The 144,179-nt window shown below is 44.3% G+C and overlaps 4 protein-coding genes and 1 non-coding gene across 6 annotated transcripts; 3 read left to right on the forward strand and 2 right to left on the reverse strand.

Annotated features, from left to right (window-relative positions):
- Positions 1-531: 531 nt before the first annotated feature.
- Positions 532-18,774, forward strand: Rbck1 (RANBP2-type and C3HC4-type zinc finger containing 1). 2 transcript variants are annotated; one of them, XM_047538076.1, is made up of 13 exons: positions 532-583; positions 1,184-1,273; positions 2,309-2,453; positions 5,880-5,973; positions 6,069-6,267; positions 7,428-7,546; positions 7,617-7,790; positions 8,647-8,807; positions 10,248-10,359; positions 12,476-12,655; positions 13,553-13,651; positions 13,879-14,022; positions 15,587-18,774. In XM_047538076.1, the coding sequence occupies exons 2-13, from the start codon at positions 1,252-1,254 to the stop codon at positions 15,665-15,667; spliced, it is 1,530 nt and encodes a 509-aa protein (XP_047394032.1). In that variant the 5' UTR covers positions 532-583; positions 1,184-1,251; the 3' UTR covers positions 15,668-18,774. The 2 variants fall into 2 exon arrangements, with proteins under 2 accessions (XP_047394032.1, XP_047394029.1); XM_047538073.1 differs by lacking the exon at positions 532-583 and adding an exon at positions 596-848.
- On the reverse strand, positions 18,758-38,800 carry Tbc1d20 (TBC1 domain family member 20). Its single transcript, XM_047538082.1, has 8 exons — positions 38,601-38,800; positions 29,949-30,134; positions 28,495-28,575; positions 23,003-23,189; positions 22,649-22,750; positions 21,689-21,830; positions 20,467-20,651; positions 18,758-20,232 (listed from the first exon to the last, which is right to left on the reverse strand). The coding sequence occupies exons 1-8, from the start codon at positions 38,668-38,670 to the stop codon at positions 19,977-19,979; spliced, it is 1,209 nt and encodes a 402-aa protein (XP_047394038.1). The 5' UTR covers positions 38,671-38,800; the 3' UTR covers positions 18,758-19,976.
- A 13,253-nt stretch (positions 38,801-52,053) lies between these two features.
- Csnk2a1 (casein kinase 2 alpha 1) lies at positions 52,054-106,388 on the reverse strand. Its single transcript, XM_047538852.1, is given in 14 exon segments — positions 52,054-53,361; positions 53,363-53,433; positions 54,470-54,556; positions 55,348-55,496; positions 56,282-56,382; positions 57,553-57,654; positions 58,310-58,420; positions 62,453-62,536; positions 64,510-64,569; positions 65,946-65,996; positions 66,506-66,607; positions 70,841-70,952; positions 73,313-73,520; positions 106,259-106,388. Coding segments are annotated over 13 exon segments (1,233 nt in total). The 5' UTR covers positions 73,414-73,520; positions 106,259-106,388; the 3' UTR covers positions 52,054-53,259.
- Positions 78,103-78,976, forward strand: LOC124976115 (high mobility group protein B1-like). The gene has a single exon (XM_047538853.1). It carries the CDS (start codon positions 78,122-78,124, stop codon positions 78,734-78,736), a length of 615 nt encoding a protein of 204 aa, XP_047394809.1. The 5' UTR covers positions 78,103-78,121; the 3' UTR covers positions 78,737-78,976.
- On the forward strand, positions 84,739-84,812 carry Trnav-uac (transfer RNA valine (anticodon UAC)). Its single transcript has one exon. It is a non-coding gene; the product is annotated as a tRNA-Val (tRNA).
- Positions 106,389-144,179: the final 37,791 nt, after the last annotated feature.

Consider the following 144,179-nt stretch of genomic DNA (forward strand, 5'->3'; position numbering starts at 1 on the left):
GGCAGGGGAGGGGCTGGCAGAAAGAAACAAGAGGCCAGTGAGGACCCTAATCCGACCAGACAGGCACCACGGGATGGGGCATGGAGGAGGCGAGGGGTGAGTTTCTGTATCTACTCTGCAGATGAAGCTCATAGGATCTGCTGATCTGTGGAATGAAAAGTGGGAGAAATATTAAAGGAAACAGGAGCCTGGAGGACGTAGAGCTTCCATATTTTGTTCCTACGGCGAAAGCAAACTTGATCAGTCAATGCAAAAGTAGAGCGTGAAAACCTAGAGGCAGCCTCCGGCCTGGTTAAGGGTGAGTTCCCGAACCTGCCAGGTTTAGACTGAAATTCCGCTCTGACCTTGGCAAGGTCATAAACAATCTGGAGCGCGCAGAGAGTGCTCTACAGCTGTCAGCCGTGATGGCAAACGACCGGGTCTCTGATAGCCCTGCCTGTCTGGCGCAGGCCCCGCCCCCGCGCCTCCAGGTCCCGGCCCCGCCCTCCAGACCGCCGCGGCCCGGATCAGACCCCCGCCCTTCGGGCCAGGCCCCGCCCCAGGTCCTCCAGGCCCCGCCCCCCGCGGTGGCCCGGTGCTGCGGGTGAGCCGGGGTCGGGGGTTCTGTGGTCTGCCCGGGGGACGGCCCGGGACCGGGGCTGGGCGCTGGCGACTGCGGGCCCCGCGGCAGCGCGGGGGCGCGGGGACAGCCCGGCGCCTCCTGGCGCTGGGCGGCGGGGCTGGGGGTCCCGGATGGGAAGACAATTTTCCGGCCCCCCCGCCCCACTTCCGGGGCCGCCACTTTCACTTTCTCTTCCGCCGAAGGTGCTCCCCCCTGCCGAGTGACAGGCGCCTCCGGGAGCGCTGGGGTAGGGCCGAAGTCCCAGACTGCCGGGGCTCCCAGGGGAAGTGGGGGCGCTCCTCCGGGACTTGGCGCGCCCCCGCCGCGCGCCCGGCCGTCCTCTCCCTCCTTTCCCACCCCGGCCCGGGTTCCTCTTTCACTTACTGGCCGGGCGCCCTCCGCGCTTCCACCGTCCCATGCGGGGTCCTGGCCGGTTCCCTGTGCCAGGCCCCAGTCGCGGGCCCCGGTTGGAATGATGCTACCCGGCCGCCGCCCGGGTCACCAAAGCACAGAGGAGGCTCGGGCCGCGCCGGAGGCCACCGGCCGAGGCTGAGTCGCTCCTGGTCGCCTGCTCTCTCCCAGGTGGCCTGGAGGTAGCACTTCCACGAAACCACAGACCCCCTCTGGGGGGATGGGCCCAAACAGGCCAGATGGACGAGAAGACCAAGAAAGGTGGGCACGGGGAGGGTGGGAGGGGTCAGCCTTGCTTGCCCTCTCTGCCTGCCCACCTCCCCTTCAGTTTTTGCCCTTGCATCTAGGACGGGCCCTGTACTGAGATAAGGGGTGGGGTGGGCACTACCAGAGGACACCAGGCACTGAGAACCCGGCTGGTGGGGAGACAGACCTCAGAGCTCCTTGCCTCTTCTCTTGCCCAGTCCCAAGATTGTAGAACAAGGGCGGTTTCACTGCCTTGCTGCAATGCCCCCCACCCCCGCCCCTTACGCCTGTGTTCTTAGAACCAAGCTCTGAGCCCTGGGTGGCCCACAAGGCTCCCACTGGCCTGTGTTCTTAGAACCAAGCTCTGAGCCCTGGGTGGCCCACAAGGCTCCCACTGGCCTGTGTTCTTAGAACCAAGCTCTGAGCCCTGGGTGACCCACAAGGCTCCCACTGGCCTGGGTGACCTTCCCCTCTCCCTGCACTCTCTCCCTGGCTGACTGTAGTGGAGCCCCAGTGGCTTCTGTTCCGATCCAAATGCTCCCTCCCTTTCTTCTCTCCATGTGAACACTGTCCCCCATGGATCTTGGTGTGTCCTGCTGCTCCTCCTAAGGTCTCAGCGCAGTCCCTGATCTCCTTCATCTGTTTAGTTCTTGCCAACATGGACCACAATCTGATTTCTTGTTTTCTCTTGTTAAATTTATTAATTTCTCCTTCCCACCTGGACTGGCAGGTCTTTGGAGGGAGAGGCCCTGTTTATCTGTGTGTGAGTCACACGCAGTAGGAGCTCAGTACCTGCGTATCAGATAAATGAATGGAAGTATGGGGAACTCTTGAGTAGGAAAGAAAAATGGAACCAGATGAGCCTGAGGTGGACAGGAATGGAGAGTGTCAGAGCAGGGACTTTCTTGCAGAGCAAGGGACTTTAAAGCGGGTGGGGAAGGATAAGTAGGAGTTTACCAGGAAGATAGGACGCAGCTTGCGTGCATGCATCCCCTCACCCCCACCGGAAAGCAAACCCTGTGCTAACCTGCTTCTCTTTGCTGACAACAGCAGAGGAGATGGCCCTGAGCCTCGCCAGGGCAGTGGCTGGTGGAGATGAACAGGCGGCTAGGAAGTGTGCCATCTGGCTGGCAGAGCAACGGGTGCCCCTGAGAGTGCAGTTGAAGCCTGAGGTCCCCCCGACACAGGACATCAGGTGAGTTGTGCGTGGCTGGCCAGAGACTTGGGCTTCCTGAACCTTTATGGGCAAATGTTCTCTTCTTTCTTTCTTTTTTTTCCCGCACAGTCCTTTTGCACCAGGGATTGAATGCAGGGGCACTTAACCACTGAGCCACATCCCAGCCTTTTTTATTTTTTATTTTTGAGTCAGTTGCCGAGGCTGCTTTGAATTTGCAATCATACTGCTTCAGCCTGCGCAGCTGCTGGGACTGCGGGCGGGGCGGGCACCACCACACCCAGCCTGGCTGGTGGTGAATTTATGACTCTCTGCCTCAGCCTCCCCGGTCGCTGTAACTGCAGGCATGTGCCATCATGCCCCGCCCCTGGAATATTTGTTTGTTTGTTTGTTTTTTGGTACTGGGGGATGTTCTGCATTGAGCTACATCCCCAGCCCTTTTTGTGTTTTGTTTTGCCACAGGGTCTCACTAAGTTGCTGAGGCTGGCCTTTAACTTGCCTCAGCTTCTCAAGTCACCGGGATCACAGGCATGTGCCACTGTACCCTCAAGAATGGTTATTCTTGGCTCGGTTTGGTGGTGCACAACTAATCCCAGCGGCTCAGGAGGCTGAAAGCAGGAGGATCATGAGTTCAAAGCCAGCCTTAGCAACTTAGCGAGGCCCTGTCTCTAAATAAAACATAAAAAGGGCTGGGGATGTGGCTCAGTGGTTAAGCACCCTGGGTTCAATCCCTGGTACCAAAAAAAAAGGAAGAATGGTTCAGGTGTCAGGAGACTTGGCTTCAAACACCAGTTTGTCGCTAACCAGCTGTGAGATATAGGGAAGGTTATTTCACCTCTCAGAGTCTGTTTTCTCATTTTTTAAAATGAGACAGTAACTGTAGTTATAGGGTTGTGAGGGGATATGTTAGGATATCAGGCTTCATGTAACAGAAAAACATAACAGTTGCATAAACAAATCTGATGGAAGGCAGTTCAGATTTGGAGGTTCTGCTGCTCATCGTCCTCACAAGGACATCTTTCTTCTATCTCCTTATTCATGAAGTTCACCTCATGGTTCAGAACGACTGCTCCAGCTCCAGCCATCACATCGGGAGGAAGGGAAGACTTGTCTTAAAAACATAGATCACAAACATACGTCTGCTTCATTCCTAATCTCATAGCCACACTCAGTTTGCAGGGAGGCTGTGAAATACAGCCAGGCATCCCACTGGATTGCAGGGGTTCTCTTAGCAAGGGAAGCAAGGGAGATTGGAAGCTGTCAGTCTTTGCCCCAGGGTGTTAATCTCCATGCTGAAGCACCAAAGTGCGGGGCATGGGTAATCACTCAATAAATGTTGATACCTCTGATTCTTTTTTTACTGCTTTTTTTATTGCCACCTAGTAAGGTAATAGTTGTTTACAGTCTCTTTCTTTCAGTCCTTCTATTGGGCCCCATCTGATTTTTTTTTAAACAGTTTTATGGAGGTTAAATTCACATCTGTATAGTTCATCACTTAAAGTCTACAGTCCACTGGCTTTTGGTGTATCAGAGCTGTGCAGCCATCTCCACAGTTGATTTTAGAACATTTTATCCGCCCCATAAAGAAAGCCCATACTCAGCTGGGCGTGGTGGCGCATGCCTGTAATCCCAGTGACCCGGGAGGCTGCGCGGGAGGATCACAAGTTTGAGACTAACCCCCAGCAACTTAGTGAAGCCAAAAGCAACTTACCACTGTGGGTCCAATTCACCAGTACCGAAAAAAAAATTGAAAAAGAAAAAGAAAACCCATAGTCATCAGCAGTCCTTCCTCTCTTCTCCCCGGGGCTCTGTCTCTAGGGGTCTGTATCTTCTGGAATCTTCTGGAAACTATGTAAGTGGAATCAGACCGCAGGTGGTGTTTTGATCTGGCATCTTTCACTTAGCATCACGTTTTCTAGATTCATCTGTTTCCCATATATCAGAACTTTTTTCTTTTCATTCCCCTTGGGGCTCACCTTGGAGTGGAGTTGCTGGGAATAGGGTAACTCTGCATTAAACCGCAGGAGGAACCGCCAGACTCATTTTCCAAGTGGCTGCACCGTTTCACATTCCAGCCCGCAGCGCATGAGGGTAGCAGTTTCTGCACGTCCGCTCCAGCACTTGTCTTTCTGATTATAGCATCCTAGTGGGTCTGAAGTATAGCTCATTGTGATGATTTGCAGCGCCCTTATCATTTGCTTCCTAATGACGACGAGCATCTTTCCATGTGATTATTGGTCATTTGCCTCTTTTCTTTGGATAGCTGTATGGGTCTTTTGCCTGCTTTGTGTTTTGTTTTGGTACTGGGGATTGAACCCAGGGGTGCTTTTCTACCTAGTTACACCCCAATCCTTTTTATTTATTTATTTTTTCATTTTCTCGTTGGGTTGCTTAGGGTCTTGCTGCAGTGCCCAGGCTGGCCTCAAATTTTCCATCCTCCTGCCTCAGCCTCCTGAGTAGCTGGGGTTACAGGCATGTGCCACTGCACCCGGCTTCTGATAATTTCTTGCTATCCTTGCTTTGTGGATGTAATGTGTTCCCAAGTCTGAAAGTGCTCATTGGACTCTTCTGCACCCTAAATTACCTCTGTTACCTTTGGGGTCAGTTCTGGTTTTTCCTTTTGGTCCTTTCTTTTCATGTTTTTAGTCTTCCAAAAGAATTTGAGGATCCTTGAGAAAGTTGGCTATTTATAACATCAGGCTGAGGGTGACTCAGTAAAGAGCGCTTGCCTAATGAGTGTGAGGCCCTGGGTTCTAGCCCAGCACTGTAGACAACAAAAACTGCTGGAGCCGGGCGTGGGGGCGCACACCTGGAATCCTAGCGGCTCGGGAGGCTGAGGCAGGAGGATCATGAGTTCAAAGCCAGCTTCAGCAATGGCGAGGTGCTAAGCAACTCAGTGAGACCCTGTTTCTAAATAAAATACAAAATAGGGCTGGGGATGTAGCTCAGTGGTCGAGTGCCCCTGAGTTCAATCCCTGGTACCAAAAAATTAAAAAAAAAAACCCACTGGAATAATGGTGTTTGGACTTAAATCCTGCCTCTGACAGTTACTAGTTATACTTTGGCAAAGTTACTGTAACCATGTTTATCTGTGGAAAAGAGACACAGTGGTCCCCGCCTTTGGAGCTCCTTGAGAGGATTACTGAGTCAGTGCATGCTGAGTGCACTGAGGCTTTGACATGGTGAATGACAGCTGGGTGGTTGGCTAAAAGGCCCAGACAGAAGATGGAAGAGGCCAGGGGCGGGGGCAGGCCTGTGCGCTGCACTGTGTGGCTTATGCTGAGAGCCGCGTGGAGCAGTGGCCCTAATGGAGGAGGAAGCAGAGGGACATGGGAATCCTGGGGACTCTCCCCCAGGACTGGAGTCTTGTGTGTGGACATGAGAGCAAATACATTCGTGTCCTTAGCTGGTGGCCAGACTGGACCTGTGGCCCTCTCTTCCCTCCAGGCTGTGCGTGAGCGTGGAGGACGCCCAGATGCACACCGTTACCATCTGGCTCACCGTGCGCCCCGACATGACCGTGGCCTCCCTCAAGGACATGGTGAGTGAGGGGCTGACAGGAGCCTGGGGGCCCGTTTGGCATGTGCCTCCTCTCACCTCCACCCTCCTTCCTCCCTCTCCTCTTGGCCCTGCCAGGTATTCCTGGACTATGGCTTCCCACCGATATTGCAGCAGTGGGTAATTGGGCAGCGATTGGCACGAGACCAGGAGACCCTCCACTCCCATGGCGTGCGGCGGAATGGGGACAGTGCCTATCTCTACCTGCTGTCAGCCTGCAACACCTCACTTAACCCTCGGGAGCTGCAGCGTGAGCGGCAGCTGCGGATGCTGGAAGGTGAGGCCCTGGCCCAGGAAGGTAGCATGCAGAGGGCCAGCCGCACCTGAGGCCGCACTGAGCAGGGCAGTGCCTGGACCCTGAACTTTGGGACTCACAGGAGGGCTCCGCCCTCATTGCAGAAGGGAGGACGGAGACATGAGCAGGGAGTGTTACAGAGAACCCTCTTCTGATGTGGAGAGAGGGATGGCGTTCAGCCTTGGCTCTGGCATTTACCCGCTCTATGACCTTGAGCCAGTTTATTCCTGTCTCTGCACCTCCAGTCTCTAAAATCTGTAAATTGGATGTGATGATAATTATAACTAGTATTATATGAGTTCCCAAGTACTTTTTTTTTTTGGTACCAGGGATTGAACCAGGGGTGCTTTACCACTGAGCCACATCCCCAGCCCTTTTTATTTTGAGACAGAGTCTTGCTAAGTTGCTGAGGCTGGCCTTGAACTTGAGATCCTCCTGCCTCAGCCTCCCGGGTTGCTGGGATTACAGGTGTGCACCACCGCACTTGGCTTTCTCATGAACTTTTAGTGTGCATTCCCTAAATATTAACATTTTACCATATCTGCTTTGCTTTATCTTATCTTCTATATATAAAATGGTTTTAATTTCTGAACCGTTTGAGAAGGGACAGACATGACGTCCCCTTCCCCAAATACTTCAGTGTCATTTCTGTAAATAAAAAGGTCATTTTCTTGTGTTACCACATACAGCTCTCCAATTCAGAAACTGACATCAATGCAGTACAATCAGCCCTACGCAGGCTTCACCAGTAGTCCCACTAGTGTCCTTCATGGCAAAGGAAGCAGTCACATCTCAACCCCTCCTACCTGGGGTAGTCTCTTTGGGCTGCTGGACTCCCTTGACCTGACTGGAAAAGCCTGGCCCTGTTCGTCTTTGGTTGTTTCTTCACAAATGGATCCAGTCAGTGTTTTGGCAGGCTCAGAGGGGACCCAGTGGCCCTTTGGGTGCATCAGGAGACCCAGGTCTGCAGCGTCATGGGTCGGGTAGGGACCTGATCCCTGGGGGAGTCAGGATGCCCACCTGGCGGGACAAGGCTGGAGACAGGTCCAGGAAAGAGAGAGGCGGGAAGGTGGGGTTGCCTAGTTGGCTCAGGGTGTGGACATTTGGGTAGAATGGATCCACCTGGCTTTCATCCTCACCAGATCTGGGCTTCAAGGATCTCACCCTGCAGCCAAGGGGCCCCCTGGAGCCAGACCCTCCCAAAACCGGGGCCCCCCAGGAGCCTGACCAGCAGCCAGATGCAGTGCCCGAGCCCCCACCGGTAAGCGCCTTCCTGTGCCTCCTGCCCGCCTGCCCAGCCTGCAGCTCAACTCACGGCCTTCTGCTCCCAGGTGGGCTGGCAGTGCCCTGGCTGCACCTTCATCAACAAGCCCACGCGGCCTGGCTGTGAGATGTGCTGCCAGGCGCGGCCGGAGAACTACCAGGTGCCCACCTCTTACCAGCCGGACGAGGAGGAGCGAGCGCGCCTGGCCGGCGAGGAGGAGGCGCTGCGCCAGTACCAGCAGGTGGGCGCGCCAGTCCCGGGACCGCCTCCTGCGGCCTGGACGCGGGAGGCCTAGGCCACCGAGGGACCCCCGCCGCTCCTCCCTCCTTACTGCCCCGCCCTCCTGACCACGCCGCTCGCTGTGACCCTACACTTGACTGTGAGCTGCCTCTCTCTGAGGTCACCCTGTGGCTGAGACTCCGCTTCCTGCTGTGGGGCACATCCAGTTTCTTCATGTGCTCTGTCCCCTTTGGGCTGTGTCTCCGTCTTCACTTTGACACTTCCCCCCATGTACACAAGCGTCCGGGCTATAACCTCAACATCTTTGCTGTGACCGTGAGGACGCCTGAGCTGGGACCTCGCCCCTATCCACCTGTGCTCTCACTCCTCCCAACCCTGTCCTCACCCTGGACCCTACTAATCCTCCCCTCCCGCTCGGGAACTGCCCACCTTCCCACGACCTGGCCCCTCCCTCTCCCTCGGATAACCGCTGCCCTTGCTCTGCCCTCCGTAGCCCCCGGTGGTGACAGGGCTCCGCTTACGCGATGCCTGCCCGAGAGCTCCCCTCTCCCACACATGCTCTGGCCCCACCCTCACGCCCCTTGGACCCAGTGCAGCCCTGCCCGACCCTGGCCGTAACCCCCTTCCTGGCCCCATCTGCAGCCTGCTTGGCTCCCGGCTTGGCCCCGCCCCAACCCTAGCTTTGTCCTGCCGCCTCCGCGCTGGTCGCTGCTTGGCAGGGAGGTGAGCCCTCTGACGTCTTCACCTGCCGCAGCCCCGCTTCCCAGCCCGCCCCTCGCTCCCTCACCCCTGCCCCGCCCCTGGTCCCACCGCCCCTGAGACCCTGACCCGCCCGGTGGCCCCGCCCGTGTGCCCAGCGGAAGCAGCAGCAGCAGGAAGGGAACTACCTGCAGCACGTGCAGCTGGAGCAGCGGAGCCTGGTGCTGAACGCCGAGCCCGCTGAGTGCCCCGTGTGCTACTCGGTGCTGGCGCCCGGCGAGGCGGTGGTGCTGCGCGAGTGCCTGCACACCTTCTGCAGGTGCGTCCGCGTCCGCGGCGGGGCTGGCGGTGGGTGGGCCTGGGCTCTTCCATCTCAGGGACGTCCGCAGTACCCTCCGAGGTAGGCTCTCTCTCCACGGGCGGATGAGCAGTGGAAGGTACAGAGAGGCCAAGTGACCGACCCAGGGTCACACAGCTCGTGTCAGAAGTCCCGACATGAACCCAGGCATTCTGACTGCAGTTTCTGCCCTGATTTCAACCTCAACTGAATGGGCCCCTTCTCCTGGCAGCTTGTACCCACCCTGGCCTCTGCCCGTAGGTACTACCCCCTACCCCGACCCTCAGTCTTGGCCCTTCCACCCCTGGGCTGGGAGATGTGTCCGTTGGCCACGGTGGTCACTGATGAGGCTGCACTGAGTGCCAGGCCCCCCTACCTTCTGGAGGTGATGTTCGGGTGGGGAGACCCATGTTAATGGGTAGTTCTTGGCCCCCATTGTCAACCTAATCACTGTGTGGCAGGGGGTCCTGAGCCCTGTTTTGGGAAGGGCAGGATGCCCCTAAGGAGGGCCCACTGGAGCAGAAGCCCAGACGATTGGGCCCAGGCATGCACCCAGCCTGCCAACACAGAAAGACTGGGCAGGGCAAACCTCACGAATCATCTCAGCTGCTTATTCAGGAACAGTTCCATCTAGGAACAGGGGATGCAGGGATGAAATCGCATTGGTGGACCCACTTTCCTGGTGGAAAATGAGCCACTGAACAAAGAAAGGGCCTGGGTTCATACAGGTTATTTTGAGGGGTGCTTGAGTGAACACATCAGTTTTCTTGGGCACTCAGGAACTTGAGCTTTTTGGGTCGGGGTCTGCGGGCAGTGTCTGGAGAGGATTTACTCTGAAGGAGATGAACCCTCCTGGAGAAGGTCACTTTGGGGGTGGTAAGATGCCTCCCCTGCGGCGCCTGGAAGACCTTTGTCCTGGGCGACGAAGGCGGTCATTGTGTGGGCGCCTTTTCACTCCCTTTTCCCAGGTCACATTATCTTGGGGATTTTTTATTCTCCACACCTATTAGTCCCTGTCTCAGGAGACCAAGGAGACCCCTGTAGAGAGTAGAGGGATGCGGGAGTCGTGGGAGAGGACAGAGGTGTTGGGAGGCGTCCCAAGGCTCTCGTGAGCTCAGTGAGGGGTTCGTGTGTACTGGGATGGGAAGCCCCTGGGCACTGACCGGCCGCAGTGCTGAGAGTGGACTCTAGTGACCAGTGGAGGCAAGGAACCCAGTGAGGAGGCTACTCTACCCTAGTCACCAGGGGAGGGAGCATCAGGGTGGCTGGATGGAAGTGGAGACTTGGTGATGGGTGGGGGGGGAGGGAAGGAGGCCGGTATTGAGGAGAAGCCACCTGGGGCCCTGGGGTCAGGCTGTGCTGTGCGGGGTGGAGTCCCTGGTGGGTGGTTGCTCAGACCCTAACCCTGTCCTCCCTCCCCAGGGAGTGCCTGCAGGGCACCATCCGCAACAGCCAGGAGGCGGAGGTCTCCTGCCCCTTCATTGACAGCACCTACTCGTGCCCGGGCAAGCTGCTGGAGAGGGAGATCCGGGCGGTAAGGCTGGGGGCGGGGCGGGCCCAGAGTCTTGGAGCTGGCCTGAGCTGGCAGGTGGCCACTGGCCCAGGAGTGCAGGTCCCCAGAGACATTTTTCAAGAGTCTCCTCCATGCTGGGTGCTGGGGCCCAGCCGGGACAGTAGCTGGAACTTACTGAAAGTTTTAACTTTTCCTTCAGAAAAATAAATACTGTTAGAGCGGTTTCCATAGCAGAGCTGGTCGACTGGGGGAGCCGGCCAGATGGCCTGGGCGTGCGGCCTCGGTCACTCAGCTTCCATCTGCTACCTCCATCAGGGCCAGAGCTACAGTTTCTTTCAAGAATTGTGAAGATGATGGTAGAGTGTGAGGAATTTAGAGTAGGACTCGACACGATGGGCCCTTGTATCAACTGGCCTTTGCTGTCTACCCAGCACCCCAGACTTAATGCTTTCCAACAGTCTAACTGATACATTGCAAGTGCGCGATTCCAGTCAGGCTGAGCAGGGTGGGACTTCCCGTCTGCACTGAGCCAGGCTGCTCTGTCCTGGGCTTGGCAGGCGGGTCACTCTGGTGGGCTGGCTGTTTCCCCTCTCCTCCTGCAGGCTGACCAGGGCTAACTTGGTGGGGGTTCCAGGGTTCCTGGGACAGCTGTAGGGGACCTGGGTGCAGGATTTCAGGTCTCTGCTCTCTTCTGCCTGCTGTCCCTGTGGGAGGGGACGTGGGTGACAGCCTAGCACGGTGCTGCGGAGTCTGCCTGTGTGTGCCGCTCCTGTGCTTCAGGCTACTGAGTGGTCATTTCCCTCCCTGGCTGCTGGAGACTTGAGCAGATCCTTCCCTTCCCTGGCCTCCATTTCCCCTCTATAGTGTGAACAGTTGGGCTTCATTCATGGACTTCGAATAGCAGGAAAATGGCCTTCCCGGAATCCAGCATCTGGGCTTCCCAGGCCAGAACACGGAGGCAGGGCCAGAGGTGCCAAGGGCCCGACAGGAGGTGCCTCCCCGACGTGCACATAAGAGCCCCGCTTCTTTGCACCCCAGGACAGCCTCCCATTGCATTTTGTCCATTTCCTCCAATATTTCTGGGCAGAGGTGAATTTTTTAAAAATCAACTCTACTAAAGTATACTTTGTACACAGAAGTACCCGTTGCAACTGTGCAGTTGGAGGAGTTGGTTTTCTATTTTTTTTTTCTTTTTTCAGTGCTGGTTGTTAAACCCAGGGCCCTTCCCAAGCTAAGCAAGCTCTGGACCCTAACCCAGTGCCCTAACCACCACCCAGGCAAGATTCAGAACATGATTTGGGGGTGTGCGTACTGGAGATTAAATTTAGGTCCTCACACATACAAAGCGAATACTCTGCTACTAAGCTACATACACCCCCAACGCAAATTGATTTTTTATTTTTTATTTTTATTTTTTGGTACCAGGAATTGAACCCAGGGAGCTTAACCACTGAGCACATCCCCAACCCCCAGGCCTTTTTATTTTTTATTTTGTTACAGGGTTTTACCAAGTTGTGTAGGGCCTCACTAAATTGCTGAGACTGACCTCAAACTTGTGATCCTCCTGCTTTGGCCTCCCAAGTTGCTGGGATTACAGGTGTGCACCACCATGCTCGGCCTGAATTGATTGTTTGAATACGATGTACCAGGACACTAATTTAACTACATTGTCCTTATCATTGCCTTTTTTTTGTGGTACTGGGTACTGAGCCCAGGGCTTCCTGCATGCTAGACATGTACTCTACTATCTAATTACTTATTACATCCCCATTTTTAATTTGTATATTTTGTTTATTTTTTGGTACTGGAGATCGAACCCAGGGGTGCGGCACACAGCCCTTATTTTTTGATTGGGGTATCGTTTTTACTTTTTTGAGACAGGGTCTTGCTGAGTTGCTGAGGCTGGCCTCAGACTTGCTGTCCTGTGTCAGCTTCTGAGTGGCTGAGGTTACAGGCCTGCACGGCGGCGCCCGGCTGCATGGAGGTTTTGAACAGGAGAAGGGCCATGTGGAGAAAGTTCCTGGGCTGGGTTGGGATGTAGGGGCGGGGCATACATTCAGGATATTTGCTGGCACAGAAGGCCATCTGCCGGGTGTTCTGAACCCGAGCAACAAGGACATGGTTGGTGTGTTGGCAGCTCCTGAGCCCGGAGGATTACCAGCGGTTTCTGGACCTGAGCGTCTCCATCGCCGAGAACCGCAGCGCCTTCAGCTACCACTGCAAGACGCCTGACTGCAAGGGCTGGTGCTTCTTTGAGGATGACGTAAACGAGTTCACCTGCCCTGTGTGTTTCCACGTCAACTGCCTGCTCTGCAAGGTGGGCAGGCTCCCACGCTGCCCCTCGCCCTCGTCCTGTGGAGGCCCACTGCCTTCAGCGCTTGTTCCCATGGGAAGGGAGTCCTGATGAGGAGCTGTGTGTCAGTGCCCTGACCCCTGAGCCAATCCCAGCCCTGACCCCAGCCTGGCCTGGTACTGAGCTCTGACCCCAGCCCCAAACTGAGCCCTGATCCTGGACCACGTCCTGGTCCTGGGCTGAGCTCAAGTCTGGCCCCAGCTACAGATTGAACCAGGTCCCACACTGAGCCCTGACCCTGCAAGTCCCAAACCTGGCTCCAGACCAAGCTCAGGCTCGGCACTGCCCACTTGACTGGTCCCGTGCTAAGCCCAGTAATGAGACCACCCAGTCCTGGGCTGAGCCTCTGTCTTGAACCAAGCTCTGCCCCACACCCGACTGAGCCCTGCCTGATCCTCCCAGGCACATCCGTACCCCATGCCTTCAAAAGTTGCCCATTCAAGTAGGAGCAGTAGCAGGCCTAAAGCCCAAGCTTGGTCTCCAAGGAGTGGGCCTCTTGGGATGGAGCCAGGTGGAGACACAGGGCCTACCTGGAGAGGTATCTTGTGCACTTCTGTGCCCATCCGGATTTCAGATAGGTATTTAGTATTATGATCCCGTTGACGGCCTGGCTTCCAGGTCTTCTGTAAACGGGCATATGGTTTGTTTAATTGATTTATTTATTGTGGTACTGAAGGCTGAAGCAGGGTCTCGTGCATGCCAGGTGAGCGCTCTGTCCCTGAGAGCCAGGGTGTCTGGTTTATAAGGCAAGGCCCTGTCGCTGCGTGGGAGACACTGAGTATGGTCAAGGCCTACTCTGCTCCCAGCCCTCCCAGTTCTTAGCCTGGGGCTCCCTCCCACCTGGACCCCTCACCCCTGCAGGCCATCCACGAGCACATGAACTGCAGGGAGTACCAGGACGACCTGGCCCTGCGGGCTCAGAATGACGTGGCAGCCCGGCAGACAACGGAGATGCTGCGGGTGAGCGGGTCGGGGAGGGCCTGCGGATTTCAGTTCTGGGGGCTTCTCAGAAGCTGAGCTCACACATCCCTGGAGACTCCCAACCGGGTGGACCGTAGGCCAGGGGTCAGGTGTTGAGCAGCAGGAACAGGGTCTGAGTGGAGGCCGGAAGCCACAGTGACAAAGGAGGCAGACTTCCAGGAGGCCCTGGAAGCGCCCCCGGGGTGGCTCAGTCCGCTCTGCTCCAGGTGCTGCTGCAGCAGGGCGAGGCCATGCACTGCCCGCAGTGCCAGATTGTGGTGCAGAAGAAGGATGGCTGCGACTGGATCCGCTGCACCGTCTGCCACACTGAGATCTGCTGGGTCACCAAGGGCCCGCGGTGGGGCCCTGGGGTGAGTTGTCCAGGGAGCAGAAGGCTTGGGGTTGGTGTGGGGAGAGTGCCTTGTTGGGCCTGCCTGGGACAGGAGCTTGGGAAACGGTAGCCTGTGGGCCGCTCCCTGTATCTTGCGTGGGGAGAGGGTTTTGTTCCACCTTTTTTTAACTGAACACAGGTGTGCTCTACCACTGGGCTGCACACCCCCAGCACCCCACCTTGAATTTTTGTTGTTTTTTTGGTGCTGGGGATTGAACCCAGGGGCACTGCACCACTGAGCTACATCCCCAGCCCTTTTTACTTGTTAGACAGGTCTCACTAAGTTGCTGAGGCTGACCTCAAACTTCTGATCCTCTTGTCTCAGCCTCCGAGTTGCTGGGATTACAGGCATGTGCTACTGCACCTGGCTTTTTGCATCTTTATTTTTATTTATTTATTTATTTATTTTATTGGTATTGGGGATTAAACCCAGGGATGCTTATCCACTGTGCTACATCTTCAGCCCTTTTTATTCTGTTTTTTTTAAATTAATTAATTAATTTATTTTTTGGCGGTGCTGGGGATTTGAACCCAGGGCCTTGGGCTTGTGAGGCAAGCACTCTACCAACTGAGCTATATCCCCAGCCCCCTTTTTATTTTTTATTGTGAGATTGGGTCTCACTAAGTTGCTTAGGGCCTTGCTAAGTTGCTGAGTTCAACTTGGGATCCTCCTGCCTCAGCCTCCTGAGTCACTAGAGTTATAGGCGTGCACCATTGTGCCCAGCTACAACTATAAATTGTAAAAAGTATTAAATGGTGTAAAAAGTATCAAAAGAGCATAATATTTCATGACATGTGGAAAAGACATGAAATCTGGACTGTGGATGTAGCTCAGTGGGAGTGCTTGCCTTCAGTTCAGCCCTGAGCACCTTCCAAAAGCAGAAAATAATGCAAAATCCAACTCAGCATCCACAAGTACAGTTCTGTGGGAAGTCAGCCGCGACTGTGCACTTCCGTCCTGTCTCCGGCTGCTTTGGTGTTGTGGCGGCTGACTCTGTGACTGCCCGTCCCAAACACTAGACCTTTGCAGGAATGCTGTCTACCCTGTTGGGAAAGTGCAGTCAGGAGTCAGAGGCAGGTCAGTGGGACTCAGGCTTGTTAGAATCAAATGAAAAAGGCAAGAGAAGTGCTCAGCAGAGCGTCCATGGCGAGCTCTCTGCAGACACCAGCCGACCTCACCGGGGATATGTGCCTGGACTGGGGCTCGTGTTGCATATGGGTGACTTCAAGACGATGAAGCAGAGGGATTGGCTCTCTCACCACCAGTGCTGCCCACCCAGGATGTGCCAAGAGCTGTCGGAACCTTCCCTGCTCTGGGTCTGGGGCAGGCAGGTGGAGCCTTTGTAATGGGGTTGCTGCAGGAGCCCAGAAAAGGCCTCCATGACGGCCTCCATCAGGTGGCTGAGGCTGGGAAGGCAGTTCTTGGCGGGAGCACCTGCAGGGGCAAGGGCCCCAGTGGCAGGTGTGCTCAGCAGTGGGTTTGAGGGAGCTGCACAGGCGCAGGCTGTCCTCACTGCCTTCATGGTCTCTTCCTCTGTCCTTAGGGCCCAGGAGACACCAGTGGGGGCTGCCGCTGCCGGGTGAACGGGCTTCCTTGCCACCCAAGCTGTCAGAACTGCCACTGAACCGAAGATGTCGGGTCCCCATGCTGACCCAGCCCCACATCTGCAGGCAGATTCAGGCAGGGCTGGGCCTGGCAATTTGGCTCTGATTTCTGTCCTGAGGGTCTTGTGCTTTTGGCCCAGGCAAAGGCCTTGTAGAGGTGGCCTGTTTGCGACAGGTGGTGCAGAGGCCCCACCTGGGCCAGCTGTTCGGTCACCTCTGCCCTGTGCCTTTATCCTTCTTCCTGTGGGCTTGTGCAGGACCTCTCACCTCTTCTCTGCAGTCCTCCTCTGTCTAATGCCAACTTAAACACAGCCACCGGCCCGAGGCCTTGCTGGAAGGCGCTCTGTGAGCCTCCGTGGGACCCCACACTCCTTTTCCTGCCCTTACCTGCAGGACACCAGCTAGTCACAGTTCGCCCCTCTGTGCTGGCTTTCTGGGGTGAATTTGCTCTCTTTGCTGTCAGAGGCTTGGAGCCTCTTAGAGCTGCTGTGAATATGTTTGGAGCAGGCGGGAGACAGGCAGGTGACACGGGTCTGACCGTGGATCTCCCTTGTTGCCTGTGTAAGCAAATTAAAATGGTTTTCCAGGAAGGGATGCGTGTGAGGTCTTTGAAAGGGAGTGTTATGGGCCAGGACTCTACACAGGCAGGATCGCTGAGACCTCTGGGAATGGCATCAAGAAGGTAATCTGTCAGCCCTTTTCAGTGGTAAGATGAGGCTGTGACTTAGCTCTGGGACCCCTGTACCGGACTTGGCTTCCCTGTGCCCAAGGACACAATGGGCCAGTGTTAGCTCAGATGGGTGGAGTCTGCAGTGTGCTGAGTCTGCAGAGAAGGGCTTAGGGGAGCCTGAGGCTGTGCTGTAGGCCTGGTTGGGAAGTCTTGCTGTTTACCTTAACCTCTCAGTGGGTGTACAGCGGTGGGGAGTAGAGGTATTTAGGGAACAGATAAAGTTGTGATTGAGGGGTAAGGTTGTCTATTCTAATTTTATTTTTTGGTACTGAGGATTTTAGTCCAGGGGCACTTTGCCACTGAACCTCATCCCCAGTTGCTGAGGTTGACCTCAAACTTGGTATCCTCCTGCTTCAGCCTCCTGAGTGGCTGGGCTGATAGGCATGTGCCACTGTGCCCAGTTGTCTATCCTAATTTTAACATCTCAGGCAAGATGGCTAAGTACTGATGCAGCAGTATTCATTAGTGTCCCTCTGCTGGCCAGGTTAAGGAAGCAGGGTCTGGGAGTGTCCATTCTGTGCATTGCTCCTCAATCTGTGTCCCATGCCCTATTGAGATCTGGTAGTTGATACCCAAAGCAGAGACTGTACCACAAATGTGACCATGAGGGCAGGCTGGGGTGCCTCTGCTGCTCAAGCTCAACTCCAGACTTCAGATGCTGGGGCGTGTGGATGTCCCTGAAAAGGCACTGCCACCCTGTCTGGATGCCCAGACCAAAAAGTTGACCCCTGGCCCAATGAACAGACAATAGAGAATGTGGTGGGTCAAAGGCCCTGGGCTTGCTGTGTGGGTGCAGGGCACTGGGTGTGGCTGATGGCGGGCAGTGGGTAGCCTCCCCAGTCCTGGGGCAGGACCAGGCAGAGCTGGCTCTAGCCCAGCCTGCAGGTGCCCTTTCAGGCTGCTGTGACACCTCTCCATAGCCCCACAGCCCCTGCCTCTTGGCCAGCTGTTGTCCTGCCCTGCCTGCTCCCGGGGCCTTGCACATGGTGTGGGGTTTCCGTCTGGAGTTAGCATCCGGCCCCGCAGTTAAAGGGCTCAGTCCAGAGGCTGCCTGCACTTCAGATGCCGGCAGACGGGGTGTCTGATGCCCACACTTCTGCCTGGCCAGGTGCAAACTTGGGGATTCCATGACTTCACTCCCTTGGGCTTTATAACGTCACGGGGCAGCACTGGACTTAAGTTTACCAAAGTACCTGCAGGATCAGCTAGTGAGGAGGTGACCAGGACGAGGTGCACCATGAGCCCCGCACAGCCCCGCACTCACCAGCCTGGCCGCTCACAGCTCATTTGGTTTTTCGTAGAACTCTCCCCACCCCTAGGTCAATCTACTTGGTGTTTCTGGTGACCAGCCCTATCCTGAGACTATTTAAGGGTCTCACTTTAAGTCACCTGGTTAGCATAATTAAGGTGACATCATTAAAAATGACCAAGGACATTCCTAGCTCTTGGAATATAAGAAGGTACTCTTGTATTGTCCACTCCTTGGCAAGTCCAAGGGTCGCAGGAACCCTGGGTCAGGAACCTGGGACAAAGACCAAGTAACTCTTCTGACACCACACATGCCCTTCCTTCAACTCTCCAGTTATCGAAATTCTACTGAGTCAGGCATGGAGGCTGAGGCAGGAGGATTGTAGTTTGAGGTCCTGTCCCCAAAAGTAAGACGAGCTGGGGGTGTAGCTCAAAGGCAGTCTGGGAGGGCATGGATGAAGGACAGACGTAATTAGTAACCACATATGGTTGTTTATTTCATACAGGGCTCTCTGTACAAAATATTTACATATATTCTTTACAGAATAAATAAGTCACCTGAAGGTAAATAGATAATGCTTTCTCCTCAAGGGTAAGGGAGAATCCTGGTGTGAGCAGAGCTGTAGCACAAACTTCCTGAGGCCACAGTGCAGGCAAACATCACCTGCTTCCTGGGATCCGGAGTAGTGGCCTTGGGTGGTCCGCAGCTCCTCTACCTCTTGCCATCTTTGGATTTACAAGCAGGCTTGAGTGCTTGTGGTTAGAGGCACAGAGGCTGTTGCCATTTGCAAAGATGACAAGAGGACAAACTTGGCACGGGAGAGGATGGAGTATTTGCCATCTTGTCGCCTCTGGATCCTGGAAGAATTTTTGTTTGTCCTAATGAACCCACCACTCTCCAGATTAATCCCCATGTGGCTCCTGCCGTGAGTGACCCCCATACTTTGAGACATTTTGGGTTTAAAGTGCTCAGCATCACTCAGAACCCTCTCCAGCATGCTGACCGCCCCCACTGCATGCAGTGGGCGTGTAGGGAGGGTGGAGTGCTTCTGGCATGTTCGCTAACGAAATCACCAGCCAAGAGAGACCAGGAAAATAAAAGTACACAGCTGCTTCACACAACATACTCCAATTTTTAAAGCAGCAAAAGGCACTTTTTTTTTTTTTTTCAAGCTCGAGTTAAAGTACAAACCTGGCTTCACTCACAGGAAAGCTGCCCAGGACTCAGTGATCCCCTTCTTCCCAAGGCCTGGGGGGCCCTCTAAGAAGCCGGGGTGGGACTGGCTGCTCCGCATCCTGCTGAGCTCTTCAAGCTAAGATTTGTCCTTTTCTGGGTACCAGCAAGTTTCCAATGACATTTCCCACTAGGCAGAGACCAGGAGTTCTGATGTACCATGCCCAAAGACAACGCCAAGGCAGTGGGTGGGCACCTAGCTGGGAGTGGAAGGCTGATCGTGAGAGTAGGAAGGAAGCAGAGTGGGTCAGGGGGCACTTGGAAGTGGGGGTGTTCACAAATGGCAGCTCTGGCTGAAGTGAAATGTCACGCAGTTGAGTAGAAAGTAAACTTCAGGGTTGTACAAGCTCATCGTTCTGATGAGAACAGTTTTTTCCATGAAGGAACATTTCTTTTTAAAGTGAAAGTACTTTACATGTTAGGAGTATATAATTCTAAAAATAGTAATAAAAGTGTCTTTTATAAGTAATGTCATGTGGCTTGTAGAAGAGAACAAGGAAGAAATAAAAAGGCAGGCAAAACCAGTCTAGGTAATTAATATTCCCTCCTGCTGGACTGGAAATACCCACGTGATTTCTAGGCTGAAAATAGAGGACTTAACTAGTAACCTAGTTCGTGTCTGTCTGATTTCACCAGCTAATGGAGCTGCTTTCTTGAAAAGGGCTCCCGGCTAGAGTCCTCTGCCTCGCTTCATCCCAAGACCTGGCTTCTTCAGCAGCAGCCCTCCTTCCTTGTCCACTTGAAGTGGACAGAACCACCAGGAGCCGCACGAGGGCATTCTGGGGTCCAGCTTACTTGCTACTGGGTAACTGGGAGGTCCTCCACTAGCCAGGGAAGCCCAGCCCCTGAGGTTCTCAGGATGGCCAGGAACAAAAGAACCCACTTCCTCCAACATGAGGGGAGGTGGCAGAGACACTCTCAGGTCCATGGAAGAAACTGCAGGTCAGGCTGGCTCTGCAACTGGCCTCCAAAGCCACGGCAAACGTGGACAGGCAGGCGAGGGTGGCAGGAACAGAACACCCTCGACAGAAACCCTTTTAATCAAGGAAACTCCACCGTCCCAGTCCTTCTGGGAAAGGGAGAGACTGGGTGCACTGTGAGAGGAAGTGGTTGGGCTTCAGGGGAACAGCTGCAGCTGAAACTTCGGGGCCCACTCCAGGGCACTTTTTACCACCGCTAGCGCAGCTGCTCCCAGGGCCACTGTCAGCCCCATCACTGCCAGTTTCACAAAGCGGTTGGTCCTTGGTTTGGTCAGAACATCCTTTGTTCGAGTCTCAGGTCGCAGAAGTCCCCGAAACCGCTGCCGCAGCACCATGTCTGGCCTCTGTTGGGCTGACGCCAGCTCAAAGTCTTTGAAGGTGGAGGCCGCTGTTCTGCAGAGGAAGGAGGCAGAAACGAGGAGTGGCATGAAGGGACAGGAGCAGCGGCAGCTCCACTGGCAGGTGGGGGCAGAGCCAGAAAGTTCTTTTGGATACAGACCCGGGAAGTCTAGGGGTTCTGCTGGCACGGGAACAGCTCTGGCCGCTGCCCTGCCCTACCAGACAGTCGCCCCTCGCCACTGCCTGTTTACAAGCACCCCAGCCCCACCAGCGCCTCGTTCCACTTACCTCTCTGCTTGCTGCTGGGCAGCCTCCCGTGCGAGTTCAGAAGGGGGAAACTGAACGAAGAGGTCCCCTGCTCTACTGATCAGCGTCTCATAGGGCAGGTCCTGAGGGATCTGGGACAACAGATGGTGGACCGAGGCCATATCACAGTCACAGTCCAGAACTTCCTGCTCACGATACAACACGATCTGTGGGAAGTAAGACTTTGCGTCACAGACCCAACACACAGGCCTGGGCCAGCTGCCCTTCATTCTCTACGGAGATGTGTGTAAATGGGAGACAGAGCTCAGCCCAAATGCTCGGCAAGCTCCTGTATCTGTCTAGGAAGGAACAAGGCTTTCGGTGCTGTTCAACTGGCCTGGGCCTGCCTGCCAGAAGCACATGACTGAAAGACTGACTAGTTAGAGGAAGTCCTTCTGGGCACATCTGTCTGCTCAAGTGTCCCTCAAGAGTCTTGAAAAAATGAAGGAAATTCTTTTAAGAAGAAAAGGAGAGGGATTACTAGGAGATTCTTGGAGCTCCAGCAAAGAAATGGTTCAAAACCTTAGAAGGAATGGTCTTGCTCACTTTAAACATCTTCCTTCTGACTGCTGTTGAAGGGACCTATGAAGAACTTCCTGGGTCCCCACCTCTACACACCACTCAGGCCCATGTCCCTTGCCACTCCCCAACACTGGGGATTAAACAGGGGTGCTCTATCAGTGAGATGCATCCCTATCCCATTTTTAAAAAAAAATTAACTTTGACACGGGGCCTTGCTAAGTTGTCCACTGGCCTCATACTGGTGATCCTGCTGCCTTGGCCTCCTGCCTTCCTGGGGTTACAGGTGTGCACCACCCTCTAATAAGTGCAGCCCCCAAATACCACAGCCACCTCACTTCTGTGGCCTAGTGCCTTATCTCTCCTTGGGCAGCTGCAGTGCAGACTGCATCCCTGATGTTCGTCAGGTGAACATAGTTCCAGGATGTGTCAGCAGAGCAATGACAATTCACAAGGCACACTTGCACTTCAAAGGTTCCGCAAAGTCTTACAGTATGGAAATTTGTGTGATTAGCATTTTCTGTTTTCACCACACATTTATACTATGCAGAACAGCGTGAGGGACACATGCCTGGGAAGTGCCATCTCCGGCATGTTTTCATGGTCACCGGACCCCCTGCAGGGAAGCTGGTTAGGCTGGGGTGGGTGGCGGGGAACCTGGGGGCTGCTCACAGTGGGTACCTACCACAGCTGCAAAATAAATGGGCATCAGCGGATGGCAGGCCAGGAAGAAATCATATAACCGCACAACGTGCCTGAAGTCAGATAGGACGTGCCCAAACCAGGTGATGAGCCAGCTGAGGGCAAAGATGGTCCCCACCTCAGCACTAGGAGCAAAGGAAATCCAATGTTAGGTTCCTTGCTAGGTCACCCCTTCCCTCTCTCAGGACCTTCTTTGTCCTCAGTGCTGGTGAAAAAGAAGCATCTGGGAAATAGACTTTTTGGAAAATTCAGTCACCCAAGCACTTAGCGTTTTCTCCTCAAAAAAGTACAAAGTTTTTAAACTGCAGCATGATGCTACTACCAGAACAGCACACTGACCCTTCTCTCATCAATCGCTCTTCTAATGCTCAAGAGATGTCAACTAGAGGAATGAGGAGGTGTTTTCAGAGAACTATATTGTGATTTTCTTTCTGAGTGCACAGGCACATATTCTATGGCTTAAAAACAATTTGTCAGTTGAGTCGAATCCACTGAACGGTCTTAAAACATAGTCACTCTTTAAAGGGGCGGGGGGATCCTAACTACTGTGATATCTGCACAGAAAATTTTCTTCTCCTTGGTACTTGGGAAATAAAATCACACACAGATGACCTTGTCCTCTTATCTCAATCTCTTAGAACCTATACTTCTCTTAGAGCAAAAATCTTAGTCTGTGTTGGCAAACTAATGTTACCCCCAATCTGTACTAGATGTAGACTCCTCAAGCCATGGGTTGTCTCATCCTTGTATCCCCTAAAAAGCCCAGAACCCCCAAAAGGGCTCCAAGACTATGTAAAGAGCTGAATTATCCAGATTGCTGGTGACTAGAAGGAATAACCTAAGATGATGAGAAAACTGAACAAGATCACTGAGGAAGAAACAAGAGCCAGGAGCGAGGAAGGTCAGGTGTGAGTGGTATACACATGAAGGCCGCAGCACATACCTCTGCATGAAGTCATGGAGCTCTGGGTTCACCTGGTCTATGATGGGCATCAGGTAGTTTAAAATGTGCCTGGTATTGTCCATTGTGGGATCCATGAAATCCCTAGTGCAAGACAGTTCAATGAGCTTAGTCAGATCAAACATTTAGAGCATGGCTGGTGGGTGGTGACCACTGAAAACACTGAAAAGACAATGAACCAAGGGGGGCTGAGATGTGGCTCAGTGGGAAAGCACCCCGGGTTCAATCCCCAGGGCCCAAAGGGGAAAAAAAAAAAAAAAAAGGACCAAGGAATTATCCTGAGGGGGCTGGACTTAAGGAGTGACACCCTCCTCTTATGTCCCTCTGCACAGGTACCTGAGGTGGTGGGTAGACAATTTCTCTACCAAGGATGTTGCCAGCCTCTCGCCTACCACCAGCAGAAATGTGATCACGATGTCATGGTAGCCCTGGTAGTAGTGCAGCTGGGGATTGCGCTCCAAGATGAGGAGGATGATGTCAATGAGTTCTTCTTGGAGCCCCTCTCTCTGTTCATCTGGCATGCCTGTGGAGAGGAGGTGCATTTGAAAACAGCAAGCAGCCTGCTAACAAGGAGATCAGGAAGAAGGCCAGCAAAGGATTTTCAGAGAAAGTGTCCAATAAAAGAAAATGGAAAGATCTTCCATGTTCTTGGATAGGCAGAATTAATGTTGTCAAAATGGCCATACTACCAAAAGTGCTATACAGATTCAATGCAATTCCAATTAAAATCCCAATGACGTACCTTACAGAAATAGAGCAAGCAATCATGAAATTCATCTGGAAGAATAAGAAACCCAGAATTGCTAAAGCAATCCTTAGCAGGAAGAATGAAACAGGGGGTATCGCAATACCAGAACTTCAACTATACTACAAAGCAATAGTAACAGAAACAGCATGGTATTGGCACCAAAATAGACAGGTAGATCAATGGTACAGAATAGAGGACACAGACACAAACCCAAATAAATACAATTTTCTAATACTAGACAAAGGGGCCAAAAATATGCAATGGAGAAAAGATAGCCTCTTCAACAAATGGTGCTGGGAAAACTGGAAATCCATATGCAACAGAATGAAACTAAACCCGTATCTCTCACCCTGCACAAAACTCAACTCACAATGGATCAAGGACTTGAAATCAGACCAGAGACCCTGCATCTTATAGAAGAAAAAGTAGGTCCAAATCTTCACCTTGTTGGCTTAGGATCAGACTTCCTTAACAGGACTCGCATAGCACAAGAAATAAAAGCAAGAATCAGTAACTGGGATAGATTCAAACTAAATAGCTTTCTCTCAGCAAAGTAAACTATCAGCAATGCGAAGAGAGAGCCTACAGAGTGGGAGAATATCTTTGCCACTCATACTTCAGATAGAGCACTAATTTCCAGAATATATAAAGAACTCAAAAAACTCTACATGAAGAATACAAATAACCCAATCAACAAATGGGCTAAGGATATGAACAGACACTTCACAGAAGATCTACAAGCAATCAACAAACATATGAAAAACTGTTCACCATCTTTAGTAATAAGAGAAATGCAAATAAAAACTACACTAAGATTCCATCTCACCCCAATTAGAATGGCGATTATCAAGAATACAAGCAACAATAGGTGTTGGCGAGGATGTGGGGAAAAAGGTACACTCATACATTGCTGGTGGGGCTGCAAATTAGTGCAGTCATTCTGGAAAGCAGTGTGGAGATTCTTTAGAAAACTTGGAATGGACCTACCATTTGACCCAGCTATCCCACTCCTTAGCCTATACCCAAAGGACTTAAAATCAGCATACTACAGAGATACAGCCACATCAATGTTCATAGCTGCTCAATTCACAATAGGCAGACTATGGAACCAACCTAGATGCCCTTCAATTGATGAATGGATAAAGAAACTGTGGTATATATATATATATATATATATATACACAATGGAATATTACTCAGCTATAAAGAATAATAAAATTATGGCATTTGCAGGCAAATGGATGAAATTGGAGAATATCATGCTAAGTGAGATAAGCCAATCTCAAAAATCCAAAAGACGAATGATTTCACTGAAAAGCGGATGATGACACGTAATGGGGGGTGGGAGGGGGGCAAGCATGGAGGAAGGAGGGACTGTATAGAGTGAAAAGAGAGGTGGGAGGGGTGGGGGGGAAGAAAAAAATAACGGAATGAATCAAACATCATTACACTATGTAAATGTATGAATATGCAAATGGTATGCTGTTACTCCATGTACAAACAGAAACAACATGTATCCCATTTGTTTACAATAAAAATAAATTAAAAAAATAAATAAATAAAAAAAGAAAATGGATTTCAAACAAGTTGGTAACACCCATCAAGTTGACACCAGCTGGCACATGGAAAAGAGCCACACGTTCCACCTCACAGGGGGGAACCTGGAGACACCAACTTAACCAAATCAGTTACTCTCCTCCACAAGGGACGATGGGATGGCATGTGCCTCTTGGTATGATATACTGACAGGAGTTCTGTGGCACACAGGTGGGACTCCTATGAGGTGCATAAACCTGATCTCACAATGAGGAAACACCAGGCAAAGCCAAATTAAGGAAAACTGAACAGAATAACTAGGCTGTCATAAAATACAAAGGAACTGCTACAGATTAAAAGAGGCTGAAGAAGCTGGGCACAGTGGCACACACCTGCAATCCCAGTGGCTTGGGAGGCTGAGGCAGAAGGATCACAGGTTCAAAGAAGTTCAAAGCCAGCCTCAGTAACTTAGCAAGGCCTTAGCAATTTAATGAGACCCTGTCTATAAATAAAATACAAAAAAGGGCTGGGAATGTGGCTCAGTGGTAAAGTACCCCTGGGTTCAATCTCTGGTACCAAAAAAAAAAAAAAAAAGGAGTCTGAAGAGATAAGATGGCTGAGTGGGAAATGGATAAATTGTGTTTATTCTTCCTATAAAGGATAAATGGTGAAATGGTGAAATCTCATTAGACTGGATTAGATAACAGTATTTTTCACTGTTGTCACAAACTTTGGATGAACCTTAATTTTAGAACTACATCCTGAAATAGGTTGGGTAAAATAGGTTTGCAATGTTCTTTTTTTTTTAACATTAATTTTTAAAAGGATAACATGACAGTAGAGTGTATTTTGACATTATACATGGAGTATAACTTTTTCTAATTAGGATCCAAATGTATTCTTTAATGGTTTGGAGAAAAAAAATTGATTTCTGTGTATAAAGAAGGAAAGAACAGCAAACAGTTAATAAAGCAAATGTGGTAAAATGTTAACACACAAGGAAATCTGGGTGAAAGATATCTGGGGAATTTTTTGTCCTACTTTTGCAACTTTTTGGAATGAAATTATAAATTATAAATTGAAAAAGTTGCATGTTCCCCTCTCTAAACCAAACCAATATTCCAGGAAGGACTGATCTCCATCTGAAAATGCATTTAGAAATGGGGGCACGTGTCTCTGGAGCTCTCTCATAGGAGGAAGCCAGCACAGGCAGTGGTCAGTGAGCTCCTCACTCTCTGGTGGTTAGTGTTCAGGACGCTGCATTGCTCCTCCTAAGCCGGATTCATCAAGGAGAAGGCTGTGCTTAGTGGGAAGGCAAGACTAAAGCCCAAAGGTGAGAAGTCCGGCAAGTTTGAGTCCAGCATCTCTCAGGCATTTCAGGAGCAAGAGATGAACCTAGCTAGCCCTCAAAGCTCAGCTAAGGGTGCTGACCACCATCACAGCCCAAGAAACTGAAGTAGGTGGTAGTCAGAAAGCTATCATAATCTTTGATCTAGTTCTGCTGAAAACGTTCCAGAAAGTCTAACTCTGGCTAGTCTGTGAACTGAAGATAAAGCTCAGTGGGAAGCATGTGCTCTTTACTGATCAGAGGACAGCTGTACCTAAGCCAACCCCATAAAGCCGTATGAAAAACAAGCAAAAACGTGCTGAGAGTCGTATGCTGACAGCTCTGTACACTGTGACCCTGGACAAGGTCTTTCCAAGTGAAACTGTGGGTAAGAGACTCCATCTGAAACCGGACAGCAGCCTGCTGCTCACAGAGGTTCACCCTGACAAAGTGTGGCAGAACAATGGGGAACACAAGGGCAAAGTCAGGGGTAAGAAATTCACGGGCAAGGATGCTAATTTTGAATTCCCACGGTTTGAGTTATAAACAAAGCATCAACCATGGGGGGAAAAGAATGCCAAACCTTAGCCCTATGAACTGCTTTAGAAGAATGCACTAAGCACAGCTTTCCTACACTAGTAGCTTAACTTTCACTGTTAAAAACAGATACGAGAAAAAGCAGCTAATGCAAGGGTCAGATCCCACTGAACAAAGGGTGCAAGGTGACAGCAAAGCTCACCACATGCCTATTATTTACTCCACCCTTCTCAGAAAAAGGCAAATGACAGACAATATAAAATGAAACAAACCAAGAACTATGGATAGGTAAAATATGAAAGTAGTAAGAGTAAAAATTAGACCCTATTTGAATTTCCAGTGTGAAGAGTGTTCAGCCACGCCCAGCAGAACATGAATGGAAAAGAAAGAGAAGCCACAGCAGAAGTTCAGCCTGTAAGAGCCTCACAGACAAATGGGACACGAGTGGAAGAGGAGTAAAGTGCTCTGAGGGACAAAGTGCACTAGAGGAGGCAAGGGGAACCATCCATCTGTGAGGTCTCATTTAGACCAGAAGGACAAGAAAAAGGAACTGGATCATGGGCACAAGTCTTATCAAAACCAAATTAGAAGGCTGGGGCTTGGTCTCAGCAGTAGAGTGCTTGCCTAGCACATGTGAGGCACTAGGTTCGATCCTCAGCACCACATCAAAAAAAAGCATACTGTCAATCTGTAATTACAAAACCAAACCAAACCAAGTTAGAGCTGGGCACAGTGGAACATACCTGTAATCCCAACTACTTGAGAGCCTCAGGCAGGAGGATCACAAGTTTCAAGGTCAGCCTTGGCAACATGGCAAGAACCAGCTCAGTGGTAGAATGCCACGGGGTTCGATCCCCAGTACAGGAAAATGAAAACAACAACAACAACAACAACATCAACCACCCCCAAGTTGGAAGGCTACTGGCTACATGGGAGTCATAAGGACCTCTCTAGGGAGCACACGCAAGCAGGAAAGACGACCCGTAACAGACAAATCCAACCCAGAGCTTGGTTTCAGATGAGTGAAAAACAGGGTCAGAGGCTCCAGCTCCTTTCAGCAGCTCTCCTCTCCTCGGGGACTTCCAGTTGGAGTTATAGGAGGAAGAGAAATAGGTCATATATATAAGGTTCGCTGCCCAGTTTCCTTCCTTGTGAAATGGAAAGAATGAGGATTCCTCTCTTTCTTCTTGAGAAGCAGGAGGCAATTTTAAGATTAGATTCTATGAACATGCAGGGAATAACCTCCCCTCCAGTCCAAGGGACACAATATATGTATTTGTAAGATATCACTATTTAAAAATCTAATTAGATGATATAACAGTTCTTATAGCGCCCAATTTCAAGCAAACCAGACTGATGGCTCTAACAATCTCTATCAAGTCCTCTCTGTGGCATGAAGGAAAAACAAAGACCAAAAAAAGTTCTTCTTCTCTTATTACCACCTCCGCCAAGAGAAATTATGTCAGGTTCAGGCTTTCAAAGGAAGGCCTGATGGTGACCCAGTTCTCAAAAGAATGACTCAGCAGACTGGAAGCACCCAAATGCCTGAGGAGCAGGGTCCTGCATGTTAGGTCTTTGGGGGCTGGGACGGAAAGTCCTTGGGACTGGCAAGCACCAACACAAGAGGTAAATGCAACAGGGCAGAAAGTCTTCCACAGATGGCCAGAGAGAGCTTCTCACCAGGAGGGAACCGACGTAATGACCGCCTGACGTCCAGCAACACTTGTTGGTAGTCCTTGCTTATCTGCCGTAGGTCCTTCCCTATTGGAAGAAGAGGAACTTGTTATTGCAGGAATGTCTGGGAAGTCAGATAAGGAGCAAAACATTCTGGAATGCCATCAAAGCCCTGGAGAATACAATGCAGCTTTTTCCTGAAGAGGATACATCTGGAAGGGAATCTCTACTTCAGCTCCAAATGCATGCTGCAGCAGGTTTTTATTTTTTTTATTTTTATTTTTTAAGGTTATGGGAATTGGCCCAGGGGTGTTTCACCACTGAGCTACATTCCTAGCCATTTTTATTTTTTTATTTAGGGTTAGGGTCTCATTAAGTGGCTTAGGGTCTTGCTAAATTGCTGAGGCTGTCCTTGAACTCATGATCCTCCTGAGTTGCTGGGATTACAGGCATATGCCAGCATATCTGGCTAAACACACACTGTTTGATGCAAGTCATGAACACATAGTCCATAGCGGAGTGGAGAGAGCACCAGAAAAGTCAGTCAGGAGGCCTGGGCCTTTGCAGGCTGCCACTGAGCATCACCAGGGAACTGCCCATGTCTGTAAAATCATATTTCCTTCCACATGCACCTTTCAGGTTACCTTTAAAGGACTGAATAGAATTATGAATGTGGAAGTCATAGACCAATGAAAAAAAATTCCAACATCTATAAAATCATAGGCATCCTGAGCTGTTCAGAAAGGAGTAAACTCAGATAAAAGATGAACCTGATGCCTCTCAGCCCTGAAATTCTAAAACTAAGATACTGCAAACAAGAGACAGAATCTGTGGTCAGTTAGTTGGTAAGCCCAATATAGTTTGAGAGCAAAGCAGTAGTTTCTTGCTGTTATATACACAAAAGTACATTTCCCTTAACTCACAACCCATGCTATAAGCACAGATTTTCTTTGCAAACCAAATCAAAAGCTATGAGAGGACCCTATGTAATATTTCTACACAGATTCCATCTTATCAGGAGACATGGGAAATCTGGAATCTGATAGACTCTCATCCCAGAACTGAGAGTGTGAATATGGTAATACCGTTTTTTGTTGTTTTTTGGTCCTAGGGGTTCAACCTAAGGGTGCTTTACTACTGAGTTATATCCTAAGCCCTTTGTTTTGAGACTGCCTCGCCAACTTTCCCAGGTTGGCCTACAATTTGTGATCCTCCTGCCTCAGCCTCCCCAGTAGCTGGAATTATAGACGTGTGTGACCTTGACTGGCTTCATTTCAGTTTTGGGTAAGATTCTTCTTATCAGTCTGAACTTAATTTCAGAGTGGGCTCAGGGATTTCCTAAAATGCTTTTGATTTATTCAAAATGAGAAAAAAAAAAAAAAAAAAAAAAAAAAAAGGATCCCAGTATTATTTCCTCCCTGCCTCCTGGACAAGCTCCCTCCGGGGCCTCACACCATTACCTGATATAGGAGGTGGGTCATTCGTATTGACATTGAGGAGCTTGGGCCACACTTTTCGTCTGATCTCATCAGTCAGGAGACCTCCTTCACTGATAGCCATGCGTCTGAGGGCAGCCACGTCGGTGGGATCGCTGTTCAGAGCCTGATATATCTCTGCCACTTTCTTTTTCCTTTTGGCGTTAAAGTCTGAAATTAAAAAAAAAAAAGTGCACGTGGGGAGCGTGAGGCCTACATTCGGCACGTGTAGTTTTCTGCTTAGGGATCCATCTGCTTATTTGGTTTGAGGTAAGGCAGGTATCTCCTCTTAGCTACCTGGCATAAAGTCTCACAGAGGCACTAAAAAGTTCAGGCCAAGTGTTTTTAATCCTGTGGGAGGGGCACTCATTATAAAAGAATTTAAAATTGCTTATTTCTCTTTTAATATTGGGGATTGAACCCAGGGCTTCATGCATGCTAGGCAAGTACTCTCCACTGAGCTATATTCCCAGCCCTTTTTGGAGATAGGGTGTTGCTAAATTGCTAAGGTTGCCCCAAACTTGAAATCATCTTGCCTCAGCCTCCTCAGTAGCTGGGATTACAGGTGTGTAACACCATGAGTGGCAAACTGCCTACTTTTTAGAAGATGATTTATTCTATAGGTTGGAATCAATGACCAAAAAAAAAAAGTGTGTGTTAACATCAGACAGATCGTGGTTCACATCTGGCTCTGCCACTTTCCCCTTCAAATATCTTGTGCAGAATACTTCACCTCTCTGGTTCTCAGGGTTAACACCATTCTGTCATGGCAGTTGCAATGATCACAGGTGATATTTACTAAATATTAGTTACCCTCCTCATTCTAAAATGTCTATGGACATTTATTTAGCATATAATGTATAAGATACTACTGAATACACTACGTAAGTAACAAGCAAGGAATCAGAATTGTAATAAATGTTCAGTAAATTCAGGCTTATCTAACAGTTAGTGGCAGTGTTTTCCTATTCTTTCTCAATACCCAAACTTCACAGAATACACATATCACAATATAAGAAAACTCTCCTGTTGTTTATATAGGAAAAATGTAATTCAAAACCCAATCTTTGGGGCTGGAGTTGCAGCTCAGTAGTAGAGCACTTGCCTAGCACATGTGAGGCACTGGGTTCGATCCTCAGCACCACATTAAAAAAAATAAAGTCAAAAAAAACCCCAAAAACTCAATCCTAGCCCTCTGCTGACCACCATGTCCCAAGTTGTCTTCCTTCTCCAAAACCTTCCCATCATGATGTTCTGCCTCACCTCAGGCCCAGCAATGAAGCTAGCCATCTACAGATTCAGACATTCAAACTGTGAGCACCAAATAAACTTTTCCTCCTTTAAACAACAAACACTTGCCTTGCAAGCACAGGGCCCTGGGTTCAATTCCCAGCACCTCAAAAACAAACAAACAAACAAACAAACACCCTCTCAATACTAGGGCTGGGAACGTAGCTCAAGGTGTGGCCCGGGCCTAGTGCCTCAAAACATTTGTTTTGCTTTGTGGTCTTAAGGATTGAACCCAGGAGCATTCTACCACCACTGAGCCACATTCCCAGTCCTTCTATTTTTATTTTTGTACCAGGGATTGAAATCAGGGTTGCTCAAACCCTGAGCCACATCCCCAGTCCTTTTTTGTATTTTATTTAGAGACAGGGTCTCACTGAGTTGCTTAGTGCCTCGCTGTTGCTGAGGCTGGCTTTGAATTCAAGATCCTCCTGTCTCAGCCTCCTGAGCCACTGGGATTACAGGAGTGCATCAACAGTCCTTTTTATTTTTTGAGACAGGGTCTTGCTAAGGTACCAAGGCTGGCCTAAAACTTGCCATCCTTCTGCCTCAATCTCCCAAATCACTAGGATTACAGGCATGCTTTAATGTGCCAGGCTCAATACTACTTTTTTTTTTTTTTTTTTGGTGGTGGTGCTGGGGATTGAAACCAGGGCCTTGTGTATGCTAGGCAAGCACTCTACCAACTGAGCTATATCCCCAGCCCAATACTACATTTTTTAACAAAATCATATGGAAAAGTCTCCAGCTACATATATCAGTTTTTACATATACCAGTAAATGTAACTGGCGAAACATCAGAATCATATGAAAATTGTTTTAAAAGTAAGAGTTGTCAACGAGTACTAGGATTTCTTGTGTGGTTGGAGGTAGAGACTTGACATTGCATACAAAGCAATCATTTCTCAATTAAATTACTGGGGATCAGAAAGTAATGTTTAAGCACTTTACATTCTTATGTGATAGTCTCTTATTTACAAGCATTTTATTGTGTTTAAATTACATTTTAGGAAATAGGTTGGAAATTTATGGTTGATATCTGTCATTATTAGTCTTCTATTTAAAATAATGGGGTCACAGGCTCTCAGAGTTTTCAAGCAGATGACTTATTTTATCTATTTTATTTATTTTTTGGTACTGAAGATTTAATCCAAGAGTGCTTTACTACTGGGTTACATCCCAGCCCTTTTTTCTTTTCTTTCTTTTTTAATGTTTTTTAGTTGACAATGGATGTTTTTATTTTATTTATTTATATGTGGTGCTGAGGATCAAACCCAGGGCCTCGTGCATGCCAGGTAAGTGCTCTACCACTGAGCCACAACCCCAGCTATTTTTCATTTTGAGACAGGTACTAAGTTACTTAGCCTCTCGCTGGAACTCCCAATCCTCCTATCACAGCCTCCTGAGTTGCTGGGATTACAGGCCTGTGCAACTGTATCCAAAGGAATAGCTACTTTTAGAACAGCTAGCTGAAAGTTAAATGGATGATGGGTATATTTAAATTCTTTCTGGTTGCCTCCACCATTGAGAAAATGAAACAAAACACAAGAAAAGTGAGACAACATCAAATGTTACAAGGTGGTGCCCTAAATTACTCCCCTTCCAAAAAGGTGTGTGCAGACAGTGAAGGTCAAGAACTCAAAAGTAATTGTAACAAGTCAGGCCAACCTGAGAAGCAAACCTTAAAAAGATGATTTAGTAGGGTAGAGAATAGAAGGTTTGGATACATAGAGCCCTTTTTCTTGGATAGCAAATAAACTCATCAAAAAATATTATGGGATAAATTCTAGGTACAAGGTTGCAGAGTTAATATAAGATGGAAGGTAACACTGGAAGGTAGGTTAGACTTCAGAAAGGGCACTAAGCAGCTTTCCTCAGCAATGTTCTATTCTAAGACAAAAGTCTACAGACTATTTCTGTGAGAAAGGTGCACATTATTATCAAAAATGGGAGCTGGTACTAGGAGCCCTGTGCCCTACCTATGACAGTTGTGCCACATAAACCACACAGAGGACTGGAGTCACATGCCACTGGAGTTGCAGACAATAAAATAACACAAGTGACTTTTTGCCAGGTAACCTGTTATCCAGGCCAGACTATTGTTCTCCTTAGTGACCTAGGAGGGTGATCATTTGTCTGAGATCATACTGGTTTATACCTACAATCTTGCCATAACTGTTCACAGCAAACTCCTCTTGCAGCCTACAATAATGACTCAGTTTGGATGCTAAATTAAATGGCTGATTTACCCAGAAATCATGAAAAATCATGTCCCCAATTCCCTGTCAGTAAGTCAAATGTTTATGAGGTGTGTCAACTGTTGGCTCAGGTGTGTCTGTCCTTGTGTCCCTCCTTTCCTCCTTCCTTCTATCCATCGGTCCACCTGTACTAAAGCACTGTACTGAATAAATAGATGAGTATGACTCCCACCCAGCCCTTTAGAATGTCACTGTAGGGAGGAACACAAGTATCACATAGGATATTACAGCACCATGGATGTTTACTGAAACCCAGAAAGAATGACTACTTCTGAGACAATGAGGAAAGGCTGCACCAAGAATAGTCTGGTAGCTTTCTGAAAACTTGGTCACATAGAATAGTGTGTTGAAGGGAAAATGTTCCTGGCAGAGGAAAGAGTATGTGCAAAGACCTTGTCACATGAACTAAACACCAACAGCATGTCCAGGAAACACAGAGGAGTTCTGAGATGCAGCACTGCTGGGTACATGAAGAACGCAGACGCAGGGGCACTGCAAGAAGTGAGGCTGATCAAGGCCAGGCTGTACTCAGCCTGCAGGAAGTCTGGTCACCACCCTATAGGTACATCCTCCTTTGGAAGACCAGGCTGAATGTTTTCAGAGGGGTCACAGACATTCAGGAAATGGATGAATCTCCCATTCTTCCCATGGGACCCAGGGCTTCATGCATGCTAGGAAGCCCTCTACTACTGAGCTACACCCCAGCCCAAGAAGACATTTTAGAAACTCTTTTTATTTGGGGGCAGTACTGGGGATTGAACCCAAGGTCCTGAGCATGCTAGACAAGGGCTTTATCACTGAGTCACATCCCCAAGCACCAAGACAACTTTTTATATGACTACACAGCCTGAGGCAAAAATAAGTGCAGGAATTTAATTAATTTCCAATGAAGAAAAAAAAATTTTTTAAAACTTGTGTATTCTTACACTTTTCACACATCACAAGTTAAGAGCACTTACATGGTAATACTGAGTATAACTTGAGGGAGGCTGACATTTAGAAACTGCATTGCTCCATTTGTTAAGAGTAGGGAAAATTTCCTCAGTTTGTTTAGACATATTCCACCCCCACTCCTCTTTCCAAGTAGGCTATTCAGCAATCTAGGGGAAAGGAAAAGTGCTGCTTGTATCTCGGGGAGAAGAACACTCTCTGCAATCAGCTGGATTTCTGTGAGGTTCTGGCAAATAATCTGTCAGAATGTTAACTAATTCTGAACCAAAACTCCAGCTGAAATACTTATTTCTTACTTTTAACCCAGGGGTGCTTTGCCACTCAGCTGCATCTCCAGCCATTTTATTTATTTATTTTTAAATTTTGAGAGTCTTTCTAAGTTGCTCAGGCTGGTCTCAAATTTGGGATCCTCCTGCCTTAGTCTCTCAAGTTGCTGGCACAATAGATATGCACTGGCCTATAGAATTTGATACTTTTCCCATACTACTGTTACTGTGCTCACTGCAGAACTCTATATTGTAGACTCTGCACTGTGGTCTGTCTTTTTCTTTTCTTTTTTGTGGTACTGGGGATTAAACCCAGAGGTGCTTAACCACTGAGCCACATTCCCAGTCCTTACATTTCATTTAGAGACAGGGTCTCACTAAGTTGCTGAGGCTGGCTTTGAACTTGTGATCTCCTGCCTCAGACCTCCCAAGCCACTGGGATTACAGGTGTGTGCCACCACATCCAGCACTCTGGTCTGTTCCTAAAACTCCTGAGGTCCAGTGTGATGGTGCACACCTGCAATCTCAGTTACTGTAGAGGCTGAGACCAGAGGACTGCAAGTTCAAAGCCAGCCTCAGCAACTCTGTGAGGTCCTAAGTAACTTAGTGTGACCCTGTCTCAGAAAAAAAGGAAGGAAGGAGGTAGCGAGGGAGGAAAGAGGGTGAGGGAGGAAAGGAAGAAAGAGAGAGAGATAGAGAGAGAGAAAGGAAGACAGACTAACTGGGGATGTGGCTCAGTGGTTAAGCACCCCTGGATTCAATCCCTGGTACAAAATAATAATAATAATAATTTAAAAAAATAAAGCTCCTGGGATGCTTCTCAAATGTGGACTGTGGCTGCTGTTTGAGCCCCAAGACTGCCTTCCTTACCCCAACATTCCAGTGGTTAGATATTAGTGGCAAACAAGGAAGGCACTCCTACATGTGCCATACCCACAGATATTTTATTACACCAATATACTCTCTTCACTGTGATAAAGATAGAGAGAAAACAGAAAATTCGATGAGCTAGAGATGTGTAAACAGCAGGGCAAAAAGGTCAATTATTGCATTACATGAGGGAGAAAAAGCTAGCACAGGGTCGTCACTGAACAAATAATTTACACACATTGTTTTTATCTCAGAAAGCAAAAAAAATCACAGAGCTATTCTTGGATAGCCAAGAAAAGACTGAAATGAATGCCTACTATCTATTTTATGTTAAGGTAAGTTTTATGTATAGATTTTAGGGTAGGACACACATTTCTAGACTTGAGCATGCTGTATCTTGGCTTGATATCAAAGCCCACATTTCTTCTGAAGGTATCACTGATGTCATTCTAATCTCCCTGAATCCTCTGCTCTCCAATTTACTGCCTCACTTATAAGAAAGGCGTATTGTATATTCCAAAGCTGACATGTTTCAAATTCCTCTGTAGTAGAGGACTTGGCTATCATAACCATGATGGAACAAAACGACTGCCTACAGTTGGCTATAAAATATGAGACTGCTATAAATAAATTCCTGATGCCTGAAAAGCAATTCATTCAACAAAGGGAAAAAATGATACAGGCACTACTTTGGTCTGTTCTCTATTAAAATAAGGGCCACTGAAGTATCAGTTCCTAACAGTTCAGATAAAGATGGCTGAGCCCATTACTCTCTTAAGCATCTCCCAACACTAACTATAAAACTCAGATATAGATTTCTGCCTCCTCAGAGAAATGTATCTCCAAAAGCCCCCGACTTAAGGAATTTCATAGAGAGGGAAAGGGCCATGACTAATGATGACCACACTTATGGATCCTCTCAAGAGTTTTAATCATAGCCCTAAAATAATTAGTGACTTGGATTTGGTAAGTGATCTACATACATGCTTGTATAACAGAAGCTTATGCAAGAGTGCAAAATTCCATACTCATTATTTGGTATACGCCTCCATATCCACAAAACTTTAGTCTTTAAACAGAAACTAAACTCAAAAATGCTAGTTTCAGTCATAATGAAAGAGAAAAGGAGAGGGAGGGAGAGAGAGGGAGAGAGGAGATTCTTCTATACAGAGGCATCCGCATGCTAAATTAACTTGAAATTAGTATATTGACATGAGAAATTAACTTGAAAATTTATGCTAAGATTCATGTCTGTACCGGAGACAGACAATGGAAGTGGGAAATCTTATCTTATTCTGGGTGAAATTCCCATTAAAAACATAACATAGTAGCTTCTGTCTCTGGGGTCCCAATTAGTTTCTAAAAAACAGTAACCAAATTAGAAGAGATTCATTAACTACCTGAAATATAAAACAGGAATTAAGAAATGATGCTTGCTGGGCATTGGGGTCCATGCCTGTAATCCCAGGGACTTGGGGAACTCAGGTAGGAAGACCACAAGTTCAGAACCAGGCTCAGCAACTTAGCAAGACCCTGTCTCAAAATAATAAATAAATAAATAAATAAATAAATAAATAAAAAGGGCTGGGATGTGTAGCTCAGTGCTTGAGAGTACCGGGTTTGATTCCAGGTACTTAAAAAAAAAAAAAAAAAAAAAAAAAAAAAAAAAAAAAAAAAAGCTTTACCCCAATAAGGGAGAATGGTAATCTAGTAAACTAATCTAACCATCCTCTATAAAGGGAGGCTTCTAGCATTAGTAACTTTGCCAACAATTCTTCAATATAATTAAAAACAACCCCCCCCAAAAAAATGCCCCCTCCGCCCGCCAAAAAAAAAAAAAAAAAAAAACCTTATCTCTAAATTTCTCTTTTTCATCCAAAGAAGCAAAGTCAAGGGTACAGAAGGAGGTAAGTCTTTTATTCAGCTGCACTGCAACAGGTCACAAAACCCATGCTGCTTGGGACACTGACTATTACGCCATGGGGCTAGATGTCACACAAATGCCAGTAAAGTGTTGCAACGACAAAGACTCCAGAAAACTCCTAAGTGGAGTGATCTCCACTGCCAACCAGTACCAAAAGAAAAGGGGGATAACAGAAAATGGGCCCTAGAAACAAGATGTGGATTCAGGAGCTTCATCCAAATATACGCGTTGACTAATGGGACTGTTCTCTTACTGGCACCACTCAACACAAGAGGGGAAAGGAGGATAGCTACCTTAGTCTTCCCCAGAGGGAAAAAGGATCATTTCCCTTGATACAGGGCAAACACTCATAATTTTAACTATCACCTAATTATTGTATGGAAAGTGTACTGAAGAATAGGTGCAACGACACCCTGATGCCACAGAAAGTACTTTCTAGACTGAAACAGTATCAAAGAGTCGCTTTTCACACAATGAAATAACGTGAAAGGAGAACCAGGAGCGGAAAGCAGATGAGCGGTTGCCCGGAGTGTGTCGACCGGGGAATGGGAGCGGCTGCCACCGGACAAGGGTTTCCTTTGGAAGCACAAATGTTCTGGAATCGGGCAGTGGCGCCGCCCGCACAACTTTGCGAGGCACCAGGAACCTCTAACTCCACGCTTCCTCAGGGTCAAGCCCACGGAATTCAGACAGACGGGAGTTACGCCTCAGTCGGTCGGTCGGAGCGAAGTTTGGGAAACCTGCCCAACGACCAGGAAGGCGGCACCCGAGTCTGCGGACGTGGCCCGGCCGCCGCAGGCCGGGGGTGAGGCCAGGCCTCGGCCCTCGGAGTCCCCATTTTCCACTCCCGGCGTACGGAGGCCGCCGCGCACGGCCCCCGGACCTTCCTCGCCAGGGTTCTTCCTCCGTCGGCTCGCCTGGCCCCCCAACTCCAGGCCCTCTTCTCTGACGTGACCCGGGCCCTCCGCCCCTTTCCAGTCCCAGCGCCGCGACCCCGCCCTCAGCCCGCTCCTCCGAAGGGTCCCTGCCCCTCAGGCCGTCCTCGGAGGCCGCTCCCCCACGCCCCGGTCGGCTTCCGTACCTGCCTTCTCAGAGCCGCCGACCCAGCGGCTGGAGGTGGGGCCGTCGCCCTGCGCACGCCGGAGGGCCATGTCCCGGGGGCCCGGGCCCAGGCCCGAGCCCCGGCTGGTGGCGGAGCCGTAACGAGACGCGACTCTGGCCGAGGACGCGGCGCCCACTACGCGGTGCGGGCTTGGTTCCGTCAACCCGCGGCGCGCAGGCGCGCAGGCGGCCCCGCCCCACGCCGGCACGTGACCCACACCACGCAGGGGCGGGCGCGGGCCTCCAGGCACGCGCGCTTGCGCCCTGTGCGGCCGGTGCGGGCAGAGGGGACGGCGCAGGGAAGCAGCTAAGGAATTGTTGGCGTCCCAGCTGTGGTGCCTGGCGCTCTTGACCTAGTGTGTTCGGATTTTTGTCATTTCTTTTGCTTTTATTATCTCTAGAATGGTAGTGGTGATAATCAAAGATTATTGCGCTTGTGCTTGGACCAGTACCCACGTGATAAATACTGTACTCAACAACTATGAGCTATTTTGCTTACCAAGGACTTTATTTACCGCCAGTATCACTTTCCCTCGTGAACTCCATTTGTGTACTTCACGGTTTAGCAGGACCATTGCAGACGGCTCCGCAAGCCGCGCAACGCACAATGCCAGGGGTCGCCATGAATACAGTGACAGCATTATTGCCCCCCACCCCCTTGACACTGGCTTATGGAGTCTTTGATCTCCTATTCATCTCCAGTAGCACTCCTTTCTTTTCAGTCGTACACACTCATTCACTCAGTTACGCCTCTGATATTGTAGTGGCCAGAGACTACCCTACTTCCCAAATCCCAACGCAGCGTATGAAGTTCTCATGGTTAAAGTTGCTTGAAAACCCTCCTTGCCCAATCTCCACCATATTTTTTTTTTCCTGAGACCTGCTCATGGAACTTGTAACTACTGGTTCCTCCTCATTTCATGTTCATCCTGTCCTGTCCGGGTTAAGTCCTTTTTTAAAGGTCCTCTGGGTAATTTCATAAGTGGAAATGATTAAAGTTTACGTTGATTTTTAAAATTAATATGTATTAAAATTAGAATTCCCCAAATCTGATTTTTATTTTTGTCTTTTTATCTTATTTTTATTTTATTTATTTTTTAGACTGCATTTTGATTCATTGTACACAAATGGGGTACATCTTTTCGTTTCTGTGGTTGTGCAACATGTAGATTCACACCATTCGTGTAATCATACATGTATAGGGTAATGATGTCTGTCTCATTCCACCATTTTTCATACCACTCCTCCCTCTCATTTTCCTCTACATAATCTAAAGTTCCTCCATTCCTTTTTTTCTTTTTGGAACTGGGGAACTTTACTACTGAGCTGCATCCCAGTCGTTTTTTATTTTGAACCAGGGTCTTGCTATGTTGTGGAGGTTGGCTTGGAACTTGCTACCCTCCTGATTCAGCTTCCCCAAGTGGTTGAGATTACAAGTGTGGATCACCTGGCTAGGCTCTTACAATTTTTTTTCGCAGTGATGGTACAGAGGATTTAACACAGGAGTCCTTTACCACTGAGCTACATCTCCAGCCCTTTTTATTTTGAGATAGGAGCTTGCAAAGTAGCTTGGGCTGGACTGGAATTTGCAATCCTCCTGACTCAGCCTCCAGAGTTGCTGGGATTACAGGTGTTTGAAATGTGTCAATACAAACTTAAGATTTCAGTTTAAAATCACAAGTCTAAATCTATTATCTAAATACACATTTGTAAGAATTACCCCAAGAATATTAATTTTTTGAACTATCTTTAAGCATTGTAAGAATTCATCACTTTTTTCTCCTGAGTCAAACTCAGGCCTCATACATGCAAGGCCAGCACTCAACCAGTAGTCTACATCCCCAGGTACTGCTGTAAGGATTTAGTATCACATTTACAGATTGCTTAATGCAGAAATATCAATGCTGGAAGTTCAACATGTGTAATCTTTATTCCAAATCATTGTTGAGATTAAAAGGTTTTTATTGCTCCCTAAAGAAAGAACTAAGCCATCCCAATTTAGGAATAACCTGTTCAAGCAATTTGGGTTACAGTTTTATTCCCTTTCCAGTTTACTGAGTTAGTCATTGAGAGTGAGCCAGCTGGATTCTTACTAGTGACTGGACGGTGTCCCCTCTCTTCCTTACAATTTCAACTCTAGGGCTCACAGTTGTGTGGTCATTTTGAGGCTTGAGTCAGCCCTCGCCCTCTGTAATACAAGGAAGTGCTGGCTTTCAGGAAAAATGGGGAGACTATTAATCCTGTCAAGTGCTCCGCAAGGTGAAGAATGAGGGTATCTCATAGGTAATTCCTGTCTCAGGTTGGCACCCCACCTTCTGGGGAGCCCATTGCCTAACTGTACTTCATCAGAGCCCTGAATGTCATCATGACCAGGAATACTAGTTACTTTGCTCACTATTCCCACGCTGTCTCTTTTTGAAAGTAGAGTAGGTATCAGGCATGAATTTGTGGCCTGGGCTTGGAGGCTGCAGGTGAGCCAGTCTGTTAGTTTGGCCTGCCACAGGGCCCAGAACACGAACATCTTACAAGATCCTGAACAATAAACACAAGATTACTGAACCCAGTTGTTTGCTCAACAAATAATTACTCTCCTTACCCGAGACCAAGCCTATGCTGGGACTTAATGTTGAAATTTCATTGTGTTCTCCAGGACAGCCCTGGCTGCTAGGGGTGAAAGCTGACTTACAAGGGTGACAAATTCTGTGAAAGGGGGAAGATACCTAGAGAGTTGTAGAAGCCCAAAGAGGGGCAGGAAAGGGTGAAGAAGTTTTCTGGGGAGGTGGCATTTTATAAAGAGGGATGGGTATATTAAATCAATGTGGGTAATAACATTCTAGACTGAGAAAATAGCCCAGTATAGGATTACGAGAAAGCAAGTAAGAGTCTAGAAACCAGAGGTGTTTAATGGCCTGTGGCAGAGTGAAAGTGGACTCTGGTTGTAGGTTAGGGCAAGTAGGCATGCAGAGGGTGGTGAGGCAGGGCCTCTTAAACCACACTCGCGTTCAGGCTGGATGGAGCCAGCAGGACAGTAGAACTTCAGCACAGGATGAGGTATTTGAGGTAATCTAGATTAATCCTCACTTCCATGTAAGAATCACTTCCAGGCTGGGCTTCTAACTCAGTGGCAGAGCACTTGTCTCGTACTTGTGAAGCACTAGGTTGGATCCTCAGCACTACATAAAAATAAACAGAATAGAGGTGTTGTGTCCATCTACAACTAAAAAACTTAAAAAAAAAAAAAAAAAGATCATGGCTTTAAAAAAAATCACTTCCATTTATCCATACAATTGCTTATGGAAATATCAAATCTATGCCAGGCCGAGGTGGGACTTGGAGTGACAGATGTTAAATTGAATTGCTCTTTTTAATAGGAGACAAGTAACCAGGCAGCTGTAAAGCCAAGTGAAGAGATGTTAAGGAGGGGCAAACTGAAAGTCTGGAAGAACACGGAAAACCCCAGAAACCCAGATTCTTAAGTGCAGAGGGCTGGAGTATAGCTCAGTTGGTAGAGTCCCTGTTTAGCATGTGCAAGGTCCTGAGTTTGATTCCCAGCACTGCAAAAAAGATTAAATAAATAAAAGAGTAAGTGTAGGCTCAGGTAAAGCATACACTTAGTATGTGCAAGGCCCTAGGTTCTGTCTAAAACATCATATGGTAAAAAGGAAAAAAAAATTGAGTGTAGATCACAGGAAATGGTCAAGTCTCTGTGTTAAGTGGATTTCTAAGACTCCAAGATTCCCACTCAGTGTATACGGACTGCCTATACAGTGTAGGCAGTACTTGTGAGTGTATAAGATTTCACTCATGAGATCAAGCTGTATGGCCAAGATGAAGGGCTTTTGTAATATAACGAAGGTATGTAATCAAGTTGAGTCCTCTAGAAGGGGATCAAGGCCTTCAAGGAAAAAGTGAAAGCAGCACAGATGCCCTTTTGTGAGCTGAGAATGGCAGGCAGCTCCTAGGGGATTGGGGATTCAGCCCCCAACCAAAGGAATGGAATTCAGCCAACAGTGAATGACCTTGGAAGAGGGCCTCCAGCCTCAGCTGAGATCACAACCCTGGCTGACACCTTGACTTCATTCTAGTGAGACCTGGAGCAAAGGACCCAGCTAGTCTACCCCTGGACTCCTGTTCCATGGAAAGTAAATGATAAATGTGTAGCACTTGAAGATGCTAAATTTATACTTCATGCAGTGAGTGAATATTCCATCCAAAACAACCTTCCACAAAGAGAATTTATTTGCTCTTATAACTCACCCTCTCCATCTCTCAGCTTGCTAACTCTTCATGTGGATTACATTCTCCAACAGACCCTGGGATCACTGCATGGCCAGTAGCTCCAGGTGCCACACACTGCCTTCAGACATTACCTTGCTTCATGTGTGGCATAAAGACCTCACCACAGTAGATTCTCATCTCCTCCCCTGGTTCTTTATGTGATTGTCATAGATTTTACTTTAAAATCCTTTCCTCCTCTACCTTTCTCCCTCCAACCCCCGCAGACAACCACTAATCTGCATTGTCACTATAGATTGGTTTGCATTTTTTAGCATTTTAAACAGATGGAATCACACAGTATTTTTTTTTTTTTTGGTATAACTTCTTTCACTCAGCATCATTATTTCCAGAGCAACCTATATTGTTTCATGAATCAAATGTATTCCTCTTTATGGCTGAGTAGTATTTTATTATGTGAATATACTGCATTTCATGTATCAGTATTTAAAATCTTTACATATAAAACACACAGCTCATCTGAGCATGGTGATGTCCAGTTGTAGTCTCAGCTCCTTGGAAGGCTGAGGCAGGAGGATCAGCTGAGCCCAGGTGGAGACAGCATGGGTGACATAGTGAGACAGTCTCTAAAAAAAAGTTGGGGTAGGGGGCTAGGGATGTGATTCAGTAGTTTGACCTCTAACACTGCAAATGAAAAATCACACACACACACACAAATTCATTACTGATGTTTTAGCTTTAAACATCACCATGCCTGGATGAATTGTGTATCTTCTAAGTAAAGATTTTAAATACTGATAAATTGCAGTATGTTCACATATTAAAATACTACTCAGCATGCTTCTGAATCCCTCTGGGAGGAAAACGGTACAACTAGGTCATAAAAAGGTGTGGAAAAGGATACCTGACCCAACTGCATGCTGAAACCAGTCTACCTGATTTTGCATTGCTCATGAATTTAGACTTTTACATTAATTTGTAGGGGAGGAGTGCTGGGGGTTTAAACCAGGAGTGCTTTACCACGGAGCTTTTCCTCAGTCTTTTTAAATTTTTATTTTGAGACAGGGTCTTACTAAGTTGCTGAAGCTGGTCTCAAACTTAAGTACAGAGGATGCTAAGAATTACAGACTTGTCTATAATTCTGCCTGAACCTCTGGAGTTGCTTGAATTAAAGGCATGTGCCACTGTATCTGGCAGGCTTTTATATTTTTAAATGTCTGGGGGGAAAAAAATCAAAAGTAGAATACATTATGGTATACAAAATTATATGAAGTTCACCAGGCACATGCCTGTAATCCCAGCAACTTGGGAGGCTGAGGCAGGATTCCAAGTTTGAGGTCAGTCTCAGAAACTTAGTGAGGCCCTGTCTCAAAAAAAAAAAAAAAAAAAAAAAAAAAAATTTAGAAAGGGCTGGGGATGTGGCTCAGTGGTTAAGTGCCCCTGGGTTCAATCCCTGGTACTTAAAAAAAAAAAAAAGTCATGCTCATTCATTTACCTGTAGTCTATGGCTGCTTTTGTGCTGTAAACTGTAGGGGTAGAGGTCAGTGCTGGCCATAGAGATCAGATATCTACAAAACCTAAAGTATTTACTGCTTCTTCTTTTACAGAAATGTTTGCTAAAACCTATTAAGGACTCTGTTCTACTTTGGAGGTTGGGGGTGTATCTAAGTGGTGTAGTGTGTGCTTAGCAAGAGCAAGGTCCATGTTCAATCCCCAGAACCCAAATTAGGGGGAAAAAAAAATAGACTTCAGTAATTTTTAAAATAATTAAAAAATTTACTTTTATTTCATTTCCAGTGCTCTTTTGTTGTGCAGATCCAGATTTCTGTCTAGCATCAATATTCCTTGCACCTGAAGAACTTCCTTCAATATTTCTTATAGAATAGGTCTTTTGGTAATGAATTTCTTCAGGTTTTTTTTTGTGAGAAAAAAAAGCCCATGAATGTATAGTTTTATTAGAGGGAAAAAAAAAAAAAAAAAAAAATCACATGTAACCACCACCCCAGTAAGTAGAACACTATAGGCTCCCAGAAGATTCCTGTGTGCAGTGAGAATTTATGTTGTTTCTGTCCAAGAAAGTTTCAAAGCCTGATTTGATTTCTATTGCTTAAAAACAAGAATTCTTCCTGACACACACATATATAGCTGGTCCTATGTAACTGTGGGTTCTGCATCCATGAATGCAACCAACCCAGAATAAAAAATATTTGGGAAAGCTGGGCATGGTGATACTTGTAATCCCAGCAACTTGGGAGGCTGAGGCAGGAGGATTCCAAGTTCCAGGTCAGCTTTAGTGACAGCTTGTCTCAAAAGAAGGACCTGGGTTGTAGCTCAGTGGTAAAGTGCCCAGTCAAAATAAAACAAAAAATCCAGAAAAACAAAGTATGTCTGGACTCATGTATATCTTTTTGTCATTATTTCCATAGTATAACATTTATTTATATGTAACATTTACATTGTATTATTATAAATAATCTAGAGACAACTGAATGTATATTGGATATGAGTAGATTATGTACTATATGTCATTTTATATAAAGGACTTGATTATCTGTGAATTTTGGTGTAGGTGTGTACCTGTCCCAGAACTAATCCTCCATGGATACTAAGGGATGACTATATATGCAACTTATGTATAACCTACGTAATATGATTAAATAGAAGTTACCCACAATTCCTACTCCTCAATGGTAACCAGTTAGGAGCTGGTATAATCCTTTTCATGTATACTATATGTACAAATGTTATTTATGGCCAATTGCATTATGGTTTCAATTCTTCACTGCCTTATAACAACACTGTATGTGGCATATTGTTTTGTCATATAATTTCACCTAGTTCACCCAACATGGAATGTATATCTCCCTCCGTTACTCTTGTTGGGCTTGGCCATGTGACTTGCTTCGACAAGCAAAGGCTTGACCTGTGCCTATGTGATTTCCTTTGGCTTCTGTGCTTCAACAGGCTGTTCTGAAAAGAGCATGTCCTGGGCAGCTTCAGCTTCAGCATGGGACCCAGAGGAACCACATGGAGTAAATGTAAGTTCAATGCTCATGGAGCTGCCTAAGCCAAATAATCCTCAATTTGAAGCAGAGCTGCTTGGCTGGACCCAGTGTAGATCTGTTGAACTACTGACCTGGAGAGTTGTGTGAGGAAAAGACTAGAGGGTGAACAAAATCTAGAGAAAGAAATTGTTTCTCTTGAGAATGGTTAGAAAGCTGGACAAGGGTTCGATGTGATGGTACACACCTGAAATCTTAGTGGCTTGGGAGGCTGAGGCACGAGGATCACAAGTTTGAGGTCAGCCTCAGCAACTTAGTGAAACCCTGTCTCAAAATTAAAAAAATAAAAAGGGCTGAGGGATGTGGCTAAGTAGTTATGCACTCCTGGATTCAATTCCCAGTACCAAAAGTAAATAAAAAGAAAGGAAGAAAAGGAAGCAAGCCAGCTAGCTGTACAAGGACCCTGACAACACAGCTGGGCAACAACAGCACAGGAAACAGCAGAAATGAGCCAGGAGACTGAGTTTCAACCTCAGGTGTGGGCCCTGGTAGCCAGAGCTTCTTAAAGCTGGGCCATTGCCTAGCCAGCACAGGAAGTTCCTCCTGAAAATGCTTTCCTGACCTTTCTCCCTTCCCTAAGAGCCCAGGGCTCCTTCCTAGTGAGTTTTCCCTCGACATCAATCTTAACTTCATCTCCCAAAGGCAACTACAGTTAATACTTTGTTTTCTTCCAGTTTTGTTTCCCAGGAGACAGTCTTTTTAAGTATTAGGGAACTGTTTTAGTTTCTACCTTGAATGTCCTTGAGGCTGCCTCCCATCTCCTTGGGGGCATTTGAACCCTATAATGTGACCTCTGAGGCTCATCTGGTGTCTTGGAGGTCACTATAACACTTACCTTCAAAATTAATTCTCTCCCTCTTTGCCACCTAGGAATTTTGACTTCTTTCTTTAAAATGGACTATTTATTTGAAGTGTTTTATTTTGATTAGTACTGGCATGAGTTTGTGGTAAAAAGTGGGTACCTACACAAGTTCACTCAGTCTACCAGTGACTGGAAGTCTGCAATTGTCCTCAGGAATCTATTTACTTACTGATGTGGTGCTGGGGACTGGACAACCCAGGGCCTCGCCCATTAGCCACAGTGCTCTACCACTGAGCTACCTCAGGAGCCCTTCCTTAGGAATTGAACAAGTTGGACTGTCTCACATACACCTTTGTCTATCACTTTTCTATTTAAAACATAACATCTCCCATGGGCTTGTGCCTCATCTCTCACACCCCAGTATTTAGCACTGGGCCAAGCTCATGAATACCAACAAATGTTTGCTGAAGGGCATCTTACTCAGAAATGTACTCTGGAAAGACCAGTCAAGGTGGGTGGGTTAGGAGCCCTGAGGAACCCCCATAAGTGGTGAACAAAACAGGGTGTGAAGAAATGAAGGAATTTAGGTTTCTCTGCAAAAAGTTCACCCTGGAGTTCCCAACTGCTCAACACAGAAGCAAGGTGATCTTTTTGCAGGGCTGAATACAAATGCTAATCTATAGCTGGGGCTGACTCACAGGGCCGGATTGGGGCGCCACTTACCAGCTGCTGCTGTTTTCCTTTTTCTCATTAGAGGAGCCAAGACAACTCAGTCAAAGCAGGTGATGCAAGACTGTTGCTGACTCAGAAATATTCAAATCCCTTAGGAACTTCTCCAAGAAATGGATTGGCCATCTGGAGGTACCTGGGGAAGAGCTTCTTACATTGCAGTCAGTAAGAATCCCTGATGATTATGGCCACAGGGAGACAAATTGTTTGTAACTTGCTACGGTACAAAAATATTTGGCTTTCAGTAGAGAAATTTAAAATTCAAGAGAATCTCGATAGAATCTTGGGAATAGTGGCAAAGTGTGGGAATGGGACAACGCTGGCCTTCGTACAAATCAGAAACTCGACTTACATCTGTTCAAAACCTGTCATGTTTAATGCACGTACTTTTTTTTTTCTAGCAAATACTGCCATCTCCTGGAAAATAGTAAGAAAAATTCCAAATGCACAAATCTATGAGATCCCTACAAATACAAATCCTTTTTAACACTTACTGTACACCACTAGACAATTCAATGTAGAAAGCAAAATTTGGTCCAATTCTATAGTATGATTAACACTATACTGGGCACTTTCCATATATTTATCTAAATCTGAGCTACCAAAGTATAAAACAGTAATCTGTGCCCCAATTTTACTGGTGAAGAAAATATTAGGACCTCTGGGGCAAACAGGAGAAGAGGGTATGATCAGGGGAGGGAAAATGGGGGTCCCATCTGTACTGGTAATGAGGATTTAACTTGGGTGGCAGGTTTATGGCTGTGTTATAGCTTTCCTTAAAATTTGGTACGTCTAAAATGTTTTATAATAATAAATCACTTGTAGAAAGATTCAGAGAGGTTAAGTAACTGATCCAAAAATCACACAGTCAGAACTGATTAGAAGGAGGGCATTTATGGTTCCACAAAGTAGCTTCTCTGAAGTGGTTAAATTTACCACAGTCTTGCCTATGTAAAATGAATTCCAAGCTGGGTGCAGTGGCCCATGCTTATAATCCCAGCAACTAGGATGCTGAGGCAGTAGGATCACAAGTCTGAGGCTAGCCTCAGCAACTTAGCAAGACCCTGTCTCAAAATAAAGAGGACTGGGGCTATAGCTCAGTGATAAAGCACCCCTCTGGTTCAGTCCCCAGCACCAAAACAAAATAAGATGAACTCCAACTCAGAATATCATTTTTTTTTTTTTTTTTGCAGTGCTGGGAATTGAACCCAGGACCTTGTGCTTGGTGAGGCAAGCACTCTACCAACTGAGCTATCTCCCCAGCCCAGAACTACCTACCCATTTTTAAGAATCACACTCTTCTACCCAGTCTCTTAAATCTTAAGGAATAATGGGCCCACTTTAAAAAAAAAAAATGTATATATATTTTAATAAGGATGCACAGATAAGACATGCAAGGTGATGAACTTTATCTATATGTGGGAAGAAAATTATATCAACAAAATAATACAATTAAAAGTTTAGGTGTTATGAGGAAAAAAGACATGGGTAGAAATGGCAGTGGGAGAAGCAGGGAGAGAGTGCTCTAAAGGAGTTAGGATCAAAGTTTTCAGACATGTTCTCTGAGGCAGGAACTGAGACCACTTCAGAGTCTTTCAGTTAACTTCCCTTCACCAGGAAAAGGCCCTGACTAGCCTGGATTATCCAGGACCATATAGTCTCTAAAGCTGAAGCACCAGAGGCAAGGACTTGTGACTAATAGACAGCTCCTTACACCTGATTCTCATCTTCAGGAGAAGCTGCTGGTGGGAACCTGCGGTAGTGGGGACACAACTAGATTTTTCAGATGTGATCAAATGGTCAGTTCTCATTATAACCGCACTTAACAAGAGGGGAAGGAAAGATGAATTTTCAAGAGCAAGAGAAAATGAAAACTCCCAATCGTGTCCACCTCCAATATTCTGTTTTCTGACCACAGTAACTTAGCCCTATTTTGAAGAGCTATTGCATCATATATACTCTGTATCTGACAGTCACACTGTAACGCCCTGTCTCATGTAGAAAATAGGAATACCTTAAAAAAGCTGGATCCTGAGGGATAATTTCAAATACAAGGTATTACACAAGAGTTCCTCATATCTTTCTCAACTTCCAATAATCTCCACTTCAATATATTAGTGCCATAAAATAATAGTACACAGTGAATACTTAAGAGAAATAAGAAATTTGGGACACTAACATTTTTTCCAATTTCAATTTTTTAAACTGTTTAAATGAGAAATAAAAGCAATTCAAGTGTACTTTTGTGGGTTTTTACTAATTTGGTACTGATAAGCTAGTAATCTGTTTTGCCTCTTCTCCAGCCTTCTGATGGTTTATGTTCAAGTTGTCAAGTATGTTCCCACAAGTCCACCAACACACACTCAATCCAGGTCCCCAAGACTTCCCAAGTGGCCTCTAGGGCTGGACTATCTTCAAATACGACCCTTCATAGGACTTATGCCACTCACTGTAAACTGATCGTTTCTGCTAAAACCAGCAGTCTCCATAGATTGTCCTTTTTATTTAAGCACAGAACTTTCTAAAACCAGTGTCAGACCTGAAAAAGATCTCAGAAGACACCTCAGTCTCCCCTAACTTAAATCCACTTAGAGGTACTAAGGAAGGGCCTGTGCCAGAGATCATACCGGGAATTCCGGATCAGGTGAAGACCAAGGAATAATCCTCCATAGCAAAGGGCCAGAGGAATGAGGTTTACTAGGGCCTAGGGAGTGTCAGACACTTGACATATACTGTTACTAAATTCCAAGGAATCAGTGGCTCCATTTAATAGATGGAACTAACTCAGGAGTGAAGTGGTTTGCCCAGGAACCAAGTATGTGAGAAGGGAAGGCCTGAACAGTCTTGTTGGGCAACAACACCATGCTCCCTTCACTGTACCTTGAAGTCAAAAACTCCCCCAGACTGCTGAGCTTCTCAACCATCTCAATCCATCCCACTTGTCATCTCCATCACCCAGTACTAAATTCAAATCACGTGAAAACTATCTATCACACACGGTGTCGGTTGGAGAAGCATATTGCTCAGGCTGCAGGGACATTTCATTTATTTAAATGTTTTTATTAAAAAAAAAAATTAAAGACCTTCATGGCACAACTTCTTCCCAGCACAGTTTTGATTTAGTTATACCAATTACAATACAATTACAACCAATAAATCAAGGAGTGGGGAGACTTCTGACTTTTAAACTTAAAAAAAAAAGTTGGGGGTGAAGAGACCACTTCAAACAAGGTTAAAAAAATGTTAAAATCCTTTCAGAGTAACTGCCAACATAGCCATTTTATATTGGCATTCCGTTTCCGACCATCTAAGCAATGCAGACACAGGTAGTGCTGAGAAATAGTGTCCCAATACAAGGTATGCAGATGAGGTAATTTACAACAACACAGAAGTTGTTACTCTGTAAACCCTTGCCCCACCCACCCACCCAAATGGGTCTTAAAAAAACTCTCTCCATGCTTCTGCAATGACTCCTTAAGTAGCATTTTTAAAAACATCTATGAATTTTAAAAGGCTCTTGGTGGCACTTCAGAGTCCTCTGCATTCACCTTCAGTTCTTGCAAGGTCTGAGGGGTATAAGGAGGGGTCCACTGTCTGTAGCTCTCCACATCAATCTCAGCTACAACTAGATTTCTGAGCTACAAGACTGGGGTGTGAAGTCTTGATTAACAATCCTCCTCCCCACTTCAAAATAAAGAATTCATTAATCATAAGCGTCCTGTTCAATCACAATCCAGTGCAAACGTAATCACAAATTGCATCTCTGGCACATCTGGTGCTTTTTAGCTTCTGCACAATTCAACATGGTAACCCTCACAGCATTCTAGGGCATAAAAGGGTCAAGTACAATAAATAGTCACTGTAAGCGGCTACAAGGAAGAAAATCACCCTGTCACAGTCAGAATGTTTTCCCTTCAGCTCTCCCTACAGTTAAGCGTTATAAAAGGAGGCATCAGCTTCCTCTAGAGTTTACCATTATATTCCCCAAAGCCACCACCTTGATAAAGGTACTAAAACCAAGATGGGTTACAAAGTTAGGTAAGTTCATTAAAGTCAACTCCCCAAACAACTGCTTATGTATGATGCCCAGGTGAGAAAAGCTTGTGAATCTATAAGGAAGGAGAATGGGGAACTAAGATTTTAGGCCCTAAAATATGTTGGAAGAATTTTTTCCTAGTCCCCACAAGCAGCTACTGTAATGAAGTAACAGGAGAAAATACAGAGCTGATGGTTTTGCTATTGTGCTTAAAAAACTAGGCTTCCTCAGTGAAGCACCTGATAAACTTAGGTGGTTGGATTACAGTGGAAAGTCCACTTGATACACACACACGAACACACAAAAACTGGCGACTTTTCCCATCCCCAATCCCTGCACTGCTGACACAAAATGAGTTTTATGGCAAAGGATCCTTAATCCCCAGAGACGCTTTGGCTTGTGGTGCTTTTTTAAGGCCTCTCTGCCCTGCCCAGTACCATGGGTCAAACAAGGGGTGTATAAAAACCGGGGCCTTGGGAAGCTCCATGGCACAGGGCTGCAGGCCCCTCAGATGTGAATGTGAGACACCCACCCAGCGAGACCTTTACACAGGGAACTTAAATCTAACCTTGATAAATAAAACCAAACGTTTATTTACACCAAAGAATTCCAACACTGGATCTTTCACATATGAAGGACAAAGTATTATATATATACACACAGCAAGGGGTGGCAGGGCTGTAACAAGAGTTGATAGTTGCCCACAATTACAGGTCTACCATTTCTGTTTCACTGGAGACAGTGGCTCTGCTCCTGCTCTTAGATACATTTACAAGACCAAGGAACAGGTCTTCTCCTTGGATGGCATGTGAAGGAAGGGAAGGGTAGGAGGAAAAGAAGGTAGACAGCTTAAAATGAAACTCAGTGTGGCCTCACCTCCCGTCAGTTCTTAAGAGTTACTACCATGAAACCTATATAGAAAATGTTTCTTTCGAGAAAAGCAGTAAGTTATGTCCAATAACCAACTGACTTCAACATGGCCAAGTCAAAGAAAATGAAAAAGTTTTTGCCTTCTCCCTCCTACCAGCTATTGAGCACAGCATGTTGGGAGACGAAAGGGGGAAAGACCAAGGTAGAAGCCTGGGAGGGAAGGTATCACAATTTTAAACTAAACTAAAACTAAAATTATAAGTGAGCTGGATTTAGGGTTAGGTCAGTAAGACATGATTCATACTAAACAGAAGTTTTTAGGATCTGTCTGCACTTTGTGTAGATTTTCAACATCTCAACATAAGTAAGACACGCTTCCACTAGAGTCGCCAGGATAACCCCACTGAAGCACTTCTGGAGTAAAGTGATACAAGTGACCAGCAGTACACTGCTCTTAGATTGGGTCCGCCATGCCTCTCTTCCTTCCTGCCTCCTGAGAAGTTACGTTTTTGTAATCTCTGGAGAAGAGCGTGAGATACAACCCCCCCAAAGTGTAGAAGGTGGGGGAAGCAACGGTAGGAATGGGAAGAAATCTCCGCCCAAACGCAGCAGCTGGGATTGAGGCTGGTTTATCTTTGTTCTTTAGTAATGAGGAACTGAATTTGGAAGGGGAGAAAAAAATTTGTCCGTGAAATATTCCACCTGCAGGTAATTTTCAGGGAATCCCCTGAGTTATGAAAAGTTCGAGTTAAAAAAAAAAAAAAGAAAAAAGAAAAAAAAAAGAAAAAGAAAATCAGCCTATTATAATTTTTTTTTTATGACTGAACTACTATAAATCCACAAGCAACGGTTCAGACACGGTGCTTCTGAAGTATTCACCCCTCCCCGCCAGGCGCAAGCTGCATCAAGGAGAAGGTGGACTTCCCCACCTCTGCTCAGGCATCAGGAGACTGATGGGGCCGTTACTGCTGAGCACCAGCGGCAGCTGGAACAGGCATCCCAAGGGGGTTGGCAGCAGCAATCACTGGTGAGCCTGCCAGAGGTCCAAGGGGTGATGGGGTTGGCACTGAAGAAATCCCTGAAAGAAAAGAGCTGACAGTGAGTCAGAGATACTAACCATAGCAATAGCAGTCACAAGTTTTCCCTAGGACTCTTTTCTTTAATGAAGGGTCCCTCTGGGTCAATTTTTTACCCATTATCCTGGAATTAGATCTTTAACAGAACATGAAACATTTAATCATTCTTTTCTACAGTCATATCATATTCCACTGAAAAGATGCCCCATAAGTGATTTAACCAGTTCCCTACTGGTAACTGTTTCAATGTACTGCTATTACAAATAAGTAACCTTGGCTGTACATCATTTTGCACATAGGTTAGAAAAAAAAAAGAAAAAAGTGGGATGGCTGTGTGGCTGGGGGATGTAGCTCAGTGATACGATGCTTACCTCACATGTATGAGGTCCTAGGTATCATTGATCCCCAGTACAAAGAAGACAGCAATGATTTGAGGAATCTGAGTAAATGTCTTACAATCACAAGTGTACCCATTTGGATGTTACCTGAATGCATAATTTTCAGGGTATGGGCCTATGGATTCTTTTGAATAATTGTACACTTTATTAAAAATCATAAACCACAGTTTAACAATAATGAAAAACAATTTCATATGAATCATTATAATTTACTAGGTATACTGTATTGCTCTCGCAAAAGAACTGTGCATAGACACATACCCATGTATAATCCCCATCCTCTACCCCTCAATTAAAAAATTTTTTTCTGTAATTAACATCACTCTAAACTGAGATGAAACATCTCTTTTATTCTGTATAGTTTTTGGAACTCTAAGTCCCATTGTGAGACACTTTCAGTTAGGGATGCTGGCATTCTGACCTGGAAGAGACTGTTGATACTCCATGGTCAAGACAGTGTCACTAGAGTATACTAGGTATACAATGCACCTTGTGACCTGATGGGAAAAGCCACATGGGCCAGTATGTCATCAAGGACATCCCACGGAGAAGATACACAAGAAATTGGGCCACAAAGAGGGCATAAAACTAATAATAACTGACTTCCACATTTTAAATGGGAATATACCAATGAACTGACCTGACATCATATTGGCGCTGCTGACAGGTGTACTGCCCCCTGGCATGTTAGATGAACCCATTCGAGCCTGGTCCTTTACGACAGTGTCTGGAAAAGAGACAAAAAGGTTAGGCTCTGTTTTGGTTGAAGGCTTAAATTAATCAGTCTTGTGGGGGGTGGGGGGACGACTCATAGCAGCCACCTTCAATCTTTGCATTTTATCTGTACTCCGTATTATTCCTGAAACTTAAGGTAGCAACGGCCTTCACCATAAATTAGACAAGTAGTTTAAAACAGAAATACCTTTTCTGTCCAACGGTGATAAACTCTGAAACCAAATGGTAGGAAGATAAGGTAATTATCCGTAGTAGAACTAATTTAAGATGAAGTTGGTAGTGTTGGGGCTTAACTTGGTCAAGACAACACTCCCCAGGGAACAATCCAACACTGATGCATCACTGTAAGGCCAGGGTGGGTCTAAGTGGCATTCCATACAGGATGGCCCAATTAGCTATACTCATGAAACTAAACCAAAGTTTTCTTATAATATTACAAACCTTACTGGGTCTCTCCAACAAATGATTACCACAGAAGGGACAGACATAGTACTGTTCATTTCTAATTCAACTACTCCAGACCACTTTCTACACAGTAGGTTTATAGATATGAAAACTCCCCCAAAATTTGCACAATGATTGCCATCAATGGCCCATTTGAAGAAACTAAGGCTCAACATGGGCAAAGTAACCTTGCAGGGAGCTAACAGGAGCTGAACTGCAGCTCTATCCAATAGGACCCTGGGCCCAGAGTTTTTATCATGGCGTTTGTTCTGTCCCACTTCCCAGTCTGCTGGGCAGTGATGGCAGTGCCTGCCGAGGCTCTGTGCAGTTAAGACTCACAGAAATAGGGATGTTCCATGGCCTCTCTTGCAGTGAGCCGTGACTGGTGGTCATACCGCAGCAGCTTGTCCAAGAAATCCAAGGCCTCAGGGCTGACAAGGTGCTGGTTTTCACTGTGTACAAAGCGTTCCCATCGCTTACGAGAGTGTCTGCAAGGACAAAAGGGGGAATGAGAAATGGCTCGCTGGGGTAAAAAAGCCTGGTACTTCATTCCTACATCTTCCTTAGTGGCTAGGTGTTCAGACAACAGCAAAGAAGGGTAAATTTCAGGAGTGCAGTCTTGTACCACTCTGCCACAGTAGAAGTGGGATGGGGTGAGAAGATGACAAAGCTAATTGGAGGCTGAAAACAGTGGTGTTACAAAAAGAAATCCGAGTCCTCCCAATTTTAAGAACCATTAATTCAGATTATTTTATAGAATACTGTTCAGCAATAAGGGCAGGTAGCTAAGCTAACTAGGCATCTTTCCTGTCTCCACACACATCCCTAACATCTTTGCACTTAGCCAGCAGAAGCCCTTCCATGGTTCTTGTGTCAGCACTGTACCTAGTCACTCCCTTTGGAGTCAGCTATCTGCCTCTCAGTCTATTTCTTCCTGTGAAGAGGGGTCTGTCATTTAAAGAAGCAAGCTAAATCAAGAGAGATTTTAATTTCTGACAACTATAACCCTTACACTAAAACCTGTATTTCATTCATTTCATAGGAATCCTCTGATTACAATCCTCACAGTTAAGATTCCTCTAAGTGAATGTGAGAAATAGACATTCAACCCAATGCTTTACAGGCCTCCTCAGTGTGTCCTGCAGCATCTAGAACACGGGCATTCTAGCATTTTTGGCAAAAACAACAGGACTATTGTTGGATAGTCCTGGATCCAAAGTGCCAGCACATACCTAAGCGACTAAGTCAGAGATGCATAGACTTTATGACTTACCTGCCCAAGATATCGTTGAAACGTGGATCTAATTCAATGTTGTATTTGTCGATATAGTCATATAAATCTTCTGTCCCCAGAACTTTGGCTATCCTCACCAACTAGTATTAAAGAAAGACAAAAGCCCAAATCACAAGTATATCACATGATCAAATCCACAACCATGAACAAATTAACAGAAAGGCATCATTATGTCTATAGGTATGAATGTTACCTCCTAATAGTTTATGGTTCAAATTTTTGTGTAACAGGAATGAATTTCTACATAAAAATTCTCAAATCAACTCAATGTGAAAATTTTAGAAAAACTGCTTTATAACCTTCCTCTTGAAATGTTCCCATACTAGAACTGTACTCCCTACCCCACCAACCCAGTTGATACCTATCACTTCTTTTGGGAAGTTGCCTTTGCACATGCAGACTGCTCTCTACCACTGTCTTTGTATCTTGGTACTCTTGACAGTTATGACTCTAATTTATTTCCTTATTTGTTTAATTCTCTTACAGATACACTATGAACTACTTGAGAAGGACTGAGTCCGGCCTGGCATCTGACAGTTACTGACTTTGACAGGTTGTATTCTTTGATTCATTAAAAATGGCCACTGTGCTCAATGGGAACAAGGCAACAGTACCTTCCACAAGGGCCTACAATCATGCCAGGTTCTCTTGAATGAAACGGTCCCTTGATCTTCAAGGGGAAAGTGGAGTTAGTCTAAAAAATACTATCTCTATTTCTACTGATGATGTATCAACTCAATCCATATAAAAAAATGGATCACAGAAATATCACTTATAAACCAACATGTAGGAGAGAATATTTCCAATCCCAATTCTTTTTTTTTTTTTTAGTTTTTTTTTTTTCAGTTTTAGATGAACACAATACCTTTATTTTATTTTATTTATTTATATGTGGTGCTGAGGATCAAACCCAGTGCCTCACAGGTGCTAGGCAAGCTCTCTACCACTGAGCTACAACCCCAGCCCCTCCAATCCCAATTCTAATGAAAACTTACATTAGGAGATTCTATGGTAATGTTACACTTTTTAATCTGAATGACAGTTGTATGGTTGTTCAATATGAGGCTTTGAAATATACATGTGTTTAATATTGATATGTATATTTCACAATAAAACAAGTAATGCAAACTAAAAAGACTGAAGGGGAGGACTAGGCATTTGTATTTGAGAAAAGTTGACTAAGGTTTCCAATGAGGAGGCAGGTCTGGGCATCATTACGTAAGTTCCTTAATGGGAACAACATATATCACCTGATCATAATTGTCATGTCCATGGAAAAAGGGTTCCTTCCGGAAGATCATACTTGCCAGCATACAACCCAAGCTCCACATATCCAAACTATAATCATACATCTGCATTAAAATAAAGTCATTGTTATCATACATGAATGCTGAGACTTGTGACTTTAAAACAGAAAATTGCCTACTACTTAAAAAAAAAAAACACTGAGGAAAAAAATCAGTAACATATTCATATATCTTTTCTTCTATGCATTTATTTAATTTTACAACAATGTGTACTACTACTTTAAAACTGCCATTTAAAAAAACAAAACAAGACAAAACAACTTTCATAAGAAAATCCCCAGTTCATGAAATCCTCCACCCCGCTTTTAAACAGTACTGGGGATTGAACCCAGAACCCTGTGTCTGTAAGGTAAGTGCTCTACCACTTGGCTACATCCCCACTCCCAGAATTTGAAACTTTTTAAGGTATCTGATAATGTCCTGGGAAGAATGACCATGAAAAATTCCCCTAAGAATTGTCAGATTTTTAATATCTTGGGTATACTTTTTCTTAACTTAGGATCAAATACAGATCTACTCATATTCTACCAACATTATAACAACAGCAACACAAATTATGGGAAATAAAGTGATTTATGTTACATTTCACATAAAAGGGACTGCTGTGGGTGTACATAAATGGCTTATTCAAAAGCATGAAGTGACAGATTTTGCAAATTATGTCCTAGGACCAAAATTGTACTTGCCCTTCTCTTCTCACCTGATAGTCTACCAGTAGCTCAGGACCTTTGAAGTATCGGGAAGCAACTCTGACATTATATTCTTGTCCAGGATGGTAAAACTCAGCTAAACCCCAGTCTATTAGCCGTAGCTGAAAGGAAAGAAAGAGAGAATAAACCATGAGCAACTTTATCTTCTTCTAAGCTACCTCCATTTGGTCATTAGAGTACTCTATAAAAAAATACCACCCAAGCATGTCACTCTTTATTACAACTCCTGTACTAACTTTCATGATAATGATTTAAAACTTAGCTTAACATACAGTTTTTCCTATGATCTAGTTTCTAAAAACACTCTAATTATATGCCTTTCTGAATGTCTTTTTTTGTGGTCCTGGGTGGGGACTGAACTCAGGGCCTGATTCACGGTAAAGTGCTCTAACCCGAGCTGTATCCCAGTCCATCTCATCTGACTAAGTTATTGCTATCCAACTTATAGCCACTCCTATTGGTGAACATTTACTTATGTTTTGGGATATTTAAGTTAGTTCCTCAGTGAAGTTTTTTCTAATCAACCAAGCAGAAGAAATCACTGCTTTCAGTCCCCTGAACCTCAGATACATTTCTTTAAAACTCTTTACCTTTTTTTTTTTTTTTTTAACACCAGGAAGCAGAGCTTTATTCTGCAATGTCAGGGAAGCATATGCTTTGCCCACCTGCCCCAGACATAAATTGTTACGACTCAGGTACTGTTTGTTTTCCACCTTTCTTTTTAAATATGGACAGTAAACTCCTGGAGTTAGTTAAGGACTGTTTTAGTCAACTTTGTAGTTTTTAGAATTTTATACAATGTCTGGTACACAGGAGAAAAAAAAAAGTAAATAGTGAATGAAGTTATAGAAGTCATATTAATACAGTTTTTTCCAAAAAGTGACCTGAAAGTAGAAAAAGAACTAATAGGAACAAGAGGCAACCTTATTTGACCACAGTACAAAGCATGACTGTAATCTGAAGTGTGAGCAGCACATCTTGAAGAAGAATGCCTGATTGTCCTGGCACTAAGTAACTGTTTATATCTCAAAACGAAATCTTTGATTACTCCCTGCAAATAGACTCCACTCAGTTTCCCTCAGTTAGAGATGACCTCAAATAACCTGCCATTCAGGCCAGTTTTAAGATTCACCTTAGACTTTTGTTTCCCTCATACCTCACGTTTAACCTGTCAACAAGTCCTGCTGGGTGGCCATATTCTGACCATTACCATTATCTCCTCTATCTCAATCCATTCTACCCCCATCTTGTCTGATTTATTGCAATAGCTCCTTCTCCTGACATCCCTGCTTTTACTCTTGCCCTCTTTTATCTACACAGCAACCAGAACATTTCTCAAAAAGCTGTTTATTTTAAAACAATTAGAGGTTCACAGGAAGTTGCAAAATAAGTAGCATTATCAGTGTACCCTTCATTAGGTTTCTACCAATGGCAGCATCACATACAGCTGAAGTACAATATCAAAAGCAGGAAAGTGACCTTGAAACAATTCCTAAGTCTTAAATGAACTTATGAAGATGCATAAACGTACGCACGCGCGCACACACACACAGGTATGCAGTTCTGTATGATTTTACTCACATCACTTTCACTACAAGATACAGAAGTGTTCCATCACCACAGAGATGTTTCACATGCTGTGTCAATTCCTGGTAATCTGTGTTGTCAACCTTCTTGGTTTTGTCATTTTCGGAATGTCATATAAATGGGATCATTAGCGTATGAATTTTTGAGAATGTTTTTGTTCACTCAGTATAAAATCCATCCAAGTTACTGCATGTAATCAGAGTTCCTTCCTTTTATGGCTAATAGTACACCATAGTAGTATATGGTGGGGATATATAATACCAGTTTGTTTAACCATTCACTCACTGAAGCATATTTTCCCCCCTCAATTCTGAGCTATCACAAATAAAGCTACATTTATGTATACTGGTTTTTGTGTGGACCCAGGTTTTTATTTCTCAGAAATAAATTGACACAACTGGATTGTACGGTAGGCATATGTTTAGCTTAAGAAAGTGACAACCTACAAACTGGAAAACATCAGTTTGGTATTTTCCAAAATGCCAAATTTTATATTTCCTACACCAATGTATTAAGTTTCTTCACATCCTTCCCAGCCTTTGGTCCTGCCACTATTTTTTATTTTAGCTGTTCTAATACATGTACACTGAACATTAAAATTCAAGTGAGAACATGTCAACGTTAGGCTCAGACCTTGAAAAAGCTCTCCATCTTCAGGGACAGGACTTGACAATGACCTATAAGGATATTCATCTTTTTGACCTTGTTTCCTTCCTTCTTTTCTCCATTCTATCCCAGATCCATTCTTGCTGCTGTTCTAACACACCAGCTGTGACATTCTCTTTCTCTCTCACACACACACACACTCATTTTCATCCATAGTTCCTTGCTCATGATTTCCATAGCACCTATTCCTTAAATGACTAGAATGGTAAGTATCTCTTTTGTTAAAGTATTTGGCCTTCTGTCCTTGGTTCCTGAAGTAGCTTCAGAGCAAAACAGGTAGACTATTATTGCTATGGTACTTCAGGCCTCAGAAAGCAAAATTTCTTGCTACTTGCTTTTTGCCTACACCCTTTTCTCCCCAAGGTAAACCAGAGAAACTTAATATCTCTCTTACGGTGGATCACAGAACTGAAAGCCTGTTTGAGCTGGTCACACTGCAAAGAGCTCTGAGAAAGGGTTTGTGGGAACTCCAAGTTAAACACCAACACTGAACCTAACCCTAAGATCATCATTTCAGAAGAAGTTCTGTGCTGCATCTGGGAGGAGTACTGTACAGAGAGGCCAAGAAGAATCTAGACAGACAGGCCTTGATGGGTTTCTCTTCTCAGTCATTAACATCAGACCACACTTTTTTCTGTTCAATCACTTTGCTACACAGTTGTCTATGTTACAATCACACTTATGTAATAGAGTCTCCATGAAAACCAAAAAATCAGGGTTCAGAGAGCCTCCCAACCACTAGAGGGTGGTGTGCCTGGAGATGGCAAGGAAGCTGCACCCCTTCACACATGCCTTTCCCTGTACATCTATCTGTAATCTCTTTAACATGCTTTATAATAAAGCACTAAATGTGTTTCCCTGAGTTCTGAGAAAGGAATTGTGGGAAGTCCAAGTTAAAGCCAGTTGGTCAGAAGCAAAATGTTCAATGACCTGGGGCTTACGGAAAGTATCTAAATAAGGGAAGAGGACAATCTTGGAATCTAATGTCAACTTCAGGTCACAACTGAATCAAATCAGAGGACATGCAGATGGTGTCTGCAGCAGAATTAATTACTGGCTTACTGGTAGGGAGAAATCACCACACTTTCGGGGGTTATAGAAGTGATCTGTGTTGTGTAAGCACATAACACAGGGGAAACAGTTTGAGTTGGTTTTTCCTCTATAAGTTCAGACAAGCACATTCTTGTACTAGGGCTTTTGGGCTTGCTATTTCCTTTACCTGGAACATACTTTTTTCCTTACATGGCATGGCATGGCGAGGATTCTTCCAGTGTTTTCTAAGATGTCACCTTGCCAACAAAAGCTTCTCTTACCCGTTATTTAAAATAGCACCCATGGCCATTCTTTGTTCCTTGATTTATATCACCTACTTTTCCAAAGATCACAAAAGACAGTCATTATTGCCTGCAAGAGGTAGGTTTGGTCACCTTAAAAAACGTGGCTATTACAGTCCCCATGTAAAGCAATAGTAGAGGTGAGGCCTCAGATGCTTGTTAACCAAACTAGCGTTTTCTGAATATTTCAGTCACTTCACAATTGTGTACTTTTAATTTTCACGTTTAACTTAATGGCATGCAAGGGAATTATTACACTTATTGCACAGGTAAGAAAAAGAAGGCAAATGAGAAAAGGGTTTCTCAGGAAACAAATTTTTCTCTAAGACTAGCAAGGTTTCCTGTCCTAGACAAATGTTTTGTCCACTATACTCATCTGTTTCCTTGACTGTATTCCTAGGCATATAAATAATGGTTTAAAAATGTTGATTTAATTCAGTCAGCCACCAAATATCAAAAATACAGGAACTATGACAGAAACTAGAGATAAAGTGTTGAAAACTCCATCATGCTGATAAATAAAGCCTGTTAAGTTTATCTCTTTACCTTTCTGTGCTCATGATCAATCATGACATTATGGGGTTTCACATCTCTATGCATAATTCCCATGCTGTGACAGTAATCCAGGGCCTATGGGAGGAACAGATAAGAAAATCAGGCTTCCTAAGAATGATTTTGTTTTTACAATTCTTTAATATTTTTTCCAACTAAGTTTTCCTTCTAACCTCTTGAGACATCCCTAGGAATCAGGATTAGGACAATCACTCCTACAGCTATATTTCAGAGACTTTTTCCAGGATTTCACAGTCAAGCAAACTCAGGTCTCTGAACTTCCAAGTTCTGTTCTTTACAGAGTTGCTTCAACTACCTTTCTGTTCAAAAAGACCCCATAGTATATACCAACTGCTCCACTTCCAACTTTTACTTCTCATCCAAAATCTAGATTATTTCCACAAACACATGCCTCTCAAAAGAAAACCAGCCTATATATAAACCTCACACCTGAAGAACATTTGTTTAGCAGCTAAGAGTCTACAACAGAAATTGGTAAACTATGGCCTATGGGAAAAATTTGGACTGCTGCCCATTTTTGTGAATAGTATCTTATGGCACAAAGCCTCACCTATTTGTTTGCATGCCTGCTTTTGTCCTAAGAACAGAGCCAAATAGCGTGACAAAGACTCCTTTGGCTCACAAATTCTAAATATTTACCATTCAGCTTTTTAAGGAATTTTGTCAACCCATGATCTAGGTCATCCAATGCAATCTGAAAAGTTCCCTACCCCAAACTAAGGTGAATTGAGTGACATAATCTTTGGGATTTGTTAATTCTGGTCTTTTAGTCAATTGATATCATTACCCAAGTTCTTTTCTTTTCTTTTTTCTTTTTGGTTGGTACTAGGGATTAAACCCAGGGTTGCTTTACCTCTGAGTTATATACCCATCCCTTTTTATTTTGAGACAGAATCTCCTTGTTTAGGGCCTCGCTTAGTTGAGGCTGGCTTGGAACTTATGATCCTCATCCAAGTTCTTGTCCTAACTTAAGGGCAACTTGGAATCCCGTAGTTCTCAGGGCTAGGCAAGCATAGTCACAACTTTCTGAAGCCCTGCTTGTCACAGGACTCCATGAGCCAAGGGAAATATCAAATATCTCTACACGTTTGATGTTAACCCTTGTTTAATAAGAAACCTTAGCCAACTCTTAGCAACTTTCTTATCTATTTATTTATTGGGAGCTGAAACTATATTTTTATTTTAGGCACACGATACAATGACAAAGAAAAAGTCTTTTTTAAATTACTAAGGCATTTGAATTGTCCCTGAAATGAAATCATTTTCTTTCTTTTGGTGCTACATTTTCATGTTTTTAGTGAGGGGAGTAGACTCTGTAAATGTTGCACTAATTGAAAGATAACCAGGATGCTAAACCACTACTACCAAAAAGCAACTCTCTCCATTAGAAGTTGATCTTGTAACTACTGGGAGAAAGATATTTGATGATCCCACTTGAGAAATCAAAATCCACTCTTAATCACCAAATCCCAAGCAGAGATTTACACAATCTTTAGGACAATGACCCTCTGAGGCTCAGTTAACATTTGCTGAATCATAAGTGTTTTTAAAGGTTTTGACAATATAATTTTCACTCTCAGCCCTCTTACAAATACCTCTTTCAAAGTATTCTAAGTTATACTCCTATCAGACCCCACAATGCTCACAAAAGTCTCAATTTTAATACCATTAGCTACAAAACTTGAATGTGCTGGGTTTAGTGATACACACCTAGAATCGCAGTTTCTTAAGAGACTGAGCTAGGAAAGTAAAGTTCAAGGCCAGCCTGGGCAACCTGGTGAGGCCCTGTCTCAAAACAAAAATAAAAAGGGCTGGGGATGTAAGTCAGCAGTAGAGCATTTACAAGGCTCCAGATTTAAACCCCAGTACTGAAAAAAAAAAAAACAAAAAACAAATGAAGAAACCTACTCAATATGTATGTTTTCAACACACCTCACAAAGTTAATTCACTGGTTTTTCTGCCATCAGTTGGACTATTTTACAAAGGTAAGACCAATTTTAAGAGATATTTGGTATCCAAGGATCCTTACCTTCAGGATCTCATACATGTAAAATCGAATATCATAGTCTGTTAACGTCTGGTACAATTGCTGTTAAAGACAAATGCAACATTTGAGTTACAAGATAATACTAATAAGAAAGCAATTTCTCATTCTCACTCATAGTAATTCAAACTAAGACCTGGTTCCTTTGCCACTGTTCTTAGATCTGTCTGTTCATTGCTTTCTATATCTCCAACGTAATATTCACTTAAAGAGAGAGTTTGGGTCTTCATCTCTATATGTAAAAGCGAAGAATTTTAATTACTTAAACATACTGCTGAAGCTAAAATTCACTGTACTGTTACATGTTTACAATTTAATTTGTTTTTTGTTTACCTTCAGACCTTCTTGTAAAAGGCATTTGGCAAAGACACAACCTCTTCAGTAGGGAACTAACCCATCTTTCACTTACACAGTCAAAACTGCAGATCACCAGCGCGTATACAGAAGGCACAATGCCAAACCTGTAAAGCCAATTTAACAGAACTATTCCTATTCCAAGCTGAAAATGAATTCAAATATCTGTATGTAACCGTTCTAGTCTCCAAAAGGTTGTAGAATTTTTACATGTACGTCTTTAAATAGTTAGTGGTGTTCTCTGACAAAGTTTATACTGAAATTATTGTTGTGATTCTAAAATAGTCCCTTTTTTTCTCCTTCTCAATAAAAGAATGCACATATTTATTAATTACTAACATTCTTTATACTGACTGGTACAAACATGTAAAACACCCTTATAACTTGCATTGCAATAGAGTACCTACATTCTTCTGTTATATTGGAATTAAGAACTGTGAAATAAGTAAGCCACTGGATGGGTCAGAATTCAGACATGTTGTAGAGGCAGAATTTGACTATGCCCTTCTTTGTTCCTCACCTCTTAAGATTTATGGCCCAAGGGACTGGGGGTATAGATCAGTGACAAGGCACTTGTCTAGGGTATGTAAGGCTCTGGGCTTACTCGTCAGTACCACCCAGGGAAAGGAGATCCATACCCAGAGTTTCTGAGGAATTCTAAGGAATAAGCAGTCCCTACTATTATACACACAATATACTCTTTCGTGAAGACTCTTGTCCAAAAGTAAATTGCCTTAATGCCACATTTTGAGTGAATATGTACTGTTACCTTCATCGAATTGAATACCAGCAGAAACAGTTAAGTGAGTGGTAAAAGTGATGAGATCTAAACATAGGGGTCATTAAAAAGAGCACTAATCAAAAAAAAGGGCAAAACATGGGAAGTGGGTATTAATCGTATAAGGTTTTTTTTTTTTCTTCCTTATAACTTAACATTTAGCAATGCAAGGATGAAAAACACTTTAAAAACCAGTGAAAAGCAAGCTCTTTTAACCATCACCCCCCCAAAAGGTTTTCCATGTGGTCTAAAAAGCCAACAGCTTAAAATGGGTGGCTACATATTATACCTTGAAGTCTGTGTTGTTTACGTGTTCAAAAACCAAGGCAGGGGTTCGTGACTAGGGGAGAGAAAAAGAAAACACACATTAGTAATAGCCTTGGCAGCTTTAGTGGGCACAAAGTTTGTGGATGCAGTGTGGTGAATTTGGCAGTCCTTGCCTCAGAAGGAACCCTTTATTGCTACAAGCCCCCCCACTCTGATCGTCACCACACTTAGGTTATTTTTTGGGATGGATTTCAAACAGAAGACATGGAGCTGAAGTCTCACCAGGCTCTAGGCAGCCCGACATTGCGCCCATCGCCCATCGGCATCGGACCTGAGTTTGCAAAATGGATTAACACATTTCAGTTTCCAGTGCTATCAGTCTCTTAGCCTAGAAGAATAAGAAATAGTCTGTGGGTGGAGGTCTCTTTGAAAGAAAGACCTAAGCTAGTTAAATGGTATATCTGATTAAGCACTTATAATGCCAGACTGAATGGTGAAAGGGGGAATGGAAAGAGGCCAGTTGTGCTCCAGGTCCAAGACCACTCAGCCCTGGGGGGCCTTGCTAACACCTACTATACTCACCACAGGGTCTTTTACAATGTCTGCCAGTGTGATGATGTTGGGACCGCCTCTCAAATTCTCCAAAATCTTTATTTCACGCTTAATTTTCTTCTTTTTTACTGGCTGAAAGGGTAAACGTGTATCAGCAAAAAAAATTATTTCAGAGTATTTCAACAGATAGGATAATACATAAATGGCTTACTTATGAGCTCCTTGAAGAAAGGAAATGTGTCAGACTCGTCTCTGAATCCCCTTCTCCTACCACTGTGCCAGGCACTCTGCAGGTACTTACAAAAGCTGAATTAAAGGGGAAAAGGTTTCCACTCCAAAGGCCAGACTTCCACAGAATTAGCATTTAATTTCAATTGACAGTCTTAATATGTTGTTTCAAAACCTTATAGACTAGCAGTTTAAATGGTTGGTAATATTAAGGTATACTGTAAAAACACTTCTTGTCCACTAGGATTAAACACAGGTCCTCTTCATTCCTTCCTCTAAGTCTATGATCCCATGTGAAGGAAATGTGAGCAACAGCAAGGACAGTCAAATTTTCTGTGCAGCATAATCTGTGGGTCAAGTGTGGGCTTCATAGTCAGATTGCCATCAATGCCAATCGTACCTCCAACCTGCTGGCTGTGTGCCCTTGGGCAACTTAACTTCAAGACTTTCCTTACATCTAAATGGAGTAACCAGCATAATAAGAATCAAGTGAGGTATACTAAAAGACCTCAGAATATGGTTGGGCCTAACATGTAAAATATTGTCTCATCTTATCACAGAAACTCTTGGTAATGAATCCCTGAACTCCAAAATAGACTACATTGCAGAGTTCTGGGTTACATCTTCTAAATTCCTGTGTCCTCACCCATCCTTTCCGCATTTGTTTTTATGCAGAAATCCTTTTATTTTTCTGTACCTCCTTCAAAAAGCCTTCCTTCTGAATAGTCTAAAACAATGCTGACTCAAGAAAAATATGATGCAAGTCACACGTGTAATTTTAAAGGTTCTAATAGTTACATCAAGTAAGTGAAAACAGACACTACTTTTAATAGTATATTTTATTTAACTTATACTCAAAATCTTACTTCCTCTTGCTTTTTAAATTTTGAGACAGGGTCTAAGTTGCTTAGGGTGTCATTAAATTGCTGACACAGGCCCAGAACTGGTAATCCTCCTGTCTTAGTCTCCTAAAATTGCTGGGATGGCAGGCATACACCACCATACATGGCCTAAATCAGAATCTTGAGGATGAAACTGGAAATCTATTTTTGATGATCTAGGTCTAGGAACTATAGTACTATAAACTCTTTTAACCTTAAGTTCTAAGCACATGGGATAGCAGGAAGCAAGGAGGTTTTGGAAACAGTCTTTAAAGCCTGGCTTTGCAGCTAAGTTTTGGGAAAAACATTTAAATGTTTCTCAACTTTATTTTTATTACTGGTGGAAAAGGACTATATAGTTTCCTCAGAGGAGTTGTGATATATGTGTCCCAATGCAAAGAACACTTAATAAAGTTACTTTTACAGTCACTTCTACATAGTCCACATTCAATTCAACCCATAGCTTTACCTTACTCCTATTAGAACAGTACTGGCTGGCTGGGAAGCAAGGTGATCAGTTTTCTCATTTTCCTTCAACAGATCAGATCTTTTTGATCTGTTGGCCTATCTGGGAGATTTTCTCCCCTCCAGAGACCAACCCATCAACCTACCTCCTGTTTTCTACTACATTACTACTTCCTAATAGCTGATTTATGGCAAAAAATTATTGGTCTACAAAACTTTATTGCATAGAATTCTTCAAACCAATTCTAGTTGGTTTGAGATGGACCAGGAAGGTGACTTATGCCCCAATTTAATGTGATCCCTGTAACTTTTACTAGATAAAACAGGGATAGACTAAAATTTTTCTTTAAAAAAATATTTCTGAGATGTAGAGATCAAAATATGGTCTTATGCATGTTAGGCAAGCACTCTACCACTGAGCTATATCCCTAAAAATTTTAAATATATTTTGTGAAGGTCACTTACATTATCTATCTTTTAAGACTGAAAGGAAATTCAGAGATTATCTTTTCTAGGTAGGTGGGAGCCATTGGTGGTTATGAGTGAAGGGTAATTTAGAAATTTTTTTTTCAGCCTAGTTTTCCTAACTATATATACTTAGAGTATATTCTAACTACATATTATTTATTTTTGGTATGTGTGTGTGTGAAGTTTCATGTGGTTCTAAATATTGTCATCTCCTTAAAAGACACACATAGAATATTTCATCCAAAGATAGTGGAAAACATTTTTTCTCAGTGGTTCACGGAAGCTTCTCCAATATAGACCATATTTTAGGCCACGAAGCAACTCTTAGCAAAAAAAAGAAAAAAAAAAAAAAAAAAAGAGAGAGAGAGAGAGAGAGAGAGAAGAAAAAAATATAAAAAATACGAATATAAATAATGTCCTCTCATTCTATCATACAGTGTCCTGTATGAACATCATCCTACAATAACAGAATTTCAGGTTCCAAGTATGTGACCATACACAATTTCATACTGGATTCTTATAAAAAGTCTAAGAAAGGTAGGTAAAACAAAATTATCAGCCAGTGTGGTGGCGCACACCTGTAATCCCAGCAGTGGCTTGGGAGGCTGAGGCAGGAGGATCACAAGTTCAAAGCCAGCATCGGCAAAAAAGAGGCACTAAGCAACTCAGTGAGACCCTGTCTCTAAATAAAATACAAAATAGGGCTGGGGATGTGGCTCAGTGGTTGAGTGCCCCTGAGTTCAATCCAGGTACCCCCCAAAAAACACAAAAGACAAAAAGCAAAATTATCTCATTTCCATAGATGAATTACTATGGATTAAAACTCAAATGCTCTGATTTCCAGCCTAGTTTACATTCTTCATATGATAAAATAAGATATAAATATATTTAAACTCTGGTTCTTAAATGGTAATGAAGCACCTTAGCAAATTCTCAGGGGCAGTCATATACTTTAAATTTTTTGAAGGAAATTCATCAATCATACTTGGTATCAGTCAGATAGTAAGTATATCACCAGCCTGAGGTAGTTCATAGTTTCAATGTTAGTTTGTACTATGTTTTTTTGAGGACCTATTTTTATGAAGCTGGGTTTTTCAAAGTTGATGTAATAAAAATCAAGTACTGTGCAAACAATCCATGTGGGCCAGGAAATGAGCATGGTGGTACCACACAGATCCCAGTACTGAGAATCTATGCAGTGTCTAACAAGTGTACAACCTCAATAGCAATCAATTATGGTTACATAATTATTTTTTTCTTTAAATGAATGTGTATCAATCTCTTGATGGCCACTGAGTTGTTAAAATGTAACCACTTACTATCCTAATTAGAATAAAATATACTCCATGTTTGTATAAATATGTCAAAATAGACTACTGCCATGTATAACTAAAAATAATAATAAAAATTAAAGAAATACAATCATTTATGTATTTGGACAAAGTTTCTTTTAACATATAGAACAATAATATTAGGTATTTCTTTTGGCTCGGGAAGACCATAAAGAAAAAAAGGAAAAGGAAAAAAACGCTACTTAGACAATGTAAAAAGAAAGGGCTGTAAATTGAAAAAGTTTGGTTTTTTAATTGAAAAAGTTAAGTTACCTATGGTAAGAAACGAAGAAATAAATTCCCAAGATAATAGTGCACACTATAGTATAATTAAATTACAAGTTGCATATTAGTAGCTCATTGGCCAAACCTGGTCTCTGCAGGAATTTTTTTAAAAAAAATCCTGAGTCATTTAAATAACCAGGAAAATGCATATACTAATATCAGTTCCTCACTCTTTGTAAAACAGAAACTGAGCAACACTGGAATTGTAATGCAATAGGAAAATAGTTGGAGCTGAGAATTGGCTATCTCTTCTAAAGAGGAATGTGCTTCCTAATTTGCCTCAGTCCCTATCACTCAGATCATCTCAACACAGGAAATTACACAAGACTAGCTGCACTGATGCCACTGTTTGTTCCTTTAAGGTCTGCATTTGTGATTTCTCATTTTTTTAAAGTACAGGCAATGGTTTATTTAATGAAAACAAAATCATAGACAGTAATTAAAAATATAGGAAGTGAATATTAGGCAAAACCTGGAAGACAGAAGAGTATGTTTACTTTCATTCTCTGCCACAGCATAACTATATGACTTGAATCAAATCACTTCTTTGTTTCAGGTCCTGATCTGTCAAACAAATATTACCCGTTCTATCAACTTCAGAGGATATAATAAAATAAAGGGGCAAAATCACACCAAAAATTTTTCAAATTATTTTTTAAAACCTACATTCCAAATACCTCTAAAATTCTCTCTCTTCTTGTACTCACCTTGAGAATTTTAACAACAACTTTTTCATTATTTGTGATATTGATGGCTTCGAATACTTCACTGTATTTACCCCGGCCTAACTTTCGAACCAGCTGGTAGTCATCTTGATTTCTGAGGACAAAACAGTCAAAGTCACAATGGCTTAGAAAGTTCAAATTATCAAGCAGTCAACTTATAAAATTCTATTATAGTAGGAGTCATAAAAGCTTTTTCAAATGTTGCATGCATTTTGTTTTTGGTATTGATGACTGAACTCATGGGCAGTCTACCACTGAGCTCCATCCTCAGTGCTATTTATTTATTTAGGCTCTGGGGGATTGAACCCAGGGGCACTTAACCACTGAGCCACAACCCCAGCCCTTTTAAAATATTTTAATTAGAGACAAGATCTCACTAAGTTGATGAGTCTGGCTTTGAACTTGTGATCCTCCTGCCTCAACCTCCCAAGCCACTATGAATGCAGGCGTGTACTAGTGCACTTGGTTGCTTTTTATTTTTTATTTTGAGATAGAGTCTTGTTAAATTGCCTAAGCTGGTCTCAAACTTCTGGCCTTAGGCTCCCAGATTGCTGTGATCACAGTGGCATGCACCACCATAAAAAGCTCCACATATTTTTAATTGGCCCAATTTTTCAACAGTTTAACAGGCAGGTGCCAGAGCACATGCTTGTAATTCCAGTGCCTCAAGAGGCTGAGGAAGGATGATCACAAAGTCAAAGTAAGCCTTGGCAATTTAGTGAGAACCCCTGTCTCAAAAAAGGTTGGGAATATAGCTCAGTGGTAGAGAGCCCAGTACTGGGGGTCGGGGCACCAAATTCCAAACTGTTTATGACCCTACTGACACACCACAAGTGTTTAGTTTGTATTAGAATTTGTCATGCATGTTGTTTCCAACAAGTCTTTCTCTTAGAGATGGGCCTCTCTGTAGGTTAAGTGGCTTTCAAATACATAAGCTTGATTTCCCACTTTCCCTCCATGGCAAGTACTGAGAATAATTCATATTATAAAGTTCGCAAACTACACTGCAGTCCATAAACCAATTAGGGGTCTCACTCTCTACTTTGATCTGTATTCCATATTCCATCAGTAAGAAGCAACATCAGAGGTCACAAACAGAGGTAAAGAAGAAAAGGGAAATGTCACCGCTTATCTTGATCTTGCTTCCAACTATGCTATAAAGAATAACAAACATGGCTTCGCTAACAAGGTCAAAATTCCATTTACTCTTAGAATGTACTATGTAACATGTCAGTCATTTGTTCCCCTTAGAGAGCTTAAAAAAAGTGAATGAAAAGAGAAAGCAAAAGGTACTAAGAGCAATGGACAATGTAACAATCTTGGGAGGTCTAGGTAAGGAACCTTTCTTGGTTCTCCTTAAATTCTCCTCCTGTGGGAGGGCATACAAAGATAATCTAAGCAAGCAGGGGTACCATGCCAAAAACTCCGAAGGAGTGTTTAGTGGCTCTTAAAGCACAACTAAATATAAAGTATTCAATCTGCAAATAGTGGTTCAGATTTCCACAGTAAAATACAGATATTACCTAGAGTCCAAAGCCTGGCACACAGGGGAATTGTTGAGATTATCAACAGTGATAACATTTATTGGTATTATATTCTGGTTCTTGATGGTATCTTTAAAGCACACAATGTGCCTCTTTATGCAGAGAAAAAGTATTTACTGTTAAGAATCATGGCATAATCACAACAAAGAATACAACCTCAGAAAATTCAGGAGAGAGTCTTGAAACACTTATACTGGCTATGTAATCAGAGATTTATCTTTATAAGCTTTTGTGCTTTCTTTTGCACTTGAATGTCAAAATAGTTTTATCACAAAACTATGATCAGATCAATTAAATGTAATGCCATGCTGAGACAGGAAATGCAAACATTCAAATGAGTCTGCACAGAGAATTAGAAGGGCAAACACAGCTGTTCAGACAGACTACAACTGTTCAAAAGGGAATCTGGGCTGAATTCCATGTTAAAAATGTCTAGTCTCATGATAAGGGCAAATGTTTAAAGATTTAATTTTGCTTCTCATCAAAAAGAGGACACCTTTCTGGAGAACTCTTCCATCCGTTAGTATCATCATGGGACAACATTCTCTGACCTCAAAAATACTTTATGTAAGAGTTTTGTGTTTTCAAATTCTCTTAGGCATCAATTCTCACCTGTTTGCAATGACCTTAGTTTGAGTCACAAGCTGATAGCTATCACCTTCAGGTACAAAATATATAAATCAGAGAAAAGGAAAACATAGAAATGATTTTTAAATGGTAAGCTCTTCAAAATCATTACCTTGCCAAAGCAATACTCTGCCTCTCCATTACAAAACCAAATTTGCAGCTTAAAAAAAGAAAACAAGCTGAACTTCAACCTTGCGGTTTGGAGAAGCAAAGTTGGGAAAGTTTACTGACTCAACGAATCTGTAAGATTCAACCCTCTGAGTGAGAAAATAGGAATAATTACCCCCATTCCACCACATGTGACTCATAATCCCAGTATTCTCGGGGTCTGTGTGTATTGACATCTGTGTAAACTCTGGCCCTGCTTGGCACGGGTCCCGACATGTCAGACAGGTTGGCGGACAAAGCTGAACTTGAGGCTTGAAGATCTGGCAGTCACTGTGTGCAGAGATAGCTGGGGTAAGACCTTATTTCAGATCTATTTCTTCAAACTGCAGAAACAAAATGCAAAAAAGGCCAATAATTTATTTTTAAGACATGGGAAGAAAAAAAGGTTTACAAATAATAATGGCCTTAATTATACCTCTGGCTATCCTACCTGTCAATCCATGAATATATCACAACTATGTCAACCATAGTGTTCTTATTAACACGGGAGGTGAGGCGGGGACGACACCTAAGATATATACTAAAACTGATGTTGGGCCTAATCATATTTTGCAAAGCAGTCTATAACTTCTGTATGAAATGTATGAATGTTCTTTGTAAAATAGCCTAGAGAAAGTAAAAATGGCATTGAGAATAGATGCATCAGCATTTCCACTGTTTACACATTACACAAAAGGTACTGGCAAGAGCAATACTTTCCTTTCAGCAGCTTTCTACAACTTAAGAAGGAATGCTAAAAGGTTCTAGAATGGTGGCAAAGCTGAGAATACCAATTGTCAGTCTGACTCTAATATCTGATGAAAAACAAAGAAAATAATGTCATACATCTTCAATGTTATCATATGCTGATCCAAATCATTCAAAGGACCTTATGTAATAATTAGTAGACACTTGAACATTTGAAAGACATGTTTGATTTCATTAAATTTAAAAATAGAAATTAGTAATTTCCGCTTGCTTTATTTAATATAGAAACAAGTTTAATAAATACTGGTATTAGGAATATATATTAGCTAAGCTACTGCAAAATAATTCTAACAAATCACTCTATCTAACCAAATCAAATGCTTTCCCTGATTGTCTTAATTCTCTGAAAACCCTATAGCATCTGTTGATTTCCCTTTACTGTGCATTTAATTAAAAATGCACTGAGTCTTTATGTATGATAAACTAATGCATCATCTATGTAGTTTTCTGGTTGAGACCAAATAACCCCAATCTAATTATAAAGAAACACCACACAAACAGAAAATGACAGTCTATATCCTAAAAAATATCAGTACCATAAAAGACAAAGGGCCAGGCAACTCAGTTGTAATCCCAGCAACTCATTAGACTGAGGTTCTAAGCAACTCAGGGAGACCCTGTCTCTAAACAAAATACAAAAAGGGCTGGGGATGTGGCTCAGTGTTAAGCACCCCCGGGGTTCAATCCCCAGTACCCCAAAAAAAAAAAAAAAAAAAAAAAAAAAAAAAGACAAAAGGAGGCTAATGGCACATGAGTAAATGTAATATCTTATTCCAGACTGTACACTGTACTGCAGGGTGATATGAAAATACTGAATAAACTGGAGCTTGGATAAGAGCCCCATTCAATATAATATAAAATTATAAAGCTAGCATAGACCTATGGTAGTTAAGAGAATATTATCTATTCTTAAAGAATTTTCCTGAAGTACTTACAGGTAAAGGCTCATGATGTGTGTGTGTGTGTGTGTGTGTGTGTGTGTGTGTGTGTGTATTATATACCCTTAAATGGTTCAGAAATAAAAATGCCAACATGTATGTACATGTGTACAGAGTACACATGAAAGCACAATCACAAATGTTAAAATGTAAAATATTAAAACAGGTAAATCTGGCTTAAGGGGATACAGATATCCTTTATAAGATTACAGATTTTTGTACAAATATTTTTAAAAATTGTGTTAAAATATGTGCAATACAAAATTACCATTTAAACCATGCTAAAGCGTACAGTTTAGTGGCATTGAATACATTCACATCCTTGTGCAACTATCACTACACTATCGGTTTCTAGAAATTTTCCTCATTCTGAACTGAAACTGCATCCATTAAACACTTGTACCTCACCTCTGGCTCCTTGCATCTACAATTCTATCTACTCTCTCTGTAAGTTGACTACTTCAAGGTATCTTGTACATGCAGAACAAGACATTTGTCCTGTTACACCTGGCTCATTTAATTTAGCACAATGCCTTGAAGGTTCATCCACACTGTAGCATGTTTAAGAATTTCATTCCTTTTTAAGACTGAACGATACTCAGCTGGTATGTATATGCCACCATTTGTGGCGACAATGGGCACAGCACTAGGGATTGAGCTCAGAGGTGCTTTAACTTTACCTGCTTCAGTCCCTGAGTAGCTGGGATTATAGTGTGTGCCACTGCATCCAGCTATATAGACTGCACTTTGCTTATCCATTCATTTGCTGACAGACATTTGGGTTGACTTCACATTCTACTAGTGTAAATAATGTTGCTATGAACATGGATGTACAAATATCTGTTTGAGACTCAGCTTTCAATTCTTTGGGTACGTACCCATGAGTAGGAATGCTGACTCAAATGGCAGTTTAATGGTTAAGTTTTTGAGGAATTACCGTTTTGTTTTCCACAGCAGTTATATCATTTTGTACTCCTACCACAGTACACAAGGGTTCCAATTTCTCCTAATGGGCATGAAGTGGCATCTCACTGACTGTGATTTATTTTCCCCCAATGATTAGGGATGTTGAACATCTTTTCATGTGTTTATTGGTCATATGTATATCTTCTCTGAAGAAATGTCTACTCAAAGTATTTGTTGTCTATTTTTGGTGCCACAGGTTTTCTATTTCTTATTGGCCTCTTAGGTAAATTTGAAGTTATTTCCAGTGAAAGTTTGAAACAGTATAAGAAAACTCATGTCCAAGAAGGGGAAATTTATCCATAAACACATAGCCATTTAATAGAAACAAGGACCAGAAACCAAATTTCTGTCTCTACCTTGTGACAGTGATCTTTCTTGCCATGAAATCATAAAGTAGTTAGACAATATAACTAAAAGCATGTACTATGTGCCATATATTGCCTTATAAGGATTTATTCCATTTAATCTTTACCATAAGGAAGTTGCCATTATCCCCATTTTATAGACAAAACTGAGATAAAGAAAGGTTAGGTAACTTGACAAAGGATATACAGTACAAGGAGTTGCGTTTCATACCCACCTAATTGGCCTGGCTTCAGACTTTCAAATAGAGTTCATTGTTTCTACCTTATAGGTTTGTAGTGAAGGATGGAATTAAATGTAAAAATGTTTAGATTGTGCCTATTTGAAAGTTGTGAGATCTATGTCTTTCCAAGGTTTTAAGCTAGAGATTAGCTACAATACCAAAGAAAGATAAGCCAGAAAAGATGCCTCTTGAATGCCAATGGTTTCAGAGGCTTAAAGCTTTCAGAGGAAAAGCATGAGACTGGAGGCGGGCAATGCTATGCTGTGTAAGTGTGACAAACATGATCAATGATACCAGTGCTCCCACCATAAAGAAATGAAATTAAAATCATGTATTTACTTATGAATTCTCCTATCCATGAAAATTCTGTATTTGTTTTCCTTTTTAAGATTGAACAATGCTTAGCTGGTATGTATATGCCACCAAAAACCTTCTGGTGTTACATAAATGTATGTTCTCAATGGCCAGAAAACAACAAAGTCATTCAAAGTACCAAAACTACCCCCGCCTCAGTACTGGGGATTGAACACAGGCACTCTACCACTGTGCTACACCCCTTCTCATCCACTCACCCATTCATTCATTCGGGCAGTGCCAGGGACTGGACTCAGGGCCTTGAACATGCTAGGTGAGCACTCTACCACTGACTACATCTCCAGCCCTTTGTATTTAAAAAATTTTTAAACAGGATCTCACTAAGTTGCTGAAGTTAGTCTTGAACTTGCTATCCTTTTGCCTAAGCCCAAGTTGCTGCTTAAAACTTTTCAGTGAATTTCCATTTTTCTGAGTCCACACATAAAAAAATATTTACCAATGTGGTTAACATTAATTTATCTTCATCTAACACTGGCTGAAAGTGTAAACAGAAACACACACCAGATAAACAAAAAACCAAAGCAGACACTTTCCTTATAATTTTCTTTCTTCCCAAAGACTTATCATCTGAGCTATGTGACAGCTGACTTTTTCTACAACTACTATGCCTGCATTGACAGCAGGCAGAAGACACCAGGAAAACGAGTAAATAAAGGTGTGTGTTTATTAAAACAGCCAAAATAATAAAACATCATTAAACCAACATATTAAAAATATCATAATAGACACTCTAGTCTTCTGCATTTGTTTTTGTTTTATGGTCCTGGTGATTGAATCCTGGGTTTCATATATGCAAGGCTAAGTGCTCAACCACCAAGTTATACCCCCGACCTTTTTTCATTTTGAGACAGAGACTCACTAAGTTGCCCAGATGGGCCTTGACCTTGAGATCCTCCTGCCTCAGCCTCTGAAGTAGCTGAGTTACAGGTCTACACTCTAGCTGCTTGTCATTTTTTAAACCAATAAGACACCCTTCATTTGTGGATCTCAAAGCTCCTTTTCTAAGAGCTAAAGAAGTTGTAAAGCCACTGGGCACAGTGGCACACACCTGTAATTCCAGTGCCTCTGGAGGCTGAGGCAGGAGGATCACGAGTTCAAAACCAGCCTCAGCAATTTAGGGAGACCCTGTCTCAAAATAAAAATCGGATTAGGGATATGGCTCGGTTCCGGGTACCGAAACAAAAAGAAGTTGTAAAAACACCAATTTAGTGAGCCACTGCATTACATTGAGCTCCATAGAGACAGCGCCGGGGCAAGTGAGAACTGGACGGGCACTGGGCGACTGTGCCTCGCTGAGGAAAAACAACTAAACATGGGCAAAGGAGATCCTAAGAAGTCGAGATGCAAAATGTCATCATATGCATTCTTTGTGCAAACTTGCCGAGAGGAGCACAAGAAGAAGCACCCAGATGCTTCAGTCAACTTTTCAGAGTTTTCTAAGAAGTGCTCAGAGAGGTGGAAGACCATGTCTGCTAAAAAGAAAGGAAAATCTGAAGACATGGCAAAAGCGGACAAGTTCCATTATGAGAGAGAAATGAAAACCTATATCCCTCCTAAAGGGGAAACAAAAAAGAAGTTCAAGGATCCCAAGGCACCCAAGAGGCCTCCGTTGGCCTTCTTCTTTTTCTGTTCTGAATATCACCCAAAAATCAAAGGAGAACATCCTGGTCTATCCATTGGTGATGTTGCAAAGAAACTGGAAGAGATGTGGAATAACACTGCTGCAGATGATAAGCAGCCTTATGAAAAGCAAGCTGCTAAGCTGAAGGAAAAATACGAAAAGGATATTGCTGCCTACCGAGCTAAAGGAAAACCTGATGCAGCAAAAAAGGGAGTTGTCAAGGCTGAAAAAAGCAAGAAAAAGAAGGAAGAGGAGGAAGAGGAGGAAGATGAAGATGAAGATGAAGAAGATGATGATGATGAATAAGTTGGTTCTAGCACAGTTTTTTTTCTTGTCTATAAAGCATTTAACCCCCCTGTACACAACTCACTCCTTTTAAAGAAAAAAATTGAAATGTAAAGCTGTGTAAGATTTGTTTTTAAACTGTACAGTGTCTTTTTTGTATAGTTAACACACTACCGAACGTGTCTTTAGATAGCCCTGTCCTGGTGGTATTTTCAATAGCCACTAACCTTGCCTGGTACAGTATAGGGGTTGTAAATTGTCATGGAAATTCTTGTTGGTGCACAGCACAAATTAGTTATATATGGGGACGGTAGTTTTTCATCTTCAGTTGTCTCTGATGCAGCTTATACGAAATAATTGTTGTTCTGTTAACTGAATACCACTCTGTAATTGCAAAAAAAAAAAAAAAAAAAAAAAGTTGCAGCTGTTTTGTTGACATTCTGAATGCTTCTAAGTAAATACAATATTTTTTATTAAAAAAAACAAAACAAAACAAAAAAACCACCAATTTAGTAACTGAGACTACATGCAATAGGATGATGAAACAAGTAGTGTTCCCTAACTGGCAACAGGACCTCTACTGGGCTTCTAGTTTTCACCTAACTGCACTTGTAGACTAAAGGGAAGATCAAGTGAGATAATCTTCCAGAAAGGGCGTAGAAATACTGAATACATGTAAATTAATATTAAATGATTACCATGACATAGTTCTTTAGTGAAAACTAGTAAGCAGGAACTTATCTTATTAAAAGGCTGCAGTCTTCATTTTTAGTTTTCTTTAAAATACAAAAAGTACAGGAAATGTTGCTTGTGAAGGGTAATCAGACCAGACATGACATTACAAAATAAGAGGAATTATTCCTCAAATCTATTCACCAGTCCATGTTTTTACTGCAATCTTACCACTCAGCTCTCTTTAAGCCTTGACATTCTCTGTGAAGAGCAGAGTAAGACTAATTACTAATGAACCTCTTGAGATTCTCAAGTACTATTCTGAATGACCTGTGCAGCTCTGGGTTTCATTAACTAGGGCCTAATTTATGAACTGGTAGATTTGATTCTCCATTGGGAAGCTGACTAGTTACTGTTTTGCAGCAACCCAAAGAGGTGCTTCTCTTTACTTTCATGCATACCAAATAATCTGCTTGTAGTAAAAGATACTCACATGAATTTCAAATGGTTGGCCTTCATTAACTATGTGTTTGTATATTTCATATGCAGCCTAACAGAAAGGAAAACAAGAGAACGGCCTAAATTTCTCAATTACTAGTTTCGTTCTTTTAAATATTTGAAAGAACCTTTATCCATTCCATAAATACATAAACATCTACCATGAAAAGCACTACGTTAGGGTTTAATAATACAGCTGTCCTTCAGTTTCTTCAAGGGATTGGCTCCAGAACCCCTTGCAGACACGAAAATCTATAAATGCTCAAATTCCTTACCAAACCTGACATCTCATTTGCATATAACCTATGCAAAACCTCCGGAATGCTTTAAATCAGCTCTACCTTATTTACTTATTTATGGAAATGTATAATATGTATGATACCTAATACAATGTAAATGCTAAGTAAACAGTTGTTAACATGTTCAGTAGAGATGCAACTTATTTTTCTGAATATTTTTAGTCCTTAATTGGTTGAATCTACAGATGTAAAATCCATAGATACAGAGGGCTGACTGCAACAGTGAGCGAGCAAGGCAAAACAGGAGTGAGAAAATTTAGACTTATTTATCTGTGGACTCAGAAAATTGGAAAGTCACTGAAAAAATTTAAGTAGAAGAGTGACCTATAGGTACAATGAAAAAAAAAAAAAAAAACTTTCCTCAGGCTGGGTATGGTGCAGGACTTAAGAAGACAGAAGGCTATAACAGTAGCCTATGTGAGAGAAATGATGACAGCTTGACCTAGAATGGCAGCAAAGGAGACAGGTGGATTAATCTGTAAAATAAAATTTATGGTGTAAACAAAATAGCTCTGTGTAGATTAGAAAATGGGGCTAAAAGGTGTAAAGTGGCCGAGTGTGGTCGTGCACACCTGTAATCCCAGGGGCTGAGGAGGCTGAGGCAGGAGGACTGCGAGTTGAAAGCCAGCCTCAGCAAAAGGGAGGCACTAAGCAACTCAGTGAGACCCTGCCTCTAAATAAATTACAAAATAGGGCTGGGGTGTGGCTCAGTGGTTCAGTGCCCCTGAGTTCAATCCAGGTACCCACCCCACAAAAAAGGTGGAAGCGACTCAGATTTCTGGCTTAACAGATTATTGGTGACATTCACAGAGACAGAAAAAATTCTGGAAAATAACTTATAAGACAAGTTTTGGCCTTAATGTAAAAATGGCTTTGCGATATTCAAAAGGATATTCTGAACAAGCAGTTAGACAGTAGATGTCTGCAGCTAAATGAGCTTCTCAGCTTTAAATACCTAATCCTCTCAATGGTTCTATGAGGTCAGCATTACTTTCCTAATGTACAAATAAGAAAACAGCCCAAGTAAATTCAGCAGTTTGACCAAGAACACCCAGTACAGATGGAGCTGATATTCAAGCCAAGTTAGATAGCCTCCAAGAATCAAGCCTGTTCATTCCTGTAGAACTTGCTGCTTTCTACCACATACACACATAAGTCTTCAAATCTTAATTTCCTTTATGGACTTTAACTCTCTAAAATCAAAGACTCCATGGACCAATATCACCTTTAAAATTTATACCACCTAGCCCACAGTTTAGCATTTTTTATTATGTTCCTCCTAACTTAGCCCCCAAGTAACTGGGATTACAGGACTGGACCAACACACCTGGGCTGTTAAGACCAATATCTCTCTCTCTCTCTCTCTCTTTTTTTAAGTGGTACCAGGGATGGAACCCAGGGCCTTCTGCATGCTAGTAAGTTCACTACTACTGAGCCATATCCCCAGCCTGGTCTTATATTTTTTAAACGAAATGAAAATGAAGGGGCCATCAATCAAAGTAAAAGGTGTCCCTAAACACTTCAGGTCATCTGGTGCAAAACCAGGAAAATTGGAAAAAACTGAGCCATAAGTTCTTGAGTTAACTGATCCTCTGCTTCCTTTCTCCCTATACTAAAACTTCTTCAATTAAATATCAGGACTACAATTAATTCAAATTAAGAAACTACTGAAGAAACTTTATTTTAGCAACTCTGACACCAGCTTATTTGGGAGTCAGGAAAAAGTAATACAGTACTGTATAACAAAGGTTAATTCTCCAACCCCTTGTTCATAATACAAATATACCTTAAAAATCTGAATTACAGAAAAAGTATTGTCTTTCTTAATATCTTCATTTTAAATTACCTTTAGTCCCTCCTATTGCATAAAAGGAACTATAATTCTAGTAGCTGACAATTTCAGACCAGCATATAACTCAAAGCATTCAGGATGACTTTGAAGACATGGCTAAGGCTTATTTGTTCAAAGTACAGTATTTTGTCAACAAATTTTTTCTTACTAAAGTCACACCACACCAAAGTCAATGACATAGATCTGCATAAACTATTTAATAAAATATAAGTAAACCAAAACTTCATTTAACTACAAAGCTAAATTATGCATTGCCAAATCCTAAATTTACTGACATAAGCTGTATACGGAACCAATTTCAATATAAAACTCGTCTTGTCTTTAACCAGCCTATGTGGCTCCTGTTTACCCCAACCTGGCAACTAATAAGAAAACTATAGAGACTTATTAATTGTCCAGTACCAGACAACTATCACACAAGTCCAATTAGTTTTGATGCTTTTTTTTTTTTTGGCGGTGGGGGAGGGGAGTACTAGTACTAGAGATTGAACCCAGGGGCGCTTTACTACTGAACCATTCCCCAGTCCTTTTTATTTTGAGACAGGGGTGTGCTAAGTTGCTGAGGCTGGTTTTGAACTTGTGATCTTCCTCCTTCAACCTTCCAAATTGCTGGATTGCAGGCATGTGGCTGGCCATTTCTTGTTACTTTATTTTTATTAAAGAATTTCCTTGTATTTCAGAGGACTGAGAACTGACCCCAGGGGAACTCTATCACTGACCTACATCCCCAGCCTTCTTCCTTTTGAGATAGGGTCTTGCAAAGTTGCCCAGCTGGACTCAAACTTGCTGTCCTGCTTCAGCCTCCTGAATTAGCTGGGATTACAGACATGCCCCACCTTCATTAATTCTTTCAAACCCTTGTGTTTATTAGTCTACATCAAAAGCAAAACCAAACATCCCCTCCTATCCTTAAATTAACCACAGTGAATGAACAAGATCTCATAATCACCCAGACAGAATAAAGATTTCTATAGTAAAGAATGAGGAATGTGCAAAAAGCAGCCCAATGAGGAAAACACCTTCTAAGCCCTGCTATAGAGAGAGAACTGCTCTTAGCAAGCAGATATCATGAACTGGTAAAAGGTGAACAAGATCTGTGGAACAAACTTGCCTTTTCTCCTTTATGAAAGTGGCAGTGATTAGAAGGCTAATTGAATATTCAAAAGCATAAGTAGCTAATATTGAATTACTTGTTCATGTTCACAGGTTGCCTTTAATTTCCAATTCTCTTTTCCTTTCAAATTAACAGCAGAATGTTCATTTAGTAAGCATTTATTGAACATTTACTATGTACCAGGAAATGAGTGCCTAACTAGACCCTGGAGAATAAATAGAAAGTATCTCAGTCCTTTGACAAAGAAAACTGGTCATTATACTTTAAAGTAATTAGTGCCTGAAAGAATTAACTCTTGGTGCTTTACAGACAATGATGGGTATTTTAATAACCCACCAACTTAACATTTACTCAACAAATACTTACAAAGTACCTACAGAGTTTTGAAGAAAAGTTATTGGGGAAAAATGATATCTAAGCGTAAGTTTCAAAGAATGCATAGGAATCGTCCAGATGAAAAACACTAGAAATTGTAAAAAACAAACTTTTAAGCAAATTAAGAATTTTAAAGAGCTACAGTTTTGTCTCCTAAAATGACCAAAGGCGAGCATATTTTGTTATCCCCTATAAGAAGCTTGTCAGAACAGTAAAACTTTTTATGTGATCTGGAGGCTATTAGTCTACTACACTCAACAAAGACCATTTGTGCTTAAAACAAACAAAATCATTAATTTACAACCACTGCAATTCTCTTTTTCCATTCTCCACACAAATCAGTTTTACTGCAAAGGTCACAAAACAAAATGCCTAGAAAGGCAACTAGCTCACAAGTGTAGAGATGATTCCTAAAAATGTGGTTAGAGTTTCTTGATTTCCAAAGTATGAAACCAAGATTTTTTTGCAGGCAATTTTCTTATTCTCATTAATGGTGAACTAGGTTATTCGAATCCATCGATCCACTGAGAACAACTGAAGAGAATGGATTAAACAACATGCTCAAGTGTGCACACTCTTTCATTCTTAAATAAGACAGAAAAGCAATTATAGCCCAAAGTGAAAAGAAAATGAGAACCTAGAGAAGCTAAGCAAGGAGGTCCAAAGGACCTTTGTTGATTATGATGCAAGCCACAGTCCAGGGTCTTCAGTGTGAGAAATCTAATAGAAGACCTTTTCCATAAGCACTTGGGACTTCGGAGAGTTAGCTACACCCTTAGGGTGAGAGTGCTCAGGGGAGATCCACAGAGGAATTAAAGTCCTATTGAGGGAGTATCTTTTTTTTTTTTTTTTTTCCTGCAGTGCTGGGGATTGAACCCAGGGCCTTGTGCTTGCGGGGCAGGCACTCTACCAACTGAGCTATATCCCCAGCCCTGAGGGAGTATCTTAAGCTTGTAAAATGGTCTCTGGATATCTGATAAACAAGGTCTCTGTTGAAAAAAAAGTGCCTTACTGTTGCACCTCCAATAAGTCCTACAAACATTTTCAATTTCAAATACAATGTCCAATCCATTATCAAAGATAACTAGGAATTGAATATCTCAAAAGAACTGGCAAAAGAGACAACAGGAACCACCCAGATATGTATGACCTTATCAGATTCAAAGTCTGAAACCAACTACACTAATGACACAGAAATAATAGGTAAGGGGGCTGGGGAGATAGCTCAGTCGGTAGAGTGCTTGCCTTACAAGCACAAGGCCCTGGGTTCGATCCCCAGCGCCGCAAAAAAAAAAAGAAAAAGAAAAAAGAAATAATAGATAAGGTTCAGAATCTATGGAGAATAAGATACTTCAAAAATGAACATAGTAGATTCTAAAAAAAGAAAGAAAAATATAATTTTTAGACATAAATTAGCAAAAGTCAGAACTATACAAAAGTGAGAAATAATTTGATGAAAGGGTTTTATACACTTTCAGTAGGTATAAGAGGAAAAAAAAGGGGCAAAGGCAGTATTTGAAGACAGTTGAGAATTTCCCCAATAACGATCAAATTCCTGAAACAGTTTACAAACAAGATCAACAAAAAAGAAATTCACAATGAAATATACAATAGTAAAATAGCAGAAAAACCAAAGACAAAAGAGAAATCTGAAAACAAGCGGGGAAAATTTCATCTGAATAACATGAGAACAGTTTATATTCCAAAATCAACAATGAAACCAAGGTAGCTAAACATTCGCAGTATGCTGTAGGAAAAAAAAAAATCCAAATTAAAATTCTACTACTATAAAAATAACATTTTACCTTCAAGAAATACATATAAAGAATCCCATTTGGAAGATTTGAGTTGAAAGAGAAAACAAAGAGCAAAAAAGTGAAAGGTTCATGGAAAACAAAAGCAACACTGACTATATAAAAGAATAACAATATTTGTAGAACTTAAAAAGCAGATTTGGGGCCAGGCATGGTACACACCTGAAATCCCAACAGCTCAGGAGGCGGACACAGGAGGAGGAATTCAAAAATCGAGGTGCTAAAGCAATTCAGTGAGACCCTGTCTCTAAATAAAATATAAAAAGGGGTGGGGATGTGGCTCAGTGGTTAAGCACCCCTGCATTCAATTCCCAGTACCAAAAATAAAATTAAGTAAATAAAAATAAAAGAGGGTAAAGTTATCAAGTAATATTACGTGCTGATAAGCTATGGCTACAAAGTTATAACATCTATAATGATAACAAATAATAGAACACAATTAGCACGTATTTCCAAACTAGAAAGAAAAAAATATATTAAAAAAAGGCAAGATTTTTTTTTCCAAAAAAATCCCAGAACAGCTGGGTGCAGTAGTGGATGCCTATAACCCCAAAGGCTCAGGAGGCTAGGACAAAAGGATCCTAAATTCAAAGCCAGCCTCAAAAAAAAAAAAAGGGCTGGGGATGTGGCTCAGTAGTTAAGTACCTCTGAGTTTGATCCGTGTTACAAAACAAAAACCCCCAAACAAACCAACAACCATCCAGAACACAAGTATCTGGGGGACAGGGGGTTTAAACTGAATTATGACTGATGAAGTACAAATGAAATAAAATCATCCAGGTAAAAGACAAAATTTATCAGATAAGATTTAAAAATCCAGCCAGGGATGGGGGCACATGCCAAAATCCTAGTTACTTGGGAGGATGAGATGGAAGAAATCACCTGAGCCCAGAGTTCAAAGGTAGTCCTGGGCAACACAATGAGATCACATCTCCAAAAAGAATAAAAGACAGATAACAAACGAACGAGACTTATCAAATCAACTTTGAAAAAGGATAATAAGGCTACAAGAATTACACTTTTATTTTAAGACTTACTACAAATTTACAGTTATCAGTACAATGTGCAACTGGCAAAAGGATACAACAGATCAATGAAACAGAATGAAAAATATAGAAACATATCCACACAAATAGAGTCTGCTGACTTTTGACAGAGGTACAAAGGTGGTTAAATGAAGAAAGGATTATCTTTTCTACATATAGTTTTGAAACACCTAGAGATCAATGCACAAAATCATGGAATTCATGGATCTTGTTTTCAACCTATACCTCACATTATATAAAAAATTATTAATAATGGATTATAGATGTAAATGAAAACTTTATAAAACTTTACTTCATCAGCATTTGCTCAATGCAAAACACTACTTAGAAAATAAGCCAGATACAAGAAGAAAATATTTGCAAATCATATCTGATATAGTATGTGTATCCACATAGAAAGGCAGGAGGGCGCGTGCCTGTAACTCCAGCAGTTCAGGAGGCTGAGGCACGAGGATCATGAGTTCAAAGCCAGCTTCACCAATTTATCAAGGACCGAAGCCCCTAAGCAACTTGGCAAAACTGTCACTAAATAAAATATACAAAAGGGCTGAGGATGTAGCTCAGTGGTTAAGCACCTCTAGGTTTAATCCCCAATACAAAAACAAACAAACAAGAACAACACAAATAACCAAATTAAAAAATAGGCAAAAGATATGAAGACACTTCACAAAAAAAGATATATATATATATATATATATATATATAAAATAACAATGAGCCCGGTAGGGTGCCCCGGAGGCAGAGGCAGGAGGATTCCAAGATGAAGATCAGCCTCAACAATTAAGTTAGACCCTGTCTCAAAATAAAAAATAAAATGGGCTGGAAACATAGCTCAATGGTAAAGCACTCCCTGGTCAATACTCAGTGTACTGGCATCCCCGCACACACAAAATGAGATACTACAGATCAGTTAAAACAACTAAAGCAAAACAAAATAAAAAACTGAAAATACCAAAAGCTAGTGAAGATGCAGAGTAACAAAAACTAATTTATTACCAGTGGACCATTTTGGAAAACAGTTTGAAGGTTTTCTCATAAATTTAAATACAGGAATGAACCCAACTATTATGTATAACTATGAAGCTCTTAAAAAAAAAAAAAAAAAAAAAAAAAAAGTTAGATATACGCTTACCAAACAACCAGGATTATCAATCCTAGGTATTTATTCAGTGAAATGAAAAACTATGCTCACACAAAAACCTTTATTTATATGCAGCTTTATTCATAATTGCAAAAAATAGGAACAACAAATATGTCTTACAGATAAATGGACAACAAATGGTAATACCACCACAAAATGGAATATTCCTCAGGAGCAAGCAATTGGTACATGGATAAATCTTTTTTGCGGGGACAGGGGTACTCGGGGATTGAACCCAGAGGCACTTAACCACTGAGCAACATTCCCAGCCCTTTTTATTTTGAGACAGGATCTCGTTAAACTGCTCAGGGCCTCACTAAGTTGGGGCTGGCCTTGAACTTAGGATCCTCCTGCCTCAGCCTCCTGAGCCACTGAGATTACAGGGTGCACCACTGCACCAGGCAATGTGGATAAATTTTAAGTGTATTTTGTTAAGTGTAAATGTGTGGTCAAAAAGTAGACCTAGCCAGTCGCAGTGGTGCATGCTTGCAATCCAAGCAGATTGCCAGGCTCAGACAGGAGGATCATGAGTTCAAAGCCAGCCTCAGCAACTTAGAGAGGCCCTGTCTCTAAATAAAATATTTAAAATCCCCAGTACCCCCCACAAAAAAGGCAAACCTAAATACATATTGGATACTTTCATTTATTGATGAGTCCAAGGAAAAAACAACAACAAAAAAAAAAAAACAGATAGAAAACAATGAGTAATTACTCCATGGCAATTCAACTGTTCTATATAGTACTGTATTGCAAAGGTGATTTTGTAAAAATTCATACTGTAAATCACATAGTGGACATTACTGGATCCAAATTCCTGGACCTCTCTGCTGAGAGGATCTAAAAGTAGTGACACTGAGTAGCAAGGAGAATACCTTATGCCCTGAGTTTGGTTTCTAAATATCATTCCCCAATAAAAGGGAAAAGAGCTCTCTGGAGAAATGGTTCATTCTAAGATGGAGGCAGGAAAAATACAGGATTGTCTAGTAAATCTTGATGTCAAAGGACATGGGAGTCAATCTGAAAGCATGCCAATGTCCAAAGAGGGAACAATGTGAACAAAACAAATGACAGTATTGGGTTGTAACCCCAAACAATAAAACAAATATCCATGTGTCCACACTATATAAATGACTAAATTTTTAAAAACCTTCCTTACATAAGAATTTCAATCAACACATATAGAAATAAATAAATAGGGGATCCTCATTAGATCCTCATAGTAATTGCTATAGGCAAGCACCACTGACAGATACTAAAATTAGTGAGTAAAGCTTTTCTTGAAAAACAGGATCATATGCAGAACCTCAAAGCTTCTCCCAGGACAGATATTAATTACTATGATGATCTTTAATATATGCCCACAAATTATTTGCTATGCCTCCAGGAGAAGGTAGAGTTTAATTTTCCTCCCATTCAAAGGTAGGCTGAACTCAGGAATACCCTTCTAATGAATAAGTATGAAAAGGAAAAAATAACTTTATGGTGGAGACACTAAGGAAATAATGCAAGCAAAAAGTCACATGGACATCATATACACCTGATATGTGATGAGAAGGACATTTCCCTTCTGTTGTGTATTTTCAAAAATTCATAAACACAGTGTACTTGATAAGGCAAGTCTAAATTAAAGGATATTCACAAAATCTTACCAGTCATCTTCAAAAGTTTAAGTCATAAAAATCAGACTGGTTATGATGAAATGACATTTACAGAGACATGATAATTAAATGCCATGTGGTATACTGAATGGAACACTTGAACAGAAAAATGATATAACTGGTTAAAACCAAATTAAATTCTTCAGTTTAGTCACTAGCATTGTACCGATGTTATTTCTTAGTTTTAACAAAGTACCATGACTACGTAAGATGTTAACATCAGGGAAGCTAGAAAAAGAGTATATAAAAATTCTATCTTTGCAACTATTCTTAAATTTAAAATTAGTTCAACAGTACAAGTTAAATACTGACAATATCAGGTGCTACAAAAGATTGGAGCAACTGAAACTCATACATTGCTGGTAGGAATTCAAAATAGGATAGCCATTTATGATAGTTAAATCTGGCTTGTCAATTTGATTGAACTGAGAGACACCTAGGGTTAAGAGACTTTGGAGTGTCTATGATGGTGTTTCCAAAGATAGTGGCATGTGGGAAACTGAGGGGGCAGAGCCACCCTGAATCTGGATGGCACTATCCAATAGGCTGGAGGTCAGATGGAACAAAAAGCAGGAAGAAGAGGAAGACTCAGCAGATGCAAGCTGGATTCTTCTTGAGCAGGTCCATCTACTGCTGCCAACACCCATGGACAGTGGACTGCAGCTTCTGTACTAGTCCAATGTGAACATTCACCAGCTATTCTCCAGGGAGTTTTCAGGCCTTCAGTCTCAGACTGGGCCTGTTGTATTTGGTCCTTCTTGTTCTGAGACTCCAGTTTCTTGAGCTGAGCAAACTTGGTCCTCCGGCTCTCCACATGCAGACAGTCATTATGGGACTATTCAGTGTCTGATCACGTAAGCCACCTTGAGAAATCCCCCTTTATAAACACACACACACACACACACACACACACACACACACACATTTCCTATTGGTTCTGTGTCTCTAAAGAACCCTGTTTACCACCCTAGAAAAGTTTGGCAGTTTCTTGAAAAGTTAAACTCATACTTTTCACATGACCCAGCAATCCCACTCATAGGTATTTTACCATAGAGAAATAAAAATTTATATTCACAAAAGCCTATAAACATGTTTATAACAACTCTATACATCATCACCAAAGAATGAAAACCAAAATGTCCTTCAAGATATGGATGGCTAAACTATGATCCATCCATGAAATGGAATAATAGCAAAAAGGAACCAACCATTGACAGAAATGTTAACTATGATGAATCTCAAAGGCAAGATGCTGATCCAAAGAATCCCACTAATATGACATTCTTAAAAAGTTAAAATCATAACAGAACACCGGTTACCAGAGTTTAGTGGTAAGAGAATGGGTGTGACTACCAGGGTTAACATGCAGAAGGTGATAAATATGACTGTTCTGTGTCTTGGTTTTGACAGCAGTTACCTAAACTTATGTGTGCTAAAATTCATATAACAATGTACACAAGCAGTCAATTTTACTGCATGTTAATTTGAAAAACAAATATTCAAAAAGAAAAAAATTCTATCATAAGCTATCTAAAAGACACATGTAAGGCCAGGCATAGTAGTATGTGCCTGTTGTCTCATGAGGCTGAGGTAGGAGGATCACTTGAGCTCACTGAGTTTGAAATCAGCCTAGACAACATGGAGAGAACCCATCTCAAAACAAACGAACAAATAAGAAAAATACATGTAAAAAATAAGATGCTAGAAATTAAGAACTTACATACAGCTCAAATTTAAAAACAAATATTAGAAATTTGGAAGGAAAAATAAAAGTAGAAATTACAGAAATAAGAAACAAAGAGGATCAACAAAGATAACTAGTTCTTTGAAAAGACATAAAATTTGATTTTAAAAACTGCTAGTGTGACTGATCAAGGACAACAAAGAAATCAGCACAAAAGTTCAATTATCAAGAATAGGTCCTCATATTGCCTGGACCACGTTGCTGGACTGCCGCCCTGCCCTCGGGGAAGGCCACCCTCAGGAAAAGCAGCCTCCCTCCAGTAAGGCTGCTGTCCCCCGGTAATGCCGCCTACCACTGCACTGAGTACCCCATCCAGGATCCCAAATGACATTCAGTTCCTGTCCCTATAGACTTCTCTTTGTGGGTGAACCATTTCTCAGACCTTCCTTGTTCCAATGACCTTAACAAGGTTGAGAAGGGCCTTTCAGCTGCAGACGGACATGATTCCTTTATTTTCTTTTATTTATTTTCATGTGTTGGTGAGGATCAAACTCAGTGCATCACAGGATCCAGGCACTACAGTACATGGAAGAGCCGTGTGCAAATATCCTATTAGAACATGGTGTCAATCCACATGCTCACAACATCAGGAATGAAACAACTCTCCACCTGGCTGTTGCTTTGAAGTCACAATCTTTAGTGGAAAAACTGATTTTACTAAATGTGAATTTGGAAGCCAAAACCAAGGATGATACTAGCTTCATACAATTACTTTGGAAAGATCACCCCCTTCCTTACTTCATGGAATAAATTGAGGAGTATTGCTGTTTTCTTTGAAGGTCTGGTAGAACTGAGTTAAATATCCATCTGGTCCTGGGTTTTTCTTTCTCGGTAGGCTTTTGATGGCATCTTCAAGTTCATTACTTGAATTTTATTTGTTTAAATTTCTTATGTCTTTCTGATTGAATTTGGGTAGTTCATATGTCTGTAGAAATTTTTGATGTCTTCAACAATTTATATATTATTAGAGAATAAATTTTCAGAATAGTTTCTGAATATCATCTGTATTTCAGTAGTGTCTATGGTGATATTTCCTTTTTCACTGTGAATTTTAGGAACTTGCATTTTCTCTTTTTCTTGATTAGTTTGTCTAAAGGTATATCAATTTCATTTACTTTTTGAAAGAACTTTTTGTTGTGTTGCTAGTTTGAGTATTTTTTTGTTTCAATTTTATTTCAGCTCTGATTTTAATTATTCCCTGTCTTCTTTCTTTTTCTGGTGCCTTGTGATGAAATGTTAGGTTACTTATTAGGGACATTCTATTCTTTAAATGAATGAGCTGAATGTAATTGACTTTCCTCTTAGTACTGCCTTCATATTGTCCCAGAGATTTTGATACGTTGTATTTCTATTCTCATTTACCTGTGTTAGTTTTTTAAATTTCATCCTTGATTTCTTCTGCTACTTCGGTCATTCAATAGAGTATTGTTTAGTTTGCAGGTGCTAGAGAAGATTCTGCTTTGTATTTTAGTTTTGATTTCTAATTTCATTCTATTAGGGATCTCATAGAATGAAAAGTTTTATCTCAATTTTGCATATTTGTTAAGAGTTGCTTTGCAGCATAACATATAGTTTACTTTAGAGAAGGATCCATGTGCTGCTGTGAAAAAGGTACATTCAGTGTTTGATGAATGAAATGTCCTATATATGTCTGTTAAGTCTAAATTATTTATTGCATTTTTTAGTTCTACAGTTTCTTTGTTAAGTTTTCCTTTGGAGAATCACTCCAGTTGTGAAAAAGGTGTCTTAAAGTTACCCAGTATTACTGAGTTGTGGTCTATTTGATTCTAGAAACTGAGAAGGCTTTGTAGAGCCTCCATTGTTTGGAGCATAAATATTTATGATTGTTATGACTCGTTGATATGTAATTCCCTGAAGCAGTATGAAATGCCTTTCTTTGCCCCTTCTGATTAACTCTGGACTGAAGTCCACTTTATCTGATATAAGAATAAAATCTCCCGCTTCTTTATGAGAAAAAAAAAAAAAGAATAGGTCTTGCAGGTAGTCAAAGGATGAAAGGGTATTATGAACAATTCTATGACACTAAATGTGCCACTGAAGAAAAAACTGACACAAGAAATGAAAAGCTTGAATAGTCCCTAGATATGACATTTAACCTATTTAATTAGTGTGAAAACGGAAGAACAAAGGAAATAATACCCTCTCTCATTCCTTTACTGTCCTGGAGATAGGTCACCTAGAAGGCAGGTGATCAATATGTAACAGAGTGGGTTGGATTAGACTTGCCAAAGACAGAACAGGGCAGAAGTGGGGCAGCAAACAGTGAGCTAGCTTTCAATGCTAAAGATACTATGTGAATGCCTATTCAGTCATGGACTCTTTAAAGACTTACCACCTTAAACCAGCAAGCTCCAAATTTAGGTGTCTGGCCTCTTTCATTTTATCAGTGGTTCATTCCTTTTTATGGCTGAATCCACTATATGGATAAATCACATTTTGATTATCCATTAATCAGCTGATGGTTTCCACTTTTTGGCCATGATGAATAATGTTGCTATTGAATATGTGTGTAAAAGTTTTTCGTAATGTTTTTAACAAATAAATCAGCTGTTAAGTTGAACCATATATTAAAAATTTTCGTAAGTATTTTAAAAAGAAGCAGTTTCAGTTAATTTTTTAGTTTCTCAAAAGAGAAAAGGTGGAAGGTAGGTAGGTCTACCTGTCTAGTAACACTCCTGCACTGACAAAAATCAGGCAGATATATAGTTGTAGATCGACATAATACCTTTTATTTTATGTATTTATTTTTATGTGGTGCTGAGAATTGAACCCAATGCTTCACTCATGCTAGGAAAGTCTCTACCACTGAGCCACAACCCCAGCCCCTAACAATGGGCTCTTTTAAAACCCACCCACTGGAGATGTTAGTAAACCCTGGACAACTCTATTCATTTATCTTACTGGTCTGATTTCTGAAGGTACTTAAGCTATCAATCTTTGCTCTATGCTAAATAGATAAATTTATAAATATGTAAATTATATAGTAAATATATAAAAGTATATAAATAATATATTTATATATTAATTTATAAATAAATTTCATTCATAAATTTAAAAGTAATGAATTTAATGTAATGTTTGGACTACAAATTATGGAACTGAAAATGAAGTTCATCAATGAGATCAGAGGTCATAAACTCCCTGAAAATGTACACAAAGCAGCATGTGCATGTACATTTTTTGAAGAAAATTTATTACAGGCTTAGAGGAATCTGTAAACCATTAAAAAAAAATGAATTATCCACTTAGACAAACAGGAAACACACATTTTTATGAGTATTTGTATTTGTGTGGTGCTAGGGATTAAACCAGGGTCTTGCACATGCTAATTGTGTGCTAAGCTACACTCCCTTGCAGGAAATGTACATTTTTAACATTGTAAAAGATCCATTTGAAAAGGTTAGCTTGATGATCTACATAAAATATTTTAAAATTAAGTCGCTAAAACTAAGTACATCTCATTCTTTCCCAAAGGAAGAAAAGACAATGAGGCGTAGGCTTCAAGTTATATTCCAGGGCTAGACCCAAGCTTGATGAATGATTAAAAAAAATGTCAGCTTCAGAAGAGATACAGTGGCATTCAGAGTCAGTTGAGGACAAGTTTTACAGAAGCTAACAAATTTGCCTCTTATTTGCTTAAGAAAATAAGAACTTAAACTGGCCATGGTGACACATGTAATTCCAGTAATCTGGAAGGCTGAGGCCGGCATGGGCAATTTAGTGAGATCCTGTCTCAAAATGAACAATAAAAAGGGCTGGGTGTAACTCAGTGGGTAGAGCAGCCCTGGGTTCAAACACTCACACAGCAAAACAACAACATACAGATGAATTTCTTCACAAGCATCCAACTTTAAAACATTAAGTCTTAAAAACATTCCTGGAATCATATATGAAAAGAGAACTATTTCATTAGAGATACCTGAAAATGGTCTCTTCTAAACCCGAAGCCAAGATTCAGATTAGTGATCCCTTGAATCTTAAAAACTGTTAAGACACCCAGTTACTGAACATTCTAAATCAGTGCTTTCAGCCTTTTTAAAAAGTCATGATACAAAGAAAAAAAAAATACTGTTTGTATGGCACACTGATTAAGACTACTATGGATCTAAGAGCAAGTGGATACAATGTACCCCACACGAATGACCAGGTCTGAAAGGACCAGCATCCCATTTCATCTCAAACTCCCTTGTAAGTACAGTGATTGAGAAATTCTGATTTATATAACTTGTGGAGATCCTGACCTGAACAGACAAAACCCATGCAGAAGAGGTTAAAAACACTATTTCATAATCCCATTTATTTCAACAGATATGCAATCACCTTGTACACTTCCAAGAATAGTCCAGAAACCCTATTAACAGGCTCTGGAAGGTCACCAGCACAAAACAACAATCACAAAGTAGACCTCCCCCCAGCTTATAAGAGTAAATCAAAAGTAAACAGGATAATGGTAAAAATACATGTAAGATGAAATGAAGTTTTCCCACTTCCACGTAATTTTTTTGTGGTACTGAGCACTGAACCCAGGGCCTCATGCACTCTTATCACTGAGCTGAATCCCCAACCCTTGTTTCATTTTATTGGGGGGTACTGGGGATTTAACCCAGAGGCACTTTACCACTGAGCCATATCCCCAGCCTTTTTTATTTTTTAAGACAGGGTCTCACTACATTGCTTAAGGCCTCTACAAATTGCTAAGGCTGGTCTTTTCCTGTCTTAATTTAAGGTGAGATGTTTAATGCTATTATTGGCAATCATGGCCAAGAGCACTTTCCCTCACCTATCAAACTAATACCATGTAAATAGTAAAGTTTTGCTTTGATTTATAAATTGGGAAAAAAATATATAGCTCCAGAGGTTAACTACTCCCTGACAGTTTCCTGACTCTTTGACCTTCAAATTCCAAGACAGCAGGCGCACAATGAATTAAGAAAACAATCTGTTCAAAGCCAAGAGAATAAGCTGCCCCCCCCCCCGTCCCATTAAGGGTCTTTGAAATTTGGAATATAAATATCTATAATAATACCTGAATTTATGACGTATCTGCTTATATGAACCTGCAGGATATTCAACTTTTAGGAGATAATGATCTTTCATACCACTGGGGCTTCTGTTTTTATTCCTACCTATGAAGTATACCAAATTCTTATTTTAAAAGCCAATACATACAGTGTTTCTAACATAAACCAAGAGGTATGGCAAAATAAAACACATCAGTGTCTGGGCCCTGTGTGAATTTAATTTCACTACTTTTTTTTTTGGAGGTGCTAGGGATTGAACCCAGGGTCTTGTGCATACCAACTGAGCTATATTCCCAGTCCCCATTTCTCTACTTTTAAGTCAGAAAAAGTATCAATGTTACATGGATGACATAGCAACAATGGAAGGTTTTCCAATGAAGTGAGGTATTACCAAGCAGTTTGATTTGGATTAACGTAGTTCTATCCTAAAATCTGAAGTTGGTGTTATCTTCCACAATACACAGTAAATGATAGGCAGAGAAATCATCATCTTATACTGTACCTTTTGATTAGGCAACACAAGCAAAATAAAGTCACAATATGAAACTATTCCAGGGCTGGGGTTGTGGCTCAGTGGTAGAGCACTTGCTTATCATGTGTGAAACACTGGGTTTGATTCTCAGCACCACATGTAAATAAATGAATAAAATAAAGGTCCATCAACAACTAAAAAATTAAAAAAAAAAAAAAAAAAAAAAAGGAAACTATTCCACTGGCCTAAACCAATGGAGCCAAAAGATGGAAAACTTTGAGACCTAGAGTAATCTAAAGCTGAATCCAGCTTTATGTCTATAATAATTACTGCTACCATATGAATGACTTTTAAAACAAGTATGATATGAGATGCACACTTCCATTTTAGAAGTAAAAGTTTAGAAGTTAAAAAAACCTGCCCCAAATCACAGGATCACTAACTGATGAATGACACATTTGAACCTAGGTCTAATTCTTTTTTTTTTTTAAACCTAGATCTATTTTGAATTCTCAAGACCTAAACAAGTTCTTTCTAGTAAATTCAACACTATTTCCTTAATTTTGTAAAGTGATTTATTAACAGACTACCCAAAATACTATAATGAGTTGCTTTAAACTGAAGGCAAGGAGCTGGGGATGAGGCAAGTTTCACCAATCAAGGTTCTTCATTTATTCTCTTATCTGAATAGGCTGGTCACCAGGTCACAACTGTATAAAATAAAAGATGGAAAAGCTTTTTTCTGTGTGACTGCCATGGTGGACAGGGGAAAGAATGCTAGCTGGGTGGCAGATCTATGGGCCTTGGTGTTGAGTTCTTTAAGGTGCAACAAATTCTATGCATTTTTAAGATGTATGGTGGTCATCCTGGTAAAAGTATTCCAAAAACTGTCATACAGATAGGTTGTGCAAAAATTACTAGGATCACAACTACATGTAACAAGAGCATATAGGTAGCTACAAATAAATGCCAAAGTCCTCAGCTGCAGTTTCTGAAGATTCACTGCCATAAGTGTGACAATGCAACATTTTGGAAGGAGAAATGAACTGGTCACACAGATGAATATAAGCAAATGATGAAAATATTTGATTTGACAGTGATAATCTCACAATAAATTATGTAGAAAAACACATTTTTCTGTCATGTATAACTAATTAGAAGAAATTAAAAAGTTAAAAAAAAAAGAAAAATGCATTTTTGAATACTTACTATTTTAAATGCCAGGCAATAAAGTCTATTTTATGTTTTTAAAAAGGATGGGAGAATATCTCCAGTATAAATGGTTAGTTATTTGTAGTTATTCAATATAATCATAAATACACACTTTATAGGTACTAATAAAGGTAAGTTCCTGCTCCAAGAAGTTTATAACTTAAAAATACAGAGCAAGGCTAGGAATGTAGTGCAATGGTAGAGCACATGCTTAGCAGAGTCCCTGGGTTGAATCACCCATGCACACACACACACAAAACCCAAAACAACATCAACCAGAGAAAACAAAACGAAGTGGATTATCTGAGTAAGCAAGACATAGAGAAGATGTTAATGCAGGAAACTCCTGCAAACATACCCCTATCACGTGATACTCAGGCAATTCCCAAATCTCGACTAAAGTACCACTGAAAATAATTTCTGACCCTACATCTACAGGTGAGCAAATCTAGGACTCTTCCTGAGCTTGAGACAGGAACTTCTCTATTTAGAATCATCAAGACTAGTAACCCCTCTGACAATATACATAGTACCTGAGTAAATGAGGCAAGCTACACTGGTCCTTGAATTACATACTGATCCACCCCTAAGAAGCAATTCAGCACCTCACCCACCTGACAGGCCACACCAGAAACAGGAAGTACAAGTCAAAAGTCTCATTAAAACTAAGAATGCTTGGCAGCAGAAAATGAAAATAAAGAGCAAAGAACAGCAGCATCAGCAATAAACACAGTGTCTTCACTGACAGGGAAGGGAAAGAAAATACCAGTCAGGTCAGGCATTTTATAAATTATCTCCTTTAATCCTCACAGTAATCTGAGATGATAATTAGCTGGTGCTTTTATTATTAATCTTCATAAGAATCCTGAGATAGGAACTACTAAACCCCATTTTACAGATGAAGAAACAAGGTTAATAAGTTAATGAGGTAGTGATGAGAAAATTCAGGCTTAAGTGAGGTTAAGTGATCTTCACCCAACTCTTGCTTCTTTCCACTATCCTGCTGCCTTCTACTACCCACCAGCTATCTCAGTTAATTTGCGATTCATTCTCACCCTCATCCCCTAATTTCTGTAGCTGTTTTAGAAAGTATAGCTTATAGCTAAAACACAAAGTAAATAGGAGTTTTCATTGAGACAACACCTTGGAATGTTACTAGGTTGTGGCATAATATATCTGACAAAATGTCAACTGTGTGAGCTTGAGGGGAGGGACAATCTGGAGATCCTTTGCACAGTTACCTGCAAGATATGTAGCAGGCATTTAGGAGTCGCTGAATGAACATCTTTTGACTGGTTATAAATCCAACGGCCAACAATGGTTATTTTGTACCATTTTTTACAATGATACAATTTTTTTAAGAAAATAATTTACCCATTTGTTTTTAACAGGGTGGTTTACTTAAAATTTACAGAACATTAGAGAGATAGCTAAATTGAGAAATGCCCATTAGTCATAACTTCAGAAAAATTCCAAGTGTTCACTATTCCAAGCAAACTAAAATGTTTCAGCTAATAAAAAACTGTCAGAAAAACCCATAAGACCAGAAAGTGTAAAAAGAACAGCCAATATAAAGGCATTTAAGACGAGAAGCATACAAAATTGTAAAGATTAATTCTATCCTGGTATTTAAATCCAAAACTCTCATTTAGATAACAAAAATTTTCTAAGAAAACATTATCATCACTAATGTAAAAAAAAAAAAAAGCTTTCCCACAATAGCAACTGTTGCTAAGTAGGTTTTTTTATGTCTAAGGCTGAAAGATACAGAATTTGTAGGAACCAGTAAAATGGCACTCCTAGCTTTACCTTGTGATACTGTGAATTCTTTCACCCTAAACATTTTAAAAGGCTCAATCCTTGATTCCTGTTTAAAAAAGATATATATGTACATATTACATGTATGTGTGTGTGTACAACTAAGTTTGCTGAATTCTACTCTGAAGCACACGGAAACAGTTTCAAGAGAACTACCCATTGTCTTTAAACCAAGGCAAACATATCCTTTGTTACAATGTCAGCAGCCACTTTTCCTTAATAATCCTAGGGGAATTTCTTCATTTGAAAAGCTGGCTGGCCTAGATTTCTATTAAGAAACAACTAAATTATATGCTACTTTTGAAATTATTCATCTTAGCCCAGAGAAATTTAGATGTAAGAACACAATAATATTCTTGTGAAACAAACTTGGACCAGGTCACCCAGTAAATTGTGACAGACCAAGGATCAAATCCAGTTTCTCATTAAATCAAGTATTATAAGCATTATTTATTATTACCTGAAAATGCTAAGCCCTTACCTCACTCAATGGCAAATCATATCAGTTTTCATCAGTTTCTGAACTCATACAAATTGTACTATTTATGCAAAAGTTGCCATACAGTTGTCAAAACAGTTATCATAAATGTTATAAACAGTTAACATTTTGGAGGCACTTACTATGTTAGGTTCTATATTAAATGTGCTCTATATATTATCTCCATTAATCCTTACAATAACCCTATGAAAAAACAGGCAGAGAAAATAACCAGGCTTAGGTAATGTTTTTAAAAAGTGAGCCAGGTATGGTAGCACACACCTGTAATCTCATTTCCCCCATGCTCTGTCCAAAGTCTAGTTAGACCACATTTTATGAATTTAACCAACAGGATACTATTAAAGAACAGAAACAAACGATCTTTCTTAAAAGAAACTCAGCAAGGCACAATGGTCTGTGCCTGAAAACCCAGCAACTGAGCAGGCTGAGGGAAGACAGCAAATTTAAGGCCAGCCTAAGCAATTTAGCAAGACTCTCAGCAACTTAACACCTGACTCAAAATAAAAAGGCCTGGGAATGTTGCTCAGTGGTAAAGCATCCCCACATTCAATCCCCAGTACTAAAAAAATAAATAGGACAAAAAAATCTAGAAGCTCCATTTCATAGTTATGTTTCCTAAATCAGACTTTTAACCTCAAAGGACAATGATACGGAGAAAAGATCTTACAACATTAAGTTGGGATGGGGTGGAAGATACAACAAATAGTTCAATATATAACTGGTTTTTAATTCATAAAAACATATCACCCTTAAACAATATCTTTAGGGCTGGGGATATAGTTTAGTTCGTAGAGTGCTTGTCTGTCAAGCACAAGGTCCTGGGTTCAATCCCCAGCAATCCAAAAAAAAATGTGTGTGTGTGTGTGTGTGTGTGTAAATGAATATAAAGAAAAGAAAAACATCTTTAGGTCATATATACTGACCGTTTAACCAAATAAGAAAATTAAGGAAGAAATTATGCTGTTTATACATTGTTTAATAGACAAGGAAGAATCACCAATTTACAGAAATCCTACCAAAATGGCCAGAGTTCTAGAATCTAGATGACAATCTAGTCATCTATCTCCTTCAAACTCAATCTTAAGACAGTAATAGAATATTTAAACATCAAGGAAGAGGCTTCTATTCAACATCGTTTTTCTGTGAAGTCTTTTTGTGTGTGTGTGTGTGGTATCTGGGACTGAACTCAGGGGCATTTAACTATGAAGCCACATTCCCAGCCCCCTCACCCTTTATTTTTTATTTTGAGACAGGGCTATGCTAAATTGCTGAGGCTGGTGTTAAACTTGGGATACTCCTGCCTCGGCCTCACACGTAGCTGGGATTCCAGGCATGTGCTGCCACACCTAGCTGTGAAGACTTTTAGACCAAAGTGTTTTGGGTTGCAAGATTCTGAAATAAACCCCATAAAACCTGGCATTAGCTCTCCCTCTTTTTTTGTGGTAGCAGAGATTGAAACCAGGGGTACTCTACCACTGAGTTAACATCCCTAGCTCTTTTTGAAACAGGGTCTTGCCAAATTGCTGAGGCTGACCTTCAATTTGTTATCTTCGGCTTCCTGAATCACTGGGACTACAGGCATGCTCATCATCCCTGGTCATTAGTTTTCTATTGTTGTTGTAACAAATTACTATAAATGAACAAGACAAATTTATTATCTGTTTCTATAGCCAGAGTTGGGTGGGCTTAGGTTAGGTGGGTCCTCTGCTGAGGGTTTTCCAAGACCAAAAACCAAGGTATTATTCACTTTGATTCCAGCTGTATTCATCATTGGACACTGTCCTGCTCATTTAGGTTGCTGGCTGAATTTAGTTCCTTTCGGTTGTAGGACTGAGGTCACCATTTCTTTGCTGCTGTTAACTGGGTCTGACCTTTGCTACTAGAGACTGCTGCATTTTATATATTTTTCATGTAGCCCCTCCAATGATGGCAGGCTGAGTCTTCCTCAGGTTTCAAATCTCTAATTTCTGTCCATTTCTCTGACTCTTTTAAGAGCACATGTGATTAGACTAGACCCACTGAGAAAATCCAAGATATCTTCCAATTTTATGATCTTTAAGCTTAAAAGTCCCTGTAAAGTTCCTTCTGCCACATAACATGTTCAGATGACAGAGATTAAATACAAACATAGGGGTGAGAGTTGGGGGTGGTGTACTTCCTACCACCATCTACCCTCTGACATCCAGTCAAATCCTCCCAAATATAAAACACATTTATCTCAAGATTCCCAAAGGTCTCATACCACTACAGCATCAACTCAAAGTCCAAAAATCTCATTTACAGCTTACCAATTCAAAAGCCCCAAATCTCATCCTTTAATTCAGGTATAGGAGATTGTGCATATAATAAAATTAAGTATAACACCTGGGGCGTTATTTTAAAAAAAGTTATCTACTCCCAATATACTATAATGAGACAGGTATATAGGGTAACTTCACAGGCATTCTAGTTCAAATGAGAATATATAAAGGGAAAGAGAGCCAGCCACACATTCAGTCATTCAGAGCAGGGGTTGTAGCTCAGTGGTAGCACACTTTCCTCCCACGTGTGAGGGACTGGGCTTGATCCTCAGCACCACATAAAAATAAATAAATAAAATAAAGGTATTGTGTACATCTACAACTAAAGAAATATTAAAAAAAAAAAAAAGAAAGAAAGAAAGAAAAAGAACTGGTGAAATCATTTTAAAATTAATTCTATTTCACAGCCTGGGAAAAATCCTGTCTTTTAGCTCCACCCCTCTGGGCTCCTGGTTCCACCTCTGAGTCACCCTTCTTTTTTTATGAAAAGCAGCACATTCACGTGTAAGTATGTGAATAGTTTTCTCCACTTGTTTCCTGTCAGAATTTGTGAGGGTCTAACAGTTCTATTTAATTTCTTAATTTCTGTATCTTTTGATTGAAGACAGCATTGTTTCTGCTAGCATAAAATTATCAAGAATCTAGTGGGCTTTACATGAATTGCTCCCTTAGGAAGACATCCACAAATAAACTAGGCTGCACTTTCCACATTCTACTTGTCAATCTTCTCAGTCAATATCTAGGTTTACCACTTACAATTTCTGCCTTCCACATAACCACAGGATACAATTTTACTAAGTTTATTTGCCACTCTGTCAGTTTCCAGTAACAGGTACCTCACTTCTATCTGAACCCTTTCCAGGGGTCATTAACATTCAAATTACTACCAACAATCTGTTCTAGGTCTTTTCTACCATTCTCCTCAAAATTCTTCCAGACTCCACCCACAGTCAACTTCACTTTTAGGTAATAGTACCCCATTCCCAATACCAAAATCTATACTAGTGTTATCACTACTGTAACAAATTACCACAAAGGTAATGACTTACAATCTCATGAGGTTATTAATTCACATACTCTGTAGGCTGCAAATTGGGTAGGCTTGTCTAGATCTTCTGCTTAGAGTTCTGAGGCCAAAAATCAAGGTGCATGTGAAGCTGTATTTCTTGCTGGAAACTCTGGGGAAGAATGCACTTCACAGTTCATTAGGTGTTGGCCAAATTCAGTTCCCATGGTTGTAGGACTGAGGTTTCTATTTCTTCACTGACTGTTACTAGAGGCTGCCCACGTTCCTTCTTATGCTTTCCATGTGACTTTAACAATTGCAAATGGAGTCCCTCTCATGCTTTAAATCTCTGGTTTTCCCTTATGCTCATCTGATTCCAGCTGGAGGAAGTTCTTTGAGCCTTAAAGGACTCATGTAATGAGACAGGGCCTACCCAGAAAATGCAGAATAATTTTCTGACTTTAAGATTCTTATTTTGCATTATTGGGGAGTGCACCTAGGGTTCATACATGCCAGGCAAGTGCTCTATCAGTGAGTCACAATCTCAGACCCAAACCCACATTTTTTTATTTTGATACAGGGCCTCACAAAGTTGCCCAGGGTGACCTTGCACTAGCAATCCACCTGCCTCAGGCTACGCAGTAGTTGGTATCACAGGTGTGTGCCACCATTGCCAAGTCCTACTTTTAAGATTCTTAACCTTTGTTACATTTTCTAAGTTTCTTTTGCCATGTAATGTAACATATTTACAGATTCTGAGGATTAAGGTATGCATATCACGTGGGATAGGGGTATCATTCTACCTACTACAAACCCAAACCCTATATAAGTCTTTAATCTCACTTTCTAAAGAAAACCTCAGGGCTCGAGATGTGGTTCAGAGGTAAAGCATTTGTCTAGCATGAACGAGGCCCAGGGTTCAATCCCCTGCACAGCAAAAAATGAGACATCCTTTTAAGCAAATATGTTCAAAGATATTTTAAAAATAACAAAAGCAAACTCTTATCCTGGAAGTGTGTGTGTGTAGGTAATAGGAAAACTAGAAGCACCTTGTGGAAAAGAAGCTGCTGTTGGGCGCAGTGGTGCATGCCTGTAATCCCAGCGGCCGGGGAGGCAAGGCAGGAGGATCTTGAGTTCAAACACAGTCACAACAAAGTGAGGCACTAAGCAACTCAGTGAGACCCTGTCTCTAAATAAAATACAAAATAGGGCTGAAGATGTGGCTCAGTGGTTGAGTGCCCCTGAGTTCAATCCCTGGTACCCCAACCCCCAAAAGTAGTTGCCACCTGTTTCATCCTCCAACAGTATGGCAGTCCCCCCATAATTCAGAAATTAATACATGCTGCTCTTTAAATGTGTGCTCTGCTTTTCCTGTTCTCCACAAAAGAGAACATAATTAGGCATGTGTGCTTTGTTGTTATTGTTTTTGTTTTTAAAGAAAAGTTGTCATGGGGTAACTTAACTTTGTAACCAAATGATAAAACCAATCTAAGTAAATATCCAATTTTCTTTCTTCAAGTCACATAACTTCTCCATTAACAAATGAAAGTCAACTATCTCAAAGTCATAGAAGGAGAAACCTGCTCTGGTAAGACTTCAGTAGGTGAACTTTTCAAAAGGATATGCAGAAGAACTAGTATTGATCCTGAACTTAAACCCCAAGTCTACCAACTCAGTTAAGTTAACTGATTCACAGGAACTACAAAGATAATTTTTAAAGTCAGATTTTTGACAATAAATTTTATCTGGACAGGAGAAACCCCAAAGATACCAGCTACACCCTTTAATAACAGGGCCGGGTAAGATCTATTAAGTACTTACTGCCTTCCAGGCACTGTAGTAAGCACTTGATACAAATTATCTAATTTACTCCTTGCTATAAATTTGAGCTAGGATGTATCATCCACATTTTATAGACAGGAAAACTGAGGCTTACAGAGGCCCTGATACCTGAGAACCTAGGAAGTCTAGTTCTGAAGCACTGGCCTACACTGCCACTCCTTACAAAGAATGAGGTCTTCAGCTCTGGGAAAAATCTTCCCTTCCTAGTTTTATTTTTATTTCCTCTCTCCAGGTCCCCTTCTCATACAATATAGCAGTTAAAAGGTAATCGAGTCTTCCCAAGTAACTTGTCACCTCCTTTTCAGAACTCTTTCCCTTCCTACAAAAGCAAAAGCCTCAAACCAATTCCCCTGACTCTGACTTTGCTTCCCCAAAACAAACTACAGAAGCTCCACCCATCACCTGCCTAGCCTAGATATGTTCCAACCCTGCAATAAACAAGAAACAAAATTTAAAAGTCCTACTCTTTCAAAAGGTCACCAACACAGGTCTACTCTTGGCCAACCCTTCATTTTACATACCTCTCCTTTTCCACCCAGGCTGGCAATTAGCCCTTAACCCCAACTCCACCCGTTCTGCCCCACTGCATGGCTCCTTCTCCCTTTCTCCCCAGCAACCCGTCCAGGGTCCCCTCCACCTCGCACCCAGTTTGCAGGTGGGAAGCTCAGCCCCACCCAGAGGGACCCTAGGAAGGCCCTAACTCCAGCTGCCCCTCGCCCGGGTGGCTTCACGCCACCCTACCCAGCAGGCACCACTCCCTCAGCACCCTCCCCCACCGTCCCCCCCGTGGCCCCACCCCTCAAGCTCCCTTCCCCCCCGCGACCCCCACCTCCAAGTTGCCCCCTAGCCTCCGCCCAGTCCAGCACCTCTCTCTTGCAATAAACCGGAGTCCGACAGCGGTTTCCCACCCTCACGTCGGCCTCTGCGCCTAAGCCTCGCTTTCCACCCTTGGGGGTGGCCCCGGGCCTCCCCTACGGACTGCAGGGGCCTCGGCTGGTGTGTGTGTGGAGGGGGGGCAGGGGAAGGCGACGGGGCTACTCGGGTGTCTGCTGGGAGCGTGGGAGGCGGTCGCGCCCGGCTGCCCCATCCCGGGCCCACCCCCAACCCCCAACGACCTCGCCTGGCGGCTCCCGTGGTACCTGTGGTGGAAGCGGCAGCGGCGGCGGCCGCTCTCCCCTCTCCTCACACAGACAATATGGCGGCGGCGGAGGAGGAGACACACGGCTCGGCCGCCAGCCGCAGGGACCAGAGCGAGGCTGCAGCCTCCGCTGCCGGAAGCGGAAGCCCCCTCCTGCCAGGAGGCGGGGCGAGGCCGCTTCCGACTCCGCCCTCAGTGGAATCTGGCTGAGGGCGGCCATGCTGGGATGTGCTATTGTGTCCCGGGGGTGCGGTCCCTTACTGAGGCGAAAAATGGAATGGATTCTCAGTATAAATCATAATAACGAGGCTTCCAATGACTAAGCGCACTTTATCTGAGTACCCGTACTAACTGGCGAGAGAGAGGAGCACGGACTTCCCACTACGCGTACGATTGGTCTGTTCCCAGTGAAGATGGCGGTCCCCAGATTTCCTGCTCTTTGCCCAGCTGGCGAGTCCCACCAGCCTACGAGTCGCCCCTCCTTTTTGGAAAAGAAGCCTGCGCGACCTGCAGAGCTGAAGAACGAAGCATCCTGGGAGCTGAAGTCTCTCCTGCTCGGACCTCTCGTCTAGGATTAGGGTTCCAACTGAGCTTTTTTTCTGCTCCAACTTCGAGTTTGAAACGAGTGAACGAAAGTTGGGTCTCAGGATGGGCGTGGCGTAGCAGGCCGGGAAGTAACGATAGTTACTTCTAGAGACCCAGGCTCAATTCATTCCTCCTACAGGAATCCTGCCTAGAGCTGCCCATTCAGAATACTATAGGATGTTCTATCTTTCCATCTGTCCCCCCAACCCACCCGCACTTTCAGGTCCTGGCCACCTCTCCAAAACAGACACGGCACTTTCTACTGTGCAAACCTGATCATGGTCCCCTTGGTTAAAAAATCTCCGGTGGCTCTCTTGTACCCTGGACTCTTGCTTGACATTCAAGGCCCTCCACAATTTGCTCAAACTCCTTTTTTCTCACCTTCAGTGGCTCCCCTCTCAAATCCCTGATGCTTCCATCCACTGAAACTGCAGACAATTCCTGGAACTTGGCTGTGTTGCTTCCCATCCTTTTCACTCGCACTTTTGTTACTGTTACCTCAAGGACTGGATAACCTTTGTGTGTTCACCTAACTATTTCGGGAGGCTTTTCCTCTGGGAATCTCTCTTGTGAGGTCCCCCAAACCCAGGCACTATCACTCAGCAGCTCAAGGTTCCTAGTCTGCTTCCTCCAACAGATTGTGAGCCCCCAGTGGACAGGGATGGGTCTGATGATCACCCTGTTCCCTGCAGGCCCTGCTGGAAGCTGATACATGTAAGTGTTGCTGAGAGGAATTCAAGTGTTAGCCTCACCTTTGGTAGGGCAGAGGTGTGAGGGCTGGAAGGAGGGCGAAGAGGCTGGGTTATTTCTGTAAGAGCCATTATCCCCAGCTACCTCAGGATATAAATGCCTGTTCCAGCAGTGGGCCTTTCTGCCCTCCCCAGCCCTCCTTTCAGTTTTTCAGCTGACTGGCACCTCTGAGCTCAGAGAGACAGAGTGGGAATGGCGGTGGCTTGCAGCCTACAATGATGACCTCAGAGAGGTGACCATGACTTTTTCTGGACCTCATCCACCAGTCAGGTCTGTGGGATCTAATCCCAAAGGCCTCAGTTTCTATAAATTGTTCTCTGGATGCCTGCAAGCCAGCCATTCCTCTTTCCCAGGACTCAGTTTTCCCTCCTGTGAACTGAAAATGTTATACAAGGTGATTCCAAGTTCTCTGTGAAACCCTCTTCCAGGAAATGACTGCCCTTCCTCTTACCTCTTGGACTATGGCTTCCTCTTCCCAACTTTTATTCATGTTTGTTTAACTCAGTTATTGATTACTTGCTACAAGCCAGACGTTGTGCTAGGTGCTAGGCCCTAGAGATGTGGTACGAGCAGGACAGATACCAGTTCCTCACTGGTGGAGTTCCCCTGCTAAAGTGAGAAACAAACAGTGCCCAGGTAAACAAATGAATCAACAGAGTAATTTCATGTAGCAATAAGTGCAAGGAAGGAAGAAGGTAAGTAGCTGTGAAACAGACTAAAAGCTTCAGATAGCTGAAAGTACTGTGAAGGAAACAGATAAATCATTCTGAAATAGAGTACTCTTGCTTGAGTGGCTCAGAAGCTCCCTTGGGGAAGGGAATAGTAAGTTCAAAGGTCACAAGGTAGGAAAGAGTGCTAAGTTTGAAGGGGGCCATGGTGACCAAAGCACTAGAAGTAAGGAGAAGGAGGATAGGGCATATGAAAGGGAGGTGGCCGGGGTATGCAGGTCATGGTCAGAAATCTGGGCTTTCATCTGAGTGAAGTCATCCCTCTGCTTAACCCTCAGCCCTTTCCAATGATCTCAGGTTCCCTTGCAGCATCCATTTTTCTCCCTAGTTCTGACTTAACCCATGACCTCATTCAGAGACCTCACCTGGGCATACATGTACATTCCTTCATACTCAAGTAGGACACAGTTGATGCCCAACTCCTGCCACTTTCCAGGTTATTCTGGCATAGGTTTATGGTCCAAAAGGCTCTCAGTCCCCAGTGTCCACCTCATAGATTTAATACCCTTAATACTCTCTCTCCCTGACCCTTCAGGTTAGTCTTCCTTCAACACCAGCAGCAGCAGTAGTTAAGATGTTAGGAGGACTTTCCTGGTACCACCCACTGAATTTTTATCTCACTTAATCCTCAGAGCAATTAGATGAGATAGGAACCAAAAGCATCCCACTGTACCAACAAGGAAACGAGATTAGCAGTGTTACAGGCCATGCCCATGGTCACATAGCAGAGATGGAGCCTGCATTCCAACCTAGGCCATTCGAGTCTCATTCACTGCACTAACAACCTAAGTGTATCAGCTTTCTTTTGCTGTTTAACAGGTCACCCCACAAAGTGACTTCCAATGACAATCATTTATTTGTGTTTGTGTGCATTTGCAGAGAACAGCTCTTTTCTCTTCTACATGTCTTGAGGAGGGTTGCTCCTGTATTTGCAGTTAGCTAGCAGGTCAGTAACCTGACCTGTCCTGTGTGGCCTCATTTATGTGTCTGGCAATTGGCTGGGGCTTTTGGCTACAGTGGCTTGGTTCTCCACGTGGTTTCTTCTGTAAGCTAGCTTGAGCTTCCTCACATGATGGCTTCCAAAAGGAAGAGGCCCAAAGCAGCAAGGACTCTCAAGACGTAGGCTTAGAAGTGCTCTAGCGTCACTTTTGCTGCATTTTATTGATCAAAACCAGTCAAATTAGACTGACCAGCTCAGGTTCAAGGAAACTAGAAATAGATTTCATCTCTTGATGAGGAAAACATCCAAGTCATATCACAGAGTCACATGTACCAGAAAGGATGGAATTGTTGTGGTCATATTTATAAACATTATATCACATTAAGTCAACATAGGTATGAAATTGGTTACACAAATTATGGTACAGCTAAACATGGAACTATTACCCAGCAACAAGGGCTAATATTTTTGAGCATTTAATACATGTTAGACACTGCATAAGATACCTTAAATAAATTAACACATTTAATCCTCACAACAGCCATGCGAAGTAGGTACATTTTTAAAAATACTTTCTTAGATGTTGATAGACCTTTATTTTTATTCATTTACTTATATGTGGTGCTGAGAATCGAACCCAGTGCCTCACACATGCTAGGCAAGCGCTCTGCCACTGAGCCACAACCCCAGCCCCAAGTGGGTACATTTTTATCCCCATTTTAAAGATTAATCATCTCGAGTCTAATAGAGTTTAAATGACTTGTCCAAGGTCATACAGTTAGCAAGTGACAAAGCCATTAAAAAGAATAAGGGCCGGGTTCAGTGGTGCATGCCTATAATCCCAGTGGCTCAGGAGGCCAAGGCAGGGGGATCGCAAGTTCAAAGCCAGCCTCAGCAAACATGAGGTGCTAAGCAACTCAGCAAAACTCTGTCTTTAAATAAAATACAAAAAAGGGCTGGGGATGTTGCTCAGTGGTTAAGCACCCCTGAGTTCAATCCCCAGTACCAAAAAAAAAAAAAAAAAAAGGAGGACAGCACTGTGTCCTGCCATGGAAACTGGCTCTGAAATACTGTTGCATAATAAAAAGCAGGAGCCAAGACAGTAGTTTGGTTGGTTGAAACACATTAAGCAATGGGTAGATGTGTATGTGTACTAGAGTCTTAGATAAGATTCAGGAAGGATTTACCACAAACAGTTAATGGAACTTATCTTTGAAGAGGGGAAGAGGAGGGATCTTTTACTTTCAACTCATCTGCGTTGCTTGAATTTTTTATAGCAAACAAGAATTTTTATTTCAACACTCCATAAAGATGAAAGTGTTTTAAAAACGTTCTTAAACTTGTCCCTTATCTCTGTCTTTTTCTATTTGTTTTTTACTTTTATTTATGTGTTTTTCCTTTTTTTTTTTTCTTTTGGCACCACCCAACTCGACCCCTTATCAATGTTGACCTGAAGTTTCGTGAGGACCTCAGGCCCCGCCCCTTTCTGCGGTCTATCCTGCGCACTGTTGCTGGAGGAAAGTTTACTTCCTAGGGTGATCCTCTCTTGCCCAAAAGTTTTCAGTGGCAACGTGTTGCCTGTAGAGAAGTTCCAAACCCTTTGGCCTGGTGAACAGGGTGTTTATAAATTAGACCCCAGCTTGATTGGATTCCAGCTCGGTTACTTACTCAGCAGTATAAACTTGCATAAGTTATTTGACCTCTCTGAGCCTCAGTTTCCTTATCTGTTAAAAAATATGAAAGTGGGGTTGGGGATGTTGCTTAGTGGTAGAGCACTGCCTAGCATTCTTGAGGCTCTGAGTTCAATCCCCACCACATGCAGAGAGAAAAGAGAGAGAGAGGGAGAGAGAAAAAATATGAAAGAAAGAAAGGAAGGAAAGAAGGAAAAGAAATAGCATTATATGTCTGGAGGCAACTCAGATGCTGTAGTGGTGTCTGCCCTCTCCCCTAACCATGGGTGGTTGCTACTTCCATGCCCATTGGTATTAGGCTTGGTCATGTGATTCACTTTGGCCAGCAGAATGTAGATGCAAGTGACAATGTCCAAGTTGCAGCCTAGCCTTAAGAGGTTGCTCATGTTTTCAATTGCTCTCCATGGAGTTTCCTCTTCTGCCACGAAGCGGGGACTCTCCTTGGTGCATCACATCTTTTGAATTGGAGTACCAAAGGTGCTGTAAGCAAGTCTGAGAGAATAGTTTTGTACTTTTTTTATTTCAGTGTGAGGTTTGTATTAAATTATAAATTGTAATTTTTCATGAGCTCCATCTCTTTTAAATGGAGAGAAACTAAACAAGTAGGAAGAGAATGCTCTGTCTCAATTTAAGAAAGCAGTAACTTCTATCTAAACCCCCCAGCATTAGATAGGCTTGTCCCGGAAGAACAGAAGACACAAGGAACACACCTGAATCGGAGCCACCTCCAGCAGAGCCAAACCTGAAGGACAGGAGGTGGGACGGGGAGAAATCAATATTTGCTTCTGCGAGTAACAGAGCTTTGTGGGGGGATATGCAACATGATTATAGCAATAACTAAATGAGAGTCTCACCTCCTAGTGCTTTTGTCAGGATTGAATGAATGAATACAGTAAATCCCTTAAAAATATTCTGTCACACAGCAAAGGCACAGTCAATGTGAGTTGTTATTAGTGGGGGTACAACTGGGAACAAACAAAGACCCTGTTCCCATGGATCTCATGTCAGGTGCGACGAGTTATGGAGGACGTGAAGAGGGTGCATCTGCCGTGGTGCAGTTTCCAACTGGGGTCAGAGGTGAAGCCTCACTGGGAGGGAGAAGCTTGAGCAAGGCCTGGTGAGGCAGGGAGCTGTGGGGGTGTATGGGAGGAGACTGTTCCAGGCAGGGGGACAGAGGACGGGCAAAGACAGGGTCATCCGGAAGTGGGCCATGTCTGACGGGGTTAAAGAGAAGAATAGCTGAATTGAGGAGCAAGAAGAGGAAGGCAATGTCCTGAGACTCCTAAGGGGCTGGATCATACACAGCCTGTGGGCACTGTAAAGTTTCAGGCTTCTGCCCTGAATGAGATGGAAAGATGGGGGCTGGGAGGATTTTGACCAGAGGGAGGGTAGGCCCCCCTTTTATTTATTTACTTATTTTTTGCATTTTTACAAGCTCTATCCAGGAACTAAGGGTAGAATAAATGGAATGGGGACGAGGGCAGAAGCAGGGAGACCAGGAAAGAGGCTACAGCCATAATCCAGACAAGGGACGATGATGGTTTTAACCAAAGTTTGACTCTTGGGTCATTTTGGAAGTAAAGCCATGAGGATTTGCTGACGGTGGGGCATACGGCATCTGAGAGAAGCAAAGAATTGAAGATTACTCCAAAGGCTTTTGCCTGAGGAACTGGAAGAAGGGATTTGCCAATAAGTGGTGGGAACTCTAGGAAGAGACCATTTCGGAGGGGCAGGCAAGTGGGGGAGAGGGAATGAGCCGTTCTACCTGGGACTGTTGAATTTGAGGTGACTGTCAGACTTCCAAGTCCAGCCCTGGACAGAAGTTAGGTGTATGACTCAGCCTAGGAGAGAGGCCCTGGCCAGAGATGTGACTTTGGAAGTTGTTATGTACTGAATCATATGCTGCAGTTCTAACCCTCCATGTGGCTGCATTTGGGGGCAGCGCCATTAGGAGACAAGGCACCAGCAAGGGCACCTAGCAAGGAGCAGCCAGAGAGGCTCCTGGAACCCAGCAGAGGAAGCCACACAAGGAGCTGCAGAAAGGTTGGGGAAGAGGAGAACCGAGGATTGATGTAGCAAAGTACGGGCACTGTCACCTGGGCAGAAAAGAGTGTAGGCAGACTAGGGGAAGCAAAACTTAATTACAGTGGAATTAAGAGAGTAAGAAACGGGGGTGGGGGCATACACACATCTGTCATTCCGGTGACTCAGGAGGCTGAGGCAGGAGGATCCCAAGTTTGAGGCCAGCTTCAGCCACTTACAAAGACCCTGTCTCCAAATAAAAAACATAAAAAGGGCTGAGGATGTGGCTCAGTGGTAGAGCGCCCCTGGCTTCAATCGCCAGTACTGCAAAAAAAAAAAAAAAAAAAAAGTGGAGGCAGACAAAATGAAAAAGCATGGAAGGAAGGAAAGACTCTTTTAAAGAGTAGAAAGTAAAATAAAAAATATAGAAGAGTAGGGGTTATAAAATTGCCACTTGGCAACCACTAAGGTACCAACCGTTTCAGAAGAGAAGCACTAATGGATGCTGCAGAAGTGGATTAAAGTTTGATGAGAAACAGGACAGGACATTTGCAGTCTTAAAGCATCTGCCCACAAGGTATTTACTCATTACAGGGTTAAAACGGTGGAGAAGCCCAGCAGACACATCACCCAAGTGGCCTTAGTGGACGCCACTAATAATGGGGCAAATCAACATTGCATGTCCCCTGGGATGAGGCGCTAAGAGGTACTTGCCATCACTTCAGTGGTGTTTCTGCCGAAAATGCCTAAGTGACTCATGAGGAAGCATTAGACAAACCGTAAGTGGGGGGTGTTTCTGCAAAATCACTGGCCTGCGCTTTTGAAAAATATTGAGCTCACTGGGCAGGGTGGTGCATGTCTGTAATCCCAGTGACTCAGGAGGCTGAGGCAGGAGAATCACAAATTTGAGGCCAACCTCAGCAACTTATTGAGACCCTGTATCAAAATAAAATTTTTTTAAAAGGGCTGGGGATGTAGCTCAATGGTTAAGCACCCCTGGTTTCAATCCCCAGTACCAACGCACGCACACACACACACACACACACACACACACACACACCAGCATGCACACAGATATAGATATGTTAAACTTATGAAATACAAAGACTAAGGTATAGTTCTATTAAGGAAACTAAAGAGCTACAAATAATGCAAAGCCATGGACCAGTAAAAAATCATCTCCACTTGCTATGAAAGATGTTAATGGGATAGCTAGTGAAATCTGAATAGGGTCTATAGATCAGATAATGGTTTTGCATCAGTATAAAACTTCCTGATTTGGGTTACTATAAGGGAATGCCCTTGATTTTAGGAAATACCCACTGGTTTTTAAGGATAAGAGGGAATTATATTGGCCACTTACTGTAGAAGTTCAAGTTCAGGGAGAAAGGATAAATCAAAGGTGGTAAAATCTGGGTGGTGGGTATTTGAGTGTTCTTTGTACCATTTCATAACTTTTCTGTGAATGACATGCTATCAAAGCCAAGTCTACGAAGAATGGAAGGAGTGGGAGTAGAGTCAATGAGGCAGTGAGTCCCAGAGAAGTTTTTGAGGAGTTTTGTTGTGGGACTGAGGGTGGTTTGGCACATGTATAGCAAAGTGAGACCAAGAGAAGTTTTGTTTTTTGGTGTTTTGTTTTTTGTTTTCTTGTATCAGGGATTGAACCCAGGGGTGCTTAACCACTGAGTCCCATTCCCAGCCCTTTTTATTTTTTATTTAGAGACAGGGTCTTGCTGGTTGCTGAGGCTGGCTTTGAACTCGCAATCCTCCTGCCTCAGCCTCCTGAGTTGCTGGGATTACAGAGTGCGCCACTGCGCCTGGCCCAAGAGAAGTTTTTTGAATTAAGAAATATTAGTGCATTTTTATGCTGCTGAGAATGATTCAGTAAATTAAGAAATTGATTGCACAAAAGAGAGAGAAGAGAGTGGCTAGAATGAGTCCCTGAGGGAGAGGACAGACTCTAGGATGCGCGTTGTGGGAGGTCGACCTCAGAGCAGCGCAGGTGGTTCATCCGCGGTCAGAAGGCAGGGCAGAGGATTTCGGTACCAAAGTGGTAGGTGGGTGGCTGTGGAGCGGAAGCCCGTGGAAATGCTCTCGGGCTGCTACAGCCCCCCCTGGGGAACAGGAAGTAAGGTCTTCAGCTGGGCACGAGAATGGCAGAGAAGGTGATGGAGGTGTGAGAAGCTAGGAAGGAACTGCTTGGGGAAAATGGATGGACCCAAGGAGCCTCCCTTGACCGCCAGGCACTATTGAAGACCCCACGGAGACCAGCCATTGTAAGGGAAGTGAGACGGGGCCACCTGGTGGTGTTTTTCTCCAGCCACATGTCACTGCCTGCCGGGGCTGGCCTCAACCAGTGAGTTTCAGCCAGAGAGGAGAAGGGGCGTCTCTGGAGTGTTCAGAAAAATGGCTTTCATTCACAGGGCTGGAAGTGACAAGGAAGAGACGTGAAGGTTCAGAGATGTTCAGCGGCTTACTGAAGCTTGCACAGCTAGTGACTAGAGAGCTGGGCACTGAGCCCAGGCAGTGTGGCTCAAAGCTTGTCCTCTCTCCAGCCTGACACACGCTGGCTATGCCCAGCACGTAGCTTGGTGACTGGCGCGTGTGGCCTCGTGCTGGCGAGCGAATAGATCGCATCAGAGACTTCCTCCGCCTTCCTCTTCCCCCCAGTTTCTTCCTTCCCTTCGGGCTGTCTTTGATGTCCGAGTCCACGTGGCCTCGACTCCTGCACGCAAGCCATTCACTGTGTCTTTTGAGCCGCAGGCATTGTGACTGTCACGCAGTCTGACTGTGGGTTGAAACCCCACAGACCCAGTGCTTCCTGTAGTCGTAGCAGTAATGCTTCTTTGCTTTTCTAAAATGAAATTCATGAATAACATAACCCACTGACACACATTGCTTTCAACATAAACAACATCTTGGTTGTAATTTAAAAGAAAAGGAAGTGGAAGTAATTTAGAATAAATTAATATGTAAGTGTTCTGGCACAGAGGTAAAAAACATCACCAAAGAGTTGGGAGGGCCTGGCTCTGGAGTCAACGCGAAGCCGAGACCGAAGCTGGAGTGCCACCTTGGCAGCCCCAGCGCCACGACCCTGCGCCTGCGACGAATGGGGACAATTCTGGGTAAAGTCCTGCACCAAACGCAAGCCTCGTCTATCCCCACCTGCCGTCGACTGAATGTTCCTGTCTCCCCCAAATCCACGTGTCAAAATGAATCCCCTGGTATTAGGTGATTGGTGACGAGGGCGGAGCCCTTATCAATGGGCCCCAGAGAGCTCCCTGCCCCTTCCACCACGCAAGGCCACCTGGGAATTGGAAGCCGGCTCTCCCCAAACACCAAATCGGCCAGTTCCTCCCGCGTGGACTTCCAGCCTCCAGATCCGTGAGAATAGAGTCTGTGTGGTTGTCTGGGTAGCTTCTCACAGCACCAGAATGGACCATGGCGCTCATTTACGCAGAGGCCCCGTCCTGGCAGAGTGACTGTATGTGAAAACCAAGCCGAGACACATTATGCTGGAGGAGCCATGCTACAGGTAATAAGAAGGTCAGTGGCTGCCACGCTCAGGATCGGGGGCGAGGGGAGGGTGAGGGGGCGCACAGGCACGTTTGGGGCAGCGACACTCTGGTCTGACTGTAATGGTAGATACGGGATGTCACGCATTGGTACAACTCGTGGTGCGGCAGCGACAGCAGGAGGAAACCCGCTGTGAACTATGGACTTGAGTTAATGATGGCTCAGCAGGGCCGGCTTGTCCACTGGAGTCGGTGGCCTCACTCAGGCGAGACGTCCACAGCAGGAGGAATCCTGTACTGGGGCGAAGAAGGTTTGAGGAAACGCCCTGCAGTTTCTGTACCATTTTTCTGTGAACCTAAAACTTCTCCAAAAATAAAGTCCAACTAAAGATGGAAAACAAGCCAGGTGGGGGCGATCCCAGCTGTGCGGGAGACTGAGGCAGGAGGATTCAAAATGCCAGGCCACCCAGACCCAGACCCAGAGACCCATCTCCAACAAGGGAAAAGGAAACACCAAAAAACCCTCAAAAATGAAACAAAAGCCCTGCACGTTGTGTTTACATGGAAAATGACATTTGGTCGGAGGCTCAAATCCTTAAAAACAGGGTTGTCACCGATGGGAACAAAAGGGAGATTTGAACACCGCAGAGGCAGGATGCGAGACCCATGGCAGGATGTGGGCACCCCTGCTGCCCTCCTGCTGTATGCCCAGGGTGCCCCCACCACTGGGGACCACCCAGTACTCCCAGGGGTGCTGCCCAGGAGGATGTCTGTCTTAGACCTTCGTGCCTTAAGCATGAGGAATGTCCTGAAGCACCCAAAGCCACTGACCTGCTGGTCATGCTGGAGACATGATGGCCTCCTTAAAAAGTGCCCCCAGCCTCAGGAACCTCGAGGTGCCACCATAGACACAGTTCACACTTCAGCTTCCAGAAATCCCACCTCGAATCTAGATCCCAGCCGTTTTTGCATTGGGTGACCTTGAGTGAGTCACATGGCTTTGCCAAGCCTCATTTTCCCCATTGATGAGAAACAGGGTGATAATACCTGACTCAGTCTATTTATTTATTCGATAAATATTTATTGAGCACCTACTGTTTGTACTCGGGATACAACAGTGAAAAAAAAAAAAACCACAAACAAACATCTCTGCCTTATTTGAGCTCCTGGTTTCATGAGGAAGACGAGCGTCAATTATATAAGATAATAATGTCAGGCTGGGTGCTGTGGCTCATGCCAGTGATCTCAGCCACTCCGGAGGCCGAAGCAGGAGGATTCCAAGTTCAAAGCCAGCCTTAGCAACTTAGCAGGGCCTTAAGCAACTTAGTGAGACCCTGTCTCAAAAAAAAAAAAAAAAAAAAAAAAAAATTAAATTACTTTAAAGGGCTGGGGATGTGGCTCAGTAGTAAAGCACCCCTGGGTTCCATCCCCAGTACCCAGATTTTTTTTAAAAGGGAAAATAGTGTGGAGTCCAATGCAGCTAATAGGAAGAGTGAACCGGGAGGAAATGAGAACAGAGACCAGGAGAGGCCAGACCGTTTAGGGAACTTGGTGTGATTCTGAGTGGAAGCCCTGCTGGGCTGAGTAAGTCTGAATGAGTAGAGAGGACCAGGCACACTCCAAAGTCGCCCTGCTGCGCATGACTGGGGTCTGGAATCACTGGATCGGCAAGTGTCCTTTTTACCCCAGGGTTAGCAGGGAACCAACCGACATGCGGTAGTGCCCACGAAGCACCACCAGGTGGAGACGCTGGGTCGTGTTTCTGACTCGATTGATTCCTGCAGAGCTTCTTAAGACTGGGCCCCACCGCTACAGCGTCTGATGTGTAGGTCAGGGGTGGTCCAAGAATTTGCATTTCTAACAAGTGCCAGGTCAAATGCCACGCGTGTCTGGTTCAGGAACCCCACTTTGAGAATCTCTTCTTGGAACACTGAGGTGGAAACCTGGACAACCTCCTTCATGTCACCATAGTGGAGGTGTTTGGCCCAGATATTATCCCATTAACCTGCCAGTTACATTCAAAATAAAATCCAGGTCTCTTACCATGTCTTTCCTCCACCCCCACCACAATATAAGTCCTGACATTTTCTCCCACCTTATTTTCCTCCACTTTCTACATAATGGATATGAAGTTTCTCTGTTCCTTGAAGCTTATTCCTGTCCCAGGACCTTTGCACATGCTATCTCCTGCCTGGGATGACTTTCCCCCAACTCTTCCATTGGCCCTATCCTCTTGCTCCTCAAATCCTCACCTAAAGGTCTCCTCATCAAAGAGGGTTCCCTGGCAACCCTCTGGGAAGCTCTCTGTCCTATTAATCAATGTCCTTTTCCTTTTAGTGACTTGTGGCAATTTGTAATTATCTAGTTTCTGTCTTGGTTAATTGCCTGTCTACTGTCTATATTCTCAGTCCTTGAGGGCAGGGACCCAATCTGTCTTTTTTTTCTGTTTCACCCTAAGTGCCAGGATAGTGCCTGGCACCAAGTAAGACCTCAGGAAATAATTGTTGCATATGAAAAAGAAAGATTTTCCCAGGTTCTCCTGGAGAGCCAGAGGGTGAGAAAGGACTCCATGTCCCAGGTTCCTACGAACCATGTGATGTCTAGCACCACTTGGCCTGCTCTGGCTGGGCGTCCAGAGGGGGCCATAAGGAAACGTATCATTTACTTTTTTATTAGGGCCTAAACCTAAAGAAGTTATATGTTCACTTGTCTATTTATGTTACCAGTGATCTTTGTCCAGTAAAAAGGTCACCCCAAAGGTGACACTTTTGTTGTCCTATAGGACGTTACCTGGTTTCATAATTTCGTCTCAGCATTCTATCTTTCATTGACTGTTAACATTTGAGAGTCTTTACTTCTTGAAGCAGCTTCACCACCCTGCTGATGAGGTTCATGGAGTCTCTCCACAGGTTCACTTTTTATTTGCGGGAGGGTCATATTTTTAATTTTTAAAAAATGAAACTTTGGAGCCTGGTGTGGTGGCACACACCTGTAATTCCAGCAGCTCAGGAGGCTGAGGCAGGAGGATCTCAAGTTCAAAGTCAGCCTCAGTAACTTAGTGAGGCCCTAAGTAACTTAGCAAGACCCTGTCTCTAAAATAAAAATATATTTTTTAAAAAAGGGATGGGGATGAGGCTGAGTGGTTAAGCGCCCTGGATCCAATCCCCAGTACCAAAAAAAAAAAAAAAAAAAAAAAAATAGTTACTAGGGTCATCTTAGTGAGAGAGGTCGATTATTTCTGTTTTCCAGATGGGTCTGATAAAGCTCAGAGGAGAATCATTGTTTCCACATGCCAAATTGTGTAGCTGGCAATTGACCCAAGTCTGCCTGACCCCAGAGCCCCCAGGCCCTAATCTGTGTCATGCCCATGTGCTCAAGGAAGCTCTGTGAACTTTTTTTTTTTTTTTTGGGCACCATGGATTGAACCCAGGGGTGCTTAACCACTGAGCCACATCCCTAGCCCTTTTTATGTTTTATTTTGAGACAGGGTCTTGCTAAGTTGCTGAGGCTGGCTTTGGACTTGGGATCCTCCTGCCTCAGCCTCCCAAGATGCTGGGATTACAGGATTCCAGGTGTGCACCACCACACCCAACAGCTCTGTGAATGATGTATGTATATAGCTTTATGGATACACACACACACACACACACACACACACACACACACATACATATATGTCTTTTTCTACTGGGGACAGAACCTAGGCACTCTACCACTGAGTTACATCCCCAGCCCTTTTAATTTTTTTAAATTTTTTGAGACAAGGTCTTAACAAATTGCCCAGGCTGACCTCAAACTTGCAATCCTCCTGCCTCAGCCTCCTGAGTCTCTGGGATTACCAGTGTGCTCCATGGAGCCTGGACTTTTTCAACTTCTTTAGTTTAATCCACACAACTCAACAAACCCCATGAACTATTATTATCTACATTTTAGAGAAGAGGAAATAGAGCTGAGAACAGTCGCCCAAGGTCACCCAGCGATGCCAAGGTTGACGTCACACATTCTGGAGTTGGGCAGACCTCCGTCTCCCCTCCGGCTCAGGCTGTCCCTCGTCAGAGCCTCAGGTGGGGCTGAGAGCCCCTCCGCTCAGTCGCTGCTGGTGATATCCACCAGCAAATCTAGGAAGGGATCCCCAAGGCTCTCACCTGCCTCCTCTGTTCTGAAATCAGGAGGGAAAGTGCCATCGATCTGTCCATCCCCAGCCCGGCTGGGACCAGAGGGTCCTGGAAGGATGAGCAAGTCCCCGGGAAACATGGGGCGGGGTTGCTCAGCAGGAGTCGGGGAGGCTCACACCCACGTGTGCCCAGGTGGGAGCAGGTATGGAGGGCAGGTATGGAGGGCAGCCAGGGACAGGGACAGAGCTCAGGCTTTGGAGTCAGGCAGCCTGAAGCTCTTTGGGCTCCAGCTTCCAGACCTGTGGAATGGAGCAGTGACGACTCTGTTTTAGACCAGCCGGAGGCCTGCTCTGGAGCGTTTCCAGGAGATGGCCCTCGAGTGGCCTTCTGGAACCTGAGGACGTCAACGGTCATGTCGTGTTGAAGATAGTGATGGCAGATAAGGTCCGAGACAGCTTAGGAACCCCTCAGATTCCAGGCCTGCGTGTGAGGGACGTGGCACAGCTGCACAGCCGAGCGTGGCCCAGCCGCGGGTGGCCGGAGTGCTGCGGCTTTGCAGGTGGCTTTGCACCCATGTGAAGACAGGCCCTCCGTGTGCCAAGCACTCTGCAGAGGGCTCCACCTGCTTTCAGGACACTTCCACGTGGGTGCTGCCTTGACCTTCGTTTCTCAGATGAGGAAACTGAGGTACAGAGAGGTCAAGTGACTGAACAAAGGCTTCACAGCTAGCCAGGGGCAGAGCTGGGTCTGGAGCTCACACCGCCTTGTCCCAAGCTGGCCTCTGAGTGAAGCGATGGTCCCACAGAGAGTCAGAGGCTGGGAGGCCTCCCGAGGGACCCTGGGCTCTCTGGCCACTCCTGCGTGGCCTCTGTTCCTCCCATCCCTGCTGGAAGTGGCTGAGGGGTGCGGGGAGAGGTTGGGATGGGGTGCTGAGCCCGAGGGAGGCCTAGGGCCCGGGCCAGGGAGGCAGGGAAGGAGAGGGTGAACGGAAACACCGGAGCAGCTGAGGGCAGAGATAAAGGCCTGGGGAGATGTAGCTAGGGCCAAGAGCAGGAGGAAGGGAAGAGGCCGGGCGGCGGAAGGAACAGCTGCACAGGGAGGAAGCAGAGTCCCAAGGCCCCGGGGAGAGGCCAGGGGTGGGGTAGGGGTGGGCTGGAGCTCTGAGTCCCGGACCCCGGCCGCTGCAGCTTCAGCAGGTGGCAGGACTCTGCATGGGCAGGGGGCTTCTCTCAACTGATGCAGGGGCCACGGAGCAGAGCGCAGGCTTCCGGGCGTCAGGCTGGCACGCTCTGACTCCAGCCGAAAGACGGGCCAGGACGGCGCCTGGGCATTCATTCATCCATTCACTCGACAAACATCTGTGGAAGCTCTCAACTGGCCATCCTGGGCCCCAGCAGGCGCTGCGGTCCCTCTGAAGAGACACTGACTCCTTCTCCGAGGAGACTTCAGTCTCACAGGACAAAAACTGGAAAGCTAATCAATGCTCTATGTCACTTGGGGTTGTAAAGCTGGAGTGGGGATGATGAGTGGTTGGAAAAGAGCTGGTTTTGAGGATGGCCAGCGAGGGTCTATCTGAGGAGGTGACAATGGAGCAAAGACCTGGAAGAGGTGAAGGAGCAGCTATGTGAACCTGGGTGAAGAGTGTTTCAGGCAGACGGGACAGCAAGTGCAAAGGCCCTGAGGCCTATGGAAGCCTGGCAGAGAGCGGGCAGAGGGCAAGGTGGGGAGGCCAGTATGGCTGGTGGCGGGTGAGAAGCGGGTGATGGAGGTGAGAACAGATGGGGTGGGGGTTGAGGGGGGCCCATCCCATGAAGTCTCAAAGTCTACTGCAGGGACTTCAGCTGTTTCTCACGCGGCATAGACAGTGGAGGCTTTTGAGCCCAGGAGTGTGTGAGTGACTGGGTCTTATCAGGATTACTCTAATCCCCTGGCTGCCTCTGGCTTCCTGGCTGGGGGTGGGACTGGCCAGGGCTGGAGGAGGGAGCTCAGCAAGGAGCTGCTCAGCTGGCCAGTGAGGGTGGCACTTGGTCAACAATCTGGGGTGTTAAATACCCGTAGAAACAAAAATACTTACATATTGCATGCTTACAACTGTCAGGCACAATTTTAAGTGCTTGATATTTAATATTCTTTTAATCCTCATATAGCTTCTAGGTAGATTTCAAAATTGTAGCTCTATGTCTATTGGTATCTGACAGTCTTTTTAAAATTGAGGTGAAATTCACATAACAGGGATCAACCCTTTTATTAGTGTTGGATTCAGTAGCATTTAATACATTCAGGGGACTGGGAAACCACATCTCTATCTAGTTCCAAACGTCTTCCTTTCCCCCAAAGAAAACTCAGTGTCCGTTAAGGGGAGATAGTACGTTTATCTTCATTTTACAGATGAACAAGCAGAGGCATGACCACGTAGTCACGTGTGGCCAGGTCACACGGCCAGGAAATGCAACAAGCTGGCCATGGTCTTGACAAGTTGTCAAGGATGGGTTGGAGCCCCTTTCTGGGGCCCCTAGATAGCACCACCAAGCTGCCTTCTAGGGAGGGATGTCTTCACCCCTGCTTGCCTTCTGGTTTGCCGAAGGGTGTAGAACATTAGAGGCCAGAAAAAAGAACCCTGCCCCGCCCAGAATGCTGCATTGTTGGCCAGGCCTGGTATCATGGTGGCGCACACCTGGAATTCCAGCAACTTGGGAGGCTGAGGCAGGAGGATGGCAAGTTGGAGGCCAGCCTGAGCAAATTAGCAAGACCCCGCCTCAAAATAAAAAAAAATAAAATAAAAAGGGCTGGGGATGTGGCTCTGTGGTGAATCGCCCCTGGGTTCAGTCGCTGGTCCTAGCGTGGGGGTGAGGGAGAAGACTGTGTGACCCCAGCATCTTCTTCCAGGATGGCATGGGGTAGGGATGGAGGCTCTGGAACTAGGCTGTTGGATCCAGCTCCTTTCTTCCACCTCTGTGAGGTGGAAGTAAGAAGTGTACCCACCTCACTGGGTGCTGGGGACGTGAGTGACCTACATGTACGACTCAGCGCTGCTCGCAGACTATGCTGGATGGCTGCTCCCCGCCTATCCCTTGGCAGCACTCCCTCTCCACCCCTGGAAAAAGTTTCACCAGATAGGTAAATGCAACCTCCGTGTTGGGCCTCGTGAGGCATCTGGGATGAGGTGTGCACACCCCGTCACCAGAAAGATGGCAGTTGCAGAACTCAGTGTTGGAAAGATGGTGGCAGTTTTAAAAAACCGACTGTATCAGGACACATAAAATCAAAGGCGTCCATTTCTTTCTGTTTTAAGGGTACTTTTTCACAAGTTCTTTTGTTTGCTCATTTGTTTTGTACCAGGGATTGAACCTGGGGGCGCTTAACCACTGAGCCACATCCCCAGCCCCCTACTTATTTATTTCTTTAGACAGGGTCTCACTCAAGTTCAAGGTCAACCTCACTTGCTGAGGCTGACCTTGAACTTGCAATCCTCCTGTCTCAGCCTCCCGAGCCCCTGGGATTACAGGTGTAACAACTTCAGTTCAGAGCTTATTCCTGGGCACAACTGGAGCCCCCTGTGTAGAGGGGCAGGGAAGGTCGTGGAGCCACAGGCCCCCTTGACTGGCAGCTCCCATCTCAGCCAGCACCTTCTCCAGAGGGGATGCCCCTTCTGGCACACCAGGACCTTGACAGAGTGTCTGGGTGCTCTCGCCTGGTCCCCCAAAGTCATTTCTGTTTGACTCACCTCCTTGAGTCCCCAGGGCCCAGTTCTCCACCCTGGAGGTTGGAGGTGGGGCCGTGCCCCTGCCCAGGCCTTAGCGGAACGTGTGGGCTAGCGTAGGAGCTTGTGCCTGCGAGCGGGGGGCAGGAGAGCTGAGGCTGAGGCCGAGGCTGAGGCCGAGATGAACGTGTGCCTCCGTGCGTGCCTGTGGGGCAGGAGAGTTCCCCGGGCTCAGCCAGGCATCTGGACTAATGGTCCATTTCCCCTGGTCCAGGCCCCCAGCTGCCCTGATGGGCCAGGTCAGCCCCCCCACAGGAGCCCCCAGCCGCTCCCCATTTGGCTTTCCTTGTATTGTGCGCGGCCTGGTTCCTCGAGGAAATGGGGCGGCCGCTGGGTGCGGGGGCGGCCGCCAGCAGCCCCACCCCCTTCCCCCCATTGTCGCTCCTGGCTCGGCCCCTAGCCCCTGCTGTCCACTCTAAAAATAGCCCTGTTCACAGGGAGCCGCCCCACCCCTGAGCACTGGGCGTGGGGTTGGGGTTGCCAGGACAGAACTGCCCTGGGGACCAAGGTGTCCCCTCCAAGTGACCGGGGTCAAAGCACGTGAGGGCTGTGTGACCGTAGGCTTCGATTTTCCCCTTCTAGAGCCGCGTTTCCTCAGCTGGGGAACAGGGACAAGGCTGCATTAGCGGAACTTGCTCTGTTCTTGTCCTGCTCACAGTGGGTCTGCCTGAGCACCCCGAGATCCAAGGAGAGGTAACTTGCCTTTGTCCTTCCTCCGGCCTAGAGTGGTGCCCAGGACTTCCAGGCTCCCCAGCAGTGGAGCTGGAAGGGCCGCCTGCAGGTCTGCTGGGACAGGCACCTGCTCTCCATCTTCAGATCTGCAAGCTCTCACGTGCATTACCTGGCCAGGCCGGGGCTCGAACCGGCGTCTCTCCCTTCAGCGGGCTGTGTTTTTTCCGCTTGAGGGGGCTGCCTCCGTCAGATGCCTCCAAGGACTTCCTGGCTGGGATAACCCTGCCTTTTAGTCCACAAACACATGATTCATCACAGAGGAAGACGCAGGGCAGTGGGTGTTGGGGGCTGGGCAGCGCCCCTCGCGCCTTTGCAGATGACCCGCTGATCTCGGATGGCGCCCAGCTGGAGGCTTGGATCTTCTGAAGGAATTTGCCCTGGGACCTGTCTGTGTACCAGTCTCTCTCTCTTCCTTTGTTCTTTTCTTTTTTAACTCTGAAATATTATAAACATGAATTCTTTTTATCAGAATCTTGAACTTGTAGAACTACCCTTCTGTGGTCCCAGCTGCAGTTTCATGTGTGTTCGGGTGATTTTCTGTGTTCCCTACTAATTGCAGGTTCTCGAGCGGGGACTAGGATGGTACTAATTCCTGTATCCCCCAAACAAGTCCGAACAAATATTAGTGTGTCCCACACAGATCTGGAGAACAGCAGGCTTGTCTCTACTGCTCATGTTTTGGGGCAGGTGGGGACACCTGTCACCTAGTTTTGTTGTCAGTCTTGTCCATGGGGCTTTGGTTTTGCCACCTTGCTGCTTTGCTAGCTGTCACACGGGGACTTGGAAAGATATAAAACCAGCCGGGCCCTGTGGTGCACACCTGTCATCCCAGCAGTTCTGGAGACTGAGACAGGAAGATCAAGAGTTCAAAGCCAGCCTCAGCAACTTAGTGAGGCCTAAGCAACTCAGCGAGACACTGTCTCTAAAAAAAATACAAAATAGGGCTGGGGGTATGGCTTAGTGGTTGAGTGCCCCAGGTTCAATCACTAGTACCAAAAAAAGAAACAAAACAAAACAAAACAAAACAAAAAGGGCTGGGATGTGGCTCAGTGGTAAGGCATTTGCTTTGCATGCATGGGTGAGGCCCTGGGTTCAATTCTCAGTGCTGCATGTAAATAAATAAATAAACAAATAAACAAACAAATAAAATAAAAGTCCATTGACCACTAAAAAATATTTTTAAAAAAGGAAAAAAAAAAAAGTAAAACCTGTTTTCTACTACCCTTCTGAGTTCCCCAGAACCTTGAATTTTCCTGAATACATATGCACAGGAAAAAAATCAGCACTGAGGCATCCAGTGGCGGGTATCGCTCAGAGCCCCGGGATGACCTGGGGCTCCTTGATGTATTTTATGTGTATCTAGCAAACTTAGGGACCCAGTCCAGTTCTTACACAAAGAACGGCTGGCTACACACGCTGCTTTGCTGCAGGCTTTCTGTATCGCACGACTATTCTCCAGATCAGTGTACATAGTACTTCCCATTTAAAAATAAAAACGGCTGCATGTAAAGTGGGACGTTTTGTGTTTGCCCTGGGAACTTATCTGGCATCTGGTGAAAGGATGGACTCCTTATCGTAGCAAAAATTTTTAAATATTAAATAAAATAAAGTGCATACAGTTCTGAAGGAAGCTGATAGTGCTGAAATGCTACTACTCTATTATTTTTATTTTATTTTACTTTATTATTTATTTATTTATTTATTATTTATTTATTTTATTTATTTTTTGGTGCTAGGGATAGGAGACCAGGACCTTGCACCTGTTCAGCACATGTTCTAACCACTGAGATACACCCCCAGCCCCTATTGTTGCAATATTGACTAAGGTGCATGAGCCTCGTTTTTTTTTTTTTTTTTCCAGCATCACGAATTGAACCTGGAGGTGCTTTGCCACTGAGTCACATCCCCAGTTCTTTTTGTTTTATTTTAAGAAGGGCCCTTGAACTTGCAATTCTCCTGCCTCAGTCTCCCTACTGTCTGGGATTACAAGTATGCATCTGGCTACATGAGCTTCCTCATCAGTATATTAAATAAGGGAAGAGGGCCTCAGCAGTAGGATGTGGAGGCGTCTGCCAGCTCTGTGTTGTGGAACTAAGGTATCTCAGCTTCTGGGGTGACAAAGCCACTGATAACCCTACCGTGGCTCATGTGGTTCACATTCATACTTGAAGGAAATGCTAAATTTCAGTGAGAAGCTGGTGAATATAAAGTTTTTACTGGGTGTATGGTGCACACCTGTAATCCCAGCAAGTAGGGAGGCTAAGGCAGGAGGATCACAAGTTTGAGGCCAGTCTCAGCAACTTAGTGAGACCTTGTCTCAAAATAAACAATCGAAATAGGACTGGGGATGTGGCTTAGTCCTTAAGTACCCCTGGGCTCAATCCCTGGTAGCACGAAAATAAAATAAAAATGAAGTTATCAATTTTTTCCCCTTCCAACTTAATAGAGTCCCTGAGTTCAGGACCTCAGGTTGAGAACCCATGCTGAAAAATGTGGTTGTCCCTCTCTTTTTCTGGTGGGGTAGGGGATACTGGGGATTGAACTCAGGGCCACATCCCCAGTCCTTTTTTCATATTTTATTTAGAGACAGGGTCTCACTAGTTACTTAGGGCCTTGCTAAGTGGCTGAGGCTGGCTTTGAACTCTCCATCCTCCTGCCTCAGCCTCCTGAGTCCCTGGGATGACAGGCTTGCACTGCCCTCTCTTAGTTCAATCTGTCTCTCATTGAGAAGTGCCCCAGTCTCAGCATCCCCCCAAGTCTTATGCAGATGGGAAAACAGCCCTGCTGGAGAGTGGACTTGGGTCATTCTCCCTCATTCTCCCTGCGGGTGGCAGAGTCTAGTGCCCTGACTCCTGGCTGGGTTATTTCCCAGCTTCTCCCCAACAGGAAGCCCACCGGCCAGCCAGGAGCAGGTTGGCAGCTGGTGTCCTGTCCCGGGAGTGACCCGGCCCCGCCTGCACCCTGCACTCCGCCCTGGCCGCACAGCTGTGGATGTGACAGACCTTTGGCTCGGGTTCACCCCGGCACATTCCTGGCCCAGCCACTGCTTTTTTTTTTGATGACTTTTTCTCCCACACCCCTCCCACCCCTTTTCCTCAAAAATGCTGTGTCTTTCCCCAGAGGGTCCCTCTGGGCGGTGGCTCGGGGAGGGAAATGTGGCCTGGATTTCCTGGAACACGTGGAGCTGGAGTCCCATGCCGGGAGGAGGGAAGCCCCCCCGCAGCCAGGCAACCCCCTCCCACCATCACCGGGCCTCGCTGGAGAAGAGGACAAGCCGGAGTCCCCGGTTCCCATTCCCCAGGGCCCTCGGGTCACAGGCTAGTGAACCGCGCCTCTAGAGAATCGCAGCTCTGGGGCCTGGAAGCCCTGAGCTCCCCCGAGCTCCTTGGAGCTGAGAACTGTGAACAGGAGCAGCCAAGGGACAGTCCAGCGAGGCCATGAGGGTGCGCGGCCTTTCCCATACCAGGGGCAGCTGGGGGCGCCTGTTTCGGGGTGCCTCGCGGGCAGTGCTGAAAACCTCCTTCCTCCCTCATTCACGTGACGCGTTCGCTGGATCCCTGCGTCGTGTCCCTAGGTGTGTCCCTAGGTGTGTCCCTAGGTGTTCACAGACAAGGAACAAACGCAGCCTTCTGTGTGCTCGGCACTACAAGGGAAGATGAGCCAGGGTGCAGGGGAGCGGTCCTGAAGGTGCTGGCCGGGGAGGACTGTGCGTGACATGTGGCTGGGACAGAGCGGGCAGTCACAGGTGGGAGAAGGAAAGGACTGGGGGCCTGTGGGTCAGAAAAGGACTCTGCTCCATTCATGGGGAGCCCAAGGCTCGGACAGCACTGACAGGTCCACAGCATAACCACGGTGGGGGTGGGGCCGTGCTGGGGTGGGCATGAGGAGCAGGGGCTCTGAGGCCCGCTGGGCACCTGGGCACTGCTCCTCCCCGTCTGCAGAGGGGTAGGATGCTTCGCCTCCTTGAGCCTCTGTTTTCATCTTGGTCCAGCGATCCCACAGCGGGACTTGGCGAATCACACCTGACGTTCCCATGACCCCGAAGGCCGAGGCAGGAGGCTCGCAAGCAACTTGGCCAGACCCTGTCTCAAAAAATAGAAAGGGTGGGGGCGTAGCTGAGTGGCAGTGTGCTCTGGGGTGCGGTCCCTAGCGCCAACAGCTAAACAGCCAGTGTGCTCACAGTGTCCGAAGGCAGAGCCACAGCCCTCCACGAGGTACCCGCACTGAACCCGGGGGCGCTTAACCACTGAGCCTCCTCCCCAGCCCTTTTTATTTTTTATTTAGAGACAGGCCCTTACTAAGTTGCTCAGGGTCTTGCTGAGTTGCTGAGGCTGGCTTTGAACTTGAGATCCTCCTGCCTCAGCCTCCTGAGTCACTGGGATTACAGGTGTGGCTCACTGTGCCGGGCTGGGAGTCACTCTTTCCAGGAGTAGAGCCACCTTCTGGGGGCCGGCATTGGTGGCAGAGCCAAAAGCTAGCATTGAGCCCAAGTTAGAACAGTGGCTGCATGGATTTGGGTGACTCCAGGGGCCATGGCCTGGTGGGGAGCTATCCCTGAATTATCTGCAGCCCTTTTCCCCTTCTGGGTGCACAGATGGATTTTAGGGAGCCCCCTGGGTAGAGAGAAGGGTCAGGGGAGAAGGCGACCAGGGTGCGGAGTTTGTCTGAGGTGTCACATGCCTGCCCACCAGCTGCCTTCCGGGGGAGGGGGGGCGCGGCTGGGACCACCCAGCCTGCGCTCATTCGTCTTTTCTCTTTCCCCTGCCCTAAGCCTCAGCTTCCTCATCTGTCAGGTGGGCAAGCAGACCCTAAGCCTGCTGGATGTCAGGCATGATGTGCTTGGATGGGACCCTGCCCTCAGGAGGGGGGGCCTGCCTGCCCAGGTGCTGTGCTAAGTGTCTCCAAGTATTAGCTGACAGCAGATGTCCTCATGCCACCCACTGGATCCTCAGTGGCTTCCCTTTGCTTTCCAGTTAAAGATCAAACTTCCGCAGGGGTTGGATGGGGGGAGGTGAGGCCTGGCTTTGCACACCTCACAAGCCTCACAACGTCCCCGACCCGCGCTCTGTGTCCAGGCACGCAGGCCTCCTGGATGCACCTCATTATCCCCAACTTTGTTCCAGCCGCAGGGCATTTCCACGGCTCCTGGGCCTTTCCCCTTGGCCTAGCAATCTCTCCCTCTGTTCAACTCTCTCAAAGTCCTCTGCTAGAGGACACCCACCCTGACCTGCCGACTAGGCTAGGTACCATGCTACGTACCATCTCCCTGGTGCCACCTCCTCTCCTGCTAACACGGGTCACTTGTGATTTCATGGGGTGTCTCACTGCCATGACCAGGTTGCTGACTCACTCCACGTCAGGACTGTGTGTCGCATGAGGGCAGAAGATGTTTTCTCCATCGCAGCTGCATCCCCAGCCTCCAGCAGAGTGCCTGCACATAGTAGATGCTCAATAAATGCTTTTGGATGACTGGAATAATAGAGTCCTCTTGACAGCCTGAGGATCCCCCTTTACAGATGAGGAACCAATGGCACAGAGAAGGCAGGTAACATGTCTGGGGCACACAGCCAAACACAGAATCAGATGGTCTCCCCGGGGCGCGGGGAGGGGGGGGGCGGGGGGACGGGCGGGGGTGTCTCCCTGTAAGCTGGGCCCACAGGGTGGGCAGTTGGGGTTATCTGGGGAGGAGCTAGGACCATCTGGACAGAACCCCACCCATCCTTGTTTTCTCCACGCGGATGGCGATTTGTGGCTGTTTTCCTCAAGGGCGACTCAGGTGACCTTCAGGTTGGGGCCCGCTGGGTCCCAAGGGCCTGCTGGGCGGAGGGCCCAGTCTGGCCCGGGCTGCCTTTCTCGCCCCTTTGCCCACCCGCTGGCTTCACGCACAGATTACAACTTCCCCTCCGCGGGCTGTCTTACGCAGGCCACCTCCGGCTCGCCATTGTCTCATTGTTTGCCGAGGGAAGCTCCAGGAGGAAATTAACCTGCTGCTCACCCCGAGCGAGCGAGCCGGGAGTTTCACCCCCAGTCCCCGCTGGGAACGCCTGGGGGCGGGGCGGGTGGGGGCGGGTAGCAGACAATGTGGGGCAGGGGCGCAGGCGCGGGAGGCCTTCAGCCAGGCGGTGGTCAGAGCCCAGGACCAGGGCCGTGTGTTGGGGAACTGGAGAGTCAGGTGGGAGGAGGACAGGGATCTTGTAATTAAGGTCCCTGAGAGGAGATTCTCAGTCAAAGGCCCCAGGGCCAGGCAGGTGACATAAGTCTCAAGGCCCGCAAGCTCCCGGTGGGGCATAGGCAGAGGCCTTTGGAAGAGTTTGTAGTCACATTCAGATTCAAATTTTATTTCAATATACTGCTATTTTTTTTTTTTTTCTTATTTTCCCCAGTACTGGGAATGGAGCCCAGTTCTTGAACATGCTAGGTAAAGGCTGCACCACTGAGCTATATCCCCTGCCATTTTTATTTTCTTTAATTAATGTATTAATTAATTTCAGCGCTGGGGATGAACCCAGGGATGTCTTACCACTGGGCCACATCATCAGCCCTTTTTATTTTTATGTAGGGACAGGGTCTCACTAAGTTGTTTGGGTTTCACTAAGTTGCTGAGTCTGGCTTTGAACTTGTGATCCTCTTGTCTCAGCCCCACTACTTCTGGGATGATAGGCAGGGGTCATCCACCTCAGACAGCTCAACATGGTGCTATTCAAACATCATGAATCCGCCAGACTGATGCAGCCTATAGATCCCCCACTCTAGAACTTTCTGGAGGGAAATCGGATCAGTCTGCCTCTGATTTAGCTGAACCTGCGTAGGTGGTTTCTAGCTCACGTTGCATCTCAGTGCAGGTGCTCATCTGTCATTCGGCTTCTCTGGAGCCTTGGGAACTCTCTCAGTCAGGACCTGGGAAGAGTGAGGTCCCAGGAGGACCCTGGATCACTGGCAGGTGGGAGTTGCTGGGTCCCACCCCAACCTCTTGCCATCGGATCTTCACTCCTCACCCTAAGGTCTGCGGTGAGACAGGCACGGGCTGCCTGCATTGGAAACTGGCTCAACAACTCACATTTTGTTAATTGTTCTCCCACATCTCTCCAGGCCCCAAATCCTTGTCTCAGGCTCTGCTTTCAGAAGAACCTAAGCAGAGTCAGGCTCTACCGTTCTGAGTACAGTTTATGAATCTAACCGTATGTGATTCTAAGATGCAGAGACTTCAACTCTCTATGATTAGATCTTCGCAAGTGAACCCATCTGTGATTCTAGATGGATGTTTCCCTTAAGGTGGTCAAAATACACCCACTGACCATGCACGCAGGAAATGTAACAAGGTTCTCTATAACAGAATTTTTTTTTTTTTCACACCAGGGATTGAACCCAGGGGCACTTAACCACTGAGCCACATCCCCAGCCCTTTTTATATTTTATTTAGAGACAGGGTCCACTAAATTGCTTAGGTCCTTGCTAAATTGCTGAAGCTGGCTTTGAACTCTCGATCCTCCTGCCTCAGCCTCCCAGGTCGTTGGGATTACAGGCATGCGCCATCACACTTGGCTATAACTGAATTTTGATTCTCTAGAGCTTCTGTTTTTTTCCCTGATGCCAGAAAATGCAAACTTCAGTAAAGTCTAGGCAAAACCAGTTTTTCTGATTTAAACTACATCCTGTGACTCAGTCCTTCCCTCCCTGTATAACTTGGTTGACTGAAGTCCCAGACAGGTAGAGGTGTCTTGTCCTTGGTGAGGAGAAGAGGGGCATCCGTGACTCCTATTTCTCAAGCTATGCCAGCTCATCTGGCCTCCAGCGTGCCTCTGCCCTCTTGGCTTCCACTGGGAAAAGCCCTGTGCCTGCTGATACTTTGACCTTGTTCATCTTGGGCCACCAACAGTAATAAGTCATGCCGACTTAATTTTCAGTCACCTGGGAAAATATTTCACCAATTTTTATATCTCTTGGGGCTCTGGTGTGCAGAATTGTGATCCAGTCCAACATATGCTTGCTGAGCAGCTTCTGCGTGCGGGTGTTATACCGACTATGCAGATGAAAAGACAGATGTGGTCTAATTCCTCGTGTCATTTACGAGCCAAGTGGTGTGTATGTATTTATAACATCATATTGCGACATGTACTACGAAGGAAGCAGATAGAGTGGGCACAGAAAGTTTCTTTGAGTAGCTACCATTCGAATCAATGTCCAAGTCAGGAGGAACCTCAAAAGGCTTAGCTGGTGATACCCATAGCTACAAGACATTTTGTAGCATTGAAAGCATCTCCTGCATGTCTTTGTACCCTTTTTCTTTCCCCTGTTTGTTTTTCAAAAGTTTTTATTGTTGTAGATGGACACGATACCTCTATTTTATTTATTTATTTTTATGTGGTGCTCAGGATCGAACCCAGTGCCTCACACATGCTAGGTGGGTGCTCTACCACTAAGCCATGACCCTAGCCCTCCCCTATTTGTTAATGGCCTACCCTCTGTCACCTTGGGAAGGGGACAAGGAGGCAGAAATGGAAGAAATCCTTTTGACTCCCAAAGGCCAAGGCTTTTGGCTTATCAGAGAGATGGAAGTTTAGTCAGACCCTTGAGTAATTTGAGGGTACACAATTTGGGTCATACATAGTAGATTGAAAGAATAGATCCATCAAAACTGATTTCTCAGGCTGGGGTTCTGGCTCAGTGATAGTATGTTCGCCTGGCATGTGTAAGGCCCCAGGTTTGATCCTCAGCAATACATAAAAATAAAGATATTGTGTCCACATACAACTAAAAAGTTTAAAAAGAAAAAAATTGATTGCTTTCTGTAGGAAACGAGATTATCTGGGAGGTGGGAAAAGGGAAGTATAGCAGAGATGCTTGTCTGACATGCAATTATCTGACTTCCCTTCTAACGCTACAGAGGGCCACATAGCTGAAGACGGTATTTTGCTGGGTGCAGTGGTGCCTGCTTTTATAATCCCAGCAACTCGGGAGGCTGGGACAGGAGGATCACAAGTTTGAGGCCAGCCTTTGCAACTTTGCGAGACCCTGTATCAAACAGACAGAAATCATTATCCATTTTGTAGTCTCCCTGGCAGTTAGGTGTGGCCACACGTCCGGGTGTGCACAAAGATGGCTGCCAAATGGTGCACGCAGCTTCTGGGTCATGCATTGAAAGAAACAAAGGGGCATCTACTCAACTCCCTTTCTGCCAGCCAGCATTTGACACGGTGTCAGGAGCTGGAGCAGCCACCTTGGACCAGACAGCAGTGTGGAAGGAGCCAGGCTCTCTGACACCTGGGTCCCATCTCAGCCTAGATGCTTACCCTCTGCTAGCTAGCGAGAGGGACAACAGTGGCTGAATTCACATCCCAAGTAACACAGAGGTCAGATACAGGGAACCGGAGCATGTAGACATGGGTGTGACCTTGAGAAAACAATGGTGACCTGTGTGGTCTGCTGGGTCCAGGGCCAGGACCAGGGCCTTCTTCCAGCCCGCGTGGGTGTGCGGGGAACCTGGACCAGGAGCCCTTCTCTACCCTCAAGAGGTTGGGGAGGAAGTGACCCAAAGGGGGAAAAGTGAAAGAAGACACCCAGAATTGACCAAGATTAAGCTTCTGCCACCTGGTGGAACGGAGGCTTTTTATTTGGGGTATGGGCTGAGCATCTACCTGCTTCACTTTTTATTATTATTATTTTATTATTCCTGGAGCCCAGCCCAGAAGTTCCAGGAGCCTACGTGGAGGCTGAGTTTTATCATAAACTTTTGCTGAGCGTTAAAACCCAGGCTCGGGTCCCAGCCCAGCCCCCAACTTGCTGGGTGGCCGTGAGCACATCACAGCTCTTCTGGAGCCCTGGTGACCTTACTCAAGGGGGCGGGACTCCAGCAGGTCCAAGGCAGCTCTCCCCGCATTCCCCTTCCTGCATGTTCTTGCGCGCGCCCTGCGTCTGGCACTGAGGCAGTGCAGAGCCAGGAACCGTGCCACGAAGGGGTCTCTGTTCCAGGCCGAGGAGGGGCCGGACACGATCCCCTGGGCATGCACACCTACACACACTGAAACAGACGTGGCTCATCAGGCATCACAGGAGCCAAGAGGAAATATAGTGTCGAGGTCGAGGACGCAGACTTAGGAGTTGAACAGACCATAGCGACAACCCCATCTTCATCACTAACTAGCTAGAGACCTTGGACAAGTCACTCGTCTCTCTAAGCCTTGGTTTCCCCATATTTAAATGGAGGGTCATAAGCGCTATGTCGAAGGCTCTCGTGGAAATAATAGAGGTCATCGATGCAGAGCACCGAGCTCAGTGCCGTATCCAGCAGGTCACTCAATAAATGCCGATGGTTCAGATGAGGAGTGTGAAGAGTGGAGAAGGTCAGGGCCCAGGAGGTCTTGCGTGTGGAAGGGGGCCATCCCTGAGGACCAGGGCCTGGGGTGGCTTTGGGGACATGAGCCATGAATGGGGCTGGTGTGTACAAGGGTTTGTGGAGGACGTGAGACACCATCTCTCAGGAGGAGGAGGAAACAGACCCACAGCCAAGGTGGAGGCAGGCTGAGAAAGTCCCTGAGCCTTGTTTTCCTGGTTTGTAAAGTGGGCATGATTTGGACAGTGGCTCTTGCTGTGTTGCTGCGCTCATTATTGGAGATGACATAAGTCAAACGCAGCAAGATACCTGGCTCGTGGAATCTCATCAAATGTTATTTTTTTTTCCCCAAAGAGAGGGTACGCACAAATGTCAGGGTGAGAAGGACCCTTTCTGCGTTAACGCACACCTCTGTTCACGCACCGCTCACATGTCATCCATCAATCTATGCGGCTATCATTTATCCATTTTTTATACCTCCATTCAAATAACAATTCATTCACCACCCATTCATCATCCATGCAGCCAAAAGCCCATTCACCCTTCACTCACCATCTATCCTGATCCGGCACCATGGTTTCCCCGCCCACCTGCCATCCATCTTCCCATCATGCCTCATCAATCTATTTCTCATCCATACACCCGTTTAGCCAGATCCCCACCAGTCATCATTCCTTCATCCGTCTACCCATTTATCTTGCATTCATCATTCATCTATCCACCATTCACCAACCATTAGTTAACTATTCATCATCTCCCATGCATTCATTTGTTCCTCACCTAAACTTTCTTCATGCACCTATCCATTTCTTCCTCAGTCATCCACCCATCCGTCTACCCATCCACCCATCCATCCACCCATCCACCCATCCATCCACCCATCCACCCACCCATCCACCCATCCATCCACCCATCCATCCACCCACCCATCCACCCATCCATCCACCCACCCATCCACCCACCCATCCACCCACCCATCCACCCACCCATCCATTCCTCATTTCTGCATACATTTCTCATACATTCATTCATCTATCATTCATGAGCCAATCATCAACTCATAAATTTATTCTTCATCCATTTCTCTTCCATGCACCATTCATCTTTCATTCACTTTTTCATTAAATATCTGTCATCCGTTAGCCATGTACGTCATTATCCATGTATCTACTAATCATTTTATCATGCATTTCTATCCATCCATCCAGTCATCCATTCACTTAGCATCCATTGTCCACCTCACCTGCCAGGTAATATACATAGTAATACAGACTAAAAAAGTGACAATCTGTCCTCAAGTAGTTCCGAGTCTAGTAGAGAAGGATACAGAGACCAGGAAGGGATTATAGGTAATATGATCGCCGCTAGACCAGAGAGGGACAGTTCCCAGCACGCAGCGGTGATCACTGAAGAGAAAGTCGCAAATTCCACCTCTGAGGGTATAAGGAGAGGGTTCACAAAGGAGGCAGTCGAATTGGGTCTTGAAGGATGAGAAGTTTGGCTGGTGTTTTTATAGGGGAAAGCGAGTCCTCAAAGCGGGAAGTGAGTGTGTTCCACCATACTGAGGGTTTCTTACTGGGACAGAGACTTGCAGCCAGGTCTCTGGCCTCCTGACTGATTCGCCCTGTGGCCACTTCTTTCCAGGAAACAGTAAGTTTTGTAGGGGGAGCCAAGTAAGCAAAGAAACGCCTGCTCATGGCCGGCGGGGGAAGAGGGTAGCTGTTTGAGGATTTGGCTGGAGGGGGAGTGGACAAGGGGATTTCCTTAGACCTCAGCTGCCCATTCAAGGAGAGGCAATAGCAGATGCCCAAGGAACTGGTGGAGATTTGACAAAGAGCAGGAAAGAATGGCCTTGGGATGGAGGAAGTGAGACCGGGCGCAGCTGAGGTGAGGAACTCTGAAGTGCTGCATTCTTAGGTAAAGGTGGACGGGAAGAGAGAATTTCCTTGTTACCTTGACTCAGATAATTCCAGTGGTGGTCCTATGCTTCCCACTTTAGCAGCCACATTTTATTGGGCACAGACTAGTGTGAGGCCCTACGCTATAAGTTTTCCGTGCATCATGCCATTTCATCCTTCCCCTTCAGCAACCCTAAGAAAGTTGTTACTCTCATGCCCATTTCATGGATGAGGAAACTAAGTCTCAGAGGTTAGGCTAGGATTTAAATATAGTCCATGTGATACACATTGCATGTCCTTCCTACTCCTCTCTGCTGCCTCTCCAGGACTGTTCTTTGGGCATCGTAGGTGGTTAGGCTATTTACTGACTGTGGGGGACAAGTGGGGAAGGAGGAGTGGGAGCAGGAAGAGGAGAACCGTAGAAGACTCAGACACAATTGTGCATTTACTAAAATGTGTGTTTCATCATATGGGGCAGAGATTCGCTCTGTATCCACAGACGCTGAGACAGTACCTGGCACATAATGAGAAATAAATATTGGCTTTTTGCTTGAATTCTATTAGAAAGAAAAATGAATGATCTATTGGAACATAGGACGTATAGGGTTGTATTCTAACACAAATCCAAAGTAAGGGCATAAAGAAGATAGAATTTAGCTGGGCGCAGTGGTGCATGCCTGTAATCCCAGTGACTTGGGAGGCTGAGACAGGAGGATTGCGAGTTCAAGGCCAGCCTCAACAAAAGCAAGGTGCTAAGCAACTCAGTGAGACCCTGTCTATAAATAAAATATAAAAAAGGGCTGAGTTCAATCCCTGGTACCAAAAAAAAAAAGATAGAATTTTATTTTTCTCAGACCTGGGTATGAATAGCCCGGGACTAGCCTGATGGTCCTGGTTTCAAGCATCTTCTATCTGGCAGCTTTGCCATTCCTCCGATGTTGTCCTGGACCACATGATCTCAGATGGCCGAGCCGCTGGGCAAGGGAAAACCAAGGGGCAGCCATGCCTTAGAGGTTCATGTGCGTAGGTTGGGACTTAGTCACATGGCTCTACCTTGCTGCAAAGGGAGACTGGGGAATGTAGTCCTTACTCTGTGTGGCCAAGTGTCCAGCTGAAAGTCAGAGGTTTCGTTTCTATGGACGATGGGGAGAGTGATATGAAAGGCAGCCGTCGTCTCCGGCCCAGATGAGAATGTTCTACGCTGTGTGGAGACGCCGTAGGGACTTAAATCATGCCTGCCACTAGACTGCAGGCTCCCTGAAAGCAGGGGCTGCGTGAATCACCCTGACGTCCCTGGAAGCTTCTAGCTCAGACTTAAGGAAGGAGGTCTTGAACCCTGGGTAGAGATTTGATGATTTGACAGAACCGGATACAATTGGGTCAGAGGCTTTTTGCCTGGAAATGACCAAACTGGAGAGGGCTGGAGGTCAGGCTGGGCGTCTGGGTGGCAGCCAGCGACAGTGGAGGGACACAGGAAGGTGACCTGCACGAGGAGGACTGGGTTGGGTGAAGGGGCAGAGAAGAATCTGGAAGGGAGGTTGCAGGGCGGCTCAGCAGCCCCAGCTTTCCCACGAGAGAATGCTCAGCAGCTCACAGAGCTCCCCGACTTCACTGGTGAGGACAAGTGACACCTGAGCTGGGCAGGGGCTGGGACGGTGCCTCTGGAGGGCTCCTTCGACCACCTTCCCTGCCCCCACCAACTGGAGAGTGAACCCAAGGGCACTTTACCACTGAGTTACACCCCCAGCCATTTTCATTGTCTTTATTTTGATACAGGATCTCACTAAGTTGCCCAGGCTGACTTTGAACTTGCCATCTTTCTGCCTCAATTTCCCAAGTAAATTGGATCACAGGCGTGTGCCACTGCACCAGGCAAAATATGCCATCTTGCAATGTGAGTTTCAAAGGGGTGTCTGGGACTGGGCGCGGTGGCGCATGCCTATAATCCTAGTGGCTCTGGAGGCTGAGGCAGGAGGATTGAGAGTTCAAAGCCAGCCTCAGCAAAAGTGAGGTGCTAAGCAACTCAGTGAGAGCCTGTCTCTAAAGAAAACACAAAATAGGGCTGGGGTGTGGCTCAGTGGTCGAGGGCCCCTGAGTTCAATTCCCGGGACCCTCCATGAAAAAACAAAAACAAAACAAAACAAACACAAACAACAAAAACCAAAGAAGTGCCTGGAGTTATTCTAGGCAGCACTAACCCCATTCTTCCCCACCTCCGCCCCCCATCTCTGGATATACATATGCGCACACACACACACACACACACACACACACACACACAAACATGTATATCCAAGTATGTGTACAACTGTAAATACACATACATATGATCACCTGCTACATGACAGGGGATACTCTGCTAGTCACCAGGGGACCACAGAGGTGAACAAGGCAGACAAGATCCTTGCCTTTATGAAGCTATGGTAAGAGAGACAGCTATTACTCCACGTTTGTATAAATATGTCAAAATATACTCCATGGTCATACATATCTAAAAAGAACAAATTAAAAAAAGAGAACCAGCTATTATGCAAACAAATGACAAATAGCTATATGATTAAATGTGATCAGTGGTTAGTACTATAAAGAAATAAAGGGGGCTGTGAGAACATAGTCATTATTTATTCCAGCATTTATTAAACAAATATTTAGTAAGAGGGATTATATGTGTTAGAAGATAATTTTTACAGAAGCATAAAATCTTGTCTCTTTTTCAAATATAAAATGAAGACATGTCAAAGATTTTAGTTAATTTATGAGGGAACCAGTAAGGAATCCAAAACTAGTTCAAAGGAGAATCCAAAGAGAAGACCTATAAGTAATGAGGAATGCTGAAAGTAATTTGCTGAAGATGCAAAACTTTTTTCACAGAAGGACTAGGGGGAATGAATTGTATTGTGAGCAGAGAGAATTTATTTACATCTCTATGAAAAGAATTACATGTATGATTATCAGTCTTGTTACAATTGGTAGATGTGTACAATAGCTCAAAAATAACAATGGACCGTGTTCCAAATCTGGCCCACCACCTGCTTTTGTAAATAAAGTTTTATTTGAACACAGCTCTACTAGTCGGTGTGTCATTAACCACCAAAGAATCATCTAACTTGAAGTGATGTGAAGGTAATGGAGGCAACCTGTAGGACACCCCCACATCCTGTGATCTTTGTGAGGCTGAGTTCTTTTCTTTTTCCATTTCAAAGCCTTTTACACTTTTTTCTGAGATGGGTCAGACCCGTGTTAGGTACTGGTAACAGAGGCACCTCTCTATTGGGATGCCAATAGACACACAACCATCAGACGCAATTTCTCCCTCAAGGAAAATGTTCTAATATCCAATAGTGGGCAGAATTGGGGGCAGGTGATTTTAGGGAATCAAACTTAGTCCTTCCCATTTTTGTCTCATAGTTAGATTATAAAAGCACTTTGTACCCTGGGGAACAAAATCCAAGGCTACCCTGTCCAGTTTTAAATCCCCAAATAAACGAAGTTTTGAACTTTTTCTGTAAGCTACTGTCTTTCTAACAAAAAGAACTTTATTCCTGACCTTCGCAGTACTTATATGAAAATATGTGGCTACCTTTGTGGATGGAACGATCATGTGAGAAAATTGCAGCTTTTTTCTATCTTGGAAAGACGAACCCCTAGGTAATTTTTTTTCCCTTGAAATATCTGCTCTGTGTGTGTGTGTGTGTGTGTGTGTGTGTGTGTGTGTGTGTGACTTATTATTCTGAAACCTGAACTCTCTTGCAAAACTTCATTCCAGGTACACTTTTGTATGTTTGATTTCTATTTTAGTTAGCTTTTTTTTTCCTGCTGTGACTGAAAGACCTGATGAGAACAATTTTAGAGGAGGAAGAATTTATTTGGGGCTCACGGTTTCAGGGGTCTCTGTCCATAGATGGTAGGCTCCATTTCTCAGGGCCTGGGATGAAGCAGAACATCATGGCGGAAGAGTGTGGTGGAGGAAAGCAGTTCACATGATGATCAGCAAGCAGAGAGAGAGAGAGAGAGAGAGAGAGAGAGAGAGAGAGAGAGAGAGAGAGAGAGAAAGAGAGATCCCTCGACAAAGACAGAATATATATCCCAAAGGTCTGCCCCCAGGGAGCCACCTCCTCCAGCCACACCCTACCAGCCTGCAGTTCCCACCAAGTGAATCCCTATGAGGTGATTAGTGCCCTGATTAGGTTAGACTTTTTATAACCCAATCATTTCACCTCTAAAAAGTCTTGCATTGTCTCACCCATGATCTTTTGGGGGACACCTGATATCTAAACCATATCGTTTTCCAAATGCTTTTGTGTCTGAATTGGATCACACACACACACACACACACACACACACACACACACACACACTTCAGATTGTTTTAAGTGCCATGTAAGAATTGAGAGCCGTGACTGGCAATGGGAATGGACTTGAGAAGAGGGAAGGATTTCTTTAGATTAGGGGTCAGCAAGCATTTCCTGCAAAGGGTCAGATAGTAAATATTTTAGGCTTTGCAAAACATCCTGTCTCTGTCACAACTCTTAGCTCTGCCACCATAGTGGGAAAGCAGTCACAGACCATATGTAAATGAACAGGCATGACCATTGCTATGGTCTTGATATGGTTCCGGAGTCTTGCAAGGGTTCAAATGATTGGAGGCTTGGTCCCCAGGGTAGTGTGATTGGGAGCTGCTGTGGGACCTTTGAGAGGGGGACTTAGTGTGAGGTCCTTGGGTCTTTGGGGACCTTGTCCTGCAAAGGCAGTAAGGTATTTCTCATGAGGATTGTTATAAAAGACACACCCCAGCCCTTCCCTCCATCCTTCCCTCTCTATGTCCTGGCTGAAGATATAACAACTTTGCTGAATTCATTTATTAGTTCTAAATGCTTTTTTGTGAAATAAGAAGAGAGTGTTTTAAAAAGGAAAATATATCAGTTAAAATACCTCCACATGCAAGTATTAATACAAACCTGAATCGCTTAAACATAAAGGGAATTTATTATCCTATAACAAGAAACCCAGATGTAGGGCATTGCACAACAACATCAGCAACTCAGTTTTTATTTGTTTGTTTGTTTGTTTGTTTTTCATCTTTCTGCTCTGTTTTCAGCTATCTCTCTTCATAACTGCAAGATAGCTGCCATGGATCCAGGCATGGCATCCTCACTCAGCAAAGTACAGATGCAGAAAAGGACTCTTTCTTCCATACATTTTTCTTTTTTTAAAAGAAACCTGTGAAGTCCTTCCCTGAACAGATATTCTATTATGTCTCATTGGCCAGAAATATGTCCATATGGTCATATGTCCATCTCTAAATCGTCATGATTTATTTAGTACAATCAGAATTTTCCTAAGGAAAGTGAAGATAAGAGTGGTAGATAGAAGATTAAAGGGAAGATCTGGCACTGTAGAAAAAGAGGACAATGTTGTTGGGTGGCAACTCTATTACTGAGTCTTGGATTCAGCTACTTAATGTCATAACATAGGCCTTTTTAAGGTAATATAAAAACTTGAGTATTGCCTTTTTAAAAAAAAGTAATTTATTTCCCTCTCACATTCATTAATCCCTGAGGTAGGCAGTTCACAACTGGGTCGTGCATCCTGTGGTTTTAGAGACCTGGGCTCTGTCACTCCATTGTGTGTGACTTTTATTACCAAGGCCACCACATGACACAAAATAGCTGTTTGAGCTCCAGTCTTTGTATCTGCTTTCCAAAAGAGGAAGAAGGAAGAAGTGAAGGGGCACTGCTCCTTACCTTTAAGAACACTTCTTGAGGCAAGCTGGGTGGTTAATCCCAGCGACTCTGGAGGCTGAGGCAGGAGGCTGGCAAGGTTGAGGCTGGACTGGGCAACACAGCTAGATTCTGTCTAAAGAAAAAGGGAGGAAGGGGGAAGCTCATCAGGAGTTTTTACCAGACTTCAATCAAATGCTGCTGAGAGGTGCAGAATGGATGCAAATGGCGACATAACCTGTGGATCAGGCACTTGAAGGTCCTATGTGACTATAAGAACTTTGGGGAGGGACAGGAACAGAGGTTCAGCAGGGAGAGGCTGGTTCGTGCGAGATTCATCTTAGCATCAAAGACTATGCCCCACCCTGCTGCGAATGGTCAACCTCCTGTCCTGGTGACTCAGCTTTCACGATGTCCCGTCCCGTCCCCCCACCTGTCCCACATCCCGCCCTATCCGGAGAATGTGTGCTCACTGTCTGGAATATGTCTTGTCTGCCAGGGCACCAGCTCCCCTTTGGACTGCGACCCCTGAAAGACAAGGGTTTTCATGGCTCCGTGCCCACACCGGGCGACAAAGTCACAGAGCCCTGGAAGACACTGATTGAACAAATGAACGCACTGGGTGAGCCTTAGGCTCAACGCAAGGTTTGTGCTAATGCTCGATCAAACAGTCAGTTGTAAGAGAAGGAACGGATGACGAACCCAGCGGCTAACGCCGGGTCTGCTTACCTGACAGATGCCACTATTTATTTTCATTATTTGAAATTTGAAACCAGGAGTGGTGGAGCACATCTGTAATCACAGTGACTTGGGAGGCTGAGGCAGGAGGATGGCAAGTTCAAGGACAGTCTTGGCAACTTAGTGAGACCCTGTCTCCAAATAAAAAAATAAAAAGAACAGAGGATGTGACTGGGTGGTAGAGTACACCAGTACTTAAAATCACCAGTACTTAAATAAATGAATAAATAAATAAAAATTGAGCAATATGTTTAAATAGTTCAAAAACATGGAAAGGTATACTGGTCATTTATCATCTATCTGGTCCCCACCACTTTTTTTGCAGGGGGTGGGGTGGGTACAGGGATTGAACCCAGGGGCGCTTAACCTCTGAGCCACATCCCAGCCCTTTTTATATT

Source organism: Sciurus carolinensis, chromosome 2 (assembly GCF_902686445.1).
Source record: "Sciurus carolinensis chromosome 2, mSciCar1.2, whole genome shotgun sequence".
NCBI classification, from domain to species: domain Eukaryota; kingdom Metazoa; phylum Chordata; class Mammalia; order Rodentia; family Sciuridae; genus Sciurus; species Sciurus carolinensis.

Coding starts and splice junctions, on each gene's coding strand:
- Tbc1d20 (XM_047538082.1), bottom strand. CDS start 38,670: ATGGCCCTCCGGCGTGCGCAGGGCGACGGCCCCACCTCCAGCCGCTGG. Junction 30,135..38,600: donor CGGCGGCTCTGAGAAGGCAG/GTACGGAAGCCG, acceptor TTTTAATTTCAG/ACTTTAACGCCAAAAGGAAA. Junction 20,233..20,466: donor GCCCAGCAGCAAGCAGAGAG/GTAAGTGGAACG, acceptor CTTCCTCTGCAG/AACAGCGGCCTCCACCTTCA.
- LOC124976115 (XM_047538853.1), top strand. CDS start 78,122: ATGGGCAAAGGAGATCCTAAGAAGTCGAGATGCAAAATGTCATCATAT.
- Rbck1 (XM_047538076.1), top strand. CDS start 1,252: ATGGACGAGAAGACCAAGAAAG. Junction 6,268..7,427: donor GCAGCTGCGGATGCTGGAAG/GTGAGGCCCTGG, acceptor CATCCTCACCAG/ATCTGGGCTTCAAGGATCTC. Junction 10,360..12,475: donor TGGAGAGGGAGATCCGGGCG/GTAAGGCTGGGG, acceptor GTGTGTTGGCAG/CTCCTGAGCCCGGAGGATTA.